General features: G+C 44.3%; 1 protein-coding gene across 1 annotated transcript; it reads right to left on the reverse strand.

Annotated features, from left to right (window-relative positions):
• Window positions 1-61140: 61140 nt before the first annotated feature.
• On the reverse strand, window positions 61141-107532 carry ACTR3B (actin related protein 3B). Its single transcript, XM_045005713.1, is given in 14 exon segments — window positions 61141-62834; window positions 63939-64022; window positions 64636-64761; window positions 73613-73705; window positions 77275-77309; window positions 77312-77447; window positions 78199-78342; window positions 80055-80064; window positions 80066-80160; window positions 80317-80397; window positions 81921-82031; window positions 83161-83285; window positions 92775-92830; window positions 107394-107532. Coding segments are annotated over 14 exon segments (1236 nt in total). The 5' UTR covers window positions 107438-107532; the 3' UTR covers window positions 61141-62738.
• Window positions 107533-121896: the final 14364 nt, after the last annotated feature.

Raw genomic sequence — 121896 nt, forward strand, 5'->3', positions numbered from 1 at the left:
GTTTCTCTGGTTTAATCATCCGTTGGTTAGACCATGTATTCCTGGAGAGGAGACAAAGGCTAAACATTGTTAAACAGAGAATCTGTGATTTAATTGGATTTAAGATTCTTAATATTCATAATCGGGCTGTTTAAGACAGCTCCTTAAATTGCTTCTTCTAAGTAACTAGTTTAAATATTTTATTTGACTGGTTACTTTACCCAACTAAATAAAGTGGCTCTTTATTAATAACTAAACAGGTTTCACTTGCCCTTCAGTTATTTGCCCAGCCACAAACAGTTTTAAGTATCTAATGAGATACTAAAACAGAATTCACAATCATCTGGGGAAATAATGTACTCTGGTCTTAACTTACCAAACAAAGAATACTCCAGCAGCTGTCCACTCTCAAAGGTGTAATCCCTGTTAGAACCTCTCCATGGAGAGACGTACAGAAATAACCAGTGGGTTCTGTCATTTGTGTTGTATTTTGTTTTTTCTTATCCTTTCGTCAGTAATGAAATAACCATGATTAATAATTATGACTATTTTGCTTCGTCTTGATCACGTGTCCCCTGAGGTGTGTAAAAGAAGCCCTGTGTCTAAATAATAGGAATCTCATGAATAGCCTCTATCAATAATTCCATCATTTAATTTTGGTTTTCCTGGGGTTGGCCGTAAGAGAAACAATTAGTAAAAGATGGCTTACCAGTTCTTATTTCTCTGGACTAAATTGTTTTAGAAATTTTTAAAATAAAATTACTTGGCATCCAACAATTAGTTACCCCTTTTTTACCCTCTACTATTCAAAACGTTGATCTTTATCCTCATTATTCAATGGGTGGCCCCAAGTTATCTTCACGGCACACTGCTCAAAGCCTGCTATGAATACAGTTTTATTAATTTCCTCATAGGCTTTTCTGTGGTGCTCATCACACAGTATCTGAGTGCTTCATAAATATTTAGAAATGTATTTTCACAACCCCACTATGGGATAAGCGGTTATTGTTATCCATTGTTTACACACAGGGAACTGAGGCAGAAAGAGTAAGGTCGAAAGTTCCCATTAATTTAGGGTGCCCAATATGAGATGCCTGGGACCAGAGTTTTCGTAGTACTTAGCTTTATATTGCACATTCTTTTCTATTCCCACAGTCTCCTGCCTCCTTCACTCCCTACCTTCCAACTTCTGTAACAAAGGGGTCCTGCAGACATTAGCCTCCTTTACTACACCGCTGTGATTCATCCTCAGCATAGGTCCACTCTGTGCATGGAATGCGGCAGGGGTCTTGTGGAAGATATGTCATTAATGACTATATCATAATGCATATGCACAAAGGGATCAAAATAAGGTTGCACAAAGTACAGTAACTTTTATTCTGGCTTTTCTTAACTTTGAAGTGCTTGATTCTGCAATTTTAGTTATGCTTTTTTAAAATAGTTCGTGTGTAATTTCCTAGGTTTTTTAAAAAGCGACCTGAAAAAATAAATTCTATCTTGCGGCATCATATTTATACTCCCATGGTGCATCAGCAGGGTTGAAATCTTTAGCTCTACTGCACAGACCTCTGCAAATTGAGCTAATGGTGAAGCTGATAGCAGCAGTAGGTTGTCGGCATCTAGGTGGGCCAGCACTAAAGGAGGGTGAGATACCTTATCCGTGGGTTTCACAGATATATGTTGCCAGAGAGTAATGGTGAAATTTAAGAATCTTGGCTTCCATTCCTGGCTCTGGAGGGGAGTGTGCTCCAGTGGGCACAGCCTATCCTTCCTGTTTTCCCCAAACTTTGCCCCTTCGTCCTCATTTCCTCCAATCTGGCCTAGTCCTGAACCTTCCCCACCCGACTCTTCTCACCTAACCGGTCCCAATTTCCACATCTCAGACTTCTGGTCCCAGTCTCCTTGCCCAGCCACTCCCAGTGCCCCCCATTCCCTCTGGTTCCTTGTCTTTAGTCTTCTTAGCCAGCCAATCCAAGTTCCCCCCACTTCTGGTTCCTCATCAGATCTGTCTCCCCTCACCCCACCACCTCCCTCTCTCTGACCCACTGGTTCCCATTCCTTGCCCAGCCAATCCCATTCTCCTCCCACTTCCACTGGTTCCCAGTCCCTCCCATCTCCCCCCTTCCCTCCCTGGCTCCTAGTCCTACTCTCCCATGGACCTGCCTCATTGCCCAGCCAGTCCCAGACTCCTCCAACCCAACTTTCAGTTCCTGTTTCCCTCTCCCCTCCCCCTGCCAGCCTTCTGTTCCAGTCTTCCCCCCCAAACCCCAACTACTCCTACCGCTCCCCCACAAGGTCTGGATCTTGCCCACTCTGCATTCAAATTAGGCAGATTCTTGCTCTATGCTGCTTGAGCTCAACAGGGGGCTCGTGGAGAGCACAGGAGAGGCTTCCTGCTTGCAGTTCCAGTGCCCAGCCTGGCCAACAGCAGCTTGAAGCTGCAATTGCAATGAAAGTCTTTCTCAGCCCCAGGCTGGAGCATGCCCCGGGAGTTATTGAGAAATCCAGCTGGGAAACTGGCAAATCTCTAGGGAGCATCTATGAACTCACATCCCTCACACAAAGACCCTCTCCTTCTTGCCAAATTTTAAGCCCCTGCTCCAAAGCATGGGGGCACAAGAGCTTCTTAAAGAATAGGTCACCAGAATTTTTTAACATGGGCAAAACTGTGTTTTCCCCATCTCCATTCTTGGAAGCAGCTAAACTCTTTTGCCTGAAATTGTCCAAAAACATTCACCCTGAACCAGACATCCAGCATGGGAAACTTCAGCCCAAAAGTTACATGCAACTGGAAACAATGTCTTATAATGGGAAGTGTCAGGCAACTTTAGTAATAGATGGCACTATACCAGCCCTACCTATACTACAGTTGGTATCTTATTTAATGTAACTGGGGGTGCTCTCATTACCCATATGAATGTCTGTTTGCATTTCACATGCCATTTTGTTCCTCAGACACCCAGTTTTCTGAGATCCCTTTGTAGCTCTTTGCATTTAACTATCTTGACTAATTTTGTATCCTCTGCAAATGTTACCACTTCACTATTCACCCCCCTTTTCCAGATCATTAATGAGTATGTTGAACAGCACAAGTCCAAGCACAGATCTTTGGGGGGACCCCTCACTGTTCATCTCTCTCCATTATGAAAACTGACCATTTATTCGCACCTTTCAACCAGCAACTGAGTACCACAAGAGCACCTTCCTTCTTTTCCAATGGCTACTTAGTTTCCTTAAGAGCTTTTGGTGAGGAACCTTGTCAAAGGCTTTCTGAAAATCCAAGCAACCCGACACAGACTGGCTCATCTTATCAACATGATTGTTGGGTCCCTCAAAAAATTCAAATAGAGGGGTCAGGCATGACTTCCCTTTACAGAAGCCATGTTAACTCTCTCCCAGTATATTATGTTTATCTTTGTGTCTGATAATTCTGTCCTTAACAATTGTTTCTACCAATTGGCTCAGTACTGAAATTAGGCTCACCAGCCTATAATTGCCAGGATCTCCTCTGCAGCCCTCTTTAAAAACTGGTGCTGCATTAACTACCTTTTAGTCATTTGGGGCAGAGGCTGATTATTGTGATACTATAGTTAGTAGTTCTGCCATTTCATAACTGAGTTCTCTCAGAACTCTTGGGTGAATACCATCTTGTCCTGGTGACTTATTGTTAGTCTGGAGAAGCTCCGAGATGGCTTTCAAGGTTAACCAGCAGAGTAATGGTGCTTGGATCTCTGCTGACACTAGAGGGGATGTCACAGATGTTGCTCATAAACCTTAACAGCTTAAAATAATAAACTATTATCTTGCTGCTTTATTGACTGTTTCTTAATGCCTCAGAATCTTTGGCTCAGGGCGATAATTCCTCATAAAACTTCCTGTTTCAGTTGAAATTGCATTTGTTCCTGTCCTTTACATTTTATTCCTTGTCTATCAAACTACTTTTTATCTATCTGGCTTGTTTGACTTAGAGATATAAAGCATAACTGGCTGGCACTTAACCAAGTAAGTTGCACTGCAACTATTTTCCTCTCACTGTTCTCTTTATTTGTTGCAACTTTAAATCTTTCTCCCTAATCTGATAGAATTTCCTTGCAGAAATGCTCATCCAATAAATGATGAATCACTACGGGACTGACGTTCAGAGGGGCAGAGCGTACACAACTCCCCTTGAAGTCGACAGGAACTGCAAGTGTTGAGCATGTCTTGCGTGCACGGGTGAAAATGCTGGTAGAGGTCAATCTACTCGGCAGGACATCTACTGGGGAGGGCAGGACAGCAGTGCCACATAGCAGCCACAATCTTTATTCATGCAGGGTAAATGCAAGGGGCCAGCATAGAGCCAAAGGTGAGTAGTGCTGACTTTCTGCTGCCTGGCCATTGAGTCAGCTACTTGAGCATCTGTCTAGCTATTCTCCCCTTGGCACAGTTCCTATGAAACCCTAGAAACTGTTAAAATTGCTTCATCCCCACCACCCATTGAAAACCCATGGAGGGCATTGGCAGAAACCCTGGCTTTAGCAGCCCTTTGCAGGAGTGAATCTCCCTAGGGTTGCTTTGCGAGCAGAAAGAGATGTATTTCATAGGCACCGACTCCCTGGGTGCTCCAGGGCTGGAACACCCACAAAAAGAAAATAGTGGGTTCTCAGCACCCACAGCCGCCTGCCGGTCAGCTGTTCAGCAGGCCCTGCAGATCAGCTCCTCCCACTCCTCCCAGTGCCTCCTGCCCACCTCCGATCAACTGTTCAGTGGTGGGCAGGAGGCACTGGGCAGAGGGGGTGGAGCAGGAGCAGGAAGAGGTGGGATGGGGTGGAGTCTCGGGGGCAGACAGGGGATGGGAAGAGGCAGACTGAGGGTGGGGACTTGGGAGAAGGGGCAGGGTTGGGTAGGGCCTCAGGGCCAAGCGGGTTGGAGAACCCCCAGGGAAAGCTGAAAGTCTGTGACTGTCATGTAGTTTACAATTCCCTACCCCGGGTTTGCTGAATTTGGCCCTCTAAATCTTTGATGGGCCAAAGGACAGTTCTCCCTTCCTCCAAGATACAGACCCCCGGTGCTGCATTAACTATCTTTCAGTCATTTGGGACAGAGGCTGATTATTGTAATACAGAGCCCCATCCTATAAGTGTGACCTACCTCTTTAGTTCTTAGATGTGTGACCTTGTATTTGGTTGTGCTAAAGCATTCGTTATTCAAGTGATCCCAGCTTACCCACTGATCCGGATTGCTCTTTATTATTTACCACTCCACCAATTTTTGTGCCATTGCAAACTTTACTAGTAATTTTATATCTTCCTCTAGATTACTGATAAATATATTGAATAGCACTGAGCCAGTACCTACTTTGGATGACAATTCTCCATTTATAATTGTTTATGAATCTACTTGTAAACACTAGGCCAAATTCACTGATACACTCCAGCACTGCTCCTGCAAATGGAGTGAGTGGAGAATTCTGATAGGGCGTTGAGTTTCCTGACAGAAAACATTTTTTTCCTCAAATGCAAATTTCCCACAAAAAACTTTAGTTGTGCAAAAGGGGCATTCTTTGTCAGAAAACCATTCCAATTGTTTGGTTTTTTTCCAGTTCTGTTTAAGAGTATAAATCCCATTGACTTCAATGGGTCTGGTGCTACTCAGTCACTCAAGGGCTTCTGAAAATCCCATCTTGCTGCCCTTTTCATAGTGTTTTCTGCTGTCTTGTGTTTAACTGCGCAAAGTTCTGTACTTTGGTTACTACTGTTACAGAGCTAGTGAAGGGAAGAACAAATGGGGTATCTAGGAGTTTATTTTGATGACTCCACTATCTGCATCTAGATGGAAAGATACAAAGATGTATTGTGCGATTATGTGTTCTTTGAGATTGCTCTCATTGGCTGAAATGAAATGTTAGGCCATTACGAACTGTGAATGAGTTTTTAAAGCAATAAGGAAAAGTTAACATTTGAGCAGTGGTTTTGCTTCCTTGTCATTCATCTTCAGCATGCCAGATGGTATATAGTTGGACTTTTATGGCTTGTTTATCCATTTTATTAGCCATATGATTTGATTGATCTTGTTTAGCCTGAGAAGAAAGCAATTGGGGGGAGGGGGAAACGCTCTAACAAAAACAGTTCTCTCTCTTGAAGAAACAGAATAGCCTAACCAGCATTAAAAATGTCAAGGATCAGTCCACTTAAACTATTACCAAAACCTATACATGTGCAAAAAAATCAAGTCTACAAGCATCAAAATTAGACAGTGAGGGAGAATGAGAAAAGAAGGGAATTAAATCAGAGGTACCTGGTCATCCTCTTGACTGCACAGTGTGCAGTCAGGGACAGGAGTGCAAGGTGAAATAATCTAAAAACCGGTAGCGACGCACACACACTGTTAGTCATTTTCTCTTTTGCATCAGGGATGCACAGCTGCTACATACACCAGGCATATGGTTGGTGGAAGATGACCATGGTCTGGCTAAAAGCAGGGAGGAAAGGAGCAAGCCCATAAAAGAGGGAGTAGACATGTTCAGACTACTTTGATAACAACGTCAGACAGGGAATATGGACAGTTAGAGAGATAGGGACCTCTCCCACCCATGAGACATCAGTTGTGGGACTGCCTCCTGGACAGTTTATAGAGCGTATACTCTTAGGCCCCCAGGGTTATGGTTGCAAGCTGTTGCTATATAGCTATACCAATAGCTACGGCCTGATTGGTACCTGTATTGGTTATGGTCATCAGGAGTAATGTCAATGCCACCAAAAGTAGTGCTGTTACTGCAGGATTTTTCTATGCTCTGTATTTTACAGGTTTCCTACCACTGTGCAAATATACTACTCACAGTATTGCCATTAGCACACATGCTCTCAAACTGATTCTGCAACCCGGCTAGTGGAACTTCCAGTGAGATGTGTGTAAGGAGGCATCATTTAGGAGGTGCCTGGACCCTGTCCATTACCTTTTACGGACTTGCTGCACATTTTCTTGCGATCTTCACTGCCCTCACTCGGTTCCAGAATGTTTTCCATGGGATGATGATATATTGATTCTAATGCATGTGTTCTGGGTGTGTCCATTAGCACCATGATCTCTTCATGTCCTATGCAAAGACTGGAATTTATCAGTAATCCATAAAATGGTCCAGTGCTTAGCATTTCGCTGAAGCTCACTAACAGTCAAAAATCTCATAATTCCCAAATTATGCAAGTCTTGCATTTGGACACCCTGACAGTGTGTTTGGCTTCTCTAAGCCTCGGTAATGCAATTCCCATGTGGTTCAAGTGATCTTGCTAGGCTTCACTAAAGAAAGTCAAGTCATCTAAATTGGCCGTAGTGAAGGTCTGTAAACCCTGCTGCACTTCATTGATAAGCCTCTGAAAGATAGCTCCTGAATTAATTAATCCAAAACTCATATAGGCCAGATTCCACTATTAAAGCTGATTTTTCCTGGTCATCTGCATCTAAGGGAATTTGCCAGAACCTAGGAGTCAAATCCAGATTGTTTATGAATTTTGCAACCCTCAGCAGATCCAACAGGCCTTCTATCTGGGGCATGGGGTAAGGCTCAGGTTGGGTGATGGCACTTAACCCTTCTAAAATCTACACAAAATCTCATGGTTTTATCTCTTCTAGATACCATCACAACAGGGGATGCCCACCCATGTTTAGCATGTTCTCAATTTCCTCCTGGATGTATTTGTCTTTGCATCTCACCTTTAGCACAATATGCTTGGCTAAGGGGCACTGTGTGGCCCTGTAATCTTAATGGAATGCACTTTTTGTCAGTTAAACCTGACAAGCTGGAAAATACCTACCTCTGATGTTTTAAAAGGGCCAACATCTCCTGCTTTTGGGTTGGGTTCCTACCCTCCCAAATCTCAATGCTGTCCAGAGGAGTCTCTTCCTTACTCTCCTGGACCAAATCAATTAAAGGGGCAATGAATGTTCCCTCATCAGAACAACATATCATATTCACGCCCCACCTCTCTTTCATAGTAAGCCTTCAATCTTTTGACATGTACTATTTGCACAGCACAGCTCCCCTGCCGTGGGGCTTTCTTACATCCTAAGCGATCTCATCCACTCTCTCCATCACCTTGAAAGGTCCCTCTCAACAATCTTGCATCTTGTTTTTCCTCACTGGAATCAATACTAGCACCAAATCACCCAGATCAAAAGATCTTTCTCCAGCATGCCTGTCCTACCAAGCTTTCTGAGACACCTGACTCCTTTCAAGGTTCTGATGCACCAAGTCCATCATAGCCTTAAGCTCTCTTTAAAATGAGTGACATACTCCAACAGGCTGTCCTGACTCTTCTATACTTCCCTTCTAAGAGCCTCAAATTACATCTAGGGGTCCCCTCTCTTGTCTCCTGTAAAGAGGGTGAACCCCATGAACTCTTGGTGTACACTCCTGTATGCAAATAAGGGAGCAACACATCCCAGTCATTCTCTCGCCTGGTAACATAAATCCTCAGCACAGATGTCAGTGTCTCATTGAATCTTTCTACCAGACAATTGGTTTCTGGATGATGGCCTCACTCCACACTCCACACAACTCCCATAACTTTTTGAAAACTACAGACATGAAATTTGCACCACAGTCTGACAGGATTTCCCTGGGGAAACCTACTCTGCTAAGAAATGGTGATTAGGACAGTAGCCACAGTTTCAGCTTCTATATTAGATAGAGCAGTGGCTTCAGGGTATCTGGTGGCGGAATCCACCACAACCAGTGGACATTCCTTTCCATTTCTGGAAGTCTGGGTAGGGGTCCCACAATATCTACAGACACTCTGGCAAACACCTCCTTAATGATGGGCAGTGGCTGCCTTGCAGGGCCCTATTAACCTCTTACCCTTCTGACATAAGACAAAACTCTTACAGTAATTTTTTACTGACTCAAAGATGTGAGGCCGATAGAAATTCCGTTGGAGTCTATCATAGATTCTCTCCACTCCTAAGCATCCAGCAAAGGGGAAATCACGAGCTACCTGCAGCAATTCTTTCTCGTACTTATCAGGCACAAGCACCTGCTTGCAAACCTCACCAGGGTACTTCTTTTTCCCTATGGGAGCCTCCCTGTACAACAAACCTCCCTCTAGAATCAATCTGCCCTTCCCTATCCCAGTTGGGAGTATTGTTTTGAGCCATTTTTCTCTCCTTGTCTAGGCCTCTTGAGCTTCAAACTCCTTTTGAATTGCACTTAAGAGCAGAATCTGGCAAAGCAGTGGCATCTCCAAACCCCTTCTCTGTTACTTTCAGCTGACAAAGGACTGAGTGTGTTTCCCTCCCCGTTGCAGCCCTCCCTGCTGTCCACAGACAAAACAGGCGAGATAGAGCCATACTTTCTGCTTAGACATGGCTAAAATATCATTACCTATTCAAATATCAGTGGGAAGCAGATTCCTAATGCCTACAATAAATATCTCCCTTTAACTCCTTGCACTCTAGGTAAACCTTGGCCAAAGATACTATTACAGGGAATTCGGTCAAAGCTAATATATTTAAACTTTTCCCAGGAAGCCTTTCTTCCTCCTGTACCAAACTTTCCTTGACCAAAGTGACCTGGAATGCTGTATCCCTCCAGCCCTTACAACCTATGCAACTTACCTTAGCATTTTTAATAAATTCTTCACTACCCTCCCAAGCCTCGGTCCTCATATAGTTCACTAGGATTTTCTCCTTTTTTACTACTGTCTCTGGAGCAATGGTAGAGGCATTCATCATGGCAGGTGGAGGTAGAGATCATGGGTTTACCTTAATTTGGGGGCAATTTGGTTTTATATGGCCAGGAGCCCCACAGTGATGGCAGACTATTTGCCTTCCCTTTTGGAAGGGGACTTTAAAACCCAGGCTCCCTTGGGCTTAGGTTTACATCCAGTCCCCTCTTCCCTCTTAATCTGGGTGATACATTGATTTCCTTTCCACTGCCATTTTCACCTCCCCCTCCCATTGTTGTGAGAGAAATGGATTTCACACAATCCGCAGCCACCTTGTGCACTTAACCCTCCCCGCCACCCTTCCCCAAGATGGAAGCGAGGACACCACACAGGAATAATTTGGCCTTGCTTAGGGAAACAGAATAAAAACAGCTGCAAGTTGCATTTCTACTGACAGGGATAGATAAAGTGAAAAACAGATTCATCATGGCATGAGGGAAGTGGGAATGGAGAGACCTTGATGTTGGTTGTCTGTGTTTGTACGGTTTTTTTGCTGAAGCTGCTTTGCTGATAAGGAGAATAATGAATTGTTATTGGCTGATTCTAGGGAAATGGTTAGCCTATTAGGGTCTATCATTAGTTATGTGCTTTGTCAGAAGAAAATCTATAAAGAGTTTAGTTAAGAAGTGGAGCAGTCTGAGGAAGCTTATCTTTGAGCAAGGCTCTGACACCAAAACTCCCCAGCAGCTTGATGGAAGGAAGGCCCCTGGAAGGCTGGCTGCTGATTCCTCAAAACCATCTTAGACTTTGGTAAATATAAAGGTTTAGGATGCTCTGGACCTACTGCTACAGCATGTGTGTGTGACCTAATAAAGAGTAGTTTTAGGTAAAAGCACTCTTGTTTGTATCAATTATTTATCAAACAGAGGAGCTGTGTCCCCACTGATTTATACTTGTCACCACCTGGAAATAAACAGTTAAGTTACCACTGCTTTGGGTTCTGAAAACCATGGTTAACACCATGGGCCATTGATTCAACATATTCCTCTGCAATTTCTGCAGCCTCTGAAACAATGGAAGGTTTTTAGTCACAGATGGCTGTCTTTACCTCATCTATAACTACCCAGAATAATTGCTCTTGGGCCATCAGATCAAACAGTTTTCCACAATCATCTTCATCCTCCATCCCCCTTATCCATTTTCTCATAAAATTACATATTTTATGTACATATTCAGAATGAGTGATATTGTCATACCTTCTGAGGTTTCGATACTTCAGTCGATTGTTCTCGGGGGTAATCTTCAATCTTTTCTATACATTTTCTTTCAATTTCATATACACTTTAGCATCACCCTCTTCATATCATTAAAAACTTGTCTGACTTTCCCAGTTAATCTGGTTAAGAGGACAGGCATCGGTTTGATGTTGTTCATCCCACATAGTCTCTCCCAAAGTGGACAGGTACTCTTCTGAACAGGCAGTTTCTTTATATGGCAAGACTTCCTCCCACTCCCTTGTGTTGTGGGGGTTGTACTCACTGGATGGAGAAGCTCCTTCTGCTGCTTCAGTATTTTGAGCTGCATTGCTTGAACTTCCATCAGCCTCTGGTGGGCTCCCTTTTCAGCTGCCTCTGGGGCTTTGGCCTCCCTGATCCGCAGTTCTGCCATCAGTCTCTGGTGCTCACATTCTTCCTGGGCTGTCAGGTGCTGCAGTTGGGCCAGTTCCCCTATGGTGGTGTCTTCTATGGCACCTGAGGCAAAAGAGTTCTCAGGCTCCACCACATCTTCTTCCCCTGGTGCCTGGTCAAAACTTATGAGCAAAGCTCTCAGCTCCTGATCTGGGGTTTTCCTTTTAAAGGATATCCCCTCTGCAAGCATAAACTTTCAAGGTCTTTTCTCTCAGGACCATCATATGAGTGTGGTTCACTCACTGTGTCTATTCTATAACATTTCAAACTCTCTATATCAAGTTTAAACGTTGACAGCACTAGAGTTATGAGCTGTAACCTTAACTGGCCTGTGGCATGTGAATCCTGCCAAGACTATGCCAGTGTCATTCTGTCCTGCAGTGGCTGAAGCACCTGAGTACAAACCTCAGGGCAGGGCACAAACCCCAAATTAGCTGTGAGTTCAATCCTTAGATTTACCAGCCAATTATCAAGTATAAACTCCTCAGGCACTATAACAGCCTAACCATGGAGTCACAGACAGTCCCCTTGGACATGCCAATCTTTTGTTTTTGTGATAGATGGTCCCTTACACCAAAAATCGCAATAATTCAGGTTACTCCCTGTCTCCAAGGACCAGTCACTTACCCCAAGTCACTTACCTTAGCTATCACACCAAAGACAATGCTTGTAGCCAATCCTATAATAAACTATCTAAAGATTTATTAGCATGGAAAAGGAAATAAGAGAGTTATTTCCAAGGTTAAAGCAGGTAAACATGTATACACACAAATGAGTTACAGTCTTAAGTTTCAAAAAGTAATAGAAGCTTCTATAATAAGCAAGCTCTAGAAGTCCTTTAAGGCTAACCCCGGCCAAGCACTGGGGATTTTTTGCTTATGCTTAGTAATCCTTGCCCCTCAGAGTCCAAACAGCATAAAAGGTAGAATTTCTCCTCGTTAGGGCTTTTTATTCCTTCCCCCCTTCTGCTTCAAGTTGCAAATTCAGCTGTTTGGAATTTACTTGCACTTCTCCTCTTCACTGGGGAACTGGAAGGGGAAGCTCAATCAGCAAAGTCTTTTGTCCTGTGATGTTCCACAATAGTTCATCTGGTGTCAATGGGCCTTGCCTGTGGGGCAGGAGATAACATCTCCTCTTATTGACACTTGTTAATGCTTCTCTCCTGTCTGGTGATTTACAATTTCAGAGCGAACACTTAAACATCGCCTCATAAGCTGGGGTGCTGATGTTATAAGTGACATTAATGCAGGCAGCAACTTACAAGCATTCAGTAAAGTCTAAACACTAAGCACATTTTTATAACTTTAATACCTATTTTAACAATATGAATACATAGGTGAACCAGACTGGTTTTAGCTATATATTTGTCTTTTCAGTTGAGATCTAGGGGCCTTGACATGAGCTGGCACCTGGTCTGACAGCATCACATTGAGCATGCAGCATAATTCCCCACATTGGTGATTGGCCAGAATACTGGGATGAACATCCCCGGGTTTTTGAAGAGGGCTATGGGATCTTTAATACCTACGGGAGCGTAAGAATTTGATTTTCTGTGAGTTTCAAACAATGGCACTTCCACCAGCACATTTCTTGTCATAAACCTGAGCCACAGGTTCACTTCTGACTTGGAGCAACCCCAGGGCCTATCTACATTAGAAACATTTGCAAAAGCGTACAGCAATGTTGTGTAAATCAGTGCACAGTCCTAATTTAGATGTGCTTCACCACTGCAAAACAGGGTTTACACTGCTGTGATTAATCCAGTAAATTACTGGAGTAAATTGCATTGGTGTAAACCCCACTTTACTACAACAGTGCAGTGCATCTATATTACAGGTTTACACTGGTGTAGTTACACACACTAATTTCTATTATAGGCAGGGCTTTAGTGAACTAGAAGTATCATTTCCTGAAACACCTTTTCCCCAGAGGTCTCACATCCAAGGCCTGGGCTGACCTGTCTCAGCTTCTGAGATCTGTGTCTCACTGGGACTTTTCAGCTTGGAAAAGAGACAGCTAAGGGGAGATATGATTGAGGTCTATAAAATCATGACTGTTGTGGAGAAAGTAGATAAGGAAGTGTTGTTTACTACTTCCCATAATACAAGAACTAGGGGTCACCAAAGAAATTAATAGACAGCAGGTTTAAAACAAATAAAAGGAAGTTCTTCTTCACACAACGCACAGCCAACCAGTGGAACTCCTTGCCAGAGGTTGTTGTGAAGGCCAAGACACCGAAGGGGTTCAAAAAAGAACTAGATAAATTAATGGGCGATAGATCCATTAATGGCTATTAGCCAGGCTGGGCAGGGATGGTGTCCCTAGCCTCTGCTTGCCAGAAGGTGGGAATGGGCAACAGGAGATGGATCACTTGATGATTGCCTGCTCTGTTCATTCCCTCTGGGGCACCTGGCACTGCCCACTGTTAGAAGACAGGATACTGGGCTAGATGGACCCTTGGTCTGACCCAGTAGGGCCATTCTTATGTTCTTATGTTGAGGTGGGTATAGGTGCAGACCACACTATGCTTAGGGTGACCATATTTTCCAAAGGAGAAATGGGACACCATGTGGGGCTAGCCCAAGCCTTCCCCCATCCCCCTGTGCAGGGTTGGCCCACGCCACTCACCTGGAGCCCTTCCCCCTCCTGCCCCGAGTGGGGCTGGGGCTGGCGTCACCACTTGCCCACACACACACGTTCCTCCACACCCCACTCTTTTGATAAAAGTGGGCATTTGTCCTGTTTCCTCCTATCAGCTCATCAAGTTGGCAAGAGCAAACAGGACAAATGCCCACTTTTGTCAAAAAAAGTCGGGACGGCTGAGATAGGGCATAAAAAAGGGACTGTCCCAGCCAAAAAGGGACATATGGTCACCCTATGCTCTATGGGTGAGATTTTCAAAAGCACCTAAGTGACTTTAGAGCACAAGTCCCATTGACTTACTTGTTCTCCTAAGTCATGTAGGACCTTTGGAAACTTCACCTTATAGCTTAACTTCATGAGCAGAGTACATGCTAAAGTGTGAAGTCGAGGGTAAAAAAGACTGCGGTCTCAATCACCTCCAGCCCAAATGTGAGAGGGACGCAAATAAAACGCTCAGAAAAGAGAAGGGATGAAATGCTGATGCAGAGACAGTCTGAATGAACATTATGAATCCCATTACCGGGGCTGGTATTAGACTCGCTTGAGGCCCAGAGCAGAAACCAAGGAGTTGGCCCCACCCTGCCTCCTTTGCCTGTTCACACACTGGATTTCTGCAACATTTCTGAAGCTGGAGCCTGAGCCCCACCATGCGGGGCTGAAGCCTAAGCCTGAGCCCAGCTGTGCAGGGGCCCCGGGCAATTGCCCTGCTTGCTACCCCCTAATGCCAGCCCTGCCCATTACACTTACATCTAGCATAGCAGACTGCTGCAGGCAGGAATTTCTGGCAGTCTAAGTTGCTGTAAAGTCTTATTACTTATAAAACCACCGTAATCATAATGCCAAGGAATAAGGCAATGATAAATGAAAAAGCTTTCAGACGTTAATGTTCACAACACTGTCAGCAAACCACGATCTGTTTAATTAGTTACCTGCCACGAGATGCCGTTCAAGGCTACATGCCGAGAGATTGTAAGTACACAGTAGTAGTAGAATACAGTGAGATGGATACGTTAAAAATTGAAATGTACGTCACTGGTAAAATGCAGACATTGCACACTAAAAATAAACACACCGCATTCTAAATGTAACACACTTCATCTCATAATGGGCATTGAAAACTATGCCACCTATGAAACCAGCTGCACCATCACCAGAAGCTCCTAGTGACCCGGATGCATTACCTACTGCAGACCCAGGTGGATTTCCCAACTCTTTGTTCTCAGATACAAAGACTCAGATACTCCAAGGCCACGATCCTTAAGTCCATCCTGTGGTTTCAAGCTTGGTGAGGGGGTCACGTTGATTCATGTCATGCCCCTATTGACCCCCAAGGGTCCTCTTATTGCACTCACTATTCATCCTTCTGGCTCTTGGCAGAATTCCCCATCACTCCATACCTACTGTCACTGACAAGTGCAGGTTAGAGGGTAAATTCCATGTTCTGTGCCAGACAAGCTTCAAGCTCTCTCAAACTCTCTTCCAGTCCATCCCCAAACTACTGTAAATTGGGTCCCAACCTGCTCCTTTACCTCCATGTCCAAATGTAACTCTGGCTGCAATCACCACTGGACACCAGTAGCAGATCCGCCTCTGTGACATCTCAGCCCAGTCTCTCTCTCTCTCTCCTCTCTCTCTCCAGTTCCAGGTTCAGGCTCCCCTGTTGCTTCTGCTGCCAGAAACTCTCTCCATCTGTCAAAATCTAACTCCCAGTGCTGGGATCACTGACCAGTTTCAGAGCCACACTTCATGGGAAACTCTACCCTCAGCCCACACAAGCCTCACCAACCCATGTAAGCTTCAACTAAGAACTTCTGTGCTCCTCTCTTTGGCTTGGCTATTTTCCTGTACCTCACAAGCCCCATTAGAAAAACAATCATCTTTCCTCACACCTGCTTCGCTGGGCTGACTTTTCAGTTACACAGTTCACACTAGAACACCACTATAACTGAATGCCACTGTTAACCCTAGTCTCCCTGGAAGCTGATGCATCAGGTTTGAATAGGTGATGAGTACGTTTCAATAACTGACTTATTGGATGCAGTAGATGGCACCATGAATTCAGGTTTAATGTGCACACCTCAGACCTTGTTGATTCACCTTTCATGTATTGCAAAGAATATTTAATTTTTCTGGGGCTATATGTGGCCCTATTGATGTTTTTCCAACAGGCCATATATTCCAGTCCAAAAGTGGTAACTTTAATTTAGGATCGCTGTCTAAATCAGTTGTTATACATCTGCATGAAGGGATAACCTGTCTGATTCAATAGGCAATATATCTGTTTCATCAAGCAATAATATGCTTCAAGGTGATGAATCAGGTTCATCGGGTAATCTATTTCCCTTTCTCACTAATTATTTTTAAATGGGTGAAGTGGATCAAATCCCCTGCACAGTGTATCTGTTTCACTGTGTGACGTATACCTGCTGATGTCAGTGTCTGGTTCAGATTTCCTATGTCTTTCTTGTTTGGGGACTGACTGGCACCTAATCGAATGCCACTTCATTAAGACTCAACCAGGAATAATCCAACCAGAACAATTTTCATTGATAAAGTTGAGCAGAGGAATATCAGGGTCACATCATTTTGTACATGGGGAAGAGAGAATGAAATCTTTATTGGAAAATCCTATATGACAGGAACGTACTTAATCTTGTCAGAGATAACACACTCCCAGTAATATACTGCCTGACTCGTACAGCTACAGTAGATAGCCCTAACCAGATGTGCTGTTTCAGCAGTTCACAAGGTTTAAATGGCTTCATTAAAATGCCTTTGAAGTTTTCATTTCTCTGTATTTTTGCCAGGAAAATGTAGTGTCCATGCACTTTGTACATGAAGCTTGCACATTCTCAGCCTTGAGGTAGGGCATGCAGAGCTTGTTTTGTTGTATGGCCACTAGAATTAGCCTGCGTTAGATAAAACTTTGACCTACATTTTCAATGTGGTGCATGGGCCTCCCCTAACTTTAAGAGGAGTAGCGCAACCAGCACCATGCACCGATCTTATCCCACTAATAGATGCTCAGTAAAGCCACTCTGTATTTTGGTTTGTAATTATGTTAACCCTTTGAACACTGAGCTGCATTTGTATAGCTCTAGAAAACACTACCACCTTGTGCTGTGATTCTAGCACATCTCGCAAGGAAAACAGGATCAAGCTGAGTCAGCAAGAGACTGGAGACCATCTGGGTGCTGCAAGAAGTGGTGGGGGTGGGGATGGTTCCCTATGTGGTAATTTGAATTTCCTGCGTTTGATTCCTTTGAATTAGTACTGGACCATTAGTGCTGGACCATTAGTACTGTTGTGCCAGGGGACAGCATCCTGCTGGACATTATGTCTTTTAGCTGACCTACAAAGCTTAGGTCCTAACCCTTTATGGTCATTTAATGTGTCTTGTCACTTTTCATAGGCGTAAGACCTAGTATTCTGCACCAGTTCCAATGCAGGTAATTGCATCCTGCCCACCATCTAAATGTATATGGTATTTGTGTAGTGCTTTGTGCACCATTAGCTTTGTTTCAGTGGTGAAGTGATCTCTCTGCACGATGTACCTCTGGCCTCGCTGACCTGAGTGTTTAGAGTCTTAATCAGTTAATATTTTACATGCTTTAAGATTCTCAAAAAAAAAAAAAGCTCTATAGATATGAAAATAATAATTCTTCTTAGAGTGCTTACTCATGTTCATTCCAAAGTAGGTGTGTGCTCACCCCAAGCACCGCCACTAGAAAGTTTTTCCCACAGTGGCATCTGTCGGGTTGGTTCTGATGCCCCCTGGAGTCACACACTCATAGTGCCGATATAAAGGGACCTGCCAACCCACTGCCCCCTCAGTTCCTTCTTACCACCCTTGACAGTTGCTGGAACTTCAGCTCATCCTTGTGTTTTCCCACAAGTACCTCTCTCAGTGGACTTTGTTCTTCTACTTGTACATAGTTATTTATAGTGGTTAAGTTTCAGTTATTTAGTTAGATTGATTAGTGGACCCTGCTTATCGGGGTTACCCTGCCCCTTGGCACCAGGGTATGCCTTGGTCTCTCGAGTTTAAGTCTTGTGCATTGTGCCAAAAGCCTAAGCCTGTCAGTGACCCCCCATTCCAGCTGCCGCAAGTGTCTGTGGGAAGCTCACATGCAGGAGTGTTGCAGAATATACAAAGAGTTCAGGGTCCGCTCTAAGAAAGACAGGGACACCAGACTTAAGTTCCTCCTCATGGAGACAGAACTTTGTCCTCCCTCAGAGCCGAGCCACTCCAACACAGCACCGAATGCTTCAGCCTCAGTAAGAAGCAGCCCGGCATCTCAGAGAGATGTAGCACTGTTCTGCTTCTCTGGCATCAAGAAAGGATGTTTCTTCTTCTGCTTCTCAGGTCTCCTAGCACTGTAGGTCATCACCGGTGTCAAAGAAGATTACTCCTGCAAGGGACTTGCGGCACCACTCTCCATTGCTGAGAAAGAAGCAGAAGACAACGAATGGGGGAGATTCCCAACCCCAAGGTCCATGGGACAAAGAGACACTGGTAGAGTGCGACCCATACTGGACCACTCTGAGACACCAGCAGTTCACCCGGTATCATTGACTCTGGCCCCAGCACCTTTGGACTCTCCTCAACAAGAGACCCATCAGAGCTCAACTGCCCTGGCAATGCCAGCCATGCCAGAGGTGTTCCCACGAGGGATTTATCGCTCCTGGTACTGCCATCCCCTGCTGTACGGGAGCTGTCACTAGCACTGGAGGCAAGAGCTCCCATGGCACCAAGGCCCCAGGTGCTGTCAAAAGGGAAACCAGCCATGATATCGCAGCACCGGTCTCCTACCGCCCGGCACTGCTCACCGGCACCAGTCAGCACCAGTCCACCCTGGTCACCTGGAAGGGATTCCTTGGAGTCAGACTCAGAGGTGGAGTTGTACGTCTCCCACAGGAGCCAGCACTGCTCCAGCCAGCAATACCCAATGGCAGACGTAGACCAGAGCATTCCATCGGTGGCCTGGTCACCAGCACAGTGGAAGATGCCACTACAGTGGCCGTTTTGGAACCCCTGGGCCTTTCCACCACTCCAAGGGTCACAGTCCAGGAGATCCTACTCTATTGTTTCAGAGTCTAGAGTTCCCCCACCATCTCCCTCGGACCAGGAACCAGGGGTACTGGTTTGAGTTTGGTGCTGAATTTCAAGACCCGGCACTGTGAGACCCATCTGGTGCTGAGGGGGAGGAACAGTGCCCCTTGCCTGTACAGGCTTCTTCTTCCTCCTCTCCTGACAAGGCGGTGGCAGGAACAAGTATAGTGCCCTCCCATGATGATTATAGGGCGCACCAGCAGCTCTTCAAAAGAGTAGCTCAAAAATGGGAATCCAAGTAGGAGAGATTACAGAGTCCTCCCATGCCATGGTGGACATTCTTGCTGCATCAGGCCCCTCACATGAGGCTTTGCCTTTAAATGAAGCCATTATGGACCCCATCAAAGCCTTATGCAGACCCCAACATCCCTGCAACCAACTGTGAACAGGATGGAGAAAAAGTACTTGGTTCCAGTCAAGGGGTTTGAATTCCATTACACCCATCCCCCTCTGGGTTCACTGGTGATATCAGAGGCCAACAAGTGTGAGTGACAGGGTCAGTAAGGTCCAACCCCCAAGATCAGAGATGCCAAAAAATTAGACCTTTGGCAGGAAACTATACCACTAGTGGCCTCCAGTTCAGGATCGCAACCGCAAGCCCTCCTGAGCCTGTATGATTTTAATTCTTGGAACTCAATGGCAAAATTCAAGGAACTATTGCCACAGGAGCGCAGAAATGAATTCACAGCCCTAGTTGAGGAGGGAAAATCTGTGGCAAGGGCATCCCTACAGGCTGCCTCAGATGTGATGGATTCTGCAGCCTGATCCATGACTTTGGCAATAGTTATGAGGAGAAGCTCTTGGCTTCAATCCTCAGGCCTACCCTAAGAGGTGCAGCAGACCTTACAAGACCTCCCTTTTGAGGGTACGTCGCTCTTCTTGAAGCAAACAGATGCCAAACTGCACAGCCTGAAGGACTCAAGAGCCACCCTGAAGTCCCTAGGGCTACATACACTGGCCCCTTCTAGGAAGCAGTATAAGCCCCAACTGGCTGCTTGCTTCTTCCCACCACATTCCCGACAGAACTATAGTAAGAGGCAGGGCAGGGGCTACAAGAGAAGACCTCCACCCCAGTCCTCATCTGCATCCATGCCTGCCCCACTCAGACAATTGATGGGGTCTAAGCAGGCCTTTTGATGGGCTGCTTGGAGACAACGTATCAGGACAATGTGTGGATCCAATTTCCCCAATTTTTGTGGACGTTATCCCACTTCTATTGGGCGTGGCCCCGTATTACCTCAGATCGCTGGGTTCTACACATTACAGCACCCTCTATCTGTAGTCATTTTCTTAAGGGCTGGAAGAGGTTATACTCCCAGATATGGCAGCCACTCTGTCTCTGGGACCACAAATTGGTGTTGGGAAGGCTAATAGGACCGCCATTTGAACCGCTGTCAATGTGCTCTCTCATCTAACTATCCTGGAAGGTGGCCTTCCTGGTGGCCATTACTTCTGTCAGAAGAGTATCGGAGATCTGAGCCCTTACTTCAGAACCACCTTATACAGTCCTCTTCAAGGAAAAGGTTCAATTGTGGCCACAGCCAGCCTTTCTTCTAAAGGTGGTCTCGCAATTCTATAGTAACCAGGATTTCTTCTTACCGGTCTTCTATCCGAAGCCACATACCAACAAGGAGGAACAGAGACGCCACTTGCTGCATGTCAGACATGCACTAGCTTTCTACACAGAAATAACTAAATCATTCTGAAAATCTACTCAGCCTTTTGTAGCCATTGCAGACAGAATGAAAGGCCGTCCAGTTTCAGCCCAGAAAATTTCATCATGGAACACTTCTTGTATCTGCACATGTTACAAAGGTCCCCGGCAAAGGTCCCCGCGCTTCCTGCCCTGAGAGCACATTCTAAAAGGGTTCAAGCATCTTTGGCGGTGTTCATAGCTCAAGTTCCTATCCAGGACCTCTGTAGAGTGGCAACATGGTCATCAGTCCATACTTTCGCATCTCACTATGACATCACCCAGCAGGCTAGAGCCCATGCGGTTTTCGGCCAAGCAGTATCACAATCAGCACGCCAGTGAACTCCCAGCCATCCACCTGTGCAACTGTTTGGGAGTCACCTACTTTGGAATGGACATGAGCAACAAATCTCGAAGAACAACAGTTACGGAACGTTAGTACTCATTTTTTCCATTAAAGTGTCAGTTTTCTCATATATATCATGTTTGTATAAAGCTGCCTTTAAACTTTAAAGACCCCCAAATTCTTGTTAAACCATAGAGTTAATATTTAAAATGAGCACTTAAAACCATCTTTGGAGCAGTTCCTAGACTTCCAGAATAAAAGCCTTGGCTCCCACCCTCATGATTTTCACTTAAGTTCCTAATTTTTAAAAAGTTCTATACAGCAGAGAAAAAATTTCAACAGAGTACTCTTCTAGAGAGAGGAACAATGGGAAAAAAAAGTCCACACAACTAGCAAGAGATCCTAGGTGAGGGATTTTTAAATAGCAGATGATACAGTCACTGGGAGTCCTAGAGATCAGATCCTGGGGTGTGATGTTTAACTGGCCACAGGAGAATCTCACCAGTGTGGGAGGGGGCCTTCCTGTCCCAGAGTCAGCATAGTGGCTTCTACACCACCCATTCCTCTTTGCTGCCAGTGTGGGGGATGTTGCCAAGGCTTCTCTACGCTTCATCCCCATGGGCCCTGCTGAGTGCTGTACAGACGCATATTCAGAGGCACTGCTTGCCCCCAAAGTGTGTGTAATCTAAGTAGACGAGTCAGGCAAAGAATGGGGAAAAGGATGACTGCTCTAGCTTACCCTAGGACACCGGCCTAGGGTTGTAAGGCATGTAAAGGTGAGCTTTACACCACTTTTCCTACCCTCTCCTTCTGATCAGCCCAATGTGAGCCTTGGCTGCAGCTGAGGATCTGGCCCGTTGGCATTATTATTGTCAGCTTCTCCAGCGAGGGGAGAATTTGCTGCTAATACATAAGCATCTAACAGCTGGCAGAGTAGCTACATAAAATGAGATTGGAAAGGATGTCACTGAGAGCTGCCAACCAGAGCGTCTCAGAAAGTAGATAGGGATGAAAACCTTATTTCTGACTGGGAAGCCCGAATTGCGCTCCTTAAGGCCAACTGACCGATTACTGTGCTGAAAGATTGCCTAGAAAGTGGGTCATCCAAGAATAATGTAAGAGTGAATAGCCCATGGATAGATAGAGTATAAGACTGGCTTGCCCATCTCCTAACTGCTGCTTCAGAGAAATGCTTGGAAATGTTTTACCCACAACTGAAATACAGTGCCCTCCAAGGTGGAACTCACCAGCTGTTTAATGGTGCATAGCAAGACGACACAACAGCTAAGGACAAGAAAAAAGAAGAATGCTGTATTCCACTGATACTCCCGGGGGAGTTTTAAGTAAGCACAGTGTTCACCCAAAGCAGGACTTACTCAGGAAACTTGAGCCATCCCCCTTGTGTTATCTGGAAAAGCACCATCTGACATTTGATGACTATGGGTGGACAATACCTTCAGTTTCATGTCTCATGCAAACTACAGCCGCTTCTGTGACATAATGCGTCCCAGCAACATCCTGGCACTTTGGCTCCATAACAATTCTGAAGCGTACCGCCTACTGACTAGGGTGACCAGATAGTGAATGTGAAAAATTGGGACAGGTGGTGGAGGGTAATAAGAGCCTATGTAAGAAAAAGACCCCCCAAAATTGGGACATTTGGTCACCCTACTATTGACTGACCTGCCCAATTCTTTTGTTCTCCTTTGAGGCCACCCATTCAAGTACTAACCAGGCCCTGTGCTGCTTAGTTTGAGATCCGATGGGATCAGAATTCAGGGTGGTACAGCACTATGCACTCCTTCCCCACACACCACGCTGCCCTGCCACCTCTGATGATCAAATGCCATGGTGCATTTCCACTTGGACAGTCAATTGCATCTGGGCCACCTGCTGATTAAATGCATTGGACTGGTGCATAGTTTGGTTCTAGGGTCAACATAAAACTTGCAAGAATAATCCAAAAATGGTATGAGGCTGGTGTTTACTGAGAAGAGCTCTCAAAGGCACAAAGGTGGAATTAGCAAAATTGCAAAACTGGAGTTAGGCATCCAATTCCCATTGTCTTTCAATGGGAGTTGGGTACCTAACTGATCCTTATGTCTTTGAAAGTCTTCATCAATGTCATTAACTATTCCCCAGAGATACAGTTGCCCATGACATGATGTTGGGTTGTTGGGGTTTTGGGGTTGTTGTTTTTTTTGGCACTCCAGCATTACACGTCTCATGAATATCATGCTGCCCACACTGATGTTCAAAACCAGCACTGCAACAGAAGTGTGATGGAGACAGAGGGGGTTCAGTGATAGGAATCAGAGTCTACCCAAATTCCTAGAAATATATAAACACTGAAATCCAAGATAATATTGTGGCTGAAGCACTGGAAGTGGAGGAGGACAGGAGACCTGGGTTCAGATTTCAGTCCTGCCACTTAATTCCCGAGAGACCTTAAGCATGTCACTTACCCTCTCTGTGCCTCAGTTTCTCCAGCTGTAAAATGATCATAGTACTTCCATACCTCAGATGGGGTTGGGACACTTAGTTAATAAGTATAAGACACTTTGAGAACCTGGGAATGTGCTACCTATACACATGTAAAGTACTAAGACTATTTTTCAAAAATTATACACAAGGGACAGGAAGGAGACATTGCCGGAAAGGGAAATCTGGACAATCAGGGTGTGAGATGGTTAAAACTTTGAAGGCCAAGAATTAGGGCCTGATCCAAAGCCCATAAAAGTCCCAAAGCAAGGAAAAAATTCACTGATAATCACTGCTTAGATTCAGCATGATTAGAAAATCATGAGTTATGGCCCAAAGGGAAGGATTGGCTTAAAAATAATGAAATTTTTAAAAATAAATTGTGGAGGGGGGATATTTGCCTTCTCATTGTTGAGCCTTTAACATGTCACTTGCCCTCTCCCACCCACCCCAACCCCTTTTAATTGAAAGGAGAGAGTTTCAGGTTATAACATGACTCCAGGAGCTGAGGTTTTAAGATAAATACCACATACTGAGAGACATGGCAATAAAATCACAAGAGCTGGCCACACTGCAGATTTACCCTTAGCAGCCAGAATTCAACTTAACCAAAACAGCGTAACTACAGAGCTGACCTTCTCTTTTCTAAAGACAAGACAGTCATACAGAAACTCCCCCACTAAAAGAGAGAGGAGCTTTTTCTGATATTTTGGGACAAAACCTGTTCCAAATGTTTTTTTTTTAAATGCATGAACAAAACAAGCAGCCCAAGCCAGTGAAATGAGTACAGATGTTTCTGGACAGAAAGGCAGGGCTGGAATTGTGCGATTTTAGACAAAGGCAGAGCTCCCTCTAGCTTGCTGTAGCGTTTTCTGTAGCACCAGGCTGCATCCTGAAACATACAGCAATGCAGATACAGATCTAGTATTTTGTGAAATAAGCCTCAATAAATAATAGCAGCAATGGCATATCTACAGTATGACGTGATACTTTGACTTACCTTCAGAGAGGTAAAAGTAGATAACACTTAGTAGGTCATCTAGTCTATTTCCCAGAGAAAGCAGGATTGCCCCCAAAGTACATTGTTACACTCTAGCTGAAAAAGAGTTAGAGATGTTTTTTTCCTCCCTTTCCTTTCCCTTTCCCTTTCGCGACATCCTCAGAACCACACATCTCAGAGTAAGGCTGTTAATCCTGGTTATTCAACTGAAATTTTCTTTTTATACATCTGTGAAGTGAGAATTGTTAAGCTTATACATAATGCAGCCACTTCTGGGGTGAAAGGCACAGCTGTTTAACAGGATGTAGCAAAACTATGTGAAGGCTTTCTGGTTTTAGAAGGGGGAAAATAAAGAATTATCATCCCATTGAAATAATGTAATGGGAATATAGGGAATTTAGATAAACAAAATGGAGTTAGTAACCTCTGTTGGGATTTGGCCTGGAGACAAAGGCAAACACTGCTCTGGCAATACAAATGCTGTGAGATTCAACGAAAGCAGTGGTCTTGGTTTTATGTCTCTATTTTGCCTTATCTATTTAGAAGTTATGGCCTTATAAAGGATGATGCTGTACACTTCAAGCATGCCCCACTGCAGACCACACCAACTCAAAAGCCTTGCAAATACTGTAAGCATTCTCGCCTAGTGCTTTCATCCTCACGGGAAAATCTCAACGCACTTTGCATGAAAGGAAAGTGTCATTTTCCCCATTTTACAGCCGGGGAAATCGAGGAACAGAGAGGTGAAGTGTCTTCCCCAAGACCACACAATGACTCTGTGGCAGTTAGGCATGGTCAGCAGAGGGAAAACAGTGCCAGGTATTTCAACCCCAGCTAGTCTTCACTATTAATATAGCATCCTGTGACACTGCACCCCATATTCTTCGCAGTGATATTATTATGATATGATAAGATTATGACATAGTTATGATGTATTTTATGCAAGATAAGTCATATGAGATATCACTGGAAAGGTTATGATTTGCTGAATATGATTATCCTATTTGTATGCATGTATCATTTTTGTATCTGAAGTTATGAATATTGACTATGTATCTGTATCTCACTGTTCCCTATCTGGAGACTTCCCATGCGGGGCTGGTCACACCATCTGCATGTAACTGCAGCTGGGTGTGTCCCTACCTGTATTTGGGTTGGGTAGCTTGTCACAGCAGTACAGTGCAAGGGGAGCCTAAGCTGGTGGGTCAAGGGCGCTCAGTGGTACCCCAGTTCCAGGTGGCACCCCGGGGGGGAACTCGTCACACATACCACTCACACACCACTTTTTTCTCAGGAGCCAGTCAATGTGTAGTTCATAAGATGTAGGTTACAAAGGGGGAACTGATGAAGAAATTAAATGGAGCTAAAAATAGACTGGACTAATCTTCTAGTTTGAGACCTAGCAGGGCCCGATTTCTTCCCAACCACTTTCCCAGTTCCAACCCAACCCAACACTATTCTTTGGCAGGACAATTGCATCCTCGTAGAGATTTAGCTTATGGTGTTATACCATGTTCCATTGGAAATGTCATATCTGGAGAGCCCAAAGCAAGGAAGGGAAGAGTAAAATCTATTATTCATAACAAGCAGTATCAGAACACTTATTTTTAGTTAGTACTCGGGCTGTCAAGTGATTAAAAAAATTAATCACAATTAATCACATGATTAAAAAATTATTTGTGATTAATTGCATAGCTAATCACACTGTTAAACAATAATAGAATATCATTTATTTAAATATTTTGGATGTTTTCTACATTTTCAAATATACTGATTTCAATTACAACACAGAATACAAAGTATATAGTGCTCACTTTATATTTATTTTTATTACAAATGTTTGCATTGTAAAAAACAAAAGAAATAGTATTTTTCCATTCACCTAATACAAGTACTGTAGTGCAATTTCTTTATCATGAAAGTTGAACCTACAGATGTAGAATTATGTACAAAAAAAAAACTGCATTGAAAAATAAAACAATGTAAAACTTTAGAGCCTACAGGTCCATTCAGTCCTACTTCTTGTTCAGCCAATCGCTCAGACAAATGAGTTTGTTTACATTTGCAGGAGGTAATGCTGCCCTCTTCTTGTTTACGATGTCACCTGAAAGTGAGAACAGGCATTTGTATGGCACTGTTGTAGCCGGCATTGCAAGATATTTACGTGCCAGATGCTCAAAAGATTCATATGTCCCTCCATGCTTCCACCACCATTCCAGAGGACATGTGTCCATGCTGATGACAGGTTCTGCTCTATAATGATCCAAAGCAGTGCAGACCGACGCATGTTCATTTTCATCATCTGAGTCAGATGCCACCAGTGGAAGGTTGATTTTCTTTTTTGGTGGTTCTGGTTCTGTAGTTTCCAGATCGGCGTGTTGCTCTTTTAAGACTTCTGAAAGCATGCTCCACACCTTGTCCCTCTCAGATTTTGGAAGGCATGTCAGATTCTTAAACCTTGGGTCGAGTACTGTAGTTATCTTTAGAAATCTTACATAGGTTCCTTCTTTGCGTTTTTGTTAAATCTTCAGTGAAAGTGTTAAAACAAATGTGCTGGGTCATCATTTGAGACTGCGATAACATTAACTATATGGCAGAATGTGAGTAAAACAGAGCAGGAGACATACAATTCTCCCCCAAGGAGTTCAGTCACAAGTTTAATTAATGCATTATTTTTTTAATGAGCACCATCAGCATGGAAGCATGTCCTCTGGAATGGTGGCCAAAGCATGAAGAGGCATATGAATATTTAGCATATCTGGCAAGTAAATACTTTGCAATGCCATCTACAAACGTGCCATTTGAACAACTGTTCTCACTTTCAGGTGACATTGTAAATAAGAAATGGGAGCATTATCTCCTGTAAATGTAAACAAACTTGTTTGTCTGAGCGATTGGCTGAAGAAGAAGTAGGACTGAGTGGACTTGTAGGCTCTACAGTTCTACATTGTTTTGTTTTGAGTGCAGTTATGTAACAAAAAAACCCCTACATTGTAAGTGGCACTTTCACAATAAAGAGATTGCACCACAGTACTTGTATGAGGTGAATTGAAAAATACAGTTTATTTTGTTTATCAATTGTACAGTCCAAGTATTTGTAATAAAAATATAAAGTGGGCACTGTACAGTTTGTATTCTGTGTAGTAATTGAAATGAATATATTTGAAAATGTAGAAAAACATCCAAAAATATTTTTAAAATTTTCAGTTGGTATTCTATTATTTAACAGTGTGATTAAAACTGTGATTAATCACGATTCATTTTTTTAATCACAATTAATATTTGAGTTAATCGTGTGAGTTAACTGCAATTAATCGACAGCCCTAGTTAGCGCTCATCCCTTGTGTGATTATACACAGTGCTCAGACTTAAGCTTATATGTCTCTTTTCTTAAGAACAAAATCCTGGTTAAATGCCTGTTCATCTCAAAGGAAAGCTTTATGTATAGAACTGCAGTTGGACTTTAGAAATTAATTGCAAAGATGATTCTTTCAGCTAAGCTTTAATTCATGTGCATTCTTATCAGGGTTTATAAAATTGCTGAAAAATCACAGCTTTAGAAACATTGTACAGTGCATATGAAGGTCTAGAATTTTCTTACTGCTGGAAATGATAAAAGTTTGATTTCCTGTGTGCTCTCTAATAGCCTAATAAACCGCAACTAACTGATTCTCTATTAAAGGCCAAGAGGCAAGAGTTAAATAGAAACGTCTTCTATCACTCTACTCTGTATATAAAGTAACATATAGATGTAATAAGAAAGTTAATTGGTTTCATGTTGCTTGGAGTGCATGCAAAAAAAATCATTTTAAAGAAGCCAGTTGATATCTCTAATTAGAATTTCTGAGAAACACAATTGTGGAGATGGATTGTTGGCTTCCTCAGGCATTTCCCTAGTCATGCTGGTCAAATTTATGCAAATCCTTTCCAATTAGTACCTTAAATCGCCTTTCCATAAGGATGGAACTTGCTGGAATTGGTTTGCCACTTTATTTTAATTCACACACTCAAAACGATGTTAAAACACATCTACCAATAAATGGGTGGCTCTCTGGAAAGATTACTGCTTGGTAGTGATGTCTAAACACTGCTATAAAGTGGACTTGTATTATAAAAGTTAAGCCAGAACTGAACATAATCTAAGAAGTCAGACTATTTTTAGTCCTGAGAGGAAAGAAGAGGAAGGTGGAGGAGAAGAAAGATGTTTTGAAACTGCTGTGGACATTAAAAGAAGTTCAGGTTAGCAGGACGGCTTTCAGGATTCAGTCTGTCCATGTTCAGATTTTTCAGAGCTTTTTTTTAAACTACTTTTAAATGATCCCGCTTCACTCTAGAAAGCTCTGTGTAAGCTTGAAAGCTTGTCCCTCTCACCAACAGAAGTTGCTCCAATAAAAGATATTACCTCACCCATCTTGTCTCGGCAATACATGAGGCAGGTAAACGTTCTTCCTTAAAGGAAATTTTGAACCAGTTTGGCTCATCGTATCAGATTGTCGTCTTACTATGTAAAGTCAGTGAAATGCATTTGAAAACTAGGCTTTTAAATTAAGGTTTTTGTGTTGCTGGAGGACTGGATAGCTCAAGGGGTTGATAATGTGATACAGAAACTTTCCTCTGCCCATCACTAGTTCACAATTAGTTCAGGCTGGTGGTGGATCATGGCTGAAAGTTTCCATATTATAAAGCATGTTCAGTATCTATGTCAGTGGTCCCCAAACTGTGGGGTGCAGCCCCCTAAAGGGGTAAGAAGGAACATTCGGGGGGGGTGCGTGGTAGGGTCAGGGCCAGCTCCCACGGGAGGGTGAAGAGGGAGCGCCAAGCTTCCAGCCCCGTTCCACCCCCAGACCAGCTCTGCCCCCAGCCTCACTCCTCCCCCAACCCCACTCAGTCCCCAGTCCTGCTCCACCGCCAGGCCCAGCTCTGCCTTCATTCCCTCTCCGCCCTCAGACCAGCTCCGACCCCAGCCACAGATCCATTCTGCCCTCATTCCCTCTCAGCCCCAAGACCAGTTCTGCCTTCAACCCAAGCTCTGCTCCTGAGGAAGCCTGGGCTGTACAGTAATGGGAGGGTGGGGGGAGGCACAGAGATTCTGTTACTAGTAAATGGGGATGTTACTGAAAAAGGGTGAGCACCACTAACTTATGCGAAATGAGTTGATGGTCTCAGCCTGTTTCTGAGATACCAACACCCCTAAAACCACAATGACAAGTGGCAGCCTTGGGCCTGCTCTACACTAGAGAGTTAGGTTGATGTAAGGCAGCTTACAATGACCTAACACTGTTAGCATCTACACTAAAATGCAGCTCTCACCAGTGTAACTCGCCCACTACACTGATTTAATAGCTCCACCTCCATGAGAGGCATAGTGCTTAGGTCAGGGGAAGGCAAACTTTTTGGGTCGAGGACCACATCTGGGTGGAAATTGTATGCAGGGCTGGGGCAGAGGGGTTGGGGTGCAGGAGGGAGTGCAGGGTGTGCAGGGTGCAGGAAGGGGCTCAGGGCAAGGGATTGGGGCCGAGGAGGTGTGCAGGGTATATGAGAGGGGCTCAGGGAAGAGGGTTGGTGTGCAGGAGGGGTGCAGAGTGCCAAGAGGGGGCTCAGGGCAGGGGTTGGGGTGCACAGGGATGCAGGGTACAGCAGGGAGCTCAGGGCAGGGAGTTGGGGTGCAGGAGGGGTGTGGGATGCACGACGGGGCTTAGGGCAGGGGTGCAGAAGGGGTGCAGGATGCACGACAGGGCTCAGGGCAGGGAGTTGGGGTGCACGAGGGGTGCGGAGTGCATGAGGGGGCTCAGGGCAGGGGGTTGGGGTGCACAGGGCTGCAGGGTGCAGCAGGGAGCTCAGGGAAGGGAGTTTGGGTGCAGGAGGGGTGCGAGGTGCAGGCAGGGGGATTAGGGCAAGGAGTTGTGGGTCAGGGTGCAGGAGGAGTTCAAGCTCCGGCCCAGCACTGCTTACCTAAAGCGGCTCTGGGGTGGCAGCAGCACTCACTGGGGCCAGGGCAGGCTCCCTGCATGCCTGCCCTGGCCCCAGCCCCACGCCACTCCAGGAAGCGCTGCGGCCCCTGAGGGAGGAGGGGCGGAGAGCTCTGCATGTGCTGCCCTTGCCGTGCCTCCAGGTACCTCCCCCGAAGCTCCCATTGGTCAGGTTTCCCCATTCCCAGCCAATGGGAGCTGCGGGGGGAGGGGGGGGTGCCTGGAGGCAAGGGCAACACACGTGGAGCCTTCTGTCCCCCTGCCAGAGGGCTGCTTCTGAAAGTGGCGCAGGGCCCACAGCGCCACAGGGGGCAATCCCGCAGGCCGGCTCCAAAGCCTCCAGGGGCCAGATCCAGCCTGTGGGCCATAGTTTGCCCACGCCTGGCTTAAGTCGATGTAGTTAGGTCAACCCAGTGTCAGTGTAGACACTGTTGCTGCCTTTCAGAAGCCATCTCACAATGCCTCACACTGACAGTTAAATCGGTGCAAGCGCTCTTGGTGAGAAAATGCACTGCTGATACAAGGAGTGTGGTGTGGACACAAAAAAACAATTTAATTACTGTGGTTGCTGTACATCAACATAACTTAGGTCAACTTAATTTTGTAGTGTAGACTTGCCCTTGTTACCAATTCAGCAGAGAGGCTAAGGGTTTAACAGTCATGAAGAATTAACTACCCTCTCAAAGATAGAGGATGAGATTCTGGGCCTTGCTGAAATGAATAGCCAAACTCCCGCTGACTTCCATGGGGACAGGATTTTGCCCAGTTGAGTTGAGGGTCATGGGCAGAATGGTAAAGGACATTGCCATGGCTATTTGCTCACTCAGTAGAGGACTGTACTCTCAAGATACACCAAGAGATAGAAGACATCACAGTGGGGCCTTGTTCCATGATTGGGGCTCCTAGGTGCTAGCACAATGCAAACAAAAAATGACTTCACTCCAAAGATCCATCTCCTTTCAGATGGAATCAATTCATTTTAATCAACAGGCCCTGGACTTCAGAGCCTACTTTGGCCCCAATCACTATGTGAAAGAAGCATTTTTGACACTGGTATGGGAGCCCGGCCTAAGAGGGTGTAGTTCTGACCCTGATTTATGTTTATTATTTAAACAAAATGATTCAAGCTGCTCAAAATATTTCATCTGAATATTTTGCTGAAAAGGACCTTTTCTCTAAACCAAAAATTTTCACAAAGAACACACAGATTTTTCAAAATTTTCCAATATTTTTTTGTCAAAAATGAAAATTCCCAACTTCAGAATATTTTTGTTTGTTTTTTTCCCCTTCATTCCCGCTTTTCTTTTTTTTGTCACTGATTGCAAAAGAATTCATGCGGCATTGGATTTGTTTGGTGGAGGGGGGTTATCATTTTTCTTATTTCTACTTCATAATTTTTCACAACTTCCTCAACTTTGGAAATGTTACAGAACAGCAACGATGAAACTCTAACCCTGCAACTCTTAACTTTTCAAAAGTTGGATGTTTTGAAAAGTTACAAGTAGCAAAAGAGAAAAATTTAAAAAAGGAGAAATGAAATAGTTAAGGGAAAAGCCCCAAACCCTAAACATTGTTCATTTTATTGCATTAAGTGAGTATGAGAGGAGAGGAGAGGGGAGGAGAAAAAAATAAAAATCATATTTTTCAAAAAAATATTTCATGAAAACTATTAAAAAATTAAAAATGGCTCAGTTTCAAATCTTGTGAAATGGAAACATCAATTTTTTTCACAAAATTGTTTTTCCATTTTTCAACCAGCTTTAAAAAGAACCCTTAAAGTTGGCTTAAATTCTGTTTGTAGAAGTATTCTGACCAAAGCATGGTTGTGCTCCAGACTTACCTCTTGGCAGTTATAGTAATTAGCACTTATCAGTGTTTCACATGTTGAAAGCACTTTACAAACAGCAGTCACCCCTCAGAACAACCAGACAAGGCAAGTACATAAGAATACTATATTCCCATTTTGCTAAGCTAAGACTGACTCCTGATTTCCCTGCTGTGCACTAGACCATGTTCCCATTCTCTCATAGGCCTGGTCTACACTAGGAGTTTATGTCGAATTTAGCAGCGTTAATTCGATTTAACCGTGCACCCGTCCACACCAGGAAGCTAATTAGTTCGACCTAGAGGGCTCTTTAGTTCGAATTCGGTACTCCACCCCGACGAGGGGAGTAGCACTAAATTCGACATGGCTATGTCGAGTTAGCCTATGTGTGGACGGAAATCGACCTTAGTAGCTCCGGGAGCTATCCCACAGTGCACCACTGTGTTGACGCTCTGGACAGCAGTCCGATCTCAGATGTTCTGATCAGCCATACAGGAAAAGCCCCGGGAAAATTTGAATTCCTTTTCCTGTCTGGCCATTTTGAATCTCAGTTCCTGGTTGGACATCGGGGCGAGCTCAGCAGCACCGGCAGCGATGCAGAGCTCTCCAGCAGAGGGGTCCATGCAATCTCAGAGTAGAAAGAGGGCCCCAGCATGGACTGACTGGGAAGTCTTGGATCTGATCGCTGTGTGGGGCGATGAGTCTGTGCTTTCGGAGCTGCGCTCCAAAAAACGGAATGCAAAGACCTACAAGAAGGTCTCCAAAGCCATGGCACTCAGAGGATACAGCCGGGATGCAACGCAGTGCCGCGTGAAAATCAAGGACCTGAGACAAGGCTACCAAAAAATCAAAGCGGCAAACGGACGCTCCGGAGCCCAGCCCCAGACATGCCGCTTCTACGAGGCACTGCATGCCATTCTCGGTGGGTCTGCCACCACTGCCCCACCAGTGACCGTGGACTCTGAGGATGGGATAGTGTCGAGGGGCAGTTTCTCAGCGATGTTCGCGGATGGGGAAGATGAGGAAGGGTTTGTGGAGGACGAGGCAGGCGACAGCGCTTACAATACTGATTTCCCTGACAGCCAGGATCTCTTCATCACCCTCACAGAGATCCCCTACCAACCCTCCCCGGCCGTTAACCCGGACTCTGAATCAGGGGAAGGATCAGTCGGTAAGTGCTATAAACATGTAAACATTTATTTTTTTAAAAACAGGAATAAAAACTATACGAAAAGAAGGTCAATACATATAGCGATCGAATAGAAATCCTCCTGGGACACTTCCACGAAGCTCTCGTACAGGTACTCGAAAAGCCTCCGCAGGAGGTTCCTGGGGAGAGGTGCCTTATTGGGTGCTCCGTGGAAGCACACTCTTCCGCGCCAGGCCATCCTGAGGTACAGTGGGAGCATTGCCTCCACCAGCATGGCAGCATAGGGCCCTGGTCTGTGCAGGGATTCACGCAGCATGCGCTCTCTGTCTGTCCTAGTGACCCGCCTCAGGGTGATCTCGCTCGGCGACTGCTGCATCTAATTAGGGGAATTAATGTAATGTTACTATTGTGAATGCTTGACTTTTCCTTTGCATAACAATGACCGTCATTTAACAGCCACGTGTTGGAGGCTGCAGAGGGAAAGCATACAGGGATCTTTCCCGGGGACAGCCGCGAGGGGCTGGAACAGGGTCAGACTTTATGCTTTCCAGATTGCCTGCAGCAGGAGGCCACCGCTATCCATTAACTTTTAAGCAGCCTGAAGTTTACGGCTTACCAGGCCTGGCTGCTACACGGATTCTGCTGTCCTGCCCCGCTTGTCCGATCTCCAATGCAAGACCCCAGGCAATGAAAGCGAATGCCGAAAATTCGAACTTGTCCTGAGAGCACATGAGATAGGTGCCCTGTATGGTCTTGTTCACAGAAACTGAGTAGACTGTGTTCAGTGTTCGCAAACATGTATCTTTGCAAGGAAATCACTTCCTTTTTCCCATCACACAGCTGCGGCTCTTTCCCAAACTGCCCCGGCATCCCCCTCACAGAGGCTGGCGCAGATTAGGCGGCGAAAGAAAAAGACTCGGGACGAGATGTTCGCTGAACTGATGGCCTGCTCCAGAGCCGAGGCGGCCCAGCAGAGCCAGTGCAGGGAGACCCTCTCTCAGCAGCAGCGCTCACACAGCGAACGGGAGGACAGGTGTCGGCAGGAAGACCAGCAGGCGACTCAAACGCTGCTTGGACTAATGAGGGAGCAAACGGACACGCTCCGGCGCCTTGTGGATGTTCTGCAGGACCGCAGGCAGGAGCAGAGAGCCCCCCTGAACTGTATCTGCAACCGTCCTCCCCCGCCACAAAGTCCTGTCCCCCCCTCACCCAAAATCACAAGGAGAGGCGCTAGGGGTGGTGAAAACTGTCACTCCACCCCAGCAGAGTGCTCATGTACCAAACAGCTCTCATTCCCTAAAGTATGAGAATTGCTTCCCTTCCTGGCTCACCCGATCCAAAATCCCAGTTTCATCCCCCAACTGTGTAGTTGAGTATTAAAAATAGTTTGCTGTTCATTACTGTTTCCGTCATGTTTCTTTGCAGAAGACTTTGTGTGAAGGGGAGATAGGGGTTTGTTAATTGCATAGGACAGCCACCATTACCAGGGTACAGACATGGGGGCAGGATCAACAGCAGGTCACACACAGAGTGCAGTCACTAGGCACCCGGGTCACTCTGGGAGGTGTCTGCTGCCCCAGGTCAGTCTGGGAGGTGTATGCTGCCCCAGGGTCCGAGCGCCTGGCATCCACAAATGGCAAGGCAGGCTGCCCTTACCATGCCCTTCCACCCTAGCCATGAACCTCTCCGATGCCCTGAGCCCCAGCCAGAGCCATCATCCCCCTACACCTACTCACCCTTCCCACACACCCCTCACCCCTTCCTGCAAACCCACCCCTTCCTGCACACCCTCCTGTAACCGTCCTCCCCCCAGAGACCGCTGTAGGAGCAGGAGCCTGTCAGTCCTCGAGTGTAGAAGCAGTCTGTACATCACTGCACACCGTACCCACCACAGTCTGCGTCCCTGTTTGAACCCTTTAACGCGAATTCGTTAGTAAAGAAAACTTTGTTAATTAAAAATGTTCCAATAACTTTATTTTTAAACGTCTGTTGGAAGGGGGGAAACCTGGTGAACGGGGTATGTAACCGCTGAAAAAAGTCAATAGTAACTGAAACAGGGGCAGGTTCAGCTTCTCTGTAAAGAGACTGGACAGTCATAGGTTACCCTGCTCTCTGAGGAACCTAGCTTTCAAAGCCTCCCGGATGCACAGCGCTTCCCGCTGTGCTCTTCTAATCGCACGGCTGTCTGGCTGAGCGTAATCAGCAGCCAGGCGATTTGCCTCAACCTCCCATCCCGCCATAAAGGTCTCCCAGAGATTGTGGAGCACACAGCAAGCTGCAACAACAATGGGGATATTGGTTTCGCTGAGATACGAGCGAGTCAGTAAGCTCCTCCATCTCCCCTTGAGACGTCCGAAAGCACACTCCACCACCATTCTGCACTTGCTCAGCCGGTAGTTGAAGAGCTCCTTGTCACTGTCCAGGGCGCCTGTATAGGGCTTCATGAGCCAGGGCATTAGCGGGTAGGCTGGGTCCCCGAGGATCACTGTAGGCATCTCCACATCCCCAACAGTTATTTTGTGGTCTGGGAAGAAACTACCTTCCTGCAGGCATCTAAACAGACAAGAGTTCCTGAAAACACGTGCGTCATGAACCTTGCCCGGCCACCCGACGTAGATGTTGGTAAAAGGTCCCCTATGGTCCACCAGTGCTTGCAGCACCATTGAAAAGTAGCCCTTTCGGTTAATATACTGGCTGGCCTGGTGGGCCAGTCCCAGGATAGGGATGTGAGTGCCATCTATAGCCCCACCACAGTTTGGGAATCCCATCGCGGCGAAGCCATCTATGACGACCTGGACGTTTCCCAGGGTCACTACCTTTGAGAGCAGTAGGTCAACGATTGCGTGGGCTACTTGCATCACAGCAACCCCCACGGTATATTTGCCCACGCCAAAGTGGTTCGCTACTGACCGGTAGCTGTCTGGCGTTGCAAGTTTCCAGAGGGCTATGGCCACTCGCTTCTGCACACTCAGGGCTGCTCGCATCCGGGTGTCCTGGCGCTTCAGGGCAGGGGCCAGCAAGTCACACAGTTCAAGGAAAGTGCCCTTACGCATCCTGAAGTTTCGCAGCCACTGTGATTCATCCCAGACCTGCAGCACTATGCAGTCCCACCAGTCCGTGCTTGTTTCCCGGGCCCAGAATCGCCGTCCCACAGCATGAACGTGACCCATTGCCACCATGATCTCCGCGGCGCGGGATCCCGTGCTTTGTGAGAGGTCTGTGCCACTCTCACACTTCATGTCCTCACCGCGCTGCCGGAGCCTCCTCGCCCAATTTCTCAGCAGCTGACTGTGAAAAAGGTGGACGATAAGGTGCGAGGAGTTGACAATGGCCATAAGTGCAGCGATGATCGCAGTGGGCTCCATGCTCGCAGTGCTGTGGCGTCCGCGCTGTCACTGACCAGAAAAGTGCGCTAACAGATTTCCCGCCGGCGCTTTCAGGGAGGGAGGGCGGGAGTGACGGTTGAATGACGACAGTTACCCAAAACCACCCTCGACACATTTTTCCCCCAGCAGGCATTGGGGACTCTACCCAGCATTCCAATGGGAAGCGGGGACTGCGGGAACTGTGGGATAGCTGCCCAGAATGCACCGCTTCCAATGTCGACGCTTGCCCCGTTAGTGTGGACTCACAAAGTCGAATTAGTGTCCTTAGTGTGGATACACAAATTCGACTTCATAAGGTCGAATCCACAAATTCGACCTAAGTTAAATCGAACTACTCTTGTAGTGTAGACATACCCATAGTGTACTCTTTGTCCAGGAAGTAGAGCAAATGAGCCACTCAAATGGATATTAAGTTTTGACTATTGCTGACACACAGCCAGCATGTGCGCCAGTTACATTTCCGGAAAGAGCGGTGGGGTCAGAGAGGAGCATTTTTCCATCCTCCAGGATCCTTCAAAAAGCACCAAAATTAACACCAAATTATTCTGATGGTCATTAAGGCCTTTAACATATAATTGCAATAGACTGTCAAAGATACTGTTCCAGCACATAAGAATTCTTAATGCTGCTCACTAAGGGCAGCTATTGTCACAGCATTTGAGATGGAAGCTTGCAAAGGGTGCTTGGCTTTACATCAGAGGCATTTTTTATTCCAAACATCAGAGAAAAGAAATCGGGCACAGCCCAATCTAAAGGAATTTGCATCTTGCAGGCTCACTGTGCCAGTACATGTGAAATGCAGTTTTGCACAGACAAATGCAAAACATGGGAATAGTACTTTTATCAATGAAAGGGTGCTCAGTAAGCTGAAGTCATGCAATGGGGAAGCTTCTGAGACCTTATCCATTTTGTAGCCTCCAAGACGTTATCCTCTCGAATCCCAAGAACTTAGCTCAATTCCAAACTCAGCACTGAGGTTTCTTTATTGACATACAGTTAAACGATACTTGAGTCGACCAGACTTAACTGTAGGGTGTTGGGTACAAGGTACACTACACATCCAATGCATATAATCATGTATCAACTTATATACACACGGTCACAGGGTTTACTCATCGCTATAAGCACCACCTCCTGGCTGCTTTGAGCATTCGCTTCTTGCAGGTGCTGCACCCTCCTCTGGCAGATTCTCCACCCATCGTCCTGTCTCACACTGCTGTTCTTCTCACTCCAGGAGCTGCAGCTTCCCCTTCGTGACTTGGCCAGGTCATTATAGGTATGTCTGCACTGCAATTAGATACCCACGGCTGGTCCATGCCAGCTGACTCAGCCTTGCAGGGCTGTTTCATTGCAATGTAGACTTCCGGGCTTGGGCTGAAGCCCCTGCTCGAGGACCCTACGAGGTGCCTGGGCAGTTAATTGGCCCATCTAGCCACCTTAACTCCTTCAAGCCTTGCATGAGGTGGGCACGTATCCTCCCCCTCAAGCCTGTAACCCTTGGGAGTATGGATGCCTCCTGCCCTACATTTGCCTGAACTGAGCCAACAGGTCATCCCTCTTTTGTTCCACTTCACCCACAGATTATGCTGGTCTTCCATGGCATCCCTAAACTTTTCCCTTTGGTACTCCAGGTCTTCTTCAGCTATTTGAAGGGCTTGCTATGCAGCTACTAGCTTTCCCTGGAGCTCCCTCACTTGCCCCACAGGATCCCCCTGCACCCTTCACTCAGGGTCCGAGTCCCCACAGCAGCCTGCTCCACCTCTGTGTTAGTTCCTATGTCCATCTGGACCTCTGCCATCCCAATCATTTTATCTTCTAACTCCTTACCTTCCACTACTGGGTGCATGGTTGACCACCCACCAAGTCCATGGTTATCTCCATCACATCTACCCTGACAGTCTCCAGCATACTCCAGTCCTCAGACATCCCCTTCTTTTTTCCTATCTCAGTGGGGTCCGTGCCTCCCCCTTTGCTACCCTGCAACTTCTTAAGAGGGCAATGTCTTTTTATATGGCTGACATTGCAGTACCCAAAACAAACCCTTGTCCTTGCCTGGTCAATAGGCAAGGCTTCGGCCTTTTCTTGTCTAGTACCTCTCCTGGGCTAGCCTTCACCTCACAGTTCATAAATGGGCATCTCCCTTTCGGTGCCTCTGCTGACCACAGGAAAAACATGCCCCTCCCTTTCCTGTTCTCCCCACTCTTTGGGCTTCCTTGTTTTCCTGCCTTCTGAGTAAGACTTCTCTCCCCCATACAGATAGGGGCATTCTCTCTTTTTAGGTGTCCCCTTCACCCAGAGGCATAACACTCCTTTGGCCAGGCCCTGATCTCCTGGCCCTGTACCTCCTTTCCAATCTCACTCTCTGTGGCCTCTGCTAATTTCTTCCCACAGGAGCTTAAATCAATACAGCTGCTGTTCAGCCAGCTGTGTCAAATTTTGCAGGTACACACGTGCCTCCCATCATCTCTGCTTGTTCTTCAGCACCTGCCTTAGCAGGACCTGGATCCATCCATCTTGTTTGTCAGCCCCCTTCTTCAGGGGTGGTGACTCTGGAGTCCAGCCTGGGAGGGTATAAGTGCAGTCTGCAAAGAAGGATTGCACATATTGTGGCTCCACTGTCTCTTCCTCCCACCCCTTTTTTTTCCCCTTGCTACAGCCTTTCACACTCCCCTTGTATCAGAGGTGACTGCCTCAGTCCTTCACAGTCTACCAGTCTCTTACACTCTCCTTTTATCAGGGATAATCACCTGCCCGTGTTCTCCATCAGTTGTCATGGGGGCCACACACCCACTAGGGCACCGCCTCTTGGCTGCTCTAGGCATTGGCTCCTTCCAGGTGCTGCAACCTCCTCTGGCGATCTCTCCACCCATTGGCCTCCCTCCCTCTGCTTCCTGTCTCGCTCCAGAAACCACAGCTTCCTCTTCATGACTTGTCCCTCCAGCCAGGTCACGATGGTCCTCCCCTTCCAGGATATCAAACTCTTTCAGGGTAAACAGTCCCAGGCAGTCTACTCTCCACTGCCCGGTCTATGCCTCTTCTCCAAAGGCTGGTAGGGGAACCCAGACCTTCCCTCTCCTCTGGGTTCCAACTCAGGGGCCCTCTCTTCAGCGGCCAAGGTGTGCACTATCCTATACCATGCTGTCTTTCCGGCTCTCCCCTCTCTCTGGGTTTGCTTGCCCAAACTCCTTCCTCCTAGGGAGTAATTGCAGACTATACTCTATAGTTCCAAGCATGCCTCCCTTTACCCAGGGAATGACTGCAGACTACTTCCCGGCAGCCACCAGTTGCTCTCAGCTATTGGGCTTTATACAGACCCCCCCTGTTCCCATCCAGCTGAGCCTTATCCAATTAATCCCTGCTCCCAGGATCCTCCTCCAGGTGCAGTCTGGGCATTTAATTGGCCCACCTACCTAGCACACCCAGCACAACACTCATACTTAATACTATCATATCATATCATATGCACTTTATGATTGGCCAATCCCCATCTAGATCATGAACTGTTCAGACACTGCACTACATGCTGGGCCACAGCTGTACACATTGCTTACTATCCTACTAATCCTTTTCTACTAACTACTTATTTTACATATATAAAAGGCTACTGTACATTCATCCTTTGTTGATTGTTTCATGTCCTTGCTCAGAATAGACTTCCACAGCGTACTGGCCAGAAAGAATTTTGCAATTATTGCTGAGAAGTCCTTGAAGCCATTAGCACAGTGAATGTCTGCAAATGGTGTAGCGGGAGACCTTGAAGGGATACAAAAAAAGAATAAAAACAAAACCTGTATTCAGAAAAAGCAAGGCCTCATCTGAAGTACTTGGGTTTTTATTCACTTTGCCTTATAAAAGAATGATTGCTCCAGAGAAGAGGAAACAGAAAGTAGCTAGTATGATTCCAAGTTATAGGGATGTTTGTTAAGAAGAAATTGTAAAGAAGTTAAGACCTTTCCTTACTGGAGAACACCACAAAGTCTTCTTGGTCCAGATAAGTCACATTTTAAAGGTATTGAGGCTTTTAATAATTTCCAATTAAATGGTAAATGTTATACATGCAAGAAATTTTCTTAAAAGCCTGGGCCTTGATCCTCACATGGTGTCCATTGGCATTGCTCCACTGGTATCATGGAGCTACACAAATTTACACCAGCTGAGGATCTGACTCATAACTTTGATCTTAAGTATCACTTTAATCAAAGGACAGAATTTAAAAATTAAGATTAAATTGACAATTTCTGGAGGACGTACAGCTCCACATTTCACTCTACTGGTACATGTAATGTTCAAGTAAGAGCAGCTAAGGCAAAATGAATCAGCCACAAATAAGAGAAATAGGTTTAACAATAAATACTAAGGAGAACAGCTGTAACCCAGCCTTTTCGTGACCAACAATTCTTTATGTTCCTGGAATGTCGTTTATCATTCCCACCCTGCACTGGCAATTGGGCTCTCGTATGCTTTTGGGTGATTGGGTTACACACTCACTAGACCTAAACACATTGCTATCATAGTATTTCTCTGTAAAGGGTGTCGTGTGACATATCAAATGAAAGCTAGTGGCATACCAGGCATTAATATCATTGTGTGATGTATGTACAGATGGTGTGTAAAGAGTATGTTTCTCTGCTGGAAAAGTGTTCCTAACATATGTTTTGGAGGCAGACTTGATCAATAAGTTTGTCCTAGACAAAGGAATGTTGATTTGCCTGCATCTCTCATGTAAATTGAGCACTGTGATGCCAGAAACAATGGGCAGTTAATTTGCATCTGAGGTAATCACATTATCATGAGGATGAGGAAAGAGCATGGTGTCAGCACACCGGACACAAAAGCTGAACCCTGGGGGGACAGCCTGACGCTTGAGACAAAGAGAATGCATTTTGGGAATCCAAGGAGAAGCAAAAGGGCATCTTGTTCTTTATCACTCAGGGAACAAAGAGTCCAGTGCTCTTTGCATCTATGAACAATGGATCCCCAGCCATGTGGGTTGGTGACACTAATGAACTAGCTGTAGGTGAGAACTGCTTTAGACAAAGCTTGGAGTCAACTAGCGTTGTATGTAGGCTCTTCAAAGCATGTTATACTTCTGTTTTGTTTGTAATCATTTCTGCTTCTGTTATCTCTGCTTAGTATCTCCAGGTTACTTAACTGTACCTGAGATTCTTCAAGATGGACTCTGCACATTCACACTCATGGCAGGCTCCAGACTGGTGCAGCCTGAATGGTAGAGCTTCAGCTAGCGGTAGCTGTTGGTGTGCTCACATGCCTCCCTTGCCCCTCCCCTCAGAGAACATGCCAGAATAAGAGTATGAAAAGGGCATGGCCCTACAGCCATCTCAGTTCCTTCGCCGCGACCCCAATCCCTTTGATAAGTAGCACTCCAAGATAGTGTGGAAAGGCAGGCGGGAAGTGTGACAATGCAAAGTCCAGCTCAAAGAACTTCATTTACAGATAAATAACCTTCATTCCTCCTTTCAAATGTCCTCTGCATATTCCCATTCATAAAATAGATTAATAGGCAGACCAGACCAGGTGGGAACAAAGAGTTTGAACTAAATAAGAACTGCTTTGCCAAATCTTACATCAGATCTAGATTCCAAATCTACAGAGTAGTGTTAAGTAAAGGTGTGGACTGAACTCCACATTGCCACTCTGCAGACTTTTATTAGAGGAATTTGCCTAGAAAAGACCATAGACTCTGTCTTTAATCAAGTAGAATGTTTCCTAACTCTGTAGGGAAAGGACAACCACTTCAATTCATGTTACTTTAATACATAATCTAATGTAGCTAGAAAGTGTTTGTATAGAAATAGGTTTTCCCTTGTTCTTTCTTTCATAATCAATAAAAAATTTGGTCCTGTTTAAATAAAAGGCTAAAGCCCTTATAACATCCAGAGTATGCAACACAGTCTCCACATCATGAATATGGTGTTTTGGAAAGAAAACCAGCAAATGTATGGACTGGTTTACATGGAAATCTGATTAGACCACTTTTGGTAAAAAGCATGGGTGTGCACAAAGAACTACCTGGTCTTTATGAGAAAAAGAGTGAATGACAGATCAGCCATCGATGCATGCAATTCACTGAGAGGTCTTGCAGACGTAATGACTATCAAAACATAGTCTTAATGGACAAATGAAATAAATTACAGCTTTCCAAAGACTCAAAAGGAGATCTCAATTGAGAGAGTACTATGTTTCAATCCCAAAATGGCATAATGCATCTTATTGGAGGGTATAAATTGTTAAGCCCTTTAAAGAACCTTTTAACTCCCTTATTAGTAAAAATTAATTTCCCCTCCATAGGTTCATAATATGCAGATATGGCTCAGGGCTTTACCTTTACCATCAGTGAGAGCGATCTGCTTTTTTTTTTTTTTTTTTTTTTAAGTACCACATATTATAAAATGTAACTAATTGGTGCCATATGTGACTCTATCCCATACATAGAAATCCACTTTAAAAATCCTTTCCATTTATGACTGTAGCATTACCTTATGGACTCTTTCCTAGAATGCAACAATACAGTTTGCATCTCTGATGAGCAAGTCTTTTCTAACAGTCCCAAGGTGCTACATCCCCCACCCCCCATTGTTAGATGGAATGACTGAAGATCTGGGTGATAGATCATCCCATATTGCTGGGCCAGCAAGTCTCATACCAGAGGTAAGGGCTCCATTAGGCTTTGTGGCCGGTGAACTAAGTCCTGACACCACTGCTGTCTGGGCCATGCTGGCACTATTAAAATTACCCTGGCCTTGTCCTTTCTTCGCTTGTTTATTTGAGGGACAAGATGGGGGAGATAATATCTTTTATTGGAGCAGCTTCAGTTGGTGAAAGAGACAAGCTTTTGAGCTTACGCAGACCTGACAAAGAGCTCTGTGTAAGCTCAAAAGCTTTTCTCTCTCCCCAACAGAAGTTGGTCCAATACAAGATATTACCTCACACAGCTTGTCTCTCTAATATCCCGGGACTGACACAGCTCCAGCAGCACTTATCTTATTTATGATTTTCTGAATGAGGGGACTTGGGAGAAATGCATACATCGGACTCTGACCCCAAAGTAACAGAAAAGCAGCCAATATTGATTATGTCTCAGCCTGCTCTCGAGCAAAAATTCTGGCACTTCTTGTTATTGCTGGATGCAAATAGATGTCATCAAGTTCCCCCATAAATTGAAAAGCTGTGTTATGATGTCCTTCCAAAACCACTCATGCATCTGACATTTTGACCTGCTCTGATGGGCTGCAAGGGTGTTTTGCTCCCCTGCTACATTGAATGCCGTGGGGTGAACATCATGATCTATCCACCTTCCAAGGCTCTTCATCTCCATGCATAACTGTAGAGAATGAGCCCGCTCATTGTTTGTTCAAATAACATAAACCAGTATATTGTCTGTTCCTACCTGAACTACCTTGTATTGGACCAAAGTAAAAATGACTGTAAGGCCAATCTGATTGCTCTCAGCTCTAATATGTTCATATAAAGACTAGCACACACTACGATAAATGGATGATAAAAGGAACTAATTGGCTACAATTAGCTCTAGACACAGAGGCCGACACCTGAGAAGTTATCTTTCTCTGGACTGTGTCACTGGATCTCTCAGAGTTGGAGGAAGACTATTTTTTTGTCTTGGTGGAACTATCCGGAGCTGATGATGGTCTATGCATCGTCTCAGGACTCTATTCTCTGCCGGTTCCAGCTGTATTTGCCAACACTACTGCTAACAGAATTGCTTGTAGTCTACTCTGTCTCTTTCTTTGCTCTCAATGTACATGTAGTGCAAACTGAACACTTGGAAAGTGAGTGTCCTGCACCTAAACATGACAACCACCAGTATCAGACACCAGGAAACCCCTGGACAAGATGCACATCTTTTGAAACCAGGTTTCTTCTTTTGGCTCCATTAAGTATCAACTATACTATTATAACTAACTGTAATACTAAACTACCTGCAGCCTGTTTAACAACTAAGATGTAAGCCAGCTAACTAATCATGAAACCAGGAGGATGCTGGAGCTCCACACAAATCATTCAGCTGGTCGCAGTTAGAAGGAAGTGAGGTGACTGGATTGCCATGCCCCTTTTATATCTTCACCCTGGAACACTCTACGTTCGCTGAGGGGAGGGACGTGCATGCATGTGCTCCAATGGCTACCGGTAGCTAATGCTCTGCCCGTCAGGCTTCACCAGTCTGGAGCATCCCAGGAGTGGGAATATACAAGGACGCTTGATTAAAACACTGAAATCTGTTTTTTTTAATTAATAAACTTATTCTTGTTTTATTATAAATTCATCTCAGTTCTGTCAGAGTCAGATGTGCATCCTCAGCTGAGCCAACAGACTGGTGTGTATTCTGTCTCTTTGGAGACAGCTAACTTGGTAATTTCTGCACGCGTCCAGGGAAAGGGGCTGGATACTGCAGAGGAACGCTCTTTGGGGTGGTTCAAGAATTGGGGACACCAAGAGTTATCTCCAAGGCAAGGGACTTGCAGAGCCCCGAGAAGTTTGTTGGGCTGGCAGCTGACACACAATATAGCAGCAGCAGCAAATCTCTCTCTAGCTGAGGCAGAGAGGTAAACAAGGTTACTCACCATTCTAACGAAGTGTCACAGCACCATTTGGGCTACTCGTGTCTTTTCATTCACTCAGAAAGCAGTGCTGCCCACCTTTCCTGGGTTATGCATGAAGAAAATTTCCTTGTGATGAACCTAACCACTCCTGGATGTGGCTGGTGCTCCAGATCAATTCAGCTGAAATACCCTTTACATTAAAACACTGACTCCTCAGGGAAGCCAGTTTTATTAAGACAACATTAGGGTAGTTCAGTAAATCACACATTTGCAAACAATTTAATTAGAACTCCATCCTATGAGCAATATGTTAGAGCAACATCACATCCATAGAAGGAGAATGTTAATATCCAGGTATCTCTGTAAAGAGGGGAAGCAGGCAGGTGACAGAGGAAAACTATTCCCCACCCCCACAGTTCCTCACATCTTCTTGTCAATTGCTGGAAATGGGCCATTTTCATTACCACTAAAAACAGTTCTTTTTCTCTCCTGCTCATAATAGCTCACCTTAACTGATCACTCTCCTTATAGTGTGTATGGTAACACCCATTGTTTCATGTTGTGTGTGTGTATAATCTTCCTACTGTATTTTCCACTGCATGCATCCGATGAAGTGGGCTGTAGCCCACGAAAGCTTATGCTCAAATAAATTGGTTAGTCTCTAAGGTGCCACAAGTACTCCTGTTCTTTTTTTAGAGGAACTTCAGCATACCAATATTCTATTCCCAGCTCAATCATTGACCCTTTGTGTGACTTGGGGAATGTTACAGCCTTCCAGTGTCTCAGTTATCCCCCTTTTACAGATGGAGAAACAACATTTACTCACCTTGGTAAAATGCTTTGAGCTCTAAGGATGAAAACCCTATATAAATGCTAAGTATTATTAGTTTAAGTTTGCATAGTTTATTGTACCTATTTGGGGGTGATCATATTTCCTGCTAGGTTACAGCTTTTTAAACAATATGCAATTTTCAAGATGTTGCCTAAACAGGCACTATCCTGCACAAACATCCATAGGTAAATATAGCATATGCACACATTTTCTGCATGCTACATTTTCTTTTCATTTGGTTTCACCAAATTCGCAATTAAAGCAGGACACCCGATCACACTGACTGACCTTCCCATGATGAGAAAAACTTGTGATGTGCCTCAAGATTCATCGATAGAAGTTCTTAAGGGGACGTCCATCTCTAGCCGAGAAGAGAGCAACTATGTCAGTAACCACTCTGATGCCGCACTATGTGAAGATATGTAGACTAGACAGATAATGACCTTGTGAGAAACAAAGATGGCTGAAACCAGAGATGCTGGAAAGTAACTTAGGCGTGTGTAAGGCATAGGCGACAAGAGTAAATGGATGCAAGTCACACAATTTTTTGGTTGGTGAGTGCCAATCTGAATATGGGCTATTTCTAGAATTGAACCACACATAAATTAAAAAAATGTTAGGTAATGAACCTTGCATTGGTCTGTATATTCATTTACAGTAAATGAGGGAAATATCTTATCTACTTTTACCAATGCCTTATACACACAAGCTAGAGGATTGCACAGCAAATCAGCCTAGGTCAAATGAGAAGAAAAACAACATTTCTTCTGTGATCTTCAGCATAAGATTGCATCACATTTTTCATAGACATGGAAGAGAATCTTAAGTTGGGTATTAAAATTCAAGGGCAGGTGCTGTCTGGCCTAGGGCATACGTCAATTAGAGACGTGAAAAGCAGCTGATCAGTTGTTGAAAATGCTTTGTTACAGCAAAGACACATCTGCATCTCTCTCACTGGTGCCGTAATGGCTTTGAGGTCACAGTAACTCCCATTAACATTAATGTGAGAACAACAGATGAGCAATCGAGATAAAGAGGTGGCAGTTATATGGCACCTTCCAGCCCCATCCATCTAGGTCCTTATCAAGCACTCTCCTCTGCAGTATCTGAGCTCCTCCTAAAAAAGAAACACAAGGAACCAGTACTTTGAATTTCTCCTTCCTCCCTCGAAGGTTACTGGAATGTTTTGTCCCTTTCGTGTGTGTGCAAGTGTGCGCATGTGCACGTGTAAGAGAGAGAGATGAGCTCCTCCTCTTCCTCCATAGCCTTTTTTTCAGTAGCTCTTGCTCTCGTTTTGGACAAGTTAGGCTAAAGATGTGCACCCCAAAGGATCTCAGAGCAATTTACAAAACTGATTTGGGGAATTTGGACTTTGATTTGGCTGCAGGAATAGGCCCCATATTTCATCTTCTGCTGAAGTATATCCGCTATTAGGATGACAGGGTGATTGTACAACACAACAGCTTAGAATAGGATGTAAAGAATATTTTATCCAGTTTAAAACTACAAGGAGACATTTAGGCAAAATAGTACTTACTCAAAATGGAAAGTTTCCTGGAAGCCAGTTTGATAAATTGTGTTGTGGGAGATCTTTAACAAAAAATAATCAGGAACTTGCTTGTACATACCATCCACAAGACTACACCTCTGGTAGTACAATGATCCATAGTACCATGCTGTGGCCCTTCATTCCAGAGGGTCTCACATGGTGGAGTGTCAACCATCTCCATTACTAAAATCCAGACGCCTGCAGGAAGTGTCAGAGGGGTAGCCGTGTTAGTCTGGATCTGTAAAAGCAACAAAGAATCCTGTGGCACCTTATAGACTAACAGACGTGAATACCACTTGCATCTGAAGAAGTGGGTATTCACCCACGAAAGCTCATGCTGCAAAACGTCTGTTAGTCTATAAGGATTCTTTGTTGCTTCTGCAGGAAGTGGTTTTCCTTTGAGATCTCTGATCCAAGTATTGACTCTTTGAGGCAGGGGCCATCTTTGTCATGAGCTTGTACAAAAGCTAATCCCATTTCAAAACAAGGCCAAAACAAGCCAATCCCTAAGAACTCCAACACTGTGTGTGAATAGATCCCCTCGGTGTGCAGTCTGGGACTGTGGTGGGTCCACTGTGCACCCCTGACTCTCTCTCCCCTAGCCCCCGCTTGCCCCCACCTTGTCCCTGCTGGCTGGGAGCCGATCAAAAAAAAGAAGCAACAAGCTACAAGCCAAACAAGTGTAACCCTTCTGCCCCTCTGAGTTGGCAGCAACAAGGGCCGGGTTCAGTATCCAAGGGTTCCATTTCAATAACGCAATGCAAAACCGGCTTGAGCCCCCACCCAGTGACCTGGGACAATTACATACTACCCCCCCGGGCGCCTCTAGGAGGCAATACTTCCCCTCTCACAAGCACGGAGTCTGAGCGTAGCAAAATCCTTTGAATAAAGGAGGGAAACAATGCGGCATTATGTTGGGGAAACACCACAAACAGGATTCATAACACAAACCATGAGCAACAGACCCACCTCCAAGTGAATTTGGCAATGTCCTTTTCCCCTCAGGGTCTTAAGTCCAAATCACCCCAAAGTCCAACAACCCAAAAGTCTCTGTCCCTGGTCAGTGCTGCCCCAGAGTTCAAAAGGGGCCCATACCATCAGGTACACATACCTGTCCCCAACCTTTCTCAATTCACTGGGTTTTGGAACCCATGTCCTTTGTCTAGCGAGTGATACTTAGTTGATGGTGAGACTCTCTGTCATAAAACAGTCTCATAGTCCTTCATTCACATAATCAGGGTAACACCACTTTATTCCTCCTGCCCCAATAACCGAGAAATTGGGGATCCCACAGCTGTGAAAGTGACCATTTTGGGCTGCCGTGGGCTCATGCTAGGCGGAGTGGGTGTGCCTATGCAAACAAGATCAGCCCCCTAAGTTCTTTTCCACACTCGCCATAATTCACCACCAGATATCAGGGTAGAGCTCATCCTGACTCTGCTTACACAAGCAACAGGCTACAAGCCAAAAACTAGCCAACAAGCAACTCACAAGCCAATTAAGCCAAAACCAAGCCCAATTTCTGTGTTTTTTCCACGGGTTTGGCATGTCTGATAGGGATGTGTTTCTTGCATTCCCTATATTTATATATAAGCTGAAAAACTGGTTCAGAGTGAGCTCAGCTGCATGACTATGTCCAGAGACTAACTGGGAGAAACCTAGGGTGAGTATTGTGAAGATGAAGTTTTGGGTCATTGCATCAGAAACATTGTCAGCCTGGATGCTGAAAGCTCCCAGGACAATACATTTTAGTAACTTCACCACCATGCCAGACAGTATCACAATGTGCTCCCCTCCAGAACCCTTTGCTTTCTGCAGTTCCATAAGTGAGCAGGATGCACATGTTGGACTTGTCTCTGGATTCAGAGTAGTTGAAAGTGCTCAAATGAATTTGCCTCCAAGTGTCCTTTCTTGCGTTCAAGTTTTTAGGGGTCTAAGTCTGAGATGCAGTGAGTAACCTGGCTGTCTGAGATGAGCTAGCACCAAGCCTGCAGCTCCCATCACGTGGGCCAGGTTGTGGGGGGCGGGGTTCTTTTGTGCTAAAGTTCTGAATAAGGGTCCTCCTAAGCAATGATCTTGCATTGCTCAGTAGGAGCTTGAGATCCTGGTGTTTACGTGTCCCTGTTGCACACCTACATGAAGTGGTTGCTGCCTGACTGTATATGATTGGCCACAGGTGTCTAGTGATATGTGTTCCGAGTGCAGGTCTGCCCTTCCTAGGAGTGTTTATTCTGGATAAGACTGGGACTGTAGAGAAGTAGTGTTGGGTGAGAGTTAGTGTTTGGGAGTGTGCCAGGTGTGCATGGCTCAGTTAAGTACAGCTGATCTGAAAATAGGTTGGGTTGGGGGGGGCATTCTACAGAAAAAATTGCTCCAAATGATATTTTTCATTGAAGTTCTCAGTGAAAAATTTCAACTTTTCAGCCAAGGATTGAAAATGAAACACTGGCTGAAAACTGAAATATTTCCATTCAAAATGGAATGTTATGAACCCACAGTTCAGGTGCATTATGCTCTCGTTCTCCTGTATTGGAGAAGCTCCCTGGCCAGATTGCATTCAAAAAATGAACATCTGTTGAACTCCATCTCAGAGGACCTAATCAAAAACCTCTTGAAGGCATGGAAAAGACTCTCATTGACTTCAGCAGCGTTTTGGATCTGACCCATGGTTTCCAGTGATGGCTGGAGCAGGTGTAGAAAGATCCTAAGGGCAGACCTGCTTCCCTATAATTTATTATTTGAGCGTAAAAGTTTAATGTGCCTGCTTTAAAAATTAAAATGTGGGGGGTTTTGCCTTCTGAGAAGACAATGGCTCATAAATCAATAAATACTACAGCCTGCACCCCTGAAGTGTATTTATTCATGAGCTGTTTGTCTCTGCATACACCCAGGAGGAAAAAGTAGCTTTAATAATAGACACCATTAAAAAAAGATTTTTAAGAAATTAGGAACATTGCACCAAAGTTTTTGGGCTTGTGGCATAAATTTGCTCATGGCTAGAAGCCTAATGTGTTTAAGATTGGCTGATCCTACTTTAATGCAATTTTTTTTATAAGGTTCTTGTGTTCCTGGTATAAAAACCTATGGTACCAATAATGATTTTAACACGCAGGCTTCCCCTTGGGATAAAGCTGATTTGGCTTTGCTACAATTTGTTTAGCATAATCTTTTGGATTTTTTTTTACACTGTATAACTAATGATAATATGGGTGCAATGTCTGATTACATCTGTCCCCAAGGAAAGAAAAGCAGGATTGTTGTTTTTAAAGAAGTAGTAGTTATAAGTTAGGAATTCCCACAGCTGGGTGTCTATGCCGTAAGTAGTACAAATTTTATTCCCTTGGGTGTTTGATTGCTTATGTTTTACTTTGTGCATTTAGCCTTTCTGTATTATCCAATCCCAATACAGAATTTGAAAGAGAATGATCCAGGCTTAGTTGTTCTGAAAAAACAAACAAAAAAACCCGACAGCATACGTAGCCGCACTCTTCTTGGGCTAGTGTCACAATTTACCTTTCATTGTTATGCAGCTTCCAGACAAACAGCCATGGCAACTGCATCTAGCAACAGATTTTAATTCAGCTTTACATATTCATTAACTTTCCATCTTAGTTGGGATTCCACAGTTTTGAAAGATTATGACTTGCTGGATGGTGGTTGTTGCATTTTTTTCTTCTGAAACTCCCTGTGCAAACAGATCATGTGGCATTTTTAGATTGCTCAAGATCTTAGAGTAGTGTAAACATACTACACACATTAGACTGGAAAGAAGGGAATTTTGATGGCAGGCAAACCACTCTTGAGGGGAAGAAAAGACATGGGACCTTTCCTGTTCATGCAGGACAGATGTAAAAAAAGTCAGTTCTAACTATGACAAAAAAGCACTGCACGGTTCCATGTTTTGCGTATATCAAAGATTCCCAAATCAAATGTGCTCAGTTTACAGAAAAAAAGAGCTGTTTTCTCTGTCTACCAGCCCTACAACCTCACCCTGTGATATGAGAGTCAAACTGGTTCCCCTTTCTTTCTCACACGCCATCAGCAGAAAAGATTCTGCAAGCCAAACTAGACCTTCAGTTACACCTGTGTAACCCTAGAGCCCTCAGGTAAGCTTACATAAATATAACTGATTAGAACTGAGTAAACAATTATGTTACCGATGCAAAAAATATATCTATAAATAGTTAAATACATCATCTCACATTCTCTTAACTGTCAGCACTGCAGGGCTAACAGGAGTACAGAACAGTAAAAGGATGATTTAGGTCAGTGAAGATAGCAGCTATGCAGTATTGGTAACCCCATGCTCTCAAATTTCATGAGTCAGAATAATTAGAATGTCTTAAAAATCATGAGATTTTAAAACAATAAATCTTCAATCTTTTATTTACCACTGGTATCTCAGTCTTTAAGGTTCACATTTTCTCTGCACTCATGATAGCTAGAAACTTGCTTTTCTTTTTCTGAAAAAGCTGATATTCTCACATATTAACTAACATGACTCCAAGAGCTGGGAGTTTAAGAAACACACCAAATATCACAGGAGTTAAGTGTTGACAACACTGCCACTGCATATGCAGAGGGAACAGATCTGGGGAGTGAAAAGGTGCCATTTTTACCCAGTCATTTTAGAGTAATTCTACGCAAAAAAGTGTCATCTAAAACAGTGGTTCTCAAAGCCGGTCCACCGCTTGTTCAGGGAAAGCCCCTGGCGGGCCAGGCCGGTTTATTTACCTGCCGCGTCTGCTGGTTCGGCTGATCGCAGCTCCCACTGGCCGTGGTTCACCGTTCCAGGCCAATAGGGGCTGTGGGAAAGGCAGCTAGCACATCCCCCGGACCGCGCCACTTCCTGCAGCCCCCATTGGCCTGGAGCGGCAAACCACGGCCACTGGGAGCTGCAATTGGCCGAATCTGCGGATAAACAAACCAGCCCGGCCCGCCAGGGGCTTTCCCTGAACAAGCGGCGGACTGGCTTTGAGAACCACTGATCTAAAAGACAAAAAATAAGAGACATGCAGTTTTCTACCTACTGTAATTTAGAAGGATGACAGATAAGTCAACCCTAGTGGGATTTGAACCTGTGGCTCAAGGGAGCCTAGCTATTCCAAAGATGATACTTAGACTATTATATTCTTAACTAACGTGACTGGTATTACTATTCATGTATCTGCAATATAACAAAATCGCTGCAGTTCTCCCTTCCAAACTCCCTACAATTAAAGCCCTCTCTCATAGTAAATTATTTTCTGATTTATAAGTGAGGGTCTAACACACTCCTAGTACTTGTGCAATATTTAACAGACAATCCATCACCCACCCATGCAGCTCCACCCCTACAACACTAAGGAAGAAGTCTGAGTCAATGGATGAGCCTTACACCATGTCCAGCTCTAGCAGACCAAGGAGAGGATCAAGTTTGAAAATCAAGGGCCCTGCATTACGGTTAGGGTTGCCAGGTGTCCAGTTTTTTGATGACATTCAAATCCAGTCCACGGCGTAGCGGGACTAAGACAGGCTCCCTGCCTGCCATGGCTCTGCATGGCTCCTGGAAGCAGCGGCATGTCCCCACTCTGACTCCTATGCGTAGGGGCAACCAGGGGGCTCTGCACGCTGGCCCCACCCCAAGCACCGGCTCTGCAGCTCCCATTGGCAGGCAACCACGGCCAATGGGAGCTGCAGGGGTGGTGCCTGCAGACGGGGCTGTGCGCAGAGCCACTTCCGCATAGAAGCCGGAGCGGGGACATGCCACTGCTTCCGGGAGGTGCTTGAGGTAAACGCTGCCCGGAATCTGCACCCGTGACCTCCTCCTGCACCCCAACCCCGAGACAGCCTGGTAAAAATGAGTGAATGAGTGTGGGGAGAGCGAGCGACAGAAGAAGGAGGGAATGGAGTGAGTGGGGGCAGGGCCTCAGAGAAGGGGAGGGGTTGGAGTGGGGCAAGGATGTTAGGATTGCCAACTTTCTACTCACACAAAACCAAACTATGGCCACTCTGCTTTCAGTCTCCAGCTATTTAGACCTAGGGATTTTTGGCTCAAGAACCTCAGCTGATCTCAGCTTCTGAGACTACTCATAGGGTGATAAATCTGAAGTGATGGACAGATGTAAGCAAAATATGATATGGGAGAAATTCCACTTAGGAACTGTCCTTTAATAAAATTTCCAGGGAGAGGTCACTAACTCCTTAAAGCCACTGAACTGTAAATGGCATAGCTATGAACTGCATGGTACAAGAAAACAGTTTGTAATCCTCTATTAATCCTTGCCACCAGGGCACATGCAGTACAATTATAGACTGTGGCAAAATCATTTGAAGCCTTTATTCCACAGGGCCATAATTATATCCGGGCCATAATCCTTTAATGCATTAAAGACATACCATAGAACTAAATGAACAAATGAACTAAAACATTCTCTAAGTCAGCCACATAAAAGTGACAGCCGAGCCAGCAAAGCAGGATCTTAAACATGATGCATGGTTAATAAGGAATGGAAAATATGGTATAGAAATATCAAAATCCATAGTGCCAATCTGTATCTTTGTCACATCGACAGTTGGGTTCCCTAGGTCCTGGGATGTACAGAATATTAACTGCAGAGCAAAACGTGCCAAACGGCCACCAGTCAATCACATCAAGCAGAGGGGCAGGAATAAATGTCTTGGGACTGACACATGTTTGAATAGAAGTTATATTAATTTGATTGCAGTAAATGCTGACCCACACCAAAGTGAAATAAAACTGCAACCGAGCATTTACCTTGAGGCCCCTGTGGATTAGAGTGCAGCCATATCTGTAATTTATATTCTCCATGCTATTGTCAACATCCTCCCACTTTTAGCTCAGTAAACTGAGGCTGACAAAGCTTATGCCATTTTTGTAAATAAAAGAGCACAGCATGTACTACAGAGAGAGAGATTTGGGTGCAGTCCAGTATCTTTTGGGGCAACTTTTCATACAAAGTTACAGCACACTATTCACTCAGGGTGAAATTCACTCCTGTGCAGAAAGACAACAAAGTCTATATGCATCACTTCAGTTCCACTGAAGCCCTATCAGTTGGGCTGCACTGCACAGGCCTTGTGCTGGTCCTCAACATAGGTGTGAATTATAACCCAGACACAAAGTCTCAATCTCCTACACAAATCTATAAATCACCATGGGAATTGAGATCAGGCTACCATATGGGTCTGCGGGGGGAATCAATATCCGTAATCCACATAAAAACCAACCACCCGTTCATACCTGTGCAGACTTTTTTCCCCCCTTATAAAAGTAGCTGCCATTTTGCTGTTGTCCCCTAAGGTAGTGGGGAACCAACGACACACCAAAGCAGACATTAAGGATTATACCAGAATCTCACCTTCCAGCTTTAAAAATTGCACCATCCGTTTGTCTATCAAAGTATCGTTTTCATGGCTGGACTTTTTTATTAAATGTTGTTGCAGGGAAGCACAACGTGGTCTCCGAGACATCTCAACATTGCAATGCCAAGAGGCTATCCCACCAATAAGTCATCACTCACCACAAAGCAGTGTGATGTTGAAACATTGCTTTTAGGGTCCAAATTAGTTCCTTCTCTCCTCCTGTTTACACAGACAAAAGGGTTAAATGTCACTGATCACATTTAACATTATTACCACTTGAATTTGTCCTGAGTGTGGAAAAAGACCAGTTGAAAAGAAAGAATTTCCTTTACCCTTTGCAATATATGGGAGATTTTCCATTTTCTTATTTAAGAATACTTATTAGATCATTAACCCTGTACCCCGCACAACACAAAAAATCCAGTTTGTGCTCCTATACTTAGTGCAATGATAAAAGTTACAATACCATTTGAGCACAGCACAAATCATACCTCCCCCCCAATTCTGCTCAGTTTTGTTTGTATGAGAGGCCATACGTTTTGATTTATCTTCTCTTTTACTTTTACAATAACTGAAGGCAACGTATGTAGGTTCTTAGACTCAATCAGAAGACATTCATCTGACTGGAAGAATGCTGTAAGACATAACTGCCCTTTTAAAATGCCGTCTATGTACTGGTGGATGGTGGAGTTTTCTCCTCTCACACAATAACGTGCCATAAGTCAGTGCAGATTAGTAAAACTCACTTCCTACTGAATGGCATTAGTTATGTCCGGAATGCAACATAATATATATCATGGCTGCTACTGGAGGATCTGGCATTTCCTGCAGTTTGTCAAATCTGCTGTCTCAACACATGCTTTACCTGTAGGAGAATAAGCTGCATTTGATATGAGTCCTTTTTAAACTGCTGACAAAAACTATAGTAAATTGTCACCCAAAAATATTGGACTAGCACTGAGCTAGAATAAAGCTGTGAAAACCAAAACAAGCCACCAAGTACATGTACACTTACAGCAGTGTGTGCAGTACAGACAGTGCACAGCCAGGAAGTAAAGGCAAAAACAGGAGGAGGGCTAGCTCAGTGGGTTTGAGCATTGGCCTCCTAACCCCAGGGTTGTGAGTTCAATCCTTGAGGGGGCCACCTAGGGATCTGTGGCAAAACAGCAGTGCTGGTGCTTTTTCCTGCCACAGTAAAAGGCTCCAGCAGCAGGGAAAGGCTCTCGCATTAGGGAGCTGCCAGAGCCTTTCCCTGTCATGTGTAGCTACACATACCCCAAGCGCTGCTGTAAGTGTAGACAAGGCTACTGTACATTTTGAGGCATGAGCTGAAAGCATTTCCTGGAATCGTTTTGAAGTAGAAGCAACATAACTCACTTGTCTTTGCAGAGTCACACTTTCCACATGTGGTGCAGTGATTTGAACGTTTCTCTATTACCCTGTCTCTTCCCACAAGCCTCACTGCTCCATGACATATTACCCTACTATTATTGGGCTACGGCAGAAGCCCCAACCAAAATCAGAGACTCGTTGTGCTGGGTACCGTATAAGTACATAGTAAGACGGTCCCTGTGCCTAAAGATCTTACCATCTATAAACAGACGAGATGTAACAGGGTCAATACCCCCTCATGGCCGTAGGGCGGCCCTGCAAATGGCCCCCGCCCTGTTTCCCCTCTTTAAAGAAAACACCAGGACGACTCTTATTTTGTTCAGTAATGCGCCTTTTGGGGGCTAGATTAAAATAAATAAATCATTCCCAAAATAAAGTACTCAAGTCCACCCTCCCAGTCTCTCCCATTGAGGGTCTCCCAGGCCTTCCCTGCCTAGAGTCAGAGTTCCCTGCTGGTGCTACTCACCCCCAGCACTTTCCTTCCTCTCTCTCAATCCCACCTGATACCTCAAGGTTCCCTGCTGGAGTCTGTCACTCCAGTTTCACTCTAGTTGTCTCCCACCCACCTCTGCAGCTCCCTGATGTTCTTTATAGGCAAAGCACCCCATACATACCCATTTCTACTAATTAAGCCCCACACTCCATTGTACCAGACAAAAGGGTGGGAGGGGAAATGGAGGCATACAGAGATGAAGAGACTTACCCACAGCCACGCAGCATGTTGGAGGCAGAGTGAAACACACAAAACAACAGGGATATGCTCAAGATCATCACAGGCCTGATTCAAAGCCAACGAGTGGCAGGAACCGAAGCATGGGCAGTCAGGCCTACCAGTCGGAGCTGGAGTCAGGCACCGGAAAAGGAACAGGGGGTCAGAACAGAGTCAGAGGCCAAATGACCAAGCAAGAGTCAAACTAGACTTAGAGCCAGGAATCAAGAGCCGAAAGTCAGAACCAGGATAACTGGAGTCAGGGAAGGCAGGAGCAGATCTGTGTCCAATGCAGGACCAAAGCTAGAAAAGCAAAGAAACAGAACCCAGTAACCAGGCAAGGATGCAGGGACCGGGAATCGGAAGAGGGTGCAGGAACAAGGCAGCGTTTGTCTCAGCAGCAGGTCAGGGATCTGGCTTGTTGCACAGAGTTTCCTGGAATTCCCTCCATGCTTAAATTGTGCACATGGAACAACTGAAGGTCATGGGGAGTGTTGCTAATTGGGTCTTCTGTGGGCAGCACTTCCTTTGGTGCCCAATCTCCCAGGGTTTACAGAACATTGATCGCAGGTCTGCCAGAGCTACCAGCTGGTGGTGTGGAAGCACCAGTCACCCAGAGCCCTACAGACTCACATGCTAGCCACCAGATCCTTACAATGAGAGTCTTTCCATTGTCATTGGATTAGGCCCTGAACCAGGGGTGGGCAAACTACGGCGCACAGGCCGGATCCGGCCAATGGGAGCTTCAAGGGAGGTACCCACAGGCAAGGGCAGCATGGAGACCTCTATCCCCCCTGCCCCTGGGGCCGGGAGCAGAGTGGGGTGGGGTGGGGCGGGGCCAGGGCATGCAGGGAGCCTGCCTTAGCCCCGCTGTGCGCTGTTGCCACCCCGGAGCTGCTCCAGGTAAGTGGCGCCTGGCTGGAGCCTGCACCCTGAACCTCCCCTGCACCCTTCACCACAACACCCTGTTGCACCCCTCTTGCACCCAAACACCCTGCCCTTAGCCCCCTGCCGCAACCTTCCTGCACCCCCTCCTGCATCCCAACCCCCTGCCTTGAGCTCCCTGCCGCACCCCTCCTGCACCCCAACCCCTTGCCCTGAGCCCCCTCCTGCATCTCAACCCCCTGCCCTGAGCCCTCTCATACACTCTGCACCTCTCCTCCACGCAACCCTGGCCCTGAGCCCCTTCCTGCACACTGCACTCCCTCACGCACCCTAACCCCCTGCCCCAGCCCTACAGTCATGGCCCTGCATGGAATTTCCCCACCCAGATGTGGCCCTTGGGCCAGAAGTTTGCCCACCCCTGCCCTGAACCCTTGGCAGAATTGTCAAGAGTTGAAACATTGACTAAAACAGACCACAGAACCAACAAATTGTCAATCTACAAGGACTGTGGTTAGAGTCTAAACCTCTCAAATGTCACAAGCATTCTGTGTGGAAACTAAACCTTTTAAAATCACGCAAATACCCCAGGTGGCAGTTTTTCTTCTTACCATTTCTCTTTCCCTGTTTAAAAATGCTATTACAAAAATCTGGCCATTCAAGAGTGACATAACTAGCTATAACTGTACCACACAATTTTACCTCAGAGCCTCCATTTACCGTAATTATTTCACCACCGCTGCACATAATTTTAACATTATGTAATGCTCTTCAATTAGGCAGGAGGCGATCTACTCCTGCTTGATATCACTAGCAGGTTTAAAGAAGCTTGATACGTGATCCATCTCAGCTGCATGTTTGACACAACCATATTTTTTTCCAAAATGAGAGAGAACACAGCAATCATAAAGAATGAATTATTTACAGACAGATTAGTACTTCGGGTCACATCAAGTCTTCACTAATCGTATTTAATTGAAAGTACCACAGTGAACATATGCACACTATTCATTAGGTTCATAAAAAACTGTCAGTGCTATTAAACACAACTGGAAAAGGAGAAGGCTCAGGCGATTGGTAATGGGAGATGATGCCTTCTGCCTTCAGGGTGCTAGCTCAAATCCAGCCTGAGCTGGACTAAACTAAAAATCATTAGCTGATAACTCTTTGGTGACGCAGTGAAATGGGCTGGTGGTCTCAATTCCTAATTGATAATTGAATGACCACATTATAAACCACCATCAAAATCTGCACCCGTTAGACCTGTGAAGTATGCAGTGTTGTAGCCATATCAATCCTAGGATATTAGAGAGGTGGGCTAGGCAATATCATTTATTGGACCAATGTCTGTTGGTGAGACACAATCTCTCTCACCAATCTGTCTCTCAGTCTGCTCTACACAGCTCTAACTTTGGACAGCAATTCAGGTTGGTTTAAACACTAATACCTAGCTCTTGTAAACTACTACTGTCAAGGTTTCCTCCCCCACTCTGAACTTTAGGGTACAGATGTGGGGACCTGCATGGACCCTTCTAAGCTTAATTCCTAGCTAGATCTGGTAACACTGCCACCAGCCAGAGATCAGTGTCTGGCACACTTTCTGTTTCCCCAAAACCTTCCCTGGGGAACACAGATCCAAACTCCTTGGATCTTAAAACAAGGAGAAATTAACCATCCCCTCTCCTTTCCCCCCAGACTTTCCCCTCCCTGGGTTGCCTTGAGAGGCTTCACACAGATCCAAACTCCTTGGATCTTAAAACAAAGAGGAAGTAACCATCCCCCCTCCTTTTTTCCCCCACCAATCCCTGGTGAGTTCAGACCCAATCCCCCTGGGTCTTAAAACAAGGAAAAATCAATCAGGTTCTTAAAAAGAAAGCTTTTAATTAAAGAAAGAAAGAGTAAAAATTATCTCTGTAAAATCATGATGGAAAATGCTTTACAGGGTACTCAGATTCATAGAGACCAGAGGGACCCCCCGCCAGCCTTACATTCAAAGTTACAGCAAACAGAGGTAAAAATCCTTCCAGTAAAAGAAACATTTACAGGTTGAGAAAACAAACATAAGACTAATCCGCCTTGCCTGGCTATTACTTACAATTTTGAAACATGAAAGACTGATTCAGAAAGATCTGGAGAGCCTGGATGTACGTCTGGTCCCTCTTAGTCCCAAGAGCGAACAACAACAAAAACAAAGAGCACAAACAAAGACTTCCCTCCACCAAGATTTGAAAGTATCTTGTCCCCTCATTGGTCCTCTGGTCAGGTGTCAGCCAGGTTTACTGAGCTTCTTAACCCTTTACAGGTAAAAGAGACATTAACCCTTAACTATCTGTTTATGACAACTACACATCAGTATGGCTCAAAGTGCTTTACAAAGGAGGTCAATATCATTACCGGCAACGGGGGCTCAGAGAGGTGAAATGACTTGCCTAAGGTCACCCAGCAGGCGAGCGGCACAGGGAGGGATAGAATGCAAGGCTCAAGTCCCAAACCAGAGCTCTATCCGCTAGCCCACATTGCAACTTGTGTCCGTTAGTCTCAGATACACGAAGAAAGGAAACAGAACTGGAAACAGAACCAATTTGTCATTCCTAAAGGAGATTCTTCTACAGTTCAGCACTGAAACACATTTGGCAGGAGCAGTGTTTGTGAATTTGCATAGTGACTGTTCTTGGTCTTCTTTCTGTGCTTAGGAACCTTCCATCTCCAGGATGGTGAACTAATTGTTTCTTTTCATAAGCACTAAGTTCACACACACAAAATAAACTTGCTCAAGTGGCCAGATATATTTCCTAATTATTTTACCCTTCAGTTTGAGTACCATGTAGCTTTGTCTCAATACCAACTGGAGATGGTCACTGCCCTTGGGTATGAGGTTCCAAAATAACTAGCATTTTGTGGGATTTTACAACCTGTTGAAAGGCAAAAATATCCAGTTTAATCCAGGCTGAACTCTTACAATGCATCTGTATTCATTTAAAAATGACTTGTAAAAACACCACACAGCTGATGTCTAATTAATGGTCTCTCTACTTTAACTGTCAACACTGGTTTTGTTCAATGAAACCCTACGTTTTATGTTTAGGCTCACTAATCTGCCCCATCACCTTCGTATTGGAGCACCTAAGACTAAGTGTCCACCTCTATCCTCACCTTCCACCTTGGTAGAGACCAGCTGAAGAGACTTTACTAATAACCTTTAGAATTCACATGTGGGAGCTGGAAGCAGGGCATTCTCAATGGGTTAATTTCAGGATTAATTTCCTCTGATTTTTTGACAGTTCTAATTCATTGACATTCAAGCACTGGTTCCCAGGCTTTCCATTTACTCGGGCTTTTGCTTAAGGAGGTGACCTGAACTGGGTGGAATGGGAGTTTTTTGCCAAGTTCTTTGAGACCCTAGGTCGATACTTTATCATTCTATATCTGATTTAATGTAAGTGATTTAAATAATTATGTACCTACACCTACAGTTTGCAATAGGTGCATCATATACATTGATAAACATATGGAAAGCTGCCCTGGGAATTATAAACATAACTTTGGCAAACATAAAACAGAGGTAAAGGAATTTATAAGTCAGTCAAACTACAACAGTATTTGTAAAGACATTAACAGCTTTTATTTCACTGGTGCAAGGCAGCATTTCATACACCACTCACCAACACCAAAACAAAATTTAATTGTCTATAAAATAGCTTCAGAAAATTCAAACATAACAAAAAGTAATATATAGGCTGTAATAAATCTCAAACAATCCAGTAAACTGCTTAAAGTTCATGTCACTCAAACAAAATACCATTTTCTAGCACACGTGGCAAAACAAAAAAAGTTGTTTTTTTTTTGTTTTGGCACCAAGACACACCAGTACAAATCCAATACATGCCTCACAATTGGAAATTTGTAACATCACTCCATGCCACGGATAGCTCTTTGTGCTTAGAACTGGTCATTTCACCCTCTCAACATCCTAAAATTGAAAATAATGTGAAACCTACATTTGTATTCCAAGTTTAGAACATTTATGTACAAAGAAAGGCCCCAATCCCGCAATGTAATCTGTGCAGGTGGACACTTATACCCATGCAGAGTCCCACTGAAGTCAACAGGACTCCACACAGGCACAGCGATCCATCTATTGAGGTTGGACTGCAGGATCACGACCTAAGTGGGAAAGGCTTAAATCCTTTTTCCTTTCCAGAGGCAGTAAGACAATGTTATAAACACCTAGACTGACTCCAGTACTGTTTTGCACATTCTCCTAAACGGAGACTTGCCTATTACCTAGAAGCTCATATTTAGGAAGGAAATAGGGATAGGCTTTAAAGGCAGTTGGCACATAATTGGCTTTCACTGAAATGGTTCTGGGCCATATGTAGTGCACTATGAGATCCAAAAGCTCCAAGAGATGAACGTCCACATCTTGCTTCAGTATTTACAGTAACTGCTGCCTTCTTCCATTTCAGAAGAGTTTCTTCACCAGCAAGATATCTGACCCATGACTTCCACTAGACAAGTGTTATGACATGACTCCAAAGACAGGATTATGACAACAAATACTAGGGCCATATTCTTCATAGTCCTTCTTGGTGTGACATACTTGGAAAAACTCTGGCTAAGAAAAAACAAAAATAAATCAAAAACATAAAACTGCAGAAACCTGTCAATAAAACTGTACACCAGTAAAGAACATAAGAACGGCCGTACTGGGTCAGACCAAAGGTCCATCTAGCCCAGTATCTGTCTACCGACAGTGGCCAATGCCAGGTTCACTCCCTCTGGGGCACCTAACAGGCAATGATCAAGTGATCTCTCTCCTGCCATCCATCTCCATCCTCTGAAAAACAGAGGCTAGGGACACCATTCTTACCCATCCTGGCTAATAGCCATTTATGGACTTAGCCACCATGAATTTATCCAGTTCCCTTTTAAACATTGTTATAGTCCTAGCCTTCACAACATCCTCAGGTAAGGCGTTCCACAAGTTGACTGTGCGCTGCGTGAAGAAGAACTACCTTTTATTTGTTTTAAACCTGCTGCCTATTAATTTCATTTGGTGACTCCTAGTTCTTGTATTATGGGAATAAGTAAATAACTTTTCCTTATCCACTTTCTCAACATCACTCATGATTTTATATACCTCTATCATATCCCCCCTTAGTCTTCTCTTTTCCAAGGCTTATCTATGTAACTGTCTTTTTTCTGGATTACAGTGCTTGAACAGGGTGCTATCCCCTTAAGAATAGAGCAAGCTAGGAACTCTTCGGGGAATCAAATGAAAGTTAATGAGTGGAAATCTGTCTGGGGAAGGGTCTAGTGAAGCCAGTATAAATTGTGCCCAATTTTCTTGTATTTGTTTCTCTTATGATTAATAAGATAGGATTGGGCCTTGAATCCCAAGAGTCTCTGCAATTCTTAAGCCCCAATTTATGGAATCCAGATGATCCCATGTTATAAATGTCAAATACAGGATATTTCAAAAGTTAGTCAGATTCTGAAGTCCTTAATCAGATAAAACTCATCGGTTCAATGAGGGTTTTTCCCAATTAAAAACTGTGTAAAGATTCCAAGATTTGGCCCAATAAGTTAAGTTTCAGTATAGCATGTACCATTTCACCAAAGTGAAAGCATATTAAACTGGGTATGCATATCAAACATATCCAATAGCAGAAAAATTGCACAGAAAGGACAATTCAGAAGGATTTTCATAAAGACATACTGTTGAAGCAAGCACGGAACCTCCAAACCAAACTGCATAGCGCTGCATATGGTGTGTTATCACTTGAACTTCAACCGGTTTGGGCTAGAAAGTAAAATGGTTCAAATTTAGTCAGTCATATGATTTTAGTTTGCTGGCAAGGGTCTCTTCTCTGAATGAGAGAGGCACACATCTTTACCCAGGGCTGGAAGCTCCCGTGTTCCTCCACCCACACTGCAAAGCACACAATCCACACCTTCCTTCAGGAAAGCAGGTCTCAGCGCCTCCTCAGGACTTGTTAATGAAGTTCCATGCTCTGAGTTATACCATACATTGAAGAGCATTGCAATGGACACACCCTTCCCCACTAGAGATTAAGTTCTATTATCACTCTGCACCTAGTTTCCATTGTCATTGAGAGAAGGGGCCCTTGATGCTGCTTGCTAACCTAAGTCTCCTATAAAGCAATACAACAGGTTGCCACTGCCACCACCAGGTCTATGGTTAACCACCTTTTTTAATGGTACATACAACGTAATTTTATTAATATGGTGCAGACGCAGCTGAACTCTACATCTGGTTACCCTCATATGTCCCATGCTCCCCAGGTTCTTATGCAGAAATGAAATCTCCTATTAATTAACGCAATAGTTGCTTTAAAGCATCCACATGCATTTCACTCACTCATGTAACTGATATATTTGAAATTCTTGTTCACCTTTATCTGACCACCACTGAGTTCTTCGCTAAGTTTCAATCTTGCATCCACTACTCTTTTCAAGTCTCTCTGTAGTCGACGTCCCAAATCCCTGAACATTGCGGATCCTCCTGAAAGAACCACATTCTACAAGACAAAGACAAGAAACTCTTCCTTGACATGCAAAAGTCAATTTCCCAACAAGAACTGTTCGGAAGCTGTCAAAATATACAAAATACCCCACCCCCTGGTTTGCACAGCAGGCCTGCAACTCTGTCTTACTTGGAGGCAAGTCAGTTTTATTGAATTGGTTTCTTTACATTTCACTTTATGCTTGACAAAAAATGTTAAAAATACCAGCTTTGAGCTACATTTCAGGGTTTTAAAACAAGTATGTGATTAAAAAGAGAAAAACAGACATTAAAATGGCATGTTGGTGCTCCACGTACATGCTTATTGGTAGCCACTTCTGCTTAGTGTGTTTTTAAAGTTTTATTACCCTCATGCAAAAGCAATATAGCTGCATAAATAAAAGCACATGTATTCTATACCGCATCATCAGTGAAGTTACTGGAGATAATCCAGATAAGGAGTTTTATTCTTGGTGTAAGACCATGACAAACCTAAAGCTTTATTTGTTTTGGGAAATCGTAACAACGACAAGTTACATATTTCATTAACCAATTGACCTTTTCAGACCCAGCCCTCCAAGTATAGTTACTGTTGAGTTTTGTGCCACTTCATGATTTCAAAGTCTTCATGATTTCAAAGTCTTCAAAGTCTTCATGATTACCTGGCCAACAAACTCTATAACAGAGAGAGGTACAATATCCCAGACTTCTCTTTTCTTTAAGTGTCTTACTTCAGAGGGTGCCCACCGCTACCTGATTGTCTTGTACTGCCATAGGTTTTCAGGGCCCTATTGAAAGCCCACTAGTCTGGTCCTGTGCACTCCAATGGATTGTGTTAAGACACTAAATACAGGACATTTAAAAATCACATGTACATTCACTTACTGTCCTGCAACTCTGAGAATTAATGAAATTGTTTCAGTGCTTTAGAATTTGACAAACAGGACCCTGGAAACTTAAATCCTGTGTATCTAACACAGCCCAGGCAGTGGCACAGCAAGCACCTCTACAAAGTGTCTAATCCCTGACTGAAGACATCCTCCATAAGGGTCAGAAAGAAACTCAGCCTGTGTCCATTCAATCTGCTGCAATTGCAAACAAAGGTGCCAGTTAGTACTTACTGCAATCATTTTTGTGGTGCGGACCACATCTACTAGGAACTTAACTAAATGTGATCAGGCACTCATTTCACGCAGACCAAGCTTCTATCAAATGGTAACAGTTTTTTGACACCACAGACCTAGACTGGAATTCAGCCAATGAACCAGAAGTGAAAGATTCCCTGTACCAATCCTTTGAACTATCCAGTCCCCATGTCTTTTTTTTTTTTTAAATAAAGTCCTGGAGTCCATGACATCTGTAATAAACATTCATCTTGCAGGATGCAGAATTAACTGCTTGGGGTTATTTTAATAATGGATAGAAGAAAACCTTGTTTTCCCTTGTAAAATAAGAGAACAGCTTGCTTCTCTGTTTATGATGATAATCTGGGCATTTGTCATAAAATCCTGTTGACAGAAAAAGTGTGACTCGGGGGTTCATTCAGATTACATTTAATAACATAAGCAAAAAAAAAAAAAGAATGCCATGGAGAAGAGGTCCTTGGAAAAAAAAAACAATAAAGAGTTGAATTTTTTTTTTAAAAAAAGCTTGAATCTGCCATCAAAACCAGAGCAGCTGCAGCAAATACCAAAATGAAGTGCAGAAAAATCAAGCAAGGTCTGTTCTCTGTCCAGATGAGTTACTAGCTGGATGTTCAATATGCAAAAGGAAAACTGAGAGGTGGTTTTTTTTAAAAAAGGACCACTGGAACTTATTTGATGACATGGCAATTAAGAAGATGCCATAAAAATCTATTGCTTGGAAGATAGCATAGAGAGGGACAGTGATAATTCTGTTCAGGATTTAAGCAAGTTCAACTATAGATTTCTTGGATGAAGTGAGAGCGATATTGCTATATCTAAAAAAAAAAAGAGAGATTTTTAAGAGTCTTATAGAGCACATGATTTAAAATGGTCTTCCTAGAAAGGAAGTGTGCAACTAACTACAAACCTAATATCCTCCCACTGCTACTGTTGCTATTACAGCAAACTTTTTAAAGTGGCAAATTACACATTGTTCAGAAGGTACTTCCAACTTGGCTATACTATAACAGAACACAGAAAATATTTCTAAATGACTGTACATGAAGAACATCAGAGACATTAAAACATGTTGGGAAAATAGTGAAGCATCTCAACTGATATCTGGACAAGCCAATCAAATTTGTTGCAGATCTTAAGTATTTCTTTAATGGCACATTTGCTATACCAATTTTTTTTTAAAAAAAAACATTAGATCACACTTGGTAATAGACTATTAGTTAATCTCTCAGAGTTCCTCTGTTAAATGTGTGGCTGCCAGTGCTGGGCCAAACCTAAGACCGCCTTGGCAGAAGACAGCTGTGTTCACATCTACGCTTCAACACATTGCCTGAACTCATGAGATCTGTTTTTCCCCAGGAGAATAAAAGCCAAAACTTTTTTGTGCACAAGGCAAAAAGAATCTGCATACATTTTTGTCACTCAACCAAAGCATCAGAATCATCTAGAAATCAAGGGCAAAGCAAATTGCCAACACCCTCCTCCTAACAAAAAAAAAATGTAAATACTAAAAAAACCCAAAACCTTATTGGTCTTGGATATTTTACCAGGTAGAACTCAGCATTACATTCCAAACGCTACTAGAGCGAAAGACTTCTGTGAAGCATGTTAAAAAAGACTGGTCATACTAAAAACCTCAGCATTTCACCACAGTGACATGCCCTGGAATTCTTCAGCCTTCTAGAGGAAGCCTGTCACGGAAGGTGAAGTCTAAACAGCTGTTCTCAGCCAGGCAATTCTTTTAATCAAGATTTTTAAAATATTGTGCTTGAACATGGAGAATCTGTAGACTCAGAAGAAACCTAAGCAGACCACAGGACCCACTGCAAACTGATATTGCTCAGGAGCCAGACAGATCCAGTTAAAAGATCTTATTTTTCAAAAAGATAGTCCTAAACAAGAAGTGGGTTTTAAAAAGTGTTTTTCCTTAATGGACAAATAACATATACACCTCTACCCTGATATAACGTGACCCGATATAACACGAATTCGTATATAATGCGGTAAAGCAGTGCTCCGGGGGGTGGGGCTGCACACTCCAGTGGATCAAAGCAAGTTTGATATAACGCGGTTTCACCGATAACACGGTAAGATTTTTTGGCTCCCTAGGACAGCATTATATCAAGGTAGAGGTGTATATGCAAGACTAGCTACACGGGATGGACTGAACGATACAGTGAGCCCCATGTGAGTTCACATTTCAGGGACAAGTAGGAAAATTAACTCCACCCCTCCAAGTAGAGAACACATTACCCTCTAAAGCAGTGGGTTTCAATATTTTTCATTTGTGGACCTCTACAAAATTTTGAATCGAGGTACGGACCCTTTTGGAAATCTTAGACATAGTCTGCACACACTGAGAGGTCCGAGGACCACAGGTTAAAAACCACTGCTCTCAAGGGACTGTCAGGAAGAAAAGACTTCCCTTACACTTACATTAAGCAAACACCCCCCGGGATACTGAAGTCTGAGAGATGGTACAGATGAGACATCTCCCAGCCCTTGCTGTACTAAGCTGAACAGGTTTCATTGCCTTTCATATTTACCAGAGTTTCAACTTCTCACTTTCAAAAGCTTGTCAAATGGGTCTCTCCTTCCTATTGATTACCTGAAATAAAACTGGTTGAACATACCACAGAAATTTGATGCAAGCTGTGCATGGTGCACTAATAGGACTTATTGCTGGGCAACAACGGAAAATCAGTTGAAGCCACATGCGACTTAGACTCATAGACTTTAAGGTTCGAAGGGACTATTATGATCATCTAGCCTTACCTCCTGCACAATGCAGGCCACAGAATCTCACCCATCCACTTCTATAACAAACCCCTAACCTATGTCTGAGTTATTGAAGTCCTCAAATTGTGGTTTGAAGACCTCAAGCTGCAGAGAATCCTTCAGAATCCTTCAGCAAGTCAATTAATTTCTTTGTCTCAGTTCTCCATTAAAAGGGACAATACTTACCAGCCTCTCAGAGATGTTATGGGGTTGAATATTTGTAAAGCAGTTTTAAGATAAAGTGATATACAAATAGCAAATATCATTCGGATAATTACACACACACAAAGTATTACACTCAGACAAAAGGTTAGACAGTACTTTGCTGTAGGGAACATGGTCCAGACTTGAGTTTGGGCTTGGATAACTTTATTTGGTCAAATGCTAAATGGAGTTTATACTAAGGAATGCTAAAGCAGCTCTGATTTTAGGTGAAAGGGCACTGGAGTAGGCCATGCACTCATCCTGGGGTTGGCCCCCTCTCAGAGTCCCTTTTGCCCTGTCATGTTTACTGTCACAAGGAATGAGTGGAAGTGTCTGAAAGGATAATTGACAATTAACCTTTAATTATATTTAGCAAAGTGAGAATGGGCCTTATTCCATTAGACAGAAGTCTCTTGCCATCTCCTCATACCAGCCTCTTACATGTGCTGCTTACAATGAAGACATCGGCTTATGGTCAGCAACAGATTTTGCAAGAAAATGTCGATTGGAATCTTCTACTATGACCTCAGATCAAGAAACCAAATGATTGGTCCATAACGAGCTATAGCCAACACACTGGAATCTCTAAGTGGAAAAAGATGGTCCCTGAGGCAAGGGGACACTGAACCCTCTACAAGACTAACCATGCAGAAGGAAAGCGGGGATTCTCTCACATCAACACCTGAACCTGTATCCTGCTATCTTCCCTGGACCAGCCATCCGGAGAAGAAGAAGTGAAAGACTGACCATCAGCTAAGCCAAGCCTTAAGTCTACAACTAACAGAGAGAAGAAAACGACCACCTCCCCTTGCACATGAAACAAGCTCAAGTTATTTACAACACTAGAACTAGTTCTTAGCTCAGACCAATCACGTGAATTCCAGATGCTATGACAGTGGTCCCCAACCTTTTTTATCTGGCGGGCACCTGACGATGAGCCATGGAGGACCGTGGCGGCGGACGAGCATCCGCCGAAATTCCACCGACAAGCAGCAACATCAATAGCCATCACCGCCGAAATGCCGCCGACAAACTGCGTCATCCAGAGGCGTCACCGCTGAAATACCACCAAAAATCGGTGACACTTCGGCAGCGACGCCTCTGGATGACGCAGCTTGTCGGCGGCATTTCGGCGGATTCTCATCCGCCGGCCAGTACGCGGGTGCACTTAGATGCCCCGGCAGCCACCATGGTGCCCGCGGGCACCGTGTTGGGGACCCCTGTTCTATGACCTGGTGTACACTTAAAAATTAGATTGACCTAGCTACTTTGCTCAGGGGTGTGAAAAATGTCATGTCCTGGGCACCGTAGTTAGATTGACCTAACCCCAGTGTCCATGCAGCTAGGTTGATGGAACAGTTCTTCTGTCAACCTAGCTACCATCAGGGGGTGGATTAACTACATAGACCAAAAAGCCCCTTCCATCATCATGGGAAACATCTACGCTACAGCTGCGCTGCTGTAGCGCTTCTGCTTTTAGCAGACTCTTAGCTCAATTTATTAGATAAAAGAAAGGCATTCTTCCTTAATTCCCTTGGAAGCACTGAAGTAATTCTTATGTTAACTTTATAAACTGATTTAATAATCTTTGTATTGGCGAGCTGGATAAATTGAACTACGCATCTATTGATTGAATTTCAATTGTAACCTTAATTTGATCATTTTATTGTGTTATATTTCATTAGTTTGGGGAAGTCAGAAGTAAATTGGATAGTGATTTTTTTACCTTCATATTTGTTTGCTTATTCTTTTAATTAATCTATGAAAGCAACTAGACTGGTTCCTCTCCCAAAACTTCAATGTAGGAAAACAACCTATTTAGAAGTAAAAGGTAAATAAATTGAGTCACAACCGGAGCCATATTTTAATTATTTGATTAAAATCCTATTACAACTACACTGCATGTCAGGAGGATGCCTTGTAATCAACAATGTATTTCTAAACTAAACTTGACTTTTAGACATGAACAAACAGGACTTAAAATGCCCTTAAAAGTACATTTTCAGTACATACTTAACATTTGGGTGTAATTTCCAGCTTGGGTAGGCATACCCGCACAAATTCACTAAAAACAGCAGCGTAGCAGCACCTGCTGGCTGCCCCGAGTATGCACCTGGGGTTTCAGATGGGATTGCACTCGGGGCAGCCAGCCTGCCCCACCGCCTGTGCAGTCACAGCTTCACTGCTGTCTTTAGCCTGCTTGCACAGATATGTCTACCCCAACTGGAAATGACACCTCCATCTCCACTGTACACATCCCTTAAGAAGAAGAGAGGCACAGTATGTCAAGCCTGTAACCAGACTATATCAATAGTAAGTCTCCAATCAGACCGTAGAATATTTGAACAAATGTCCAAATAAATTAAGACATTACCACAGAATCAATTTAACAATTTGTTAGCAAATTCCAAGATCATACAGATTAATTCAGATCATCTCAAATAACAATAATGTAAAGTTTAACCTACTTTTTACACTACATTTTGTACAAGCAGACAATCATTTGTTTTGGGTATAGTCCCCACTCACTTATAATTTGTAACAGCAAAGGTTTAGGTGATGTAACTGGTTCATGTACTTGTTCTTCATAACAATGAATAGGGGTCAAATTCCAGTTGTAACAAACTAAAATGGGCATTGCTCAATCCTAGTCCCCATTTGTCTGAACTGTAAAACCACCACAGAGTTCGGCATAAGCAGAAGCCTTGAAAGGACCCAGACTGTGTGGGTAAGTCAAGTCTAAGATACTTTATGCAGCATCTGAACACACTGTACTTGGAGCATGTGTCCATCACCACCATTTTTAGTCATCCATGTGCAGTATGTAGTCATACACTTCACAGCCTGCTAAGGGAATGCACATCACTTCTCACTGGATGAGAACAAGTGGAGGTTGGAGCTATCGGGAGATCTTTTCTCCTTAGCACAGGGAGATAGCAGCACCCATCTTTAATCTCTCCCAACAGCTGGGCTGAATGCCATAGAGTAAAGAAGTGACACAGGCTCTCTTAAGAGCTGCCACTGAAGAGGAAGAGAAGGGTTCCTCCTTAATGCTCCTGCAGTGGCTGCACTATGGCAACAATACTGATAGGATGGTGTGCCCCATGCTGAGTAGCAGGAAGAAAGATAGAAATAAGTTGTTTAACTTCTGTAGTCAAAACTCAGTGCCAAGAGATGATGTGACATGGACCTAATGGCATCATCACCAGCACTGGCCCCTCCTGCCAGCCTCCCTGCTCTGCACTCCCATTAAACTGCCAACTGTGGATTTTCTATTTGCTAAAGCACAGATTAGCGAGGTTCTCAATAACATTTCCAAAGCTTCACATAGTTTTGGAAGAACCAAAAATGCAGAAAAGAAAACTGATGACAATTGAGCTGAGAACCGCTGCAGAATCAATCCTCATTTGTAATTCACAAATCACCATATTTGGTTATTGGACCTGAAAACATCCACAATACGATGGTCAGACAGTGCCACCTACCTATCATTCAGTGCATTTTTTAAGCAACCTACAGAAAGGGTTTAAAATGACATGATATGTTAGAAGACTTCAGAGGAAAATTTTCCACCACCCATAATTGTTCTTAACCCTCCACATTCCAACAGATATGCACAAGTAGAACTCCTTTGTGCCACATACTGTGGAAAGTATTTTACAGCTTGGGGGAGAGACATGACTCTCTAGTTCAGAAGCAGAATGTGCTACCAGAAGCTATCCGGATAGTTCAGCTGGGAGCTAGAGCTCAAGTCTCATAACAGAACACAGATTCACACCTAATGCTGATCCCATAGTGCAGCAGCAGTAAGGTGACCAGACAGCAAATGTGAAAAATTGGGACGGGGGTGGGGGGGGTAATAGGAACCTATATAAGAAAAAGACCCAAAAATTGGGACTGTCCCTATAAAATCAAGACATCTGGTCACTCTAAGCAGCAGGGAGATACTGCACCCTGAAACTCTATTTTTCAAGTGAGACCTTAAACAGTGAGCAGAGATCACTGTTGCCCATTTGTGACCAAAAACAACCTACAGCTGCAATGGTGAAAAACAATGAGCAACATAGGTTATCCTTCCAACTCAAAGAGAAAGCAGGCCTATGTTTTAAAGTCAGACTGAGGATTTATGGGCTGTAGTTAAGGAATCTCCATTTTCATATTCTAACAAGCTGGTAACAAAGATCTCTCTTGGCTGAGGCCTGATAAACATATACAGGGTTAACAGCCTGGATTACATCATTATTTTTTCTTCTTTACATATTTTAATATCTAGCTTCAGTATTTAGCTATTGGGGGGGGGGAGGGAAGGGGGAAATGCAAGAGTCAAGATTACCAAAAACATACAGGTTTCCAAACCATGGTATATTAATAAATTTCTAGGAACTCAAGTTATAATCCCAGCTCTGCTACAGACTCCACATGTGGCTTGGGCAGGTTACTTAACTTCTCTGCTCAGTTCCTCCATTGGTAACATGGAGATAACACCTACCAATTTCACATGGCTGTTGCAAGAATTCAAGTGCTTCGAAAATGAAAAGCAGTAAATATTAAGTACCTTTCAATGAGAAATCCAAGTTATTTGGATTCCCCAAAAAAGTTTTTTTCTAGTAGTACTTATACCCAGAACTTTCCCTTCCCATACCAGATGGGAATGGTACTTACATAATTAAATAGTTCATTGTGAGAATATGGAACTTTAATTTTCAGGTGAAGTGAGTCAGTCTTACCCCCAAAAGACCATACTTTATATAATGGACGACGAACATCAATGGGACAGTTCTGTATAACTTCATCAACTACATCCGAAATGGATTCCATAAAATCTGGATTAGCAAGCTAAAAGAAGTGGAATACAGACATACAAATGACATGAGAGGACTCTAGAGTTAATTTCCATGAACAATATGTTACAGCAACATTTTTCTGTAAAAAATTCACAAGGGCTGATGTTGCTTCTACTTATTAAATATGGTATGTACTTGTAGTGACCAAAATAAACTCTCTTCTATATAAATAAAAGGGAAATAATGCCACAGAGGTGTTAAACGTTTTTACAGTTGTAGCAAAATATAGGCTTCGTTTCACTCAAATCTTTAAACTAATCTTAATATTTGCCCTGCCTTAACTCCAAATGGTGTATTTCACTGCCAAGAGTTGATATATTGAGGGTCTATCTACAGATATGTAAACATACACAATAACTAAAGTTCAAGTGTGTGTGTGTGTGTGCGCATGTGTGTATATATAATATATATATATTTAGGAAGTATACAAAAATTAAGATTGAGAAATCAAGCACTCATGCTTTAGGAAATTAATTATGAGCTCTTCTGCAATATTAAACTCAGCCATATTGCGCATATGAATAGTATTTACATTTAAGGAAGAGGGACAGAAGAAGACATAACAAATATGCAGCATGGATAGATTAACGTTGAGGCAGGAGAGAGATTTGGAATTTTCTGACTTCAGTGCTAGACATCTTAACCCTAATGTAACAATGCTCCTCTTCTGCTGTCTGCAGGGATTGAACGTTGGATCTCTGGATCTGAAAGTTTACTGAGATAATGAATAAGGTCCACTAGCTCAGAGGCAGTAGCAGACTCAAACCTATATAAATGATCTGGCCACTAGAGCGGACAGAGAGCCACAATGTTAGCATGGATCACTCCAATACTGCATTAACATTAGTTTAATTCCCCTTAACAAAACAAAAAAACAAAAAAAAGGTATAAGTCTTGTTCTTATCTGTACATGCCCAAGCATACACTAGGTTAAATGCAAACCTGGCTAACATCCAAATGCCCTGGTATCCAAACATTCAAGTGTCCCAATATCTTTATGTAAGTTAAACTTAATGGACATGTTTTTTCTAAGGCTGTCTTACACTACGAGCTTGGGGTGTGATTCCACTGTTCACATGCACATACTTGAGCTGGCCATCACTGAGCTAGCGAGAGTATAAACAGTAGTGTAGACACAGTAACACTAGTAGTGGCAGCAGAGGTACAGCTGAGCCCTGCTGAATACAAACCTTTGTGAAACCAAAGGATATGTACTCGGCACAGCTCTGCTGTCTCTTTACTACCACTCCCCACGCTCCCACCGCTACATCGTTATTTATATTTGCTCTAGCTCGATGAGTGACAACACAAGTATGTGTACACAAGCACTACACACCAGTAGCTTGTAGCCTAAATTAATGATAGACTTTGCTCACATGTGGCAGAGTAATAGAGAGTTGCAAGTCACTCCAATAGATGACAAAGCATTTCACTACAGCAGGGACTACCTGTGGTGTGTTTATTAAAAATGTCACAGGATATGTTTCTTGCAGACCCTGCAGCATGGTGTGGCATAAATGGACTGAAGCATTTTTTGTTTAGTTTTGTGTTTTAACAGAATCGACACATTCAGCTGATATGCCAACCCAATTCAATCTGGGGTAGGGATCAGACATTCTACAGTGATTCTTTGCTCCCGGATTCTGGAGTAGTGCAGGCAGTGTACTTGGCCTCCTATCATGTCAAGATCAGTGCTAGAAGGCTCCAGAGGAAACTACACCCAGCCTGCCATATCTTTGTAATAATGGTAGGGGCCTGAAGAATGATTAAAAACATTTTAAAAAATTAAGTGAGCAGAGATCTTAGGACTTTCAAGGATCACAGATGCTAGGGATGAATATGGGCTTAGAGGTGCTGTCTGAAGCCAATGCCAATGCATAAGATGACACATATGGGTGAAACTTTTTCATATTGTGGATCACTTTTCAGAGATTCCCTTATGGGCCAACCTTTCCTTCCATTTATAACAGTTTTTGGTGACATACATTAGTAACATTCGGGCAGTATTAATGAGACAAGATGAAAATAAATGTTTCTTTAATGGGGATGGATGCAGCTGTTACATTAAATTCTCCCACATTTTGCACCTGTTGTTTTTCCCCCTCTTTAGATATATGATTTTTGTATTAGTCAGTACCAGATCTCCACAACTGCCAGTAGCCAGCATTATTCTACTCTTTCCTGATCATGCTGCAGCTTGGATCTAGCTGTATGTTCAGTATCTCTCCAGTTTTGATCATGATTGACTTTACCCCAAACATGAAGCATTTGCACAGATGCTGAAAGGGTTCTCGGTTTTTTGTCTTTAAAGTTTGGATGTCAAAAAAACCCTTCTGTGTACCCTATAAGAGCTCTAAACAAGATACACCCAGCAGGAAGAGTAACTGTTTTCAGGGTGGATAGATGCTTTAGCATTGTCCAGAATCACTGCAGTATACTCCATGACTTAAAGCAGGTGGGATAACTCACTGGCCCATGCACCAGAAAACACTTTCCAGCCACAGGATTTCCATCCCTTTCCTTTCTGGGTTCAGTTTTATTTCTTCAGATTAAGCTGTTTAACACAAGTTCAACATGTCGATTATGTCCTTTTCCCCTCACTCAGGGTCTTTTGCAGAAGCCTGCCTAGCTACCACCTACAGGATACACTCCACAGGCTGTCTGCCTGGAAGAAAGGTGAGCATCTCTGCTTCCTTCTCCTTCCTAGCCTTCGCCCTGCAAGCCATCTGTCTGAGTCATATAAACTGGGTTCTTTCTCCTGCCGTGGGGGGCCTACTTGACACAGCTCTCGCAACTGAGCTACTTGCTGGCGGGTTGTTTGTTAGGTGGGAAACATCATGACATGTCAGTTATGCTTATACGATCAAGGAATATTTCTGGTTATGGGTCACATAATTCCATTATCAGAGGGGTAGCCGTGTTATTCAAATCACAGGGCAGGAAGGTGCTGTTAGGCTGGTATATGCTCTTTACTCTAAAGGGGGAGGTTTCTATCACATAAATAATTTCCTGTTGGACATTCCCACACTTCTCCTAGCTACTCCTGGCCTTCAGTTTTACAAGGACAGTCACTATAATAAGATCTGTTCATTGGAGTTTCCTTACCTAAAAGGCACCTCAAATATAAGTGTCCAAGAATTAAAATACTACTTCTGGTAAATTGCTATAAGCAGGAGTGATATTCAAAGTGTTTGATTATACAACTAAATATGCTGTATATAAAATTCATGAAGTTTGCTCATTTAAACCAGTATTTAAAAAAAAAAAGAAAACCTCAGTCAAGATCTGAGATTTCAGATAAATTTTTCTTGTTTTAGTTGATGTTTCTGAAAAACTGAGATTTAGACATTATATACCTCCACAGGAAAAACAAAAGATTAGGCAGTTATTCACCTATTATTGTGCATCTGTGCATATATTAACCACAAGTCTTCCAGCCCTCTCAGACAAGACTTACCGGTATTTATAATTTCCACAAGGTGGTGCTCTTGCATCAAGAATTATATTGCGCTTTTTTTTACACACACACAAAAATGTATTACTGGGCACTATCATTCTTACCTCAGGATGAAAGAAAATTTCAGGACCAAGAAACTTTCATAGCCAATATCTATAATGAATTTATTTTTGTTGATTGCATTGATGCCTGTGTACTGTTTGATCCATTTTTGTGGATCTATATCATATTTGGCAAATTCTTTTACCATGTCAGGGCAAATGTAACAATATGTTTCCTGTAAAGAAATACCATGCATTAAAAGTTGCCTAAATTGATCATATGTAATTATTAAATACACTAAGGAGTATTTCAGAAAAACTGAAAATTACTTAATTGGAGAATCAAAAGCAAGGTCTAAATCTATCAACCTAGGGTTCACATTTGGTAACTACTGTTCTTACAATTCTAACCTTATTCTTAAGAAACAGAGTGTTCAGGAAAAGTCCTACATAATCAATTGGCAGGCCCCCAATCCTGCATTAAGAGATGCACAAGACCCCATTGATTTCAATGGGGCTCCATGCTGGCAAACTCCTTAGCTTACATGGAATGTCACTGAAATCGCTGGGTCTCTGAAAGCAGAGGGTCCACCTGTACGCATTTCATTGCATGATCAGAATTAGGTGATCATCCCAGTAATATTATGCAATATATGCAAGACTCAGAGGTCCAGGTTTTATGGAGAATTTTCTTAACTAGCATAGTTCAAATTTGAAGCAAACTCTAAAGCCTGAATCAAATCCCAGTTTCACCTTTAAAACAACTACATATTAATTCTAAAGAAAGTCTTGCTTGATAATTATTCATATTTCTCCTTGTTTCCCCTTTACATCTTTTCCCCCTCATTTTGTGAAGAACTTAAATAGAAGGGAAATTATAGTTAGAGAATTCCTATATTTGTATATGTAAAAAGGGCCACTGGTTAAAACAAAACACAAAAGTCTACCTCTCTTAAAAGAAAGGTAAATTTCACATCAAATTTTTACCTTTATGGCTTTTGCTGTCTCCAGAGACTGTTCAGGGGGAATTCCCACCTCTCTCCCCCTCAGGATCTGCTGAATGAAATATGTAATATCTCTACCTGCAATAGGGATATGTTTGATGCAACTTCCAATTACATAACCTTCTGCCTATGGAAAAAAAATGCTTAGAAAAAGCTGGTGTATGAAGTACCAAAAGTTAACAGCAGAATATAATGTTCATTTTTACACAGCAGCATCTTGGATTTTTTAAAAAAAAACTAAAAGTGAAACTTTGGCATCTTTCAAAGTGACCTCAAATTTGTAAACCCTAATGATGCTAAGGCCCTTGATTACTATTTGCAGAACTGATGATGATGCTTAATATTATCTAATATAAAAATCAGCAGTGAATCTAAAAAAAAAAAAAAGTAAAAGGATAATCTTAAATGCATGCTGAAGATAGAGACATTCCAACCATGAGGTCTTTTTCAGGAATGATCTAAAAAGGCAAAAAGTACTCATGAGAAGAGAAAGCAGGTATCCTGCATGAGAGACTTAAAAATGGATAGAGAAGAACAAAGGTTACAAAAATACCGAAGAGACAACAAAAAAAACTATTAAAGAAAGGGAAAGTGACCAAAGAACACAGTAAGGAAAAGTGATGTTTTAAAATGCATCCTGAAAAAGGCAATAAATAAAGACAAAAGAAAAAGGAACAGGGTAATATATTGGCCATAGCTAGTAATAGTAAACACAGCAACGACTATTCATATGGCAAGCTTGTGTTGTTTCTAATATTTCTCATTTTTAGTTCCATATAGCAAATACTGCAGGGTATAGATAACTACCAACATGCAATAAGCTTAAAAATGTTAATGGAGCCCACAGCACTATAATATATTTCAGTACTTAGATGTCATTCAGGCACATTACCTGTTTCACAAATATACTGCATGCCGTAATTGGAACAGAAATTAGAGTGCATAAATAATGATTACATCTTTGTATCCTGAGAGGTTTAGACAATTAGAAATTGACTAGATGCTTGTGCTGTGTTTATATAAGCTTGCCTTTGTTTCACACAAGCAACATGTACTCTAAATTTTTTACAACAGCATGAGAAAATACCCCATATTTGAAAGGTAGAATACTATACAAATATCCAACCAAAAACTTTTTGGATATGGAACTCAACACACAGAAAAGTGCTACACATTCAGGCAAAGATAAAATCTCTCCATCATGTGAGAATATCCACTACACTGACCAACTTTCCAAATTTGAGCAATATTAACAAATATTGGTCAAGGGAAAATTATGGATACAGCAGGATGCATGGACAGGATTTATACAAGAATAAGAATCTCCAATAGGCATATTGACTCCTTTTTCATGGCCTTCATGTCGAAAGACAGGATACTGGGCTAGATGGACATATTGGTCTGACCCAGAATGGCAGTTCTTACTGACCTCAAAGAGAAAGAGCTGTAATGGTATTTAATGAACTTGGATTTCAATTTTTTTCCAAAACCACAACTATTGTAACCACATTATGAAGAATCATTTGAAAAATGCTGACTTTTGTATGTAAATATCACCACTATAAAGTTTAAAATTTTAAAAATCTGATTTATAGTTACATATCCTCTATTGCATAAATTTCTAATGCATTATCTATAGTTTGGTCCTAAATTTAATATGACAGTGTCCCTTTAACACATTATATATACACATCCCTTTTCCCTAACCTCCAATACTCCTCCACAGTGTCACAATTAATATCCATAAAATCCAGAAAAAATAAAATTGGTCTACTAACTGAAGACCAAGAAAACTTTCACAGTCACACAAACAGTTTAAGATCTTAAACTGTATCCTACCACAGGAATTATGTGTTACTCCATCACCACTGTCAAGGACTATTCCTGTTAATGTACATTCGCCAACCTGCCGTGAAGTCCAAGATGCGGCTAAGGCCAACACTGCCTAGATAAGAAACAAAGTTAATATTTAGATATGGATAGAACACGTTAACAGATAATCTTAGAAGATCCTGCTTCAAACATTTCAGGTATATGCTTGCAGAAGACATACATACTCCAGCTATACTGTACTTTAGAAGTATAGATTCACTTTGTTCACCTGAACAGCAATGTTAAAAGATTCAAACATGATTTCTGCAAGATACTCTCTGTTTTCTGGAGTGTTCAATGGAGGTTCTGTCTGTAAAGAAAAGTCACCTTATTAAATATCTAATGCAGTTCAGACTTATTAAACTTGGCTCCTGATGCAGCAGTAACTCAATTTTTAAGTTTATGAGTGCACTCAAGAATCCCAAATAAGTCCCAGGTAAACGGATCTGATCCATTTACTCTTTCGTGGGTAGACACAGGCCCAACCTTTCACAACATGGTTGTTAACATTTCTTTGAAAAATTACTTATGAGCAGGAAAAAAGTTTGGTTTGACATGTGAACAGAAATGACATACTGTGAGCACAATAAGTAGTATGACTTTGACATATAAGTACTTGTAAGGAGGAAACACATCCAGAGTAAGACACTGATCCTGCAAACACTTATGCAACTGCCTCACTTTCCTACTGCAAGTGGTCCCATTGATCTCAATAAGACTACTCACCATAATAAAGTTAAACACAGTGTATGTGTGTTTGCAAGACTGGTGTATAAGGGATAATCTGCATTATGTACAGGAAGCAGACTTAACGTCTAAGGATTCTTCACATTGCTGCTACTCCTACCTGGGAGGGGATGAATTACCAAGGAAAACAGATGAAAGAATGTGCATTAATTTTAAAATAAACTAAAATTAGATTGTATCAGAGGGGTAGCCGTGTTAGTCTGGATCTGTAAAAGCAGCAAAGAGTCCTGTGGCACCTTATAGACTAACAGATGTTTTGGAGCATGAGCTTTCGTGGGTGAATACGAAGTGTTCACATCCGATGAAGTGGGTATTCACCCACGAAAGCTCATGCTCCAAAACATCTGTTAGTCTATAAGGTGCCACAGGACTCTTTGCTGCTTTTAAAATTAGATTACGCGGAATCCTGCAAAACAAACAAGGAAATCTGGTTGCATATAGCTACTTAGTGTAATAAATTACAACCATCTTTCCAAACAATTCATATAAACAGCCTGAAGTTTAGTGATGAACAAGTTTCAAGGCTGATCCAATTTGGGACCTTAACTACTTAACAGTGGTCTTTAATTAAAAAAAAAATCCAGCTATGAATTATGTATTCTTTATATTTATCTCCTCCTATGCAAAACCACTGATTTTAAAAAAAGCATTTTGCATTAAGTAACTAATTTCATCTTCAACAGAAACCTTTCACGGAAGGTAATACATAATTGTGTGCGATTGCTAACCTACAGCATATTGCTAAGTGACATTTCCCCCTATTTCGCTGTAATGCTTTATTTTGTTTGACTGAAGTCAGCCAATTATTTTAAGCAGCATCTGTAATTCAATCAAGCCATTCAAAGCTTTTAAAAAAAAATAAAATAAAGCCCAAACCAAGAAGCCTGCTTCATAAGTGTACTGGAAACTGGCTCTAATATGATTTTATATATTATTTCTACAGCAATAAAAAAAATGAAAAGTTACAAAAAAGTCTTCTAGGCTTTATAAACATAACAAAACCTACTTGTGCCGGGAATGTTATCCACCACAATTATACCATCTCCCATTTGTGGAAGCATTTTCTTACCCAGTTCTATTACTCACCATTAAAAAGTAATGATGCTCAGGTTCAGCACGAAGACACTTAAAAATTACTTGCTCCATGAATCTTTCCATGAGACCCCAGTCTTCAACAAGACCATGTCGTATGGGCCACTGAAGCAAGAGAACATTTTAAACATGTCAGTGTATGAGCCAGTAGGTAACAATACAATGAACACGAGAAGCAAAATCCTAGTATCTTCTATGAGAACCATAAATACTAGCCTATATAAACATTGTGTCACTGTTCTACTTTTAAAAGAAAGCCAATAATTTTTAAGTCATCATCCTCTCCTGGGTGTCTCATTATGATTCTGTTTGTGGATAGGGGACTGGACTGGGAGTCAGAAGACCTAGGTTCTATTCTTAGTTCTGCCACTGCTTTACTGTGTGATCTGGGCAAGGCACTTCACCTCCCTGTGCATCAGTTACCCCATCCGTGAACTAGGGATAATGATACTTCTTACCCTTTGTAAGCATTTTGCAATCTATGAATGATCAGAGGTAGGAAGACAAACCAAGACTTCAGTATTATATTATTTTAGATCTATTATTTTAGTTCCTGTAAGCAAGGGCTATCTTTGCATTTTGTTTAGTGCCCAGCACACAGTTGGTGCTTAAGCTAATATATAAAGGAAGTAATATCGGATATGTATTTTATGAATATTTATCATATACCTTACTTTATTAATCCCCCACAGAAAAGGGTCCTTTAGAGGAAAAAGAAAAACTGACTCACAGAGAAGTGGACTTATAGGATGACCCTGTGCACAGGGGCCAGTGGACATGTTCTGACATTTCTCAAAGCAAACTGATCAGCACCAAAATAGTCAGTAATTTTATCATTAATACAAGTCCCATGTAATTTTCGGCAAGAGGAAATAAAAAGATTTGATATTATGACTATATCAGCTACTGACATTACTGGTGAAAAGAAAGTGCATTATATTAATGGACTCTCCCAAAATGGATCGGTCATCAACTGTTACTAAAGCATTGGAAGAACTATTTAAAAAACAAAAAAAGAGAGGCCAACCAACCAAATTTGCACATGCTAAACTGAAGCCAACTAAATTCAATCCTTTCATTCTGCAACTGCAATGACTTAATGATAGCAAACTTCAGATAAGTGTTTATTTCAAATCTTCTTGACAGGCATTTAAACAATCTACAATAAAAAAAATATAGAGTCAACTCAAAAAGATTTCTGAAAGATGTTTAAAGCTTCATTATATATTCTTACTTTTGTAGCATAGGTAGGTTTATCTATGGCTTCATCTCCTATGAAAAAGTCTAAATCATCAACTCCCTTCAATACTCTCCTCTGGGCTTGGTCACCTACTTTTGCTGACTCTCTGATTGCAATACCTAAATAAACAAACAAATAAATAAATAATCAATCACAAAAGAATATATTAAAAATGAAACCTTTTCTAAACATAGAACAATGTGAGGTGTTAAGCATTCCCCTTTTCTGCTTTAAATAAAGCAGGCAAGACTTCTTTTCTCAAAAACAAAGACTGGAATGTAGGAAGTGATAAGCTGACACACTAATATGTTAGGGTACATTTTCAGTGCAGTGCAGGGGATTTGGTCACTTATCTCCAATTAACATCAGTGAGAGTTGTGACTAAATCCCCTCACTCACTCACACCACTTTAAAAATTTCCCCCATTACCAACTACAGCACTCAAGAGAACTGTATATTTTTTATTTCCAATCCAGTAGGCACTCCTGAAGTGAGGAAATGACAGGTTTTTCTGGGTCTCAATATACCAGGCAAGTTGGAGAATTAAGAGAAAGAGGAGGAAGTGGGAGCATGAAGAAAATATTCTAAAACATTAAATTACTGAGCCATTATTCTGGCTGGTAGAAAAAGAAATCAATTTGCAGCCATACAGAGAAGCCTATTGAGACATTCATGCTTGCTTTTAGCAGGCGGCAACTATCACTAAAATCACTAGCAGAAGGCTGGTGTAGACAGAAAGATTAAGCAGCAAGAAATCTAGGGCAAACTATAAATAAAAACAGAATAAAATGTAGCCTGTTTATTTACAATCTTGTTTCAGTAAGCCAGAATCACACACTCAACCACTTATAATGGAGAACAGGCAGTATGTAGAATAATCACTTAAGAGTGTTTTTAATAGTATTAGGACAAAGGACTTCTTCAGTTTGAAAACTTCTTTCAGAAACATACACCAGACCCCCACAAAACATTCCAATTGACAAAAGCAGGATTTACATTAAATTAATAGTTATTGGAAATATTTTCTACCATATGGTGAATACATGAACCTATTTAGCACAACACATACATATATCTTTATAAACTCTTTGTCATAAACAGATAGTTAAGGGTTAAAGTCTCTTTTACCTGTAAAGGGTTAACAAGCTCAGTAACCTGATGAACACCTGACCAGAGGACCAATCAAGGGACAAGATAATTTCAAATCTCTGTGGAGGGAAGCCTTTGTCTGTGTTCTTTGTTTTTCTCCTGTGTTTGGCCTCTTGCTTCTCCATCTCTCTTTTGTGGTCAGCCTCTTGCTTCTCCATCTCTCTCTTGTGGTCAGCCTCTGCCCTGGCCGTTTCTGCCTTAAGTAGCTCCATCTGCCTTTGATGTTCTTTCTCCTTTTCTTGTGCTTGCAGTCTGGCCAGTTGGAGTTTGTCAACTGTTTCACTGGTACTCATGTTTCTGTGCTTTCTGGTGCTGGCCACACCCCTCCGCAGTCAGTGAACTGACTATGTTGCTTGGTTCAGTTGCTTGGATTACAAGTTCCTAACCTTTCTATTCACGACTGAATAAAAAGAAACAAAACTGGACTACTGTAAGCTGAATGCTGTAACTCGCCCCGACAACTACCCAATGCCATGCACCGATGAGCTATTGGAGATATTGGGACGTGCCCAGTTCATCTCCACAATAGATTTAACCAAGGGGTACTGGCAAGTACCACTAGATGAACCCGCTAAAGACAAGTCAGCTTTCCTCACCCATGCAGGGGTGTATGAATTTAATGTGCTTCCGTTTGGACTGCGAAATGCACCCGCCACCTTCCAAAGGCTGGTAGATGGTCTACTAGCAGGATTGGGAGAATGTGCAGTTGCCTACCTCGATGATGTGGCCATTTTTTCTGATTCATGGCCCGAACACCTGGAAACGGTCTTTGAGCGCATCAGGCAGGCAGGACTAACTGTTAAGGCCAAAAAGTGCCAAATAGGCCAAAACAGAGTGACTTACCTAGGGCACCAGGTGGGTCGAGGAACCATCAACCCCATACAGGCCAAGGTGGAGGCTATCCAAAAGTGGCCTGTCCCAAGGTCAAAGAAACAGGTCCAATCCTTCTTAGGCTTGGCCGGATATTACAGGCGATTTGTACCACACTACAGCCAAATCGCTGCCCCACTAACTGATCTAACCAGAAAAACCCAGCCAAATGTAGTTAAGTGGACTGATGAGTGTCAAAAAGCCTTTACCCAGCTTAAGGCGACACTCATGTCTGACACTGTGTTAGGGGCCCCAGACTTTGACAAACCCTTCCTAGTAACCACCGATGCATCTGAACGTGGGGTAGGAGCAGTTCTAATGCAGGAAGGACCGGATCACAACTTCCATCCTGTCGTGTTTCTCAGCAAGAAACTGTCTGAGAGGGAAAGCCACTGGTCCATCAGTGAAAAAGAATGTTACGCCATTGTGTATGCCCTGGAAAAGCTACGCCCCATACGTTTGGGGACGGCAGTTCCAGCTACAAACCGACCATGCTGCGCTAAAGTGGCTTCATACTGCCAAGGGAAACAACAAAAAACTTCTCTGATGGAGTTTAGCTCTCCAAGATTTTGATTTTGAAATTCAACACATTTCAGGAGCTTCCAACAAAGTAGCTGATGCACTCTCTCGTGAAAGTTTCCCACAATCAAATGGTTAAAAAGTGTTCTTGAAAAGTGAAAAATCTCGTTGTTTACATACTTAGTAGTATATGTAATAGTGCATGTGTTTTATTAATCTGTTTATTTTAAAGTTCTAAAAGGAAATCACCGCCAGTGTGGTTCCCCCACTGTCTGCGATTTGGGGGGCGTGTCATAAACAGATAGTTAAGGGTTAAAGTCTCTTTTACCTGTAAAGGGTTAACAAGCTCAGTAACCTGATGAACACCTGACCAGAGGACCAATCAAGGGACAAGATAATTTCAAATCTCTGTGGAGGGAAGCCTTTGTCTGTGTTCTTTGTTTTGAGTTCGTTCTTTCTTGGATTTAAGGGAGGCCAGACATATTCTTCAAGTTCTCCAAAGTTTCCTGAAGTATTTTCTTCTATTCAGTATAGTGAGTATTAGAAAGGCGAATTAGTCTTATAATTTAATTTCTGCATTTGCAATTGTGTGTTTGCTGAAGAAATATCTTTATTTCTGTTTGCTGTTACTTTGATTATTCTGAGGAGGAGGGAGGGGAAGTCTCTCCAATTTTTATAAGTTAGACCCTGTAATTTTTTCCATCCTGGTATTACAGAGATAATGTACTTTCTTTCTTTCTAATAAAATCTTTTCTTTTTAGAACTTAATTGATTTCTTCCCTTGTTTGGATTTTCAGGGGGAGGGGAGGGGGAAAAAGTGAATCCCTCTTTGTTTGATTCAAGGAATTTGAATCCAGGTATCTCTCCTAAGGACTTGGAGAGGGGAGGGGGGGAATGGATTATTTCCCTTTGTGTTAAGATTCAAGGAGCTTGGATCTGTGTTCCCAGGGAAGGTTTGGGAGGAATGGAAAGTGTACCAAAACACTATATTTTTGGTTGGTGGCAGCTTTACCAGATCTAAACTAGGATTTTAGTTTAGAGGAGTCCATGCAGGTCCCCATCTTGTGAACGCTAAAGTTCAAAGTGGGGAATAAACCTATGACACTCTTGATTTAGAAAATTGCTTTAATACTTAAAACTACGTTAACTGAACTACATAGTTACTGCACTATAGTTCTGATACAGAGTGCTTCCCTAGTTAATTCCTTGGACCTCTGGGTTTATTTAATATTTCCTTACCTTGTAGCATCTATCCAAAAAAGTCAGCATTGAAGGCAGGCAAAAAAATACTGTGGACATTAGAAAACTAGATGTTTTGTTAGATTAACTGAACAAAGTCCCATAAACCTTTTCAAATACAGCAGAAGCATAATTAGCACCTCAAAGTTAAGGCAATATGTAGTCCACACAAAGTTTTTAAGCATCAGATACAAGACTACAAGACATTACTGAAATAAAGGACAACTAAAATCAGTGGAGTTTAGAAAGGTATCAAATTTAGATTTTAACATTTTTGGTGTTAATATGGGTCAATAAAAAAATAGGTAGCAAATTCAAATAATGAGACCATTTTAATATGCTATGGGCACAGCACCTATGCACCACAAAAAGTGGTGCAGTATACTGCTGATTCTTCTTCAAGTGATGGCCCCTATGGTATTCTATTGAGAGTTATGCGCATGCACCACGTCTCTGGAGCTGTTCAAAGTAGTATTGCCTGGCGGTCCGCACATACGCTCTTGTATTGGCCTATGGTTTCGCCTGAGGTGATAAAGGGTGGGGAAGATCGTCCACGTCTCCAGTTCCTTCTCATGGCCACATGGTCCAAGCTGGAGCTTCTGCTGCCCTCTCATTGTTAGTGACGCATTTTCAAACTTTTTACAAAAGCAGTTATTTTCACTCCTTAGTTAAAATTTTATTGTTTTTCGTTGTACTTTGGTAATTCATAGTATTTTTTATAATTAAGGATTTGGGACACCACTTCAGCAGTTTTTCTCCCCAAACAATCTCTCCCCCCTTTACTCCCACGCAGCTCCCAGGTCTGGGTACTGGTTTATGCTGAAGATGCCAGGATTCAAAGTCTGTGCTTCCTGCCCTCGCTCGTTTTCCATCAGCAACAAACACCAACACTGTTTATACTGTTTGGGGGAAGGCCACATGGCAGTATCTGCCTCTCCTTCACAGCCCATACACAGGAAGGCTGAGCTCTCCACCTCAAGAAGCACCCTGTGGGCCCAAAGTCGGATCCTGGCCAGGAAACTCCCCCACGCCCCATACATCAGTCTGAGCAATACAAAAGCACTCCCCCTACCCTGGAGCCTCCTTCCAGATCAACCAGTATCCGTGCTACAGACCCCGCGTTGGGGTCTAGCCATGAAAGCATGCACATACCAGCTTCTTCTACTCTTCTCCTCCCTAGGAGTGAGAAACAACATTGAAAAAACAACTTTGCACCTTACTCGGCCCCTGGAATTCATAGGAGCTCGCATCAATTCGACCTTTGCCTGAGCTTATCTGCCACAAGACAGATTCCAGAGCCTAGTGGAGCAAATAGCACAGATAAAATCCAATCCTTCTGTCTCGGCCAGAGGTCTTACCTCTCCATCCTAGGGCACATGGCAGTGTGTACATACATCACCTCCTTCACCTGCCTGCACCTTCACTGTCTACAGCTATGGCTGCAAAGAGTCTGTTCCCTTATGCACCATGCTCAACTTTCCCCCGGAAGTCATCTCTTCTCTTCAATGGTGGACAGACCCAATACAAGTCTGCTCTGGGATGCCCTTCCTCCCATATTCACCGAACGTGACAGTCATAACAGATGCAGCAAAGAACCAGACTAACACGGCTACCCCTCTGATACACAACAGATGCGTCACTCTCAGGCTGGGGCACTCACACTGGAGATCACATGACACAAGACACCTGGACCACGCAAGAGGCCAGGATGCATATAAACATTCTCAGACTTAGGGTAGTACACAAAGAATGCCACGTGTTCTTACCAGCTATCCACTATTGCCACATCCTCATCATGTCAGACACCACCACCACAGTATACTACATAAACAAACAAGGGGGCACGAGGTCCCCAGCACTGTGTATGGAAGCGATTTGCCCTGGGAATGGTGCATCAAACTACATATCCTTTTGTCAGCAGCCTACCTGCCTGGCACCTAGAATGCGATTGCAGATTCTCTCAGCAGGAACTTTGCAACTGACCACAAATGGGAGTTGCATGACACAATAATCGTGGACATCTTTGGTCCCTGGGGTACACCAGAGACCTTTTTGCATCTCACACCAACACCAAATGTACCCAGTATTGCTCCAGGGGAGGACTCTGTGCCCACTCAATGGCAATGCTCTGGTCATGGATTGGTCAGATCAGATGAACTATGCCTCCCCCCCACACACTCCTACTCCGCTTCCTCCATAAACTCTGGCAGGAGAAAGTGACAGCCATTCTGATCGCTCCATTCTGACCTCGCCAATTCTGGCTCCCTCGTCTTCTCTGTCTGTTGAAACAACCTCCACACCTGCTACAGACATTTCTGGAACTTCTGACACAAAACAATGGCAGACTCAGGCATCCAGACCCATGGACACTATAACTGACAGCATGGGTTTTGGATGGACACTTCCATTAGTACGAGAATGCTCATTGGCAGTGCAAGATATCCTCTCCAGTAGCAGAAAGGACTACACAAGGCGATCCTATCAGGCAAATGGACACGCTTCACCTCCAGGTCAGATTGGCAGAGACCTGGGGGATGGGGGGGTGTTCGCCTTCCTCTGCAGCACTGGGCCTGGGTCACTTGCAGATTTAAACTAGTGTAAATGGTGAATTCTCTATAACTTGAAGTCTTTAAACCATGATTTGAGGACCTCAATAACTCAACCAGAGCTTAGGGGGTCTATTTTAGGAATGGCTGGGTTACGTTCTGCAAAAAGAACAGAAGTACATGTGGCACCTTAGAGACAAACAAATTTATTTGAGTATAAGCTTTTGTGGGCTACAGCCCACTTCATCGGCTGCATAGAACTGAACATATAGTGAGGAGATATATATACATACAGAGAACATGAAAAGGTGGGAAGAGGCTAATTAAGTAAGAGAAAAAAACTTTTGTAGTGAAAAAAATCAAGATAGCCCATTACAGACAGTTTGACAAGAGGTGTGAGACTACTTAACATGGGGAAATAGATTCAATGTGCAGGAAGTCAGACTTGATCACAATGGTCCTTTCCGACCTTAAAGGGTACAAGTCCTGGGCCCAACAGCAAGGTCTTGCCCCCAAAGCTGTGGGCATCGCTGTGCTCTTAGACTATTTCCTCCACATGAAAACCTAGGGACTGGCTCTCAGCTCTATCAGAGTGCATGCAGCAGCCATTAGCACTTTCCATCCTCCAGTGGAAGGGCATTCCATTTTTATCCACACCTTGACCACCCAATTCTGGAAGGGCCTTTTACGTAAATATCTGCTCATTCAGCCCATTGCTTCCCAATGGGTCCTTATCTCTTTAATGAACTCTCTCTTTGAACCGCTGGCCTCCTGCCCTCTCTCTCTCCTCTCCATGAAGGTCACTTTCCTTGCTGCCATTACCTCAGCGAGGAAGGCTGGTGACCTGGGAGTCTTGATGGCAAACCCCCCTTTTACCGCGTTCCATAAGGACAAGGTCTACCACAACTGCTTCCCTAGTTTCTGCCAAAGGTAGTTCTCCAATTCCACCTCAACCAACCCATACATCTGCCTACCTTCTTTCCAAAACCACATGCCTCGAATGAGGAACAGTGGCTTCATTCCCTCAATGTGCATAGGGCCCTGGAACAAGCCATTCTGGCAGTCTCCCAGACTATCTGTCATCATAGCGGAGAGAATTAAAGGATAGGCCATTTCCACCCAGAGAATCTCTAAGTGGGTCTCAGAGTGCATTACACGCTGCTATCACTTTTCAAGGCTCTCCCCACCAAATGGGATACAAGCCCATTCCATGAGAGTACAAGCATTGACCACAGCCGCACTCCACGAGAAACCCCTTGCGAACATATGTAAGGCGGCCACATGGAGTTCGGTAGACACGTTTTCATCTTATTATCCTCATTTGGTGCAGCCGCGGAACCACAGAACAAAAGACCATCTTCCTCACACCCTCCTCCTATCTAAGTACTGCTTGTCAATCACCCTCAGTGGAATACAACAGGGACCATCACTTGAAGAAGAGGCGGTTACTTACCTGTAACTGGGGTTCTTCAAGATGTGTAGTCTCTCTCTGCCACGGCTCTGTAGGTCTACAGTGGAGAAAGAACTGGAGATGTGGCCAGTCCACCCCACCCTTTATCACCTTGGGTGAAAACAGGAGGCAAGACAAGGGTGCATGCTGTGACCACTGTGCAATACTACTTTGAAAAGCTCCAGCTACAGGAGCAGGTGTATAACCCTGAGTGGAATACAGATAGGGACCACACATCTCGAAGAACCTCCAGTTACAGGTAAGTAACCTCCTCTTATCTGAATAGCATGGAGGTTATTAATTTTATTCAGATAACTGAGAGGGCAGGAATCATTCAGCTGCAGGGTGGTCTCCCCCACAGCCAGGAGCTCTTCCTTTTCCTCACAGTGCTGGCCAGGGGTCTCTGCTCTGCCCCGCAAGGACTGCAGCCTCTCCCCACACCTTGCGTTGCGCCTGCAGGGATTAGGTGTCATCAGCCCAGCAGCAGCACAGGAAGCTCTCTGCAGCTCCAGCGTCACAGCCCCACTGCCATGACAGGGGAACTGCAGAGGGCTACCTGCACTGCCGCAGAGCCAGTGATATCCAATACCTGCAGGAACAAGGCACAGAGAAGACTGCAGTCCTGGCAGGGCAAAGCAGAATCTTGGCCAGAGATCTCTGCTCTGCCCTACTAGGACTGCAGCCTCCCTCCCTACATCTTGCACCTGGCCGGGGTTGGGTATCATCAGCCTGTAGCAACAACTGTCACAACCCTGCTCACTGACTCCCATGACGGCTGGGCAAGAGCCATTCAGCAGCAGGGTGGCCTCCCTGGCAGCTAGGGGTTTGTCCTGCTCCTCCTCCTCCTTGTCGGTCTGGCTGGGGGCTCTGCTCTATTATCCGAACCGTCACATTATCAGAATCCCTTCCTTGTCCCCCAGCATGAGATGCATGAATTCTATGCCGTCTGCAGCATGTATCTCATGCTGGGGGACAAGGAAGGGATTCTGATAATGTGGAGGTTCAGATATATAGGAGTATACTGTATACGACTCCCAACCAGGGACACTGTTATTTAATATTTGGTTTGTTGTTTTTTTTACTCTGTCTAAAGCAGGGGTAGGCAACCTATAGCACGGGTGTCGAAGGCGGCACGCGAGCTGATTTTCAGTGGCACTCACACTGCCCGGGTCCTGGCCACCGGTCCGGGGGGCTCTGCATTTTATTTAATTTTAAATGAAGCTTCTTAAAACATTTTAAAAACCTTATTTACTTTACATACAACAATAGTTTTGTTATATATTATAGACTTATAGAAAGAGACCTTCTAAAAACGTTAAAATGTATTACTGGCACGCAAAACCTTAAATTAGAGTGAATGAATGAAGACTCGGCACACCACTTCTGAAAGGTTGCCGACCCCTGGTCTAGAGTCCCAGTCAGCATAAAAATGGATACACATTGCTGCCAAGTGGTACCTGCATTTCAGTACTTAAATTGACAAGAGGCCTCCCACATACTACCCAAGCTGTAACCACAGAGTCAGGTAGAGAGGAAGTACCTTGTATTCTGTCTAAGCCAGAGTTCTGGAAGAAAAATAATAGTGATAGGAAGGAAATGGTACTAGATACTTTTCATCTCAGTCATTGCAACCAGAAGCTGATTTAATGAGGAATAGTACTGGCAAACTGCAGGAAGGGGTTTTCATTAGCTATACTCGAGTCAAGGATGCAGATATAGAGAATATGGAAAGAGACCTTGGAAGAATGAGTTAAGATCTGGAAAGCAAATTATTTTTTGCTCATCGTTTTCATGAATAACGTTGTACATCAGAAGCTGAGGCAAAAGTTACTTACATGATGGAATAATGAACTGTGGTTCCGTATTTCCTGCATAGCCAAGTTTTGTGTACCTAAAAGAGTTATCAGTAGGTCTTTAGATGCATCAAGAAAAAAAATCAGTTCATTTGCAAGCTCAATATTGACTATATAAAGTAAAGACACTAATCATGCTTCTTGCAGTGTGAAAGCCAAACAAGAGTATGGACCATCTACATTGTTAAGCACAGCTCTGCTCTGAAAAATGACTAAATGTCACATAGTGGAGCTCCATATTTATGTCCAATTATTTAAGTATCAAACATTCTTAGTTTACAAGTGAAAAGGTATTTCCGCCCCTCCCCCCCCCCAACTGTCTATTCAATTTAGGTTTTCTCCATCTCACTTATCACCTGTTAAAAAAAAAAAGAAGAAGAAGAAGAAAGAAAAAGATTCTGCAGGACATATTATTCTGTTGAGAACATAAGAACAGCCATACTGGGTCAGACCAAAGGTCCATCTAGTCCAGTATCCTGTCTTCCGACAGTGGCCAATGCCAGGTGCCATAGAGGGAATGAACAGAACAGGTTACCATCAAGTGATCCATCCCCTGTCGTCCATTCCCAGCTTCTGTTCTCCAACATCTGTGCAACCCTATTGTCATTGACAGGGTTAGCAGAATGACTACTCACAGTTACCTCTCTAAGCTCATTCTGTGTTAGCTTTATATTGTCTAATGGAGGCAGATGAGAACAAGAAGTTTGTTCGAAGCACAAGTCAGAGAGCCAGGAACTAGAGTTCTAAGCCTGGCTCTGATACAGATTTTCTCTGTGGCATTGAGCAAGTTACTAAGCATCTTCACAGGGTGGATAAAAATCAATTTAAATTGGATTTTTATTTAAATCAAATCATTTTCAGTTTTAAAAATCAACCTATTTGAAATTCTGATAACCTATATTAAGGCCTAATATTACTATAATCTGTTTAATCATTTCAATTAGAAACAAAAAAAATAAAGTTAAGCAGGACATGTTTGCTGCTGAAGTTTTAAAGAAAGTCAAACCACTGAACTGGTAAAAAAAATCACTGTATATCCACCTGGCACTAGAGTTTGTTGAAGTGTTAAATCAGCTTTTGACAGCAGTAACCTCTTCTGCAGGTGCAGAGAGAATATATTCTTCACTTCAGTTTATTCAACTAGTTCAATTCAATAACTGGGTCATTCAAACTTAAGAAACCAACTGAGAATTGAAACAGTAGGCAAGCTTGTTTCTCTCTCTTCCTATCCATGAATAAAAACTAGGTGTGAACAGATATCCACTACTTCTAGAACAGAGGTGGGCAAACTATGGCCCGCGGGCCACATCTGGCCTGCAGGACCGTCCTACCCATCCCTTGAGCTCCCGGCCGAGGAGGCTAGCCCCCAGCCCCTCTGCGCTGTCCACCTTCTCCTGCAGTCACGCCACCACGCGGGCAGCGCTCTGGGCAGTGGGGTTGCGTGCACCTGCCGAGCAGAGTGGCAGCGTGTCTGGCTCCAGCTGGGTAGCACAGCTGCCAGACATGCTGTTCTGAGTGGCATGGTAAGAGGGCCGGGGGGTTGGATAAGGGCCCAGGGGGCCTGTCAGGGGGCAGAGGTGTAGATAAGGGTCAGGGGATGGGGAACAGGAGGGTTTGGACAGGCATGGGGTCCTGGGGGGCCTGTCAAGGGGCAGGGGTGTGGATACGGTCAGAGCAGTCAGGGGACTGGGAGCAGGGGGGTTAGATAGGGGGTGGGGTCCTGGGAGATTCATGAATCTCTATCAAAAATTTTAGAGTTAGGCTACTTTTCCATAAAAAAAGAATCAGGGGGGAAAACATCTAGGTCAAGCTTCATAAATATCGCACATAAGGTCCTGGACTATAGTAAGGACTTGTTCCTATGGGGGACCCAGGGGCTGAGCTACTTGGTACAAGAGACTGGCAAAGTCACCACAGGCACTGGGACCCAGCCTCTGACTCTACGAGGTACCATCAGGTATCTCACCAGGATCACCCACTGAACCCACCTGAGTAATCTCATGCTCCTATTTTATAGCTTCTCCTTACCTGAGCTCTGATTGGCTCAGTTTTCAAATGATGAATATTTATAACTCCACCCACATGGATATTTACTATCCAGCTCATGGAAAAATACTCATCTACCCAGTAACTAGCAGCCCTTGCTTCTGGATGGTTCTGGGCACTTCAAGTAAATGGCCTTGCTCTGCCTCTTTGCAGGTATATACAGACAGCCACACAAAACCAGAAATCTATTAATTTCTCAACTGCCTCCCTCTCTGTCTCTAAACAAATAAAACACTGCAGCGCAAAAGACATGTGGGTCACACAAGCAGAAGTCTTGGAATGTTGTTAGTTCTTTTGTTTTTCTGGAGGTGGGGTGGGGGGGAGGTATGTAGCAAGGGGGAAGGAGCAGAGAGTGTGCAGCCAGAAAGGAGCAACACTGTTGTCAAAGCAGGACACTGTGAGAAGAAGGGACAACATTCTTCAGAGTGCAGCCTCTAGTGTTGATTTAAACACCTGGGAATTGGAGGAAAAAAATATCAGGGCTGCAGGTCGTAAAAAAGACTATCCAATGCACTGTCCTTTGGGAAGTTTTGGAAATGTATAATGGGTCCAAAACAAGTTGTGTAAGGATGACTAGGAGCATGTGATCAACTTCCAAGTGTGCAATGGTCTCCATCCCATAATGTCACCTGCATCCCATAATTTGTGTGCCTTTTCTTAAAATCCCACAAACCCACATGGCCCTCCTTACCATCTTCGACAGAACCATGGAGCCTGCACAGTTCTTCACTATCATCATGAGCATTGCAAGCAAAGGGCATATAATCTTGCAGTATTTGCAAAGCCACTAAAAAAACCAAAACAGTAGGGAACATGATGATTTCTTGGAGGATAGATTGCTGTGGGACATAATGAGAACCAATTCAAGGCTCTTGGTGGCATGCACGGAGCAGCTGCAGATGGTGGAGTGCCACTTCTGGGACCAAGAGATGACGCATCGTAACGTAGGCTTGGGATGACAAGCAGTGGCTGCAGAACTTTCAGATGCGCAAACCAACATTCCTGGATCTATGCGCAGAGCTCACCCCAGACCTCCTGCACAGCAGCACTAAAATGAAAGCTGCACTGACAGTGGAGAAGCGGGTGGCAATCGCACTGTGGAAACCTGCAATACCAATTGCTACTGGTCCGTTATAAATCAATTTGGAGTCAGGAAATCCACCTTGGAGGCCACTTTCATGCAAGTTGCTGAACCACTAATCACCTCCTGCTATGTTGGACTGTGATTCTCAGCAATATGAGCAACATAGTGGATGGATCTGCAAAAATGGGGTTCCTGAACTGCGCTGGAGTGACAGATAGGGATGTGTGTGCTGTTTTGATATCAGATCATCTTGCCACAAAGCATATCAAAAGAAAAGGCTACTTTTCTATGGTTATGCAAGCACTGGTCGATCACTGGGAGTGCTTCACTGATGTTAGTGTGAGCTAGTCAGGGAAGGTAAAGGACACAGGACTTTTCAGAAAGCTGCAATCAGGCACTTTCTTTCCCAACTAGTAGATTACCACTGGGAATGTTGGAATTGTCAATAATGATCCTGGGCAACCCTGCCTACCTATTGCTCTCCTGGCTTATGAAGCTGTGCACTGGCTATCTCAACAGTACCACCATCTGTAATGTCTACAATTTCAGTTGTCTGCTGGTACCACCAGCAGTGCTGCAACTAAATGTATGTCAGTAAATTACCTGTATCCAAAAAAAAAAAAAAAAAAGGCTGTCTTTGTCTAGTAAAACCAAGGATGAGTTCATAATCAGGACAGCAAACTGCAACATGACTCCATTTTGACTCCAAGATGAAAAGATTGCTTGGTTCATTTACGCAACAAATTTTCCCTTTCATCTTGTTCAGAAGGGACATTTCATTGACATGGTTCAATCTTTATGACCAGGATATACTAAACCTGGCAGAGCAGACAATGCTGTAAGGTTGCTGCATACAGCGTATGAAAAGGAAATTGAACAGTGTGCAAAAAACATTGATAGGAAATTGGTTAACCTGAGTTTTGATGGGTGGTGCAATGTATACTATGATTCAGCAATATGTGATTGTGTGACAACAGAATATGGCACTATCTTACAGAAACAACTGATACTTCAGGAAATGCCCATACAGCAGAACACTTAAAGAAGTAGCAGTCAAAGCTATAACAAACCGAACAAAAATTCAAGTGTCAAGTGCATAGCTTTGTCCCGTACAATGCTGCAAATGCAACAAAAACTAGAAGAAATCAAGAAAAAGATAATGAAGAGAATCTGACACTTCTAAAATGTGCGTACAGGGCTTATTTGACGCATCTTTCTGCCAAAAACTGAAATACAACTCCGGAAATAAAGGAAAATGTTGCTCAAATTGCAAAATACTTCCATTACAAACACTTCCTTCAGCTTCACTGAAGAGAGCAGGTGAATCTAAACTAATTCTCCCACAAGAACTATGATGGAATTCAGTGGTTGACTGTTTTGAGCTATTTATTAAGAACTGGCCTATTCTGATGCCAATTGGTGAAGGAAATTGAGAACAAAATAAATGAAACTAGCACAGCCAAAGCAGTGAACATTGAACTAAACAGAAATGTAGAAAATATACTGAATATACCAAAACCTATTTCCATGGCCTTGGACAAACTGCAGAAAGATTGCTGCTGTATTGCAATGCTGTTGAAATTTGGAAACAACTTTGAAACACTGGAGAAAGAAATACCCAATAACACAGTTAAATTGCAGGCAGTAAAAAAGCAGATGGATCTAGCACTTACTCTGCCTCATTTTCTTGCGAATATTATCGATCCAGGGTAGATGCCTAACCACTGAAGAAGATGCTGCTTATGACATGGGCATCTAATAATCACCCATCAATAGTGACAGCCATAATAAATGTCAAGGCTGCAGGTGAACCATTCAAACACTACACATTTGCTGAAGTTTAAAAGGAAGTCGTATGACTCTACTGATAGATATTACTAGCAAAGCACCTGGAACCAGAGTTTTTTGAAGACCCAAACAGGCAGTAGCCTCTTCTGCGGGCACAGAAATAATATTTTCTTCATTCATTCAAAGTTGAGAAATAGAACGGGAGTTGAAAAAGCAGGAAAACTTGTCTCATTCTTCCCATCTATGAATAAAAATGAGGAAGGAGGGGACAAGATCTACCAGTTTTAAAAGTTTGAAAGACAGCCTAACTAACTTAGGAGTCAGTCTCCTTTTCAAGAGATTTAGACAAGTGAGAATTTAAGCTCCTGTCACTTTCACTTAGGCACATGTGAAAATTTTCCAGGCTGACCTGAAATAATCTGTTTAATTCACTGACTAAAGTTAATCCCTCTGTTTCTTTAGTAAATCATTTAGTTGCAAATGTGAAACATGTTTTGAAAAGAGAAGTGCAATATCCAAAACATTTACAGTTTTGTTTAATAAAAATAAGTGTTATATGCTGGTTTGTGTGTTTAATTAAATACCATCTTCATGTAGCTTGACACAAATCAGAAGCAAAAAGTTAATTATCTACTAAATAAGTAATGTATCATTCACCATTTTGTAACATACTAAAGATGTAGAGTTTATAAGAATCTGAAATATTAAGCTGTATAATTGCTTAAATAAGTGTATATAGTTAAAATGTATTCCCCCCCATAGAGCAAAAAGATGTACCAAATCTAGTGTAATAGTGCTATTTAGTTCTAAATCCACATTTTTAATGGTTATATCAACCAATCAGAATGTGCCTTTCTTTAGCAAATAACTGAAATACAAATGGAAAAAGTTGATTATCATCAATTATTTAAATCAAGGCTTTCCACTTGGCAATTTAAATCACTCCACCCTACTTCTTTACCTCAATTTCCTGCATCTGTGAAATGGTGATATTTACCTACTTCATAGCAGTGACAATTAATTGATAAATTGTCTTGACAACAGAATGGAGAGTATGAAGAAATCATTACAAGTAGGTTGAGAGAGAGTCAGAAAAATTCCTTTTATATCCGATCAACAGAGAAGAGAAACAGAAGGCTCTGGAAATGGGTGCTCCAATGTGGAGCGTAAATCTACTGCATTAGATCACTGGTTGCTATCTAGCTCAGGTCAGTAGCGAGCAAAAGTAGTTAACATCTGAGACTACAACAACTGGTTGCCTCATGCACAAGTGTCCACATTACAAAAGTAACAACAACGGGTATCCTGAAGATTGAATGCCTTCCTACCCCTAGAGGTGCTCTCCCCCAAAGTCAGGATAAAAGCAGACGGACAGTGCGATGCAGGTAAACTGCACTCTTCCCACACAAAGCTAGGGAGCTGCACTGTCAAGTACTGTCAATGCATAGGCACATTTAAAATCTTACAATCTCCATAGAGCCCACTACAAATAGCTCAAACACTATTAGGCTATCCCTATAGTAGAAAGTGTTTTCCTCCTTACCACATAGCAGCTTAAACAATAAATGTCCCTTTATGGAGTATGTACTGTAAAAACTCATTAACCTTCAGTCTGTTTAGCTTAAGAAATTAAATCAAATTAGCTGTGATCTTGCCTGTTAGATATTGCCCATTTCAAAATCTTTTCCAAGATCCAGCCACAATTTTCAATTATACAAAAGGATCGTACTTTTATATTATCTGGTCTCTTTAAAACCTTTTCAAGGCTAACAAGATAGGGACAATATAATTTTACCTGGACATATGCTATAGCTCTAATTCTGAAGTGGATATTTACTAAGGCTTCAGAGAGGCTTCAGAGAGCCGGACAATTTACTAAGGCTTCAGAGAGGTTTCAGTTACAGTCTCTAAATGGACTGGTTTATGAACAAAACTGACTCTATGATTAGAGCCATAAGAATTTGCTTAATGTTTTATGATGAAGCCTGTAGTGAATATCCAACTGTGAGTGACAGAACCATGCTTCTAGAGAGTATGAATAGGATCTCAAGAACTCTGATATTTACCTTTGTTTTTTTGTTAAGTGGGCTTTGCTCAAATGCCTGCCGCAAGAACAAGCGAGGCTGTAATCTAAAAGTTCTCTGTTTCTCTGATTCAGAATTACAGAATTATAGAATATTATGTATGGTTGGAAGAGACCTCAGGAGGTCTTCTAGTCCAATCCCCTGCTCAAAGCAGGACCAACACCCACTAAATCATCCCAGGCAGGGCTTTGTCAAGACAGGCTTTAAAAATCTCTAAGGATGGAGATTTCACCACCTCACTAGGTAAGCCATTCCAGTGCTTTACCACCCTCCTAGTGAAATAGTGTTTCCTGATATCCAACCTAGACCTCTCCCCCCACCTTAGTGTCATCTACGAACTTGCTGAGGGTGCAATTAATCCCATCATCCAGATTATTAATAAAGATGTTGAACAAAAACGACCCCAAGACCGACCCTGGGGCACGCCACTTGATACCAGCTGCCAACTAGACATCGAGCCATTGATCACTACCCGTTGAGCCCGACAATCTAGCCAGCTTTCTATCCATTTTATAATCCATTCATCCAATCCATACTTTTTTAACTTGCTGGAAAGAATACTGTGGGAGACCGTATCAAAAGCTTTGCTAAAGTCAAGATACATCACATCCACTGCTTTCCCCATATCCACAGTGCCAGTTATCTCATTATAGAAGGCAATCAGGTTGGTCAGGCATGACTTGCCTTTGATGAATCCATGTTGACTGTTCCTGATCACCTTCCTCTCCTCTAAATGCATCAAAATGGATTCCTTGAGGACCTGCTCCATGATTTTGCCAGGGACTGAAGTAAGGCTGACCTGTCTGTAGTTCCCCAGGTTCTCTTTCTTCCCTTTTTTAAATAGGGGCACAATATTTGCCTTTTTCTGATTGTCCGGGACCTCCCCGATTGCCATGAGGTTTCAAAGATAATGGCCAATGGCTCTGCAATCACATCAGCCAACTCCCTCAGCACCCTTGGAAGCATTAGATCTGGACCCATGGACTTGTGCATGTCCAGCTTTTCTAAATAGTCCTTAACCTGTTCTTTCACCACTGAGGGCCGTTCACCTCCTCCCCATACTATGTTGCCCAGTGCAGTCTGGGAGCTGACCTCGTCTGTGAAGAGAGAGGCAAAAAAAGCATTGAGTACTTCAGCTTTTTCCACATCATCTGTCACTATGTTGCCTTCCCCATTCAGTAAGGGTCCCACACTTTCCTTGGCCGCCTTCTTGTTGCTAACATACCTGTAGAAACCCTTCTTGTTATCCTTCACATCCCTTGCTAGATGCAACTCCATTTAATCACAAATGGGACAGGCATCAAGTGGGAACCCCACAAATAATCTCATGGTCCTACTTCAACATACTGAGACCCAATAATCTGATAGACTGAATGTTAGGACAAAATATGTATAAGTTTCCGGAAGCTTTAAATTATTCAGGATCAGTTTCTCTAAAATAAACACTGACCCAAATTCAGAGTGAGTCAAAATTGGTGTAATTTACACCTCCTTAACACTCCCAGAGCACATAATTTGGACTCCTCCATACTTATTAGACTCATCTCACTTGCCAAATTACAACTTAATATGAAAAAAAATCATGTTTCAAGAACCTCTTTGGACTGGAGTTTGAAACAGCTTTTTCCCCCAAATGATGCATCAGAGGGGGCCTGTAGGGTAACTTAGAATGCTCAACAAAAATGCACAGCTCACTATCTTGCAGGCTTACTAATGTCCTTGACTGAATTTCTCTGCTAAAAAATATCCTATGGATCTTGAGGCATAGGCTTTACCCAATGGAAAGTAGATTTCTGATTAAGATAATTATCTCAAGACAATAACTTTGGATATTTTATTTCTTCTTCACATAGGACTGAGAAGACAACAAAGTCATGGTTATTTCCTCAAAACCTCAGTTCTTTTAGTCTTATTTTTTCTGAATTTTCAGTTTATGCCTTGCTTTTTTTCTCCTCTATTACAAGATAGTAGAATTATGCTAATACAATGTCCTGTGATCTGTAAATTGAGGAATAAATCCTGCGATGCTTATAATTACATCTTAATTTCACAAAAATTACAGCATTTATTGCCAATGAGATAGGAGCCTATTGGAAACTCTCTTGAGCATATACGATAGCTGAGGAACCATTTAAGAGGACCAAGATGCTTTTTTAAAAAGGCATTTAAAGGACCACTGTTATTAAAAGTCATACTTTTGCCTGAAAAGTATGATCTGTTGTGACAAGTAACCCTTAAGATTAATAGAAAAAAAGACATTAGAAAAAATATATTACATGCAGAGAAATAGATATCTTTTTTCAGTTGTTTAGTTTGGGTATAATCAATGTTACTGATTCCCATATAGGGTTAATCAATTTTCTTGTGAGTAGAGAAAAACTTTTTTAAAATAGGAAAAAGTGGATTGTAAAGATGACAGGACGACTCAGAAATGGATACAGCACCCTAAACTACTTTTAACTCATTTTTTTAAAATGACTATATTTCCGATTCAAATCCCAACCCAGGAATTGACTTTTGGAGCATAACACCTAAAGCTATATAATCTAGAAGTATAAATGCTTAAAACTCAGGTGGCTGACTTTATCCACCTCAATACATGGCTCACCGATGTTGCTTCCACTTTTATAGTAGTAAAGTCAAAACTCAAAGATAAACCTTGCTATTGAAGCTCTCGAATTAACTCAGTTCTTGCTGCTTTTTGATTCAGGATACAACAGTTCTTGCAATTTTAAACAAGTTTTAGAGTCTGTGATAGTTATTAAACTGTTACTTACTGCCAAAAGCCTTCGTGAATGCCTTGCTAAAGCAGCTCCCACCTAGGCTGCTTCAGCAAGGCATTGTAAAGCACCTAAGGCTGCAAGGTGGGGGTGACAGAGCCTCCCTCTGGTCTGAATTGTACTCTAGTATGTCACATCCCCCACTGCAGAGGAGTAGGCTAATATCAGTGAAGGATTTCCATACAAAAGTTTGAGTTCCTTGTATTTTCTGAGACATTATGGTCAACACTGCTCACATATTCCCCAATGTTTTGAGAAGTACTAAAAAAGAAGAGGGAGTAGAGATCAAATAAATGCTTAAATAGGGTCAGCAGAGGAAATAATATAATGTTGGTGTGTTATGGCTGTTCAAACATTATTATGGAGTGTCAGTAGATACTTCGGTAATTAGAGGTGTATCTGAATTTCCATTTTAAGCCCAATTTTGGACTACCACTTCTTCCCCCAAAAATCCACAAACAATGGAATATCTGCCTTGAAGCTAACAGATGACATTGGGCTAAAGAAGGATATTTTTAACAAATGTGAAGTGAATTAAAAAAAAGAGGGTCCAGAATTATCGCACATGCAAAACAGAGGTAAAGTTTTCTAACTTCCACACATACACTTTGTAGCAAAACTGTATGATACAGATTTTAAAAAAAAACAAAAAAAGAAAAAACACACACGCACACAATTTACTGGGTCTATCTAGTAGCAATCTAATACACATGACTAAAGATTAGGCAATAAAACTAGTTTTGAAAGTTGACAATTTAAATAGTATCAGAAAGGCAAATCAACTCTAATAGTCTTAAAATAGATCGACCTTTTCCATGTGGAGATTGATATGAACATGTAAACTGATCACTAAGTAAAATCATCCATGGAGAAAGGATTATTTAGTCCACCAAAAATGAAGTTAGTCAGACAAGCTGTTTGCAATCTAAGACATTTTAAAAAGCAGTGGTCACCCCAGATAGAAAATACTTCCTATCACAACTTTGTTTGCAAATGAAGATCAATGAAGAAATCATTCAAATTGTTTTTTAGATTCATCTTTCTGACAAGGGAGATATGCATCCCCGTTCTGCTGCCATGATAAGTTCCCAGCTAGCCCACTATACCCACTTCCTGCACACCCTATAATTCCAAATGTCCACCAGTTAAGCAACTCTCCGAGACACTGTGTGTTTCCTATGTACAAACCTCCTAGTAGACCTACTTACATGAGAAGAACAAAGGTTAATGCATGGACAAAGCATCAGACTTCAGTGTCAGAGAGATGTATGTAGGAGAAAATATAAAATCAATCTGTGTGGTGCACATTTTCAGGATTCAAGTTGCAAAAAAGGAAAGCATCTCTACAGAGCAGAATAAAGGTAGTTTGGCTAATTTAATTATGAATGTCCGTACCTCCAAATATTTCAGGTTCTTCTAACTTTAACCTTCACTCTGAGTTCCCCAGAGAAGGCTTGGGGGATTGGGAGAAGGGATTGTTTTTAATGTTAACCAACTATTTTGTTCTAGTAAGGACTTTTATCCTTCAGTTATTGTTATGCACTCCCAAACATCTGCTTTTTAAAGTTTTTCCTTGGGAATTTGAATCAATTATCTGAAGCTTGTATGGGAAATGTATCAAGTTAAATAGCATATCCCAAGGGTGGCCAACATGTGGCTCTTTTACCATTAAAGTGCAGCTCACGGAGCCCCCAACTCCTCTGTCCATCCTCCACCTACCAGACTGGGGGGGGGGAGCTTGGGACTCTGCCTTGCAGCAGGGTGTTGGGGTAGGGGCTTCTGCCCAGCAGAGAGGAGGTCACAGGGCTTCAGAACGAGTGGGGCTGATGCCCCGAGCTCAGTCAGGCACCTCTCATGGGGCTGAAGCCCCAAGCCCCAGCAGGTGTGCCCTGGCTCTCGAACTTCTGAAGATTGTTGTGTACTGCTTGGAGGGTCAGTAAGTTTGGCCATCTCTGGCATATCCCTTTGCAATTGGACTAGAACCAGGGGAAGCCCCAGGGCTTTACTATACAGCCCCAGTGCCTTAGCTGAAAGTATCAGCAATTGGAGAGATACCTATCTCAGAACTGGAAGGGACCCTGAAAGGTCATTGAGTCCAGCCCCCTGCCTTCACTAGCAGGATCAAGTACTGATTTTTACCCCAGATCCCTAAGTGGTCCCCTCAAGGACTGAACTCACAACCCTGGGTTTAGCAGGCTAATGCTCAAACCACCCCTCATTGGCCTGGAGCTCATCTATCAGTGTCTCTAGACTAAATAAAAAAAAAGTCTTAGCTTTTATGATTGGGAATATAATTTTCCAAACGTTAAACAAACACAACCAATGCAGTGCTGTCTTCCTGACTCTGCTGGGAGACTGATCTCAGAGCACAGCTTGAGTTGCCAAGGTGTTCGCTGGATAGTTCCTTGGGGGACAAGATCTCCTCCCCTCCTCAGAGCACTCTGGCAGCGAAGCTACTATATGTTTGCTACTCCAGCCTCAGGTTAAAGTAGCTTCTGTGCCTTCCACCCATGACACATAACAGGAATGGCCAATAAATCTCAGCAAAAAGACAGTGGTTCCACATGATGAGCTTCTGTGGCCAAAGACAAGTGGTAGGATCCGTTCCTCAGAGAGGCAACCTGTCTCCTTTCACATCTATGGGCTGTGAGCACTGAAGCTGTTGTGTCCATGTTACCCTCCAATGAAGTGCTTATCTAGAACTTTCCCAAAGTTTCATTCATCTCCCACTCATCATCACAGGCAGCAGATAAGATAAAGTCCCAGAATGATCTGGAAAGACTGGGAGAAAACACCCAATACCCCAAAAATACTATCAGCATAAAAGAGCCAGCTTCCCAACTGTGATCCCTTTGCTAACTTAGCAGCAAAGAGTCCTGTGGCACCTTATAGACTAACAGACGTCTATAAGGTGCCACAGGACTATTTGCTGCTTTTACAGATCCAGACTAACACGGCTACCCCTCTGATACTTTGCTAACTTAGTCATTTTGAGTAATTAATTCACATTTTAACCATGATCCATTAAAGACCTTTAACACAAATTAACGCAAGGGTCCTGGTGCCATGGAGGACATCTGCAGGGGGAGGGAGGGAGGGTGTGCGAGAGTCTCCAGACTATGAGACAGGGAGCTAGAAGTGATTTCCCAGGGGACAGAGGGAGGATGCCTCCCGGGGGTTAGGGGTCGGCTCCCAGCAAGGAAGGGAAGCAGAAGAAGATGGTTCCCTGGGACAATGGGCAGGACAGTAGAGGAGACTCCCCAAGGGCAGAGAGAAGATGGTGCCCCTGTGGGGGAATGGGGGGCTGGCTCCCGAAGGGTACAGGGGGGCGAGGCCGGGTTGGGGCGTCGTGGGGAGCCCGTTCCCGGGGGAGAGGAAGGAGGAGCTGCGGGGCAGCCCGGGGAGCCCGTTGCCTGGGCGGGGGAGCTGCGGGCGGGCCGGGGGAAGGGGGGAGCTGCGGGGCGGGCCGGGGGAGCCCGTTCCCGGGTTGGGGGGAAGCGGGAGCGGCGGGCCGGGGGAGCCCGTTCCGGGGGGGGGGGGAAGCGGGAGCGGCGGGCCGGGGGAGCCCGTTTTCGGGTTGGGGGGAAGCGGGAGCGGCGGGGCGGGCCGGGGGAGCCCGTTCCCGGGTTGGGGGGAAGCGGGAGCGGCGGGGCGGGCCGGGGGAGCCCGTTCCCGGGTTGGGGGGAAGCGGGAGCGGCGGGGCGGGCCGGGGGAGCCCGTTCCCGGGTTGGGGGGAAGCGGGGAGCGGCGGGGCGGGCCGGGGGAAGGGGGGAGCGGCGGGGCGGGCCGGGGGAGCCCGTTCCCGGGTTGGGGGGGAAGCGGGAGCGGCGGGGTGGGGGAGCCCGTTCCCGGGTTGGGGGGGCGGCGGGAGCGGCGGGGTGGGGGAGCCCGTTCCCGGGTTGGGGGGGAAGCGGGAGCGGCGGGGTGGGGGAGCCCGTTCCCGGGTTGGGGGGGAAGCGGGAGCGGCGGGGTGGGGGAGCCCGTTCCCGGGTTGGGGGGGAAGCGGGAGCGGCGGGGGGGGGGAGCCCGTTCCCGGGTTGGGGGGGAAGCGGGAGCGGCGGGGTGGGGGAGCCCGTTCCCGGGTTGGGGGGGAAGCGGGAGCGGCGGGGTGGGGGAGCCCGTTCCCGGGTTGGGGGGGAAGCGGGAGCGGCGGGGTGGGGGAGCCCGTTCCCGGGTTGGGGGGGAAGCGGGAGCGGCGGGGTGGGGGAGCCCGTTCCCGGGTTGGGGGGAAGCGGGAGCGGCGGGGCGGGCCGGGGGAAGGGGGAAGCGGGAGCGGCGGGCCGGGGGAGCCCGTTCCCGGGTTGGGGGGAAGCGGGAGCGGCGGGCCGGGGGAGCCCGTTCCCGGGTTGGGGGGAAGCGGGAGCGGCGGGCCGGGGGAGCCCGTTCCCGGGTTGGGGGGAAGCGGGAGCGGCGGGCCGGGGGAGCCCGTTCCCGGGTTGGGGGGAAGCGGGAGCGGCGGGCCGGGGGAGCCCGTTCCCGGGGTGGGGGGAAGCGGGAGCGGCGGGCCGGGGGAGCCCGTTCCCGGGTTGGGGGGAAGCGGGAGCGGTGGGCCGGGGGAGCCCGTTCCCGGGTTGGGGGGGGGGAGAGGGGAGCTGAAGCGCGGGCCGGGGGAGCCCGTTCCCGGGTTGGGGGGAAGCGGGAGCGGCGGGCCGGGGGAGCCCGTTCCCGGGTTGGGGGGAAGCGGGAGCGGCGGGCCGGGGGAGCCCGTTCCCGGGGAGGACCTGCGGGGCGGAGCGGGGGGGGAGGGGAGGGGGGAGCTGCGGAGCGGGGGAGGGGAGGGGGGGGAGCTGCGGGGCGGGCCGGTCCTGCCCGCACTTACCCGGTGCCTCCCTCTATCACGCACGGGGGCAGGACCCTCGCCATGCTCGGGAGGCGGCACCACGGCCCCTACACAACCATCCAGGCCGCCGAGGCCGAGACTGCCCCGGCCGCTGCCTGCCACCGCCGGCTCGCCCGGCCCTCACTGCCCCGGCGCAGGAGTCCCGGGCACCATGCAGCCGGCTGACAGCGCCGGCTCCAGGACGCATGCGCCGCGCACGCCCACGCCACGTGACTCGGTTTCGCCCTCAGGGGCCTGCCCGCTGGGAGGGCTCCGTCCCCGGGCAGCGCTGCGGGCCCGTCTCACGCGCCAGCCCCGCCCAGCGCCCTGAGCCCCGTGGTCTGCGCAGCGCCCAGCGCCACAAACGCCAGGGAGGGAAAGACAGAGCCACCCTCTGCTCTGCACTTTACCGGCCACCCCTTCACTGGGAGCCTAGTGGCCGCCCTGCCACCCTAGACAGGCCATGTCGCGCAAGGGCCAAGGTGCAGCTGATCCGATCAAAAGCAGCTGTTCCAAACAGTTAGCTCTGCAAAGGATGCAATAGGGATGCGGAGTTTCCTGTGACTGTACCGTTCTGGGTGCCGACCCCTTTCGAAATACACTCTGCCGCCTTTTGCATTTTTCAGTCAGTATGAGGTTTCATAATCAATTTCTGGCATAGGCACTAACCCTTTATTAAATCATAAAAACCTTCTCCTGTGTTTCTTTAGGTGTAGGTAGGTACCCTACAGTACAACACTCTCCAGTTGAACCCACAGTATTTTAATCACGTAGGGTGACCAGATGTCCTCATTTTATAGGGACAGTCCCAATTTTTGGGTCTTTTTCTTATATAGGTTCCTATTACTTCCCCACCCTATCCCAATTTATCACATTTGCTGTCTGGTCACCCTAATCACAGGTGGTATTTGGCACTGTAGTGAGTCGGCCTGGCTCCCGGCCGCACCGGAGAGAGAGGAACCAGAACAGCCACCTCAGTGGGCGGAGCCACCACCACCTGTCGTCGTCGTCGTCCGTCCGTCCCGGCCCCCCCCCGGCCCCCCCCCCCCCCCCCCGGAAGTCAAGGGGCGGGACAGGAAGTATAAAGGCCCGGCCCCAACGCTCAGTTGGAGCCCGGCGGCCGGAGAGGACAGACGCTCCTGCCCGAGCTCCTGTTAGACCGAGCCTTCCTCGAGCCAGGTATCCGGAGGTGGACGGACCGAGCCTTCCCCGAGCCAGGTATCCGGAGGTGGACGGACCGAGCCTTCCCTGAGCCAGGTATCCGGAGGTGGACAGACCAAGCCTTCCCCGAGCCAGGTATCTGGAGGTGGACGGACCGAGCCTTCCCCGAGCCAGGTACCCAGAAGAGGACTGGCCGAGCCTGCCCCGAGCTCGGTACCCTGAGGAGCTGTTGGAGCATCCCCCCGACCCGAGTCCGGAGGAGCAGCCTGAGCTAGCCGGCTCTCAGCACGGCGAGGAGCCCATGGTGTGGGACCCAGCGCCCGACCCCAGAGACGAGCAGGTACCCGAGGAGGGGGAGATGGAGTGTAGCCCGGGGGTAGCCGACCCCTGTCAGGCTGTAGGCACCAAGGTGCCCATGTCAGTGTGTTGCGGTCAGGACCCCACCGACACAGCAGCAGACTAACTGCCGCTGTTAGGGCCCCGGGCTGGGACACAGTGGAGTGGGTGGGCCTGTGTCCCCCCGGCCACCCCACTCACGGGTGGCAGTCTCCCCCTCACACCAGCGCGCAGGCACAGAAGCCTACACTTGCCTGATTGCTGCTCAGCTCCTGAGACAAGGACCTGAGCCCCTTGAACGATTGGTTGTTGCCCCGCCCTGCCCTAGGGCTTGGGCTTACTGACTGTTGTTGCTCAGCTCCTGCTGTAAGGACCTCAGACTAGAACTGCTGTTGTGCTGCCCCGCCCTGACTGAGGGCCTGGGCATACCTTATTGACTTTGTTATTGCTAAGCTCCTGCCACAAGGACCTGAGCCCTGGACTAATGCTGTCTGCTCAGCCCCTGCCTGAGGGTCTGGGCTAGAACTGCTGGTTGTTGCCCCGCCCTGACTGAGGGCTTGGAGCTTAACCCTTTGACTGTGTTATTGCTCAGCTCCTGCTGTAAGGACCTGAGCCCCTTGAACTATTGTTTGTTGCCCCGCCCTGACGGAGGGCCTGGGTTTACCTCAGTGACTCTGTGTGCTCAGCCCCGGACTGAGGGTCTGAGCTTAGAACTGTTATTTGCTGCCCCGCCCTGACTGAGGGCGTGGGCCTTATTGCCTGCTTGCCTTTTGTTCAGCCCGCCTGAGGGGCGGAACCCCTGGACTTTCGGAGACTGATAACGAACTTAGGCCGTGTAGTGAGTCGGCCTGGCTCCCGGCCGCACCTGAGAGGGCCGAGCCCCCGCACCGGACTGTGACAGGCACACTAAGAAAAGTATAACACTTTCCAAAGCAGTCTCATCTTCTATGCAAAGAGCTCAAGCTTGAAACAAAAATGATGAATTAAGTTTCAACACCCTGGTCAACTAGGGGGTTATTAGCCACCACTTCACAAATGGGGAAATGTCTTATACCCATGATCATATTGCAAGTCTGTTAGAGCTAGAACCCACATTTTTCTGACTCCTCTCAATGCTTAACCACAAGAATCATAGAATATCAGGGATGGAAGGGACCTTGGGAGGTCATCCCCAGACAAATTTTTACCCCAGTTCCCTCAATGATTGAGTTCACAACCCTGGGTATAACAGGCCAATGCTCAAACCATTGCACTATCCTGCCCCACCTTCCTGCTGCTAAGAGTATGTATTTCTATCACCCACTCTTCAACCTCCAACTCTATGCAAAGGCTCACATATTAAGAGAATTGGGGTTTATATAAAAAAAAACAAAAAATTGCTCTCCAAGTTGTAGGAATTCCATATGTTCAGGCTGATAACAAAAAATACACTATGCATGTGGCTTGTTCAGTCACTTAACACAGACTGAGTGTATGTCTACACATAAACAAATGTAGCACTTTGGTTAAGTCGCTACCTACATTAACAGGAGGGGTTCTCCCACTAGCATATCCATCTCCATCTAGTCTGGCAGTAGGTACACTGATGGGAGAACTCTCCCATCGACTTAGAACTGTCTATACCAGGGTTTAGGTTGGTTTAACTGCATTGCTCAGGGATGTGGATTTTTCACACCTCAGATGACATAGTTATACCAACCTAATTTCCTCATGTAGACCAGACCTGAGAGTATGCACTTGGTATGCTTGCTCATGCCATTTTTCTCACAAATGTTGGAAGATATATGCTCATCCACCATGACATGATGGAAGCCAGCCAAATTTAGTTTGCTGGGAGGGCTGTCTTAGCAATTTAAGCAGTCTTTATAAAATATCTATACTCCAGAACTACAGATTCAAAGCCTGATAGGGATCACCCAGCCTCCTTTGAAAGTAGTCCAGGGCATTGATTAAAGATCAAATAATATGACAATAGGGATTTGTCCTACTTCATTGACTAAAATTTTCTCTCCCTCACACTGTTGTGCAATATATAGTGCAGGGCTGAGAAAAAGCTGTTATGCACCCATATGGGCACATCTGTATAGATACTATCCTTTTCTCTAGAATCTCAGCATTCTTATTTTTTTAAGTAAGACTCTAACTGTTACGGTTGTGGAGAAAAACTTCAAAAATGTGAACCAAATATAACTGATATAGCGATGAGTCAGCAGAAAGTCTGGAACAACTGTGTCATTGACCTGTGACAATTTAAACCCGCTGAGGATCTGCCCCATGAGCTCTGAGCGGTATGAGCTGTTTCATCATCTCAATGAGGTATTACTCAGTGACAATTTAAATGCCAATATTGTTAACTATTTAATTCCTCATGGAAGAATGGAGAGGGAATATCTCTGGTCTGGACAATTTACTGTAAGTTAAGTCTTCTTTTGGTGCCCCAAGTGGCTGGGATTTGGGAGATACCACAGCTTCCCCTCCCTATCAAAGAGCCAAAACCAAGGTCCTGTAGAGCCCAGCAGGGGCATATGCATAGATGCACAGATTTTAAGGCCAGAAGGGACCATTTTGATCATCTAGTCTGACCTCTTGCATAACACGGGACATAAAATTTTACCTAGTATTCAAACTGCATCAAGGAGGAGACAGATTTAAAAGAGGAACCAAGCAGCACAGACAATCATATTTTGAATATCTTTAAATCTACTGTGTGTTGTCTCATGTTTGCAACTCACAGGATGGGGCTATTCTAAATAGGTTCTTATACAATCCTCATCACTGTAGTATCTGAGTGTCTTCCAACAGAGTATTAAATCACATAACTAACACTTCTCACGTATTGTTTGTTCTTTCTTTTATCCTCTTCTCAGAGGGAGAATTGTGTGTGTGGTGTTTTGTACACACTGGTCTGCGTTTATATTGGAGAAGGGCAGGATGAAGAAGTGCACCTTGCACTTGGAGCAGAAAGTTATGAGGTTACTGATGATCTTTAGTTCCTGTGGGCATTTGTTTCACAGTCTTAGACCAGCCCTCAACAAAGCTTTTTCTCCTACACAAACAAGGTTTATCCTTATAGTAGAAGGTTCCATTGTACCTGAGGAGGGAAGTTGTCAACAACAATCTTCATCCTGGAGCTTTAGGCAATCCTTTAGATATGCTGGGACCAGGCCATGTAATACTTTGAAGAGAAGGACCAAAACCTTGAATTTGACTCAATATTCTGTAGGAAGCCAGTGAACAGAACAGGTCTGATGTGTTGTTGAGGCAATGCACTACAGCATTATGTATCAGCTGGAGTCTCCAAAGGACTGATGGTTTCCTGCCCAGGTATATTGCTGTAACGGGATAGGACTCACCCCTGCGGTGTCTCCTGCTGGTCGTCTCAGGGAATTAGCGTTTTGCAGCTCCAGAGCACCTTCTGCAGGCCAGTATCCCACTTGCCGCTGGCCCCATGTCCCTCCAGGACCCCCGCTGCCCTTTGTCTTTGGGGCACTGCCCCCTGGCAATAGCCCCACAGTCTCAGGGTCTCCCCACCCAGGGGAACCCCCAACCTTCTATCCCCACCTTGCCTCAATCATGGGCTACTGCCAGTCACCATCTAGCCCCTGCTCACTGGGGCAGACTGCAGTGTAAAAGCCACTCATCATAGGCAAGGGGGGTTTGGACCTGCTGCCTCTGGCTACCAGTGGGCTGCCCCCTACAACCCCAGTACCTAATTGGCCTTACTCTAGGCCTGCAGCTTGGAGAGGTTCCAGGCCAGAACTCCCCGGTTCCTTTGGCCTTCCCCCAGCCCTGCTCCAATGTAGGTACCCTGCTCAGCTCCCAGCAGCCAGGTAGGTCGGTCGGTCTGGCCGTCCGTCTCAGAAGGCAAGAGAGAGAGTCTCTACCAGCTCCTGGCTCACTGGCCTTTTTATACAGGCCAGCTGTGGCCTGATTGGGGCATAGCCACAGCTGTGGCTGTTTCCCCAATCAGCCGAGGCTTGCTGCTTTCCTAGCAGCAGCCCTCTCGCAGTCTCAGCCCTCTCCCAGGGCTGATTTCCAGCTCTTCAGGGCAGAAGCGGGTGACCATCCCACTACAATTGCATAGCTGTAATCCCATAACGAGGTGATGAAGGCTTTTATAACTGAGGCCAGGTCACCATATGCCAGGAAGAGATGGAGTCTCCTAGCCACCAGAGATGGTAGAAAGCGTTACTTAGGAATGCTGTTATGTGAGAGCTTAGCAGCACCCAATCCAAGAGTACTCCTAAACTAAGGATGGAATTGACTAGTTGTGGGTGTGTACTTTCAAATAAAGAGGACTGTACAGTGGCTGCAAACTCTTCAAAATGTTTTCCTCTGCCCACAAATATAACCTCTGTCTTGCTTGGGTTCATGCAGCTGTTCTTCATCCATGAGCTGATCTTATCCAAGCATTATGCCATTTTGGTCACAGTGGTGTGGTCAGATGTGGTTAAGGATAGCTCGAATTGTGTGTCATCTCCATATTGCTGGCTGTGAGTTCATGTCACCTGACCAGTTTAGCTGCATGGAGATGTTGAATAGGACCAGGAAGAGAACTGATCCTTGTCGGACTCCACAAGCAAGGGATCTAGTGGCAAAGGTGCAATTTCCCATCACTGCTGTTTGGGTGCATCCCTTTAGAAAGGAGTCAAACCACTTTAGTGCATTCCAATGGACCCCGGACCTCGCTCAGGTGGGACAGCAGAATCTGGATGCGGTAGGCTGGAAGAGTACCACCACATATGCCTGAGGCTGTGTGCTGGCAGACTGCCACTCTCCAAAAAAACAATTAAAGCAGAGTACTATAAAAAACAGAGAAAACTATAATAAAAAAATCTGGACAAAAGGCATCTTGGCATTGATTATTTACACTTTGTTCTAGTGAGTACAGGGTGACAATCTAATTCTGGTAGACATTATCAGATCCATTACTTTCAAGTCATTTACACCATACCCTCCATTTTCACTGATCTGACCAGCAAAGGACCATATTCTTTTCCTTAGTCACAAAGATTCGATTGCAGCTTCAGCTGGTCCAGACTTTTTTTATTTTTTGCTCCCAAGAAAACAGATAACAGACAAAAAAATTCAAGAAGTGGGTACACAAAAGACAAAGTTATATTCCTGATCAGCTGAACTATGACGTCAGTTTGGAGACATAATTGCAGATATTGTGCAGCTGTCATCATACACCATACCATTGACAACCTTCCCTAATAACTGTATCACTCTTGCAGGTATGGAGCAGATTCTGGTATTTTCCAGTCAGTGGAAATGCAATTGCTGGGAAAACTGATCTTTCCTCCGAGCTGCTGATTGAAAAAGCTGCAAGACACCATAAGTAGCAATGCAAGCAGACACCTGTAGAGTACAGATCAAGTTGTTGGAGATTTTATTTCTTCATATCTATCCATCTACATATAAATTGCCATAGTAGAGCAGACCAATGTTCCATGTTGTCCATATCCTCTCTCAGACAGTGGCCAGTGTGACGGGTTGTCACACCCGGGGTGCAGTCTGGGAGCTGTGGGAACTGCTGTGGGCTCTCACTCCCCAGATGGGCAGGCCTCTCTCACACTGCTTTGCTGGAGATTCAGCCAACCTCACCAGGCCCTGTTATCACCCAACATGGCAGCAGGTGGCATCACACACCCAACTGAGTTACCTGAGTGCTTTACCTAAGCCACTCAAGGACATAAAGCGAATTTCCCAGCTTCTCAGTCTTGCACTCCTGCTGAAGTATAAACCCAGAATTATATCATTTTACACTTCACAGGGATTTGTACAATGTAAGCTCATTAATATAGTTTGCTTTCCCCTCAATGTGTGAAAGATATGCACAACAAACTGGTGTTACTCAAGCTGAGATTTTCCCCAGACATTTCACTTAAAGGCACTCTGGTTTAGATAAAACATAAAACAAGTTTATTAACTACAAAAGATAGATTTTAAATTATTATAAGTGATAGCAAACAGATCAAAGCAGATTACCTAGCAAATAAAAATGCAAACTAAGTCTAACATACTAGATAGATAGGATTTGAATTAGCAATTTTTCATCCTGACTAATGATACAAGCAGTTCACCAAGTTTCCATACACAGGTTAGAAATCCCTTTAGCCTGGGACCAGCACTTACCGCAGTTCAGTCTTTGTTCCTCAGGTGTTTCCAGGATTTCTGTGTGGACAGTGAGGCCCAGTGATGTCACACCCCAACTTATATAGCTTTTCCATATGGCGGGAATCCTTTGTTCCAAGCTCAGTTCCCCAGTTCAGTTTGTGGAAAAGTACAGGTACAAAAATGGAGTTCAGTGTCATGAAGTCTGGTCACATCCCCTTGCATGGCTTGCTAAGTCATAGCACCCATTATCCATAGACTATCTGGACTGACTGGCTCACCAGGAGGGGGATAAGCTTCTCCTAAGACCTACTGTTTCCCCTAATGGCCCATTACCTTGAATAGGCCCTTCACTACCAGCTGTCTAGACTGGATGCATTTTGCCTAGTGGGTGTCACCCAGGTGTAACCACATTTGAAGTACAGATATACAGTCAATATTTATAACTTCAGATACAAAAATGATACATGCATACAAATAGGATAATCATATTCAGCAAATTATAACTTTTTCAATGACACTCAATAAGACATATCTTGTACCAGATGCATCATAATTATGTTATACTCATATCATAATAATATCACTATGACGAATATGGCGTGTAGTGTCTCAGCCAGGACTTAGATGCTTAGAGGAAGATCCATAAATCTCCTAAACAGGCAATTATGGAATAACCAGCCAATATGGGAAGTTTCTTCCTAACTCTATAACTTTGTAGTTCACTTATGCCTTGAATTAAGAGGGGTTACATGCCTTATACTATTTTATGCTATTTAATATAACTGTCTTGTTTTCATTATCCTTATAAATGTCTAATACCTTGCTTCAGTAAGGAACTTAAACTGTTTCAATCTTACTTAGCTCTTGGACTCAGTGTCTTATGGTAGCAAATTCTACAGGCTAAAGATCTATTGTGTAAAAAAGTACTTCCTTTATCACTTTTAAATGTGTTGCCTTTCAATTGCATTGGATAGTCTTGTGTTATGAGACAGGGTAAATAAAAGCACCTAATTTATTTTTTGTATGTCTTTCATGATTTTATATACCACTGTCATTACTCATATTTGTCTCATCAGGAATTCAGGGCCCCATTGTGCTAGACACTAGCAAACACTTATTAAAATGACAGAACTACCCCAAAAAACTTTCAGTCTATCTTCATGGACGACTTTCAATGCCTCTACTAATTTTCATTGCCCATTTCTGGAACCCTTCTATTTTTTTCTATAACTTTTTTGAGCTAGGGGCATAGGTGCTGAAACTAGAGGTGCTGGGGGCGCTGCCACACCCTCCTGGCTTGAAGTGGTTTCCATTATATACAGGGCTGACAGTTTGGTTCAAGGGTTCTCAGCACCCCACCCCCCTCATAAAAATTGTTCCCGCACCCCTGGCTAGGGGTGACTAAAACTGAATCCTGTATTTTAGGTGGTGGCAGAACATCAATATATACAATAGCATTATAATATTCTTAGAACTATTTCCTATCCCATTCACTGTACAGTCTAACATTTTTGTTTGTTTTTCTGACCACTGCTTGCACATTTCGCAGATGTTTTCCTTGAGCTGTCCACAATGACTTCTTAGTTCTCTTTCCTGAGTGGTTACTGTTAATGTAGAATCCAGCAATGTGTTTGAGTAGTTCTAGCTAATCTATGTTCTATTTATATCACACTCATCACCATGGTAGCTGAACACACTACAATTTTTAAAAAAATGGGAGGGGGACTGACACGGCTTATATCTTAAGTTGCTTGCATTCCCTCCTACTACACAGGCTTTATTTCTTTGCTTTTGGTTTATTATGGGAAAGCTAAGTCAAAACAGTGAATTTTGGGGCTGAGCATCAGCTGGTATAAATTATCATAGGCCCATTGACTTCAGCTCACACCAGCTAAAGAGCTGCCCCTGTAAATGTTGCCCTGAACACCATGAGAACTAAAGTCAGTCTAATGTGATCTAGGAGTTAGTTCCACAGTTGAGAACCATCCGCCACGGAAGCTCTGGCCCTTGCACTCATGAGTCTCATTCTTGTAAGTGGCACTCTCCTTGTTCTAGCTGAGGATAGCTGTCATCAACATTTATGGTCATGTAGAGAGGCAATTCCTCATGTAACCTGGGCCAGTCCAGCAGAAAGCTATGAATATGCCTCCCATGCTCACCTTTCCACCTCTTAGCTGTGTAACGCAGAAATGTTTTAACAGCTATGCAAATTTCAAATGCATCTGACATTGCTGCATTACAGAAATAAAAGAACGGAGCAAGCAATTTTGTACCATATACTCAGGGCGCAGTGTACTCCATGATTCTGCACCCATAGAAATTGCCACAAAATTAACCTCTTGCTGATAAATAGTGCTCCACAATCTAATCCCTCATGTTTGTGAAGGAAACCTTGGCAACAAGTGTAAGAAAACTTTGAAAACAGTGTTTTCTTCCTGAATCTGCAGAGAGCCTAAACAATAACTCTAAAGGAGGTGTGAATCGCTCCATTCATCCCCACCTTCCCCTTGACAACATCTGAATGTAGTTATGTTTTGTCCATACAAATATTGGCCCATATTGAAAATGGGAAAAATGGGAGCAACATAAAATAAATTGAATTTAATATCAAAATAAATAACAAATGTCTATCTATCTTTGGTACTTATATGGACCTGTAGTGAGGCGGCCTGGCTCCCGGCCGCTCCAGAGAGGGAGGAGGCAGAACAGCTGCCAAAGTGGGCGGAGCCACTGCCACCTGCCCCCGCCCCCCCGGAAGTCAAGGGGCGGGACAGGAAGTATAAAAGCCCCGTTCCAGCGCTCAGTTGCAGCCCGGCGGCCAGAGAGGACAGACGCTCCTGACCAAGCTCCTACTGGACCGAGCCCGCCACCCTGAAGAAGGCTGGCCGAGCCTTCCCCGAGCCCAGTACCCCGAGGTGGACTGGCCGAGCCTTCCCCGAGCCCGGTACCCCGAGGAGCTGCCTGAGCGTAACCCCGACCGGAGTCCTGAGGAGCAGCCCGAGCTAGCCGGCTCTCAGCACGGCGAGGAGCCCATGGTGTGGGACCCAGCGCCGGACACCAGTACTGAGCAGGTACCCGTGGAGGGGGAAATGGAAAGTAGCCCGGGGGTAACTGACCCCAGTCTGGCTACAGCAGACTTTGAGCCGATGTCAGTGTGTTGCGGTCAGGACCCCACCGACACAGCAGCAGACTAACTGCCGCTGTTAGGGCCCCGGGCTGGGACACAGTGGAGTGGGTGGGCCTGTGTCCCCCCTGCCACCCCACTCACGGGTGGCAGTCTCCCCCTCACACCAACGCTCAGACCCAGAAGTCTGAACTATTGCTGTTTGCTCAGCTCCTGCCTCCAGGACCTGAGCCCTGAACTATTGCTGTTTGCTCAGCTCCTGCTTCCAGGACCTGAGCCCTGAACTATTGCTGTTTGCTCAGCTCCTGCTTCCAGGACCTGAGCCCTGAACTATTGCTGTTTGCTCAGCTCCTGCTTCAAGGACCTGAGCCCCTTGAACTACTGTTGGCTTCCCCGCCCTGACTAAGGGCTTGGGCTCAAATCACGGTTTATTTTGCTCAGCCCCTGCCTGAGGGTCTGAGCCTAGAACTGCTGGTTACTGCCCCGCCCTGACTGAGGGCTTGGGCTTAAATCACTGTTTGTTTTGCTCAGCCCCTGCCTGAGGGTCTGAGCCCCTTGTACTACTAGTGGTTGCCCTGCCCTGACTGAGGGCTTGGGCTTCACTGACTGTGTCTTTTGCTCAGCCCCTGCCTGGGGATCTGAGCCCTTAGACTATTGTTTGTTTCCCGCCCTGACCTAGGGCTTGGACCTTCAGAGACTGAACGACTGATTTAGGCCATGTAGTGAGGCGGCCTGGCTCCCGGCTGCTCCTGAGAGGGCCGAGCCCCCCACACCGGACCCTTACAGGACCCCATTACCATAGTATCTGAGTGCCTCATGATCTTTAACGTATTTATCCTTACAGCACCCGTGTGTGCTAAAAAAGTAGCATTATCTCCATTTTACAGAGGGCAATTGAGGTACAGAGAGGCTAAGGCCTAAATCCATAAAATGGATTCAGCATCACAATACCTAACTTGTAGGTGCATAGAAAATCATAGGAACAACACTACCATCCACAACACCCAAGTCAGGTACTAGAATCCCTATACAGTGAATGGGGAGAAATAGGCACCTTAGGATGGGATTCACAAAGCCAGCATGCTAGGCGAGGAGCTGCCTAAACTTGCCCATTGAAGATGCCAACTCGCTCTGGACCCCTGGGGTCTCCACACCCAGAGGGAGCAATGCAATCCTGATCTCTAGACTGCAGTGACTCTGAGCCAGCGTAAAACAGAAGGGTTTATTGAACTTCTGAACGCAGCACAGGAGGTTCTCAGGGCCCCCGAGCCTAGAAAGTCTCAGCACTATCCATCTGGGTCTGTCCCAGTCCAGGTGACTCAGGCTGCGCTTTGTCCACAGTCCAGCACCCCCCTCCTTTCAGCCGATCATCCTATATCACCTTCCCAAAAGCCCCTCCCCCATCCTTTGTCTTCGGTCCCAGGCAAAAAGGTTACCTGGGCCCTCTCTCTTCCATCCTTTGTTCCCCCACTGGCTGGAACTGGCTGGTCAGATCGCTGGGGTCCTCTCTCCTCAGCCCTTTGTCCTCCCACTGGCCAGAACTGACTGACTCCCAAGATGGGTTGGGCCTCCGGGTCACCAGTTGCTACAGTACCCAATTTCCAGGCCATTGTCTGGGGTCCAGTGTGGTAAGCAAGGTCACACCTGGTCCTCTGCAACAACAAACACCCTGTCCCACCACCTCGTTAAATACACAGCACACAGGGGAAACTGAGACACACATAGTATTCACACAAAACACTAAGAAAATCCCCCACTTTGTCACAGTGGGTAACCTCCTGTAATGGTGAGCAAGCAATACACTGAACATTTTCCAGCAGGCTCATCTCCTGCTAACAGAATAGGGGTTTCAGGCAAACACTGCCAGCCTGCTACTACAGTATATTTCCCTTTGGGTCTTTGTGTGTGTCTGATTTTGTCTCCGGGCATTAGACAGATTCTCACTTAAAGCAATATTGCAGTCAGGCATGTCATAGAATACAGATTTCACACAGCCTACAGCACAATCACAGAACCTGAGAACAACTCAGATATATTTAGAATCTACATTGTCATTACTTTCACCCTACAAAAAAAAATATTATAAACTCGCAGCTGGGGAATATTAGCAATCTTCTCAATGCAGGCTAGGCCTGATTCACCTGTTTGTTTAACTGGAAGGGATTGGATAACCTATGCGGAAAAAATCAAAGAAATCTATTTTTTGTACTGCGGTCACCATGTGGTTGTTACTGTGAAGGCAGTGTTATAATAATCACCCTGCAAGGGCTTTCTGGGCCAAGCCACTGATGCCATCGACAGTCCAACATGCCAGTGGGAAAGTGCATCCTACCGCAGGAATGAAGTAAAATAATGCTTATGAAGAGGGGAGAATGTAGCAGCCACCTGCCTTGAAGAACACCCACATGCAGAGTGCAGCATGCAAACCTCAGTATACAAAGAAGAGAGGCATGTCATCAAATAATGGAGGGGTTGTCACAGCAAGGGGCACATCGATTTTGCAAAGGCCAAGGCACATACACCCAAGAGTGAATTCTTGAAATCAATGGCTTAGATCAAATTGTTGGCTGAATGACTTAGATTGTGCAATATGAAATCCTACGGTTCATCTTCAGTACTACATGCTGCCGAGAGAGAGAGAGAGAGAAGAAAATACTGAAGATTCAGATAAATAATCAACAAAAATTTACCTTAAAGGAACACTGTCAATGTTTACTGATTCAAAATTGTTACCATTTCATCCAGTTTTACAGCCTTTTTAAAGACATATGCGGCACGACTTACAATGAAATCAAGCTGCCCTGTTTGTGTTCCTCTGTCCCCTTGTCTGTTTGTCCTTAGAGTATGAGCTCGTCAGAGCAGGGACCAATCCTTCTGGAAAGTCTGGAAAGCATTTTAGCACTTTGTAGCCACTCCTGTAAATAAATAATAAGAAGAAAAATCCTCCAGATTATAAAGCTTGAGTTTTGTGCTACATTTAAAACTTAAAACTCCTTTGTGGATAATTTTTTTTTAAATAGCTCCTATTTTTGTAGGAGCTAAATAACTCAGAGCTAAATTCTGTAGTCCTTAATTAAGCAAAACTTCCACTGACTTCAGTTGTATGCAGTGTTGTTGTAGCCAGGTTGATCCAAGGATATTAGAGAGACAAGGTGGGTGAGGTAATTAATATATTTTACTGGACCAACTTCTATTGGTGAAAGAGACAAGTCTTCAAGCTTAAACAGAGCTCTTCTTCAGGTACGCAGGGTGCCACAGCTAAATACAATGTGGAATAGATTGTTTTAGCATAAGGAGTTAACATGTTGTAAGAGACAATTCAAGGTGAAGTGGGCAGTTAACACCTCTGCAGTTGTAGGACAAAGGAGGGTTAGTGGGTTATATATTTAAGGCTATGTCTACACTACACAGCTTATAGCGACATGGCTGTGTCGCTACAGCTGTGCCACTAAAAGTCGTGCAGTGTAGCCACTGTTTGTCGGCCCTCCTGCCTACAAAAAACTTCCACCCCCAATGAGCTGGGTTAGCTTTGTCAGCAGGAGAGCTCTCCTAAAGTGCTGCTCACACCGGCACTTGTCGTCCGCAAAACTTGTCTTTCAGGAGGGTGTTTTTTTAACACCTCTGAAAGACAAAAGTTTTATCATTCAATTACCAGTGTAGACAAAGCCATGGTAATGAGCCATAAATCCAGTGTCTTTACTGAGTCCATGATTTTTAGTGCCTAACAAAGTTATGAATTTAAGCTCCCAGGCTCAGCTTTTG

The sequence above is a fragment of the Mauremys mutica genome, chromosome 2 (genome assembly GCF_020497125.1).
Source record: "Mauremys mutica isolate MM-2020 ecotype Southern chromosome 2, ASM2049712v1, whole genome shotgun sequence".
NCBI classification, from domain to species: Eukaryota; Metazoa; Chordata; order Testudines; family Geoemydidae; genus Mauremys; species Mauremys mutica.